This window comes from Lytechinus pictus, chromosome 10 (assembly GCF_037042905.1).
Source record: "Lytechinus pictus isolate F3 Inbred chromosome 10, Lp3.0, whole genome shotgun sequence".
NCBI lineage: Eukaryota > Metazoa > Echinodermata > Echinoidea > Temnopleuroida > Toxopneustidae > Lytechinus > Lytechinus pictus.
In genome coordinates this window covers 12,918,384-13,062,562 of record NC_087254.1, presented here as the reverse complement: position 1 = coordinate 13,062,562, position 144,179 = coordinate 12,918,384, and the positions used below count along the sequence as shown (strand labels likewise).

The window sequence follows — 144,179 nt, the reverse complement described above, 5'->3', positions numbered from 1 at the left end:
TGTCAAGTGTTTGGTACAGTTGGTCCAGACTCCCATCCTTTCTTTCCAAAAGGTCAGTAAGCCACGCACTCTAGAGCCCCATCCCAAACAGTCTAAAATACCTTATTAAAGTTCTGACAGCCCATATTGTTTGAGTTTATCGAGCTACATGTGCTGGCTGTATTTAGATGAATGATTATGCCATGTCCAAGTTATATCACAATGAGTCTTCTGAGACTGTATATTTTCTATAATGGGTTTACTTGTGAAATATGCTAAAATAAAGTCAAATTCAATTATTTTTCAGAACATGGATCTATTCCGCTTAACAACAGAAGTGAGGGCTAAGGCATTGATTATCAGAGGCCAGTGTTATAAGCTTGAGAATTCTATGAAGTTTGATATCGAGTCAATAAAAAAGATGAGTGAGAAAGCTAAGAAGCTCATAGAGCTGACTGAGTAGACATTCGCCTGCATCAACTTGAAAATTTGAATGAGGAAAAAGCTATGGAAATTGAAAGACTGAAGAAAAAAGTAGAGGACTTGGAAAAGAATGAATAAAATAGTGGCCTGGTTTAGATGCTTCATTGATGCTCTGTGCAGTCATGTTCTCTGTTACACACATTGATACACTGCCCTGTCTATGAATCTAACATACTCATTAATGCACTCATTAAAGCACTGTGTATTATGTAATGTGGATACAGGGTACATGCATACACCCAGATGATGGGACATCGATTACTCATAACGTACAGCAAAATATGCAGAATGGGGTCCTGCAATATTCTTTGTGCCTCATCTGGGATGGCCACCAACACTGCCGACAGCTAGTGCAAGCCAACGACAGGTTCGGCAACGTGGTGTTTACTGACAAGTGTTTGGTACAGTTGGTCCAGACTCCCGTCATTTCTTTCCGGAAGTTCAGTGAGCCACGCACTCTAAAGCCCCGTCCCAAACATCCAGCCAAAGTACACGTGTGGGCCGGCATTTCTCGTCGTGGTCCAACACCATTAGTAATGTTCACGGGCATCATGAAGCCAGATTTCAAAGTGAGAAAATAACTTATCAGGAGTTTGAAAGCCTTTCCTGGATAGGTGGTTTCCCAACGGTCATCATCGTTTCATGCAAGGTAATGACCCGAAACACACATAGAAAAAAGCACAGGAGTTTGCTTTAGTCAGGAGTGATGCCATCAGATATAATGATAGCGAGCAAAAAATGGCCTTCTGGCGGATTGACATGGGACAATTCTGGTCAGCAGGTCATAAGAACTACCTATTAATGGGACATCGATTTCTCATAACGTACAGCAAAATATGCAGAATGGGGTCCTGCAATATTCTTTGTGCCTCACCTGGGATGGCCTCCAACACTGCCGACAGCTAGTGCAAGCCAACGACAGGTTCTGCATCGTGGTGTTTACTGACAAGTGTTTGGTACAGTTGGTCCAGACTCCCGTCATTTCTTTCCGGAAGTTCAGTGAGCCACGCACTCTAAAGCCCCGTCCCAAACATCCAGCCAAAGTACACGTGTGGGCCAGCATTTCTCGTCGTGGTCCAACACCATTAGTAATGTTCACGGGCATCATGAAGCCAGATTTCAAAGTGAGAAAATAACGTATCAGGAGTTTGAAAGCCTTTCCTGGATAGGTGGTTTCCCGACGGTCATCATCGTTTCATGCAAGGTAACAACCTGAAACACACATAGAAAAAGGCACAGGAGTGCTTTAGTCAGGAGTGATGCCATCAGATATAATGATGGCGAGCAAAAAATGGCCTTTTGGCGGATTGACATGGGGCAATTCTGGTCAGCAGGTCATAAGAACTACCTATTAATGGGACATCGATTACTTATAACGTACAGCAAAATATGCAGAATGGGGTCCTGCAATATTCTTTGTGCCTCATCTGGGATGGTCTCCAACACTGCTGACAGCTAGTGCGAGCCAACGACAGGTTCGGCAATGTGGTGTTTACTGTCAAGTGTTTGGTACAGTTGGTCCAGACTCCCATCCTTTCTTTCCAAAAGGTCAGTAAGCCACGCACTCTAGAGCCCCATCCCAAACAGTCTAAAATACCTTATTAAAGTTCTGACAGCCCATATTGTTTGAGTTTATCGAGCTACATGTGCTGGCTGTATTTAGATGAATGATTATGCCATGTCCAAGTTATATCACAATGAGTCTTCTGAGACTGTATATTTTCTATAATGGGTTTACTTGTGAAATATGCTAAAATAAAGTCAAATTCAATTATTTTTCAGAACATGGATCTATTCCGCTTAACAACAGAAGTGAGGGCTAAGGCATTGATTATCAGAGGCCAGTGTTATAAGCTTGAGAATTCTATGAAGTTTGATATCGAGTCAATAAAAAAGATGAGTGAGAAAGCTAAGAAGCTCATAGAGCTGACTGAGTAGACATTCGCCTGCATCAACTTGAAAATTTGAATGAGGAAAAAGCTATGGAAATTGAAAGACTGAAGAAAAAAGTAGAGGACTTGGAAAAGAATGAATAAAATAGTGGCCTGGTTTAGATGCTTCATTGATGCTCTGTGCAGTCATGTTCTCTGTTACACACATTGATACACTGCCCTGTCTATGAATCTAACATACTCATTAATGCACTCATTAAAGCACTGTGTATTATGTAATGTGGATACAGGGTACATGCATACACCCAGATGATGGGACATCGATTACTCATAACGTACAGCAAAATATGCAGAATGGGGTCCTGCAATATTCTTTGTGCCTCATCTGGGATGGCCACCAACACTGCCGACAGCTAGTGCAAGCCAACGACAGGTTCGGCAACGTGGTGTTTACTGACAAGTGTTTGGTACAGTTGGTCCAGACTCCCGTCATTTCTTTCCGGAAGTTCAGTGAGCCAAGCACTCTAAAGCCCCGTCCCAAACATCCAGCCAAAGTACACGTGTGGGCCGGCATTTCTCGTCGTGGTCCAACACCATTAGTAATGTTCACGGGCATCATGAAGCCAGATTTCAAAGTGAGAAAATAACTTATCAGGAGTTTGAAAGCCTTTCCTGGATAGGTGGTTTCCCAACGGTCATCATCGTTTCATGCAAGGTAATGACCCGAAACACACATAGAAAAAAGCACAGGAGTTTGCTTTAGTCAGGAGTGATGCCATCAGATATAATGATAGCGAGCAAAAAATGGCCTTCTGGCGGATTGACATGGGACAATTCTGGTCAGCAGGTCATAAGAACTACCTATTAATGGGACATCGATTTCTCATAACGTACAGCAAAATATGCAGAATGGGGTCCTGCAATATTCTTTGTGCCTCACCTGGGATGGCCTCCAACACTGCCGACAGCTAGTGCAAGCCAACGACAGGTTCTGCATCGTGGTGTTTACTGACAAGTGTTTGGTACAGTTGGTCCAGACTCCCGTCATTTCTTTCCGGAAGTTCAGTGAGCCACGCACTCTAAAGCCCCGTCCCAAACATCCAGCCAAAGTACACGTGTGGGCCGGCATTTCTCGTCGTGGTCCAACACCATTAGTAATGTTCACGGGCATCATGAAGCCAGATTTCAAAGTGAGAAAATAACGTATCAGGAGTTTGAAAGCCTTTCCTGGATAGGTGGTTTCCCGACGGTCATCATCGTTTCATGCAAGGTAACAACCCGAAACACACATAGAAAAAGGCACAGGAGTGCTTTAGTCAGGAGTGATGCCATCAGATATAATGATGGCGAGCAAAAAATGGCCTTTTGGCGGATTGACATGGGGCAATTCTGGTCATCAGGTCATAAGAACTACCTATTAATGGGACATCGATTACTTATAACGTACAGCAAAATATGCAGAATGGGGTCCTGCAATATTCTTTGTGCCTCACCTGGGATGGCCTCCAACACTGGCGACAGCTAGTGCAAGCCAACGACAGGTTCGGCAACGTGGTGTTTACTGACAAGTGTTTGGTACAGTTGGTCCAGACTCCCGTCCTTTCTTTCCGAAAGGTCAGTAAGCCACGCACTCCAAAGCCCCGTCCCAAACATCTAAAGCCCCATCCCAAGCAGTCTAAAATACCTTATTAAAGTTCTGACAGCCCATATTGTTTGAGTTTATCGAGCTACATGTACTGGCTGTATTTAGATGAATGATTATGCCATGTCCAAGTTATATCACAATGAGTCTTCTGAGACTGTATATTTTCTATAATGGGTTTACTTGTGAAATATGCTAAAATAAAGTCAAATTCAATTATTTTTCAGAACATGGATCTATTCCGCTTAACAACAGAAGTGAGGGCTAAGGCATTGATTATCAGAGGCCAGTGTTATAAGCTTGAGAATTCTATGAAGTTTGATATCGAGTCAATAAAAAAGATGAGTGAGAAAGCTGAGAAGCTCATAGAGCTGACTGAGTAGACATTCGCCTGCATCAACTTGAAAATTTGAATGAGGAAAAAGCTATGGAAATTGAAAGACTGAAGAAAAAAGTAGAGGACTTGGAAAAGAATGAATAAAATAGTGGCCTGGTTTAGATGCTTCATTGATGCTCTGTGCAGTCATGTTCTCTGTTACACACATTGATACACTGCCCTGTCTATGAATCTAACATACTCATTAAAGCACTGTGTATTATGTAATGTGGATACAGGGTACATGCATACACCCAGATGATGGGACATCGATTACTCATAACGTACAGCAAAATATGCAGAATGGGGTCCTGCAATATTCTTTGTGCCTCATCTGGGATGGCCACCAACACTGCCGACAGCTAGTGCAAGCCAACGATAGGTTCGGCAACGTGGTGTTTACTGACAAGTGTTTGGTACAGTTGGTCCAGACTCCCGTCATTTCTTTCCGGAAGTTCAGTGAGCCACGCACTCTAAAGCCCCGTCCCAAACATCCAGCCAAAGTACACGTGTGGGCCGGCATTTCTCGTCGTGGTCCAACACCATTAGTAATGTTCACGGGCATCATGAAGCCAGATTTCAAAGTGAGAAAATAACTTATCAGGAGTTTGAAAGCCTTTCCTGGATAGGTGGTTTCCCAACGGTCATCATCGTTTCATGCAAGGTAATGACCCGAAACACACATAGAAAAAAGCACAGGAGTTTGCTTTAGTCAGGAGTGATGCCATCAGATATAATGATAGCGAGCAAAAAATGGCCTTCTGGCGGATTGACATGGGACAATTCTGGTCAGCAGGTCATAAGAACTACCTATTAATGGGACATCGATTTCTCATAATGTACAGCAAAATATGCAGAATGGGGTCCTGCAATATTCTTTGTGCCTCACCTGGGATGGCCTCCAACACTGCCGACAGCTAGTGCAAGCCAACGACAGGCTCGGCAACGTGGTGTTTACTGACAAGTGTTTGGTACAGTTGGTCCAGACTCCCGTCATTTCTTTCCGGAAGTTCAGTGAGCCACGCACTCTAAAGCCCAGTCCCAAACATCCAGCCAAAGTACACGTGTGGGTCGGCATTTCTCGTCGTGGTCCAACACCATTAGTAATGTTCACGGGCATCATGAAGGCAGATTTCAAAGTGAGAAAATAACTTATCAGGAGTTTGAAAGCCTTTCCTGGATAGGTGGTTTCCCAACGGTCATCATCGTTTCATGCAAGGTAATGACCCGAAACACACATAGAAAAAAGCACAGGAGTTTGCTTTAGTCAGGAGTGATGCCATCAGATATAATGATAGCGAGCAAAAAATGGCCTTCTGGCGGATTGACATGGGACAATTCTGGTCAGCAGGTCATAAGAACTACCTATTAATGGGACATCGATTTCTCATAACGTACAGCAAAATATGCAGAATGGGGTCCTGCAATATTCTTTGTGCCTCACCTGGGATGGCCTCCAACACTGCCGACAGCTAGTGCAAGCCAACGACAGGCTCGGGAACGTGGTGTTTACTGACAAGTGTTTGGTACAGTTGGTCCAGACTCCCGTCATTTCTTTCCGGAAGTTCAGTGAGCCACGCACTCTAAAGCCCCGTCCCAAACATCCAGCCAAAGTACTCGTGTGGGCCGGCATTTCTCGTCGTGGTCCAACACCATTAGTAATGTTCACGGGCATCATGAAGGCAGATTTCAAAGTGAGAAAATAACTTATCAGGAGTTTGAAAGCCTTTCCTGGATAGGTGGTTTCCCAACGGTCATCATCGTTTCATGCAAGGTAATGACCCGAAACACACATAGAAAAAAGCACAGGAGTTTGCTTTAGTCAGGAGTGATGCCATCAGATATAATGATAGCGAGCAAAAAATGGCCTTCTGGCGGATTGACATGGGACAATTCTGGTCAGCAGGTCATAAGAACTACCTATTAATGGGACATCGATTTCTCATAACGTACAGCAAAATATGCAGAATGGGGTCCTGCAATATTCTTTGTGCCTCACCTGGGATGGCCTCCAACACTGCCGACAGCTAGTGCAAGCCAACGACAGGTTCGGCAACGTGGTGTTTACTGTCAAGTGTTTGGTACAGTTGGTCCAGACTCCCGTCCTTTCTTTCCGAAATGTCAGTTAGCCACGCACTCCAAAGCCCCGTCCCAAACATCTAAAGCCCCATCCCAAGCAGTCTAAAATACCTTATTAAAGTTCTGACAGCCCATATTGTTTGAGTTTATCGAGCTACATGTACTGGCTGTATTTAGATGAATGATTATGCCATGTCCAAGTTATATCACAATGAGTCTTCTGAGACTGTATATTTTCTATAATGGGTTTACTTGTGAAATATGCTAAAATAAAGTCAAATTCAATTATTTTTCAGAACATGGATCTATTCCGCTTAACAACAGAAGTGAGGGCTAAGGCATTGATTATCAGAGGCCAGTGTTATAAGCTTGAGAATTCTATGAAGTTTGATATCGAGTCAATAAAAAAGATGAGTGAGAAAGCTGAGAAGCTCATAGAGCTGACTGAGTAGACATTCGCCTGCATCAACTTGAAAATTTGAATGAGGAAAAAGCTATGGAAATTGAAAGACTGAAGAAAAAAGTAGAGGACTTGGAAAGAATGAATAAAATAGTGGCCTGGTTTAGATGCTTCATTGATGCTCTGTGCAGTCATGTTCTCTGTTACACACATTGATACACTGCCCTGTCTATGAATCTAACATACTCATTAATGCACTCATTAATGCACTGTGTATTATGTAATGTGGATACAGGGTACATGCATACACCCAGATGATACACTATATTATTGAAACTGCCTGTGCTTTAGTCAGGAGTGATGCCATCAGATATAATGATGGCGGGCAAACAACGGCCTTCTGGCGGATTGACAGGGGACAATTCTGGTCAGCAGGTCATAAGAACTACCTCTTAATGGGACATCGATTACTCATAACGCACAGCAAAATATACAGAATGGGGTCCTGCAATATTCTTTGTGCCTCATCTGGGATGGCCTCCAACACTGTTGAAAACTAGTGCAAGCCAACGACAGGTTCGGAAACGTGGTCTTTACTGACAAGTGTTTGGTACAGTTGGTCCAGACTCCCGTCCTTTCTTTCCGAAAGGTTAGTAAGCCACGCACTCTAAAGCCCCGTTCCAAACATCCAGCCAAGGTACATGTGTGGGCCGGCATTTCTCGTCGTGGTCCAACACCATTAGTGACGTTCACGGGCATCATGAAGCCAGATTTCAAAGTGAGGAATAACGTATCAGGAGTTTGAAAGCCTTTCCTGGATAGGTGGTTTCCCAACGGTCATCATCGTTTCATGCAAGGTAACAACCCGAAACACACATAGTAAAAGGCACAGGAGTGGTTTAGTCAGGAGTGATGCCGTCATATATAATGATGGCGAGCAAACAACGGCCTTCTGGCGGATTGACATGGGACAATTCTGGTCAGCAGGTCATTAGAACTACCTCTTAATGGGACATCAATTTTTCATAACGTACAGCAAAATATGCAGAATGGGGTCCTGCAATATTCTTTGTGCCTCACCTGGGATGGCCTCCAACACTGCCGACAGCTAGTGCAAGCCAACGACAGGCTCGGCAACGTGGTGTTTACTGACAAGTGTTTGGTACAGTTGGTCCAGACTCCCGTCATTTCTTTCCGGAAGTTCAGTGAGCCACGCACTCTAAAGCCCCATCCCAAACATCCAGCCAAAGTACACGTGTGGGCCGGCATTTCTCGTCGTGGTCCAACACCATTAGTAATGTTCACGGGCATCATGAAGCCAGATTTCAAAGTGAGAAAATAACTTATCAGGAGTTTGAAAGCCTTTCCTGGATAGGTGGTTTCCCAACGGTCATCGTTTCATGCAAGGTAATGACCCGAAACACACATAGAAAAAAGCACAGGAGTTTGCTTTAGTCAGGAGTGATGCCATCAGATATAATGATAGCGAGCAAAAAATGGCCTTCTGGCGGATTGACATGGGACAATTCTGGTCAGCAGGTCATAAGAACTACCTATTAATGGGACATCGATTTCTCATAACGTACAGCAAAATATGCAGAATGGGGTCCTGCAATATTCTTTGTGCCTCACCTGGGATGGCCTCCAACACTGCCGACAGCTAGTGCAAGCCAACGACAGGTTCGGCAACGTGGTGTTTACTGACAAGTGTTTGGTACAGTTGGTCCAGACTCCCGTCCTTTCTTTCCGAAAGGTCAGTAAGCCACGCACTCCAAAGCCCCGTCCCAAACATCTAAAGCCCCATCCCAAGCAGTCTAAAATACCTTATTAAAGTTCTGACAGCCCATATTGTTTGAGTTTATCGAGCTACATGTACTGGCTGTATTTAGATGAATGATTATGCCATGTCCAAGTTATATCACAATGAGTCTTCTGAGACTGTATATTTTCTATAATGGGTTTACTTGTGAAATATGCTAAAATAAAGTCAAATTCAATTATTTTTCAGAACATGGATCTATTCCGCTTAACAACAGAAGTGAGGGCTAAGGCATTGATTATCAGAGGCCAGTGTTATAAGCTTGAGAATTCTATGAAGTTTGATATCGAGTCAATAAAAAAGATGAGTGAGAAAGCTGAGAAGCTCATAGAGCTGACTGAGTAGACATTCGCCTGCATCAACTTGAAAATTTGAATGAGGAAAAAGCTATGGAAATTGAAAGACTGAAGAAAAAAGTAGAGGACTTGGAAAGAATGAATAAAATAGTGGCCTGGTTTAGATGCTTCATTGATGCTCTGTGCAGTCATGTTCTCTGTTACACACATTGATACACTGCCCTGTCTATGAATCTAACATACTCATTAATGCACTCATTAATGCACTGTGTATTATGTAATGTGGATACAGGGTACATGCATACACCCAGATGATACACTATATTATTGAAACTGCCTGTGCTTTAGTCAGGAGTGATGCCATCAGATATAATGATGGCGGGCAAACAACGGCCTTCTGGCGGATTGACAGGGGACAATTCTGGTCAGCAGGTCATAAGAACTACCTCTTAATGGGACATCGATTACTCATAACGCACAGCAAAATATACAGAATGGGGTCCTGCAATATTCTTTGTGCCTCATCTGGGATGGCCTCCAACACTGTTGAAAACTAGTGCAAGCCAACGACAGGTTCCGAAATGTGGTCTTTACTGATAAGTGTTTGGTACAGTTGGTCCAGACTCCCGTCCTTTCTTTCCGAAAGGTTAGTAAGCCACGCACTCTAAAGCCCCGTTCCAAACATCCAGCCAAGGTACATGTGTGGGCCGGCATTTCTCGTCGTGGTCCAACACCATTAGTGACGTTCACGGGCATCATGAAGCCAGATTTCAAAGTGAGGAATAACGTATCAGGAGTTTGAAAGCCTTTCCTGGATAGGTGGTTTCCCAACGGTCATCATCGTTTCATGCAAGGTAACAACCCGAAACACACATAGAAAAAGGCACAGGAGTGGTTTAGTCAGGAGTGATGCCGTCATATATAATGATGGCGAGCAAACAACGGCCTTCTGGCGGATTGACATGGGACAATTCTGGTCAGCAGGTCATTAGAACTACCTCTTAATGGGACATCGATTACTCATAACGCACAGCAAAATATGCAGAATGGGGTCCTGCAATATTCTTTGTGCGTCATCCGGGAAGGCCTACAGGACATTGTAAGAAGGGATGCCATCAGATATGAGGAGCAAATGGTGGCCGTCTGGTGGATTGACATGGGACAATTCTGGTCAGCAGGTCACAAAAACTACCTCTCAACGGGACATTGGTTACTCACAAGTAAGTTACAGCAAATTATTTTGTAGTGCAAAGAAATACACTTGCTTATTTAGAGAAACAATTTGCTACATAGAAACCATTTCAGTATGTTAAAAGCCCAAGGGATAACCAATTTTCTAGGAAACATGGACGTTGCTCTGATGTAAACAAACTTGCCCCCATGCAACACCATTAGAAAGAAAATACAGACTCTTTGGAAGCCTCGCTGAGTATATATGTTGGACTTTTAAAAAAAATCTTGGTAAACCCCTATCAGAACTACTTTAGAGTCTTCTGAGACTGTATATTTTCTATAATGGGTTTACTTGTGAAATATGCTAAAATAAAATCAAATTCAATTATTTTTCAGAACATGGATCTATTCCGCTTAACAACAGAAGTGAGGGCTAAGGCATTGATTATCAGAGGCCAGTGTTATAAGCTTGAGAATTCTATGAAGTTTGATATAGAGTCAATAAAAAAGATGAGTGAGAAAGCTGAGAAGCTCATAGAGCTGACTGAGGATGTAGACATTCGCCTGCATCAACTTCAACATTTGAATGAGGAAAAAGCTATGGAAATTGAAAGACTGAAGAAAAAAGTAGAGGACTTGGAAAAGAATGAATAAAATAGTGGCCTGGTTTAGATGCTTCATTGATTCTCCGTGCAGTCATGTGCTCTGTTACACACATTGATACACTGCCCTGTCTATGAATCTAACGTACTCATTAATGCACTCATTAATGCACTGTGTATTATGTAATGTGGATACAGGGTACATGCATACACCCAGATGATACACTATATTATTGAAACTGCCTGTGCTTTAGTCAGGAGTGACGCCATCAGATATAATGATGGCGGGCAAACAACGGCCTTCTGGCGGATTGACAGGGGACAATTCTGGTCAGCAGGTCACAAAAACTACCTCTTAACGGGACATTGGTTACTCATAAGTAAGTTACAGCTAATTGTTTTGTAGTGCAAAGAAATACACTTGCTTATTTAGAGAAACAATTTGCTACATAGAAACCATTTCAGTATGTTTAAAGCCCAAGGGATAACCAATTTTCTGGGAAACATGGACGTTGCTCTGATGTAAACAAACTTGCCCCCATGCAAAACCATTAGAAAGAAAATACAGACTCTTTGGAAGCCTCGCTGAGTATATATGTTGGACTTAAAAAAAAAACCTTGGTAAACCCCTATCAGAACTACTTTAGAGTCTTCTGAGACTGTATATTTTCTATAATGGGTTTACTTGTGAAATATGCTATAATAAAGTCAATTTAATTTAATTATTTTTCAGAACATGGATCTATTCCGCTTAACAACAGAAGTGAGGGCTAAGGCATTGATTATCAGAGGCCAGTGTTATAAGCTTGAGAATTCTATGAAGTTTGATATCGAGTCAATAAAAAAGATGAGTGAGAAAGCTGAGAAGCTCATCTATTGCTGGTACGCGTCATATCTAAAGTAGATAGTAAATTGTTTTAATATCTAGAATTTTATGCATGTATCATGATGGCCGAACCATGAGGTATCCTAAAGTACTTCAAATCATCATCATCACAATCAGGAGCATCAGCAGCGTCTACATCATGTAAACAAAGTCAATCTTCTCAAGATGACAAGCCTGCAAAGAAATCCAAAGATGGAGTTAAAGCTTCAACAGTTCAATCGTGTAAACTTGAGAAGCGTTCGGATTTGGATCGAAAGAGATCTAGCACAGTTCATTGTGCTGCTCTTCAATATACATGTATATTGTACATGTAGAAATAACCAATCACCAATATCTCTGCAAACCATGCCAACATAGTTATGATTTGTAATTTTACTTTCATACAGCTCCACTTTTGTCAACAAGCGGGAAGTCTGGTAATAGCTCTATGCCTGGACCTGGACCACAAGAAACCGCCAAGCAAGCTAGACCAATTCTGACCAGCAAGTATCATTCAATGTCTCATGAGCATGCTGTTATGCATGCATTTGTTGTAAAGTCATGTCCTTTAATCCGGGGGGGGGGGGGATTTGCTACTTCCCCAACCATGTTCATTATCTCCATGTCTGTATATCCAATTTTATTTCAACAGTCAAAGCAGTTGCCATGGCCGACCTCAAGGTCTGATAAGATCCGACAGTGACAGTGAGAACTAGATATACACCATGCATGGGAACTTACAATACACATTTTCAAGCTTTCTCATATTATTAATGTGAACATTTTGGTTAGTTAAATTTGAGGTGGTTATAATATTTTCAAATTAAATTAATATTAATCAATGATACTCATCATCTATTCAAATCAATATGATGTGAATTTCAAGAATATTTTGGCAAATGTTAATAGGGGATTTAAACAGAAGTGTCTCTTCCCAAGATAATCTTTTTAAAAGTTAACATATGAAAGTATCAAAATATTGACTTAACAACAATGTTTTGTCAGTCATTTGTGATCTTCTATTAACAAACTGTGTATCTATTTCCTTTAGGATTTGGTGCTTTAATGAAGCCTCGGGAGGAAATCCTCGCCAATGCCCACTATTTTGCTCGGGACACACTGGCAGATCTCCGGCAGGATGAACTTTACCAGAGCACTGTTGAAGGACAAAATATTGTGGAACTTGCCAGCCACATTGACTACGAGTCGGAAGACTTCATTGAAGCATCAGAGGCGATCACAAAGGATCTTTTGGAAGTAGTGATGTCTGCAGAAGGCAAGCTACCCGGATCGTCTTCAAACTGTGCGATCATCAAGAATTATCAAGTTTATAAGATGAGTAGCAGGGCTTACAGAATATTTGTGAAGCTGCTTGGAAGTGACAACCAATCAACAAAGTTTTTTCAGCAGTATGTGCTACGGGTCATGTTCGAGAAAATCATGAAAGACAGTATTAAGGAGGACTTTGATGCTGGAGCTCCAGTAGATAAACTATCATGTGAAGAGGAACAAGCCCTCCGTTACCTGGCTGGGTACATCCCTTTTGCTCTCCACAGGCGCTATAGCACACTTCAGTCAAACCCTGCAAAGAAATTGGCAGATTTTCTGAATGGGTGGAGAAAAGATGATGATGAAGATACAAATGCAGATACTTTTCTCCACTACACTTCAGTGTGGTTGACCTACCAAAACAGGGGTGGACTTTTTGTAGTGTCAGACAATGTATACCTGTTTTCTAGGTCTATTAAATTTGTTTCCCGTAGACTTTTTGTTGGCAATTGTCTACAGGGGGAGAGACAATCAAAGAAAAAATGATCAAGCACTTGTGTGGGAGCACACATGTTCAGAGAATGTGGGGTGTGCTCTCAAGTGAATTGTGCAAAAACTTGGCAGAGAGCTTGTTTCAAACGATTATCCAATATTGGATCAAGATTAGAGTTTCAGCCTATGTTAGCAGTGGCGTAACAGGCGGGGGGGCAGGGGGGGCAAGCTGCCCCCCCTGGCGGATTTCACCGGGAAAATTTAAAAAAAAGCGGGAAAAAAAGAGAAAAGGGAGAAAGAGACAAAGGGGAAGGGGAAGGGAAAGAAAGAAAGAAAAAGAGGAAAGGGAAAGGGAAAAAATTAAAAGAAAGGGAAAGAAAGGAAGAACATAAATAGGGAAAATGGAAGGAAAGCGGGAAAAAGAAGGAGAGAAGAACACGTGAGGAAGTATAAATATCCTGAAATACTAATACATTAGCATGATTAGCAAGAGAGGCATATAAAATCAAAAGAGATGACTCAGCAATGGCATGCACGGGCAAGAATGGCGGGAAAATGGGAGAAAGAGGCAGAAAGAAACGGGAAATGAAGGAAGAACCAAATGCTTAATTGGAAAATCAGAATATATAGAGAAAAGGGACGAGAATAATAAGCGAACTTAATAACACGACCGGGTTGCCAAGGATTGAAAAATATAAAGAACGGTAAGAAAGGTGGATGGGCTATATTATAAGCTTGCTAAATTTTATGCAATATATAATGGTCGCAATCAGGACAAAGTGTCCCGGGAAAAATCCTTAGCCAAAGTAGGGTTAGCCAAGGGCTAGTCATATCCCCCGATATTATGTCCTAACCTAAGTAAAGCTATGCGCTGGCAAGATTTACCGTAAAAAGCCAATTTACTTTGGCTAAATTTGCAAAGCTACTATCACATAAGTAGAATTTAATTTCAAAATCATTTTTAAAGGCCATTTTTTTCTGGCTCGCTTCGCTCGCTGGCGACTTTTATAAATTTTTCCACATTTGCAATGTTGTGCTGCCTCGAAATATTTCGTTTATTATCCGCAACTGCGTTGAAGTTATATGGGTTGTGTATGTACCCGCGGTTTGATAAAACAGTGGCCATCTGCAATGTTTAAAAATATCCCAGACCAGTAGCGGCAGGAAGGGGGAGGCACGGGGGGCATTTGCCCCCAGTGAGTTGGCCCCACTCCCAAAATTTTGAAAAATAAAAGAAATGTATAGTAAATGTTGTCATAGGCAGTCTACTAAAGCTGCTAAGTGCTCCGAAACAGCTTTTTCGTTCCTTAAATTTTGAAAATGTTCTCATCCATTCACTTTAGCTCCCAATAATTTTTGTCACTCACATAAATCTTTCAGTCAGGAGCTGTTGACTGAGATAAGTAAATTATCTGTTCAAATGGGGCTTAATAATCCATGTTCAAGTCAATATGCTTCTCGTGATTAGAGTTGTTATTATTCGTTTTGGCGAGATACGCATCCTGCCTATTCATAATTTTCATAAATAAAAAATTTCAGCTCGCGCTACGCGCGCTCGCATCAAATGTTTAATTAGATAGCCATCCAGTTCATGATTACAAAAAGTGCTTACAAACCGTCCAGTTATCATCTCAGGATGTTAAAAATTTTCAGCTCGCGCTTCGCGCTCGCATTATTTATTTGGTGAGGTATCATCTTCATGACCCAATGCAAACATCTAGTCCTTAACAGGTCTCTTTTCAAGTCAATAGGGTCTACATTAAAAACAAATAGCTCGCGCTTCTTGCTCGATTTTGAGAAATAGGCAAAATATTTGTGTGTTGACCCGCCCCCAAATGTTCTTTTGCCTCCCCCGAGGTTAAAAATCCTGGGCCGCCATTGCCCCAGACCCGATCCGCATAGCACTGGCCCCCAAAAGTTCTACAACCGAGAACATAAAAGAAAAGATGAAAGAAAAGGAAAGGAAGATGTAAGATATGATGTTATTTTCTGAATACCATGTCACAATCAATCTCAAAGTTAGATTCTCATGAAAAGCTTTTTTTTTTCTCGCTCGCTTCGCTCGCTCGGGACTTATATTAAGCAACTTTTTGCTGCACGCGCCATGCTGTGCCCCCTCTTTCTTTTTTTGGGGGGGATACTTATCACGCATTGAGCTTTGCCCTAATGCTCGGGGCACAATCATAAAAAATCCTGTTCATACCATGATATGACCGGGAAATTTTTTGCTCTTGCCCCCCCTGGCCACCGACCCCTGTTACGCCACTGTATGTTAGGTCCTATGTTAGCATAGTAAAAAATCAGGAAAGAAATGACAGGAAATCGAAAAAGAGTCTTCGAAAAGGACTCAAAGGAAAACAGAAAGATGCCAGCTTGTAAACTCTGTTTGTTTTTGCCAGCCAAGCACAGGTGATTTACAATATTGGATTCATTTAGTTAACACTTGTCTTATTCAGTCTTTGGACTATTAGTACATTCTCTTTTGATAAACCACATTGAAAGAAGTCCACCCAACAAGAAGTTGATTAATTACTGTAAAAGATAAACATCCAACAATCCTAAACTAAATTTCATTGCAAGTGACTGACCCATCCATGAGCTGATTTCTCCTTTTCAAAGTTTGACTGAAGTTTCATCTTACTGTATGTTCATTTTTAATTAACTTTTTAACATTGATAATTGCAGATTAAATAAAGCACAGATTAGAAGAAAGCCTTGCTTCGAATGTGTTGTAACTCATGAAATTTAGATATTGTTACTGTAAATTGTATTTACATGTATTCTTATATACATGTACAGGACTGCAGGTGAATCTTCCCAGCTCGTATCACAAATAGAATGTATACATGTACTCATTTTTTTTTACATACATGTACCCGGTACTGTAGTCTGGTCTCAAAAGATTGTTTCCACTTGCGGCAAATATTTCACTTATGGAAGGTCAATTTAAAAAATGTTTCAGCAATACCGGTATATCAAAAATTTTGAAGTACAATCACATTGATAAAACTATTTGCATATCTTTGTATTACTCTTATCTGATAGAATTTGTCTCGACTTGATGTTAGGCATTATAAACACTCATAACAAGGTGAAAATCTACAAGTACATGTATGCACTACACTGTATGATAGACTTCTTGTATCATTTAAACTGAATGAATTGGACACATTTCATTGAGATGAAAAAAATATTTATTAGCTCTTCAAAATACGATGTCCTTATACATGTACATTGTAAACAGTAATTTTATACACTATATAGAAGTGAGAAGATTCATACTCTTGGATCAAATAAATCTGTTAGACAAGAGGCAGAATTCAAATTGGAAGATGTGAATAAAAGTATAAGACAGAATTTTGTTGTTTACAAACAATATGTCATTTACATGTATCAATGGCAGTCATACATTTTAGACCTTGTTTATTCTTGCATCAGATGATTATGAAGCATGTATTTATTGTCTTGGTTTCTAGCACAGAGTTCATAAAGATCAAGTCATTCCTAAAAATACAAACTTGCTTTATTGGCAAATGAATCTAGTATTCAAAGCATTATGCTCTCCGTTATACTTAATTTTCACAAAGTCTCAGCATGCACATGTATATGTAGTACATGTACTGGATAGTGGATTTCATGTATTTATTGTCTGGTTTCTAGCAGAGTTCATTGTAAGGTCAAGTCATTTTTGAAAATATATTTACTTGCTTATATAGGTCAATGACTCCCAATGTTTATTAAAAGCTTTAATGCTCTATATCATAAAAGTCTTAGCATGTAGTACACGTTCTTATTTTGATGTATTGCATACATTCATCCCATTGAGAATCGTGTGACATTGACATAAACTTTCAACTTCTATACTTGAACATCATATATTGCAGACTTGTTTCTCATATTTATTTCAATTAAAGTCTTGATGATACACATTGTCTAAGAAATTTTTTGAATTTACAGTCATTTTTGTAGGAGATATTTCAATTAGTTTATGGTGACTTGCGTGACGCGACACTATTGAAGATTCCTGACCTTACTGTATTTGTCTGTAATTTCCTATAAAGATACCAGACTTTGATAATATTTTCTGGAGTATTTTGAGACAACATCTCAAATCGTGCTTACAGCAAGGCAAAGTTATACCATTCCCAACTGAAAGATTTGACACTCAGTTCACACTTTGTTTCTCAAGCAAACTTTCAAGAGCTATCAAGGTCATATAGACAAAATGTTGCTAACAATACACACTTGTCTCAAAGTCTAAGAAAGACCTATATGATGGAATACAAGCATAAGCAAAGACAGAATTCTTCCTATACAAAATTAGAAAGGACACTCAGAAAGGAGAAAAGAAAACAATATAAGGAAAATGAACAAAGTGCAAACAGAAAGAGGAGTAGAGATTTGACCTTCCAAGAATTTGAGAAAAACCTCAAAAAGAGTAGAAGACAAAATCCAGAATGTAAAGAAAATGAACGAAATAAACACAAACAAAGAAGAAAGGATCTATTGTTCAAAGAGTTTGAAAGTAACCTCAAGGTTATAATATTTTCAAATTAAATTAATATTAATCAATGATACTTATTCTCTATTCAAATCAATATGAGGTGAATTTCAAGAATATTTTGGCAAATGTTAATAGGGGATTTAAACAGAAGTGTCTCTTCCCAAGATAATCTTTTTAAAAGTTAATATATGAAAGTATCAAAATATTGAGTTAACAACAATGTTTTGTCAGTCATTTGTGATCTTCTATTAACAAATTGTGTATCTATTTCCTTTAGGATTTGGTGCTTTAATGAAGCCTCGGGAGGAAATCCTCGCCAATGCCCACTATTTTGCTCGGGACACACTGGCAGATCTCCGGCAGGATGAACTTTACCTGAGCACTGTTGAAGGACAAAAGATTGTGGAACTTGCCAGCCGCATTGACTACGAGTCGGAAGACTTCATTGAAGCATCAGAGGCGATCACAAAGGATCTTTTGGAAGTAGTGATGTCTGCAGAAGGCAAGCTACCCGGATCGTCTGCAAACTGTGCGATCATCAAGAATTATCAAGTTTATAAGATGAGTAGCAGGGCTTACAGCATATTTGTGAAGCTGCTTGGAAGTGACAACCAATCAACAAAGTTTTTTCAGCAGTATGTGCTACGGGTCATGTTAGAGAAAATCATGAAAGACAGTATTAAGGAGGACTTTGATGCTGGAGCTCCAGTAGATAAACTATCATGTGAGGAGGAACAAGCCCTCCGTTACCTGGCTGGGTACATCCCTTTTGCTCTCCGCTATAGCAAACTTCAGTCAAACCCTGCAAAGAAATTGGCAGATTTTCTTAATGGGTGGAGAAAAGATGATGATGAAGATACAAATGCAGATACTTTTCTCCACTACACTTCAGTGTGGTTGACCTACCAAAACAGGGGTGGACTTTTTGAAGTGTCAGACAATGTATACCTGTTTTTTAGGTCTATTGAATTTTGTTTTCCGTAGGGGGGAGAAACAATCAAAGAAAAAATGATCAAGCACTTGTGTGGGAGCAAACATGTTCAGAGAATGTGGGGTGTGCTCTCAAGTGAATTGTGCAAAAACTTGGCAGAGAGCTTGTTTCAAACCATTATCCAATATTGGATCAAGATTAGAGTCTCAGCCTATGTTAGGTCCTATGTTAGCATAGTAAAAAATCAGGAAAGAAATGACAGGAAATCGAAAAAGAGTCTTCGAAAGGGACTCAAAGGAAAACAGAAAGATGCCAGCTTGTAAACTCTGTTTATTTTTGCCAGCCAAGCACAGGTGATTTACAATATTGGATTCATTTAGCTAACACTTGTCTTATTCAGTCTTTGGACTATTAGTACATTCTCTTTTGATAAACCAGATTGAAAGAAGTCCACCCAACAAGAAGTTGATTAATTACTGTAAAATAAAAACATCCAACAATCCTTAACTAAATTTCATTGCAATTGACTGACCCATCCATGAGCTGATTTCTCCTTTTCAAAGTTTGACTGAAGTTTCATCTTACTGTATGTTCATTTTTAATTAACTTTTTAACATTGATAATTGCAGATTAAATAAAGCACAGATTAGAAGAAAGCCTTGCTTCGAATGTGTTGTAACTCATGAAATTTACATATTGTTACTGTAAATTGTATTTACATGTATTCTTATATACATGTACAGGACTGCAGGTGAATCTTCCCAGCTCGTATCACAAAAAGAATGTATATACATGTACTCATTTTTTTTTACATACATGTACCCGGTACTGTAGTCTGGTCTCAAAAGATTGTTTCCACTTGCGGCAAATATTTCACTTATGGAAGGTCAATTTAAAAAATGTTTCAGCAATACCGGTATACAAAATTTTGAAGTACAATCACATTGATAAAACTATTTGCATATTTTTGTATTACTCTTATCTGATAGAATTTGTCTTGACTTGAGGTTAGGCATTATAAACACTCATAACAAGGTGGAAATCTACAAGTACATGTGTGCACTACACTGTATGATAGACTTCTTGTATCATTTAAATTGAATGAATTGGACACATTTCATTGAGATGAAAAAAAATTTATTAGCTCTTCAAAATACGATGTCCTTACACATGTACATTGTAAACAGTAATTTCATACACTATATAAAAGTGAGAAGATTCATACTCTTGGATCAAATAAATCTGTTTGACAAGAGGCAGAATTCAAATTGGAAGATGTGAATAAAAGTATAAGACAGAATTTGTTGTTTACAAACAATATGTCATTTACATGTATGAATGGCAGTCACACATTTTAGACCTTGTTTATTCTTGCATCAGATGACTATGAAGTATGTATTTATTGTCTTCGTTTCTAGCACAGAGTTCATAAAGGCAAATACAATTACTTGCTTTATTGGCAAATGAATCTAGTATTCAAAGCATTATGCTCTCCGTTATACTTAATTTTCACAAAGTCTCAGCATGTACATGTATATGTAGTACATGTATTGGATAGTGATTTCATGTATTTATTGTCTGGTTTCTAGCAGAGTTCATTGTAAGGTCAAGTCATTTTTGAAAATATATTTACTTGCTTATATAGGTCAATGACTCCCAATGTTTATTAAAAGCTTTAATGCTCTATATCATAAAAGTCTTAGCATGTAGTACACGTTCTTATTTTGATGTATTGCATACATTCATCCCATTGAGAATCGTGTGACATTGACATAAACTTTCAACTTCTATACTTGTTTATTTCAATTAAAGTCTTGATGATACACATTGTCTAAGAAATTTTTTGAATTTACAGTCATTTTTGTAGGAGATATTTCAATTAGTTTATGGTGACTTGCGTGACGCGACACTATTGAAGATTCCTGACCTTACTGTATTTGTCTGTAATTTCCTATAAAGATACCAGACTTTGATAATATTTTCTGGAGTATTTTGAGACAACATCTCAAATTGTGCTTACAGCAAGGCAAAGTTATAATACCATTCCCAACTGAAAGATTTGACACTCAGTTCACACTTTGTTTCTCAAGCAAACTTTCAAGAGCTATCAAGGTCAATTGGACAAAATGTTGCTTACAATACACACATGTCTCAAAGTCTAAGAAAGACCTATATGATGGAATACAAACGTAAGCAAAGACAGAATTCTTTCTATACAAAATTAGAAAGGACACTCAGAAAGGAGAAAAGAAAACAATATAAGGAAAATGAACAAAGTGCAAACAGAAAGAGGAGTAGAGATTTGACCTTCCAAGAATTTGAGAAAAACCTCAAAAAGAGTAGAAGACAAAATCCAGAATGTAAAGAAAATGAACGAAATAAACACAAACAAAGAAGAAAGGATCTATTGTTCAAATAGTTTGAAAGTAACCTCAAGGTTATAATATCTTCAAATTAAATTAATATTAATCAATGATACTCATTCTCTATTCAAATCAATATGAGGTGAATTTCAAGAATATTTTGGCAAATGTTAATAGGGGATTTAAACAGAAGTGTCTCTTCCCAAGATAATCTTTTTAAAAGTTAACATATGAAAGTATCAAAATATTGAGTTAACAACAATGTTTTGTCAGTCATTTGTGATCTTCTATTAACAAATTGTGTATCTATTTCCTTTAGGATTTGGTGCTTTAATGAAGCTTTGGGAGGAAATCCTCGCCAATGCCCACTATTTTGCTCAGGACACACTGGCAGATCTCCGGCAGGATGAACTTTACCTGAGCACTGTTGAAGGACAAAAGATTGTGGAACTTGCCAGCCACATTGACTACGAGTCGGAAGACTTCATTGAAGCATCAGAGGCGATCACAAAGGATCTTTTGGAAGTAGTGATGTCTGCAGAAGGCAAGCTACCCGGATCGTCTGCAAACTGTGCGATCATCAAGGATTATCAAGTTTATAAGATAAGTGGCAGGGCTTACAGCATATTTGTGAAGCTGCTTGGAAGTGACAACCAATGAACTTTACCTGAGCACTGTTGAAGGACAAAAGATTGTGGAACTTGCCAGCCACATTGACTACGAGTCGGAAGACTTCATTGAAGCATCAGAGGCGATCACAAAGGATCTTTTGGAAGTAGTGATGTCTGCAGAAGGCAAGCTACCCGGATCGTCTGCAAACTGTGCGATCATCAAGGATTATCAAGTTTATAAGATAAGTGGCAGGGCTTACAGCATATTTGTGAAGCTGCTTGGAAGTGACAACCAATGAACTTTACCTGAGCACTGTTAAAGGACAAAAGATTGTGGAACTTGCCAGCCACATTGACTACGAGTCGGAAGACTTCATTGAAGCATCAGAGGCGATCACAAAGGATCTTTTGGAAGTAGTGATGTCTGCAGAAGGCAAGCTACCCGGATCGTCTGCAAACTGTGCGATCATCAAGAATTATCAAGTTTATAAGATGAGTAGTAGGGCTTACAGCATATTTGTGAAGCTGCTTGGAAGTGACAACCAATCAACAAAGTTTTTTCAGCAGTATGTGCTACGGGTCATGTTAGAGAAAATCATGAAAGACAGTATTAAGGAGGACTTTGATGCTGGAGCTCCAGTAGATAAACTATCATGTGAGGAGGAACAAGCCCTCCGTTACCTGGCTGGGTACATCCCTTTTGCTCTCCACAGGCGCTATAGCAAACTTCAGTCAAACCCTGCAAAGAAATTGGCAGATTTTCTTAATGGGTGGAGAAAAGATGATGATGAAGATATTTATGCAGATAATTTTCTCCACTACACTTCAGTGTGGTTGACCTACCAAAACAGGGGTGGACTTTTTGTAGTGTCAGACAATGTATACCTGTTTTTTAGGTCTATTGAATTTGTTTCCCGTAGACGTTTTGTTGGCAATTGTCTACAGGGGGAGAGACAATCAAAGAAAAAATTATCAAGCACTTGTGTTGGAGCACACATGTTCAGAGAATGTGGGGTGTGCTCTCAAGTGAATTGTGCAAAAACTTGGCAGAGAGCTTGTTCCAAACCATTATCCCATATTGGATCAAGATTAGAGTTTCAGCTTATGTTAGGTCCTATGTTAGCATAGTAAAAAATCAGGAAAGAAATGACAGGAAATCAAAAAAGAGCCTTCGAAAAGGACTCAAAGGAAAACAGAAAGATGCCAGCTTGTAAACTCTGTTTGTTTTTGCCAGCCAAGCGCAGGTGATTTACAATATTGGATTAATTTAGCTAACCCTTGTCTTATTCAGTCTTTGGACTATTAGTACATTCTCTTTTGATAAACCAGATTGAAAGAAGTCCACCCAACAAGAAGTTGATTAATTACTGTAAAAGATAAACATCCAACAATCCTAAATTAAATTTCATTGCAATTGACTGACCCATCCATGAGCTAATTTCTCCTTTTCAAAGTTTGACTGAAGTTTCATCTTACTGTATGTTCATTTTTAATTAACTTTTTAACATTGATAATTGCAGATTAAATAAAGCACAGATTAGAAGAAAGCCTTGCTTCGAATGTGTTGTAACTCTTGAAATTTAGATATTGTTACTGTAAATTGTATTTACATGTATTCTTATATACATGTGCAGGACTGCAGGTGAATCTTCCCAGCTCGTATCACAAAAAGAATGTATATACATGTACTCATTTTTTTTTACATACATGTACCCGGTACTGTAGTCTGGTCTCAAAAGATTGTTTCCACTTGCGGCAAATATTTCACTTATGGAAGGTCAATTTAAAAAATGTTTCAGCAATACCGGTATACAAAATTTTGAAGTACAATCACATTGATAAAACTATTTGCATATTTTTGTATTACCCTTATCTGATAGAATTTGTCTTGACTTGAGGTTAGGCATTATAAACACTCATAACAAGGTGGAAATCTACAAGTACATGTGTGCACTACACTGTATGATAGACTTCTTGTATCATTTAAACTGAATGAATTGGACACATTTCATTGAGATGAAAAAAATATTTATTAGCTCTTCAAAATACGATGTCCTTATACATGTACATTGTAAACAGTAATTTTATACACTATATAGAAGTGAGAAGATTCATACTCTTGGATCAAATAAATCTGTTTGACAAGAGGCAGAATTCAAATTGGAAGATGTGAATAAAAGTATAAGACAGAATTTGTTGTTTACAAACAATATGTCATTTACATGTATGAATGGCAGTCACATATTTTAGACCTTGTTTATGCAATTTAGACCTTGTTTATTCTTGCATCAGATGATTATGAAGTATGTATTTATTGTCTTGGTTTCTAGCACAGAGTTCATAAAGGTCAAGTCATTCCTAAAAATACAATTACTTGCTTTATTGGCAAATGAATCTAGTATTCAAAGCATTAATGCTCTCCGTTATACTTAATTTTCACAAAGTCTCAGCATGCACATGTATATGTAGTACATGTACTGGATAGTGGATTTCATGTATTTATTGTCTGGTTTCTAGCAGAGTTCATTGTAAGGTCAAGTCATTTTTGAAAATATATTTACTTGCTTATATAGGTCAATGACTCCCAATGTTTATTAAAAGCTTTAATGCTCTATATCATAAAAGTCTTAGCATGTAGTACACGTTCTTATTTTGATGTATTGCATACATTCATCCCATTGAGAATCGTGTGACATTGACATAAACTTTCAACTTCTATACTTGAAAATCATATATTGCAGACTTGTTTCTCTTGTTTATTTCAATTAAAGTCTTGATGATACACATTGTCTAAGAAAATTTTTGAATTTACAGTCATTTTTGTAGGAGATATTTCAATTAGTTTATGGTGACTTGCGTGACGCGACACTATTGAAGATTCCTGACCTTACTGTATTTGTCTGAAATTTCCTATAAAGATACCAGACTTTGATAATATTTTCTGGAGTATTTTGAGACAACATCTCAAATTGTGCTTACAGCAAGGCAAAGTTATACCATTCCCAACTGAAAGATTTGACACTCAGTTCACACTTTGTTTCTCAAGCAAACTTTCAAGAGCTATCAAGGTCATATAGACAAAATGTTGCTAACAATACACACTTGTCTCAAAGTCTAAGAAAGACCTATATGATGGAATACAAGCGTAAGCAAAGACAGAATTCTTCCTATACAAAATTAGAAAGGACACTCAGAAAGGAGAAAAGAAAACAATATAAGGAAAATGAACAAAGTGCAAACAGAAAGAGGAGTAGAGATTTGACCTTCCAAGAATTTGAGAAAAACCTCAAAAAGAGTAGAAGACAAAATCCAGAATATAAAGAAAATGAACGAAATAAACACAAAGAAGAAAGGATCTATTGTTCAAAGAGTTTGAAAGTAACCTCAAGAAGTGTAGAAGGCAAGATCCAGAATACAAAGAAAATGAGAGAAGAAAAAAAAAAGAAGAGAAGATGCCTCTTTTAAAGAATTTGAGAGTGACCTCAAGAAGAGAAGAAGAGATCCTGAGTATAAACAAATTGAACAAAAAACAATAGAAAGAGAAGAGATCCGTCCTTCCAGGAATTTGAGAGTGACCTCAAGAAGAGAAGAGATCCTGAGAATAAACAAATTGAAACAAAAAACAATAGAAAGAGAAGAAGAGATCTGTCCTTACAGAATTTACTCCCTGAACCGCCCGCAATTTTCAATGCGCTGTTATATCCGTTCTAATAGGGCTATCATGATAAATGTTATACATGCGCAATCCTTAGTCTCAAGAAAAAGATCCTGCATTGAAAAATACATGGTGCTGTAGAAAAAAAATGCGTAAGAGCCGCTTGAACATACAGTGACACTACGACATGCATGCCGCGCCGCCAGCTGCAGCTCTTGGCGCGTATATCGCTAGCCGCTGGTACTATACTGCGCATGCTGCTGATAAACTGGGTATTATCTGCTCTTAAGGTAAGTAAAATAAAAATTTTAATCAAATGGAGGGAAATGTAAGTGTAGTATAGTAGTGTAGATAATTGTAACAGTTAGACCTAGTAACATTTCATGATAGATCTCTGTAATTCTAAGTTTCTAATCTATCTCAGGGCCAAGGGGCCCCTTTAGGCTTTATCCGCCACTGATCTGGACAATGTCTTGACCTCTAGACCTAGATCTATTTCTTGAAAGAAAAAAAGACTAAATGTTAGGGATTCTAACATTAGATCTACTGTAGCACAAACAGAACTCAAGAGATACAAGCAAGTTTCTTTAGAGCTCTAGTCTCACAGACTTTAGAGCATTCTAGATCTAGGCCTAATGGTTATAGACTTAGACTTATAGTTGGAGTTGACTTTCTACACAGAAGTGCAATATTGTGGACAACTAGCATTCCAGTGACTAGACTAGAACCTATTCAATTCATAGTTTGTGGGGTTTTAAAGACACATGAGAAGACTTAAATAGTTAAAATGTCCGGACACCCAACGGTTCAACCCCTAGTGCATGGGTCTAAGGTTAGAGCCTTAAGTTATTATAGATCTAGACTAGATCTAACGTTAATAACTTAGAGGTCTAGATAGATCTAGATCTAGTATAGACCTAGACTATCTGTTTGATGTTGGATAGTCATTGATTCCATCTTGATACTGCTTTAAACTTTACTAAATCTAAATTAATTTAAGCATAACCATTAAGTTAAGGAGATCATATCCAAGTAAATCAAGTCAGTACGTACTTTAAAAACAGATACACCCTGAAATGTTGGCACATAGATGAATTCATCAAGTTAAAAAAAAAACTATGATCAAATCAGTTTTGGAGAATAGGCTATTTAGCATTTCCGATACGTTTTTAGAACATTTACTTGGTCATTTACTTACGTAAATATATAAAATAATACATTGTTGAAAAAATAACTGGAGTGATTATAATTTTTGATATGTTTTTTAAGTAAGGATTAAATCATTTTTAAATTGTGCATACTCGACCATAATAATGAAAAAAAAATGTAAATGAATCAGTTCTCTGAACCAGGAGATGTAATTACAGGTGTGCCCCAAGGTATTGTCATTGGCCCCATTTTATTTTTATTATTTATTAATGATATTAGATTGTTTGAAATATTGTTCATGTAATATTTTTGCTGACGATGTTGTTATATACTTCTCGCACAATAGTGTTGACAAAGCCATAAATACACTACAAAATGATTTCAACTCACTTACCTCTTGGTAATCATGTATAAATATTGATAAGACCAAAGTAATGTCGTTAAGTCCAAGATCTTCTTTTCATTTGAATATATTTATAGGTAATAAGAAAATAGAACAGGTGAATAATATTCGATATCTTAAAGTAATGATCGATAGCAAGTTGAATTGGAATTCTCATGTTCAAAATCTTGCCAAGTTACTTGCCAAAAAACTTTTTGCTCTGCGAAAAATGAGCTTTTATCTGGATCTAAATGGTTTGAATCTAATATACAAAACAATTATTCAACCTAATTTTGACAATTCATGCTTTGTATGGGGTAATTGCTCAGCAAAAAACAAACAGATACTTACACGTTTACAAAAAAGGGTTGCAAGGATCGTATAAAAAAAATTTGATTATGAAAATACAAATGGCCTAGATTTAAAGTCATTGAAATGGCAATCTTTTTAACAAAGAAGGAATTATTTCTTAACATTACTGATGTATAAATCTATTCATGGATTTTCTCCCACCAGAGTGGATTATTTTTATTCATGTGTTGTTGCAGGGTGATCTGTCTACAGTGATTGTTTATTGATAGTTTATGAATGAATCTGGGTGGTGTTGATTGGTTGTGGGTGAATGTGTGTTGGGTGATAGGGTGGATGGATGGATGCGTAGTGTGTACTCTTCTTATGGGTCACGAGGTTTGCAAATGGTTCCTTGTTCCTCTTCTCTTTCTCATTTTAACTTGTAAATACTAATTTTCAATAAATTGCGTAGATACGAACTGCCATTGTCATTCTTATTTTTTAGCTTATTATATGCAGCTGGTCATATTCTTATATCAGTTTTGATATTTAAATTTTTGATTTAACTTTTTAACCTTTTCAGGACCTTGATGTAAAACAGTGTTTTTATACTGATCTTGTGTTTTTCCTGAATAAATATATTTCAATAAAATATAATAAAAATCGGACTTATTATTCAGGCAAAGATATGTATACCAATACCACTGAGTGAAAACAACATCTCCAATGACCACTGTACTGAAAAGTGACCTTTGTTTTTCATTTTGCTTCCTTGTCCATGACTGGATGGATAGCTAACCCATTGGTGACAGAGGTCCACATTTTGTGATTTGGCCTAATATCTTTTGATGCAAGGCCCTAAATTCATACCAAATACATGACCAGAAAGAGCAAAAAATTCTACACAAATGGTGCCCATTTTGATTGCATCAATATTCATTGTTTGATGCTGAAATTTTTTTAAAGGAAAATAAGCATTAAAATCCTTAAATTGGCAATGTGATTGAAAGTTTAAAATCACTCTTTTATCCTGCAAATTGGCAACTTTTGACCTCTCATCATACTTTTCGTCAATTTATATTCATTTCAGATACATGACGTTTTATAAGTAAAATGTGGCAATAAAATAAAAATGTTGGTGTTGGCAATTTGAAGAATAAAAGCTGATCAAATTAGGCATTAAATAATTCCTGTCACGAATGGATTGAAGAGAATGACACCCCTGCCATATAATTTTTTTTCTAAACTTCGACACGAGAGTAATGCTGCCATTAAAAAGTAAGAGGGGGTAGGCTATAGTTGCTCTTGTGTGTGTTTTAGAAATGACTGGCAAGTCTGATAGCCTGATGCGGAACATGTATTTTATAAAATATGTGTTGAAAACAAGTACAAGAAAATGTATAACTGTCATGAACTGAAATTGTATTGTACTTTAAAAATCCCAATCAAACAAAATTTGCCATAATTGGGTAATGATCAATCTTTTCAAAACATTCCCCTCTTCATATTCCACAGCACCATTATGGATTATCATCCTCCTCCACCTTCTTGTGCTTCGTCAATGTCTGTTTCGTCCTCATCTCATGTTCCACCCTCACCTTCTCACTATGTTGAACTTGCTGTATTTAATCACCCCTTTTCTGCTCACTCTCATCTTCATCCTTATCATACACCACCTTCCAATTTTTGTCAAACTCCATCTGGATTTTCTTGTGAGTGTTTTGCCTTCTTTTTTATCCTTTTCTTGATCATGTTGTTTTTCCTGTACATTATCATGGTCATATCATATTTGTTTCTTTGAAGTGTTGTCTTTTCTTTGTCCATTGTTTGTGTATAATTTTGTATGCATGTTGTGAATGTAATGTCTGAATCCTTTGCTAGGAGTAGAGCTACCCACATGTATCTATTTTCTTCTCTAATGAGGGAAATTCTTAAGGTGAGCTTTTAAAGTTAGTGAAGATTTCCTCATTTGGACAGTCAACAGGGGGAGACGAAATAAGATATGACTACGGGGTGAAGGATTTACCATGGAGGCAGGTATGATGATCTTTTTTTTCATATCATTAAATACCTTTCCTGGTGGCATTTATACATTGTTTTCCCCAAAAGCCAAATGTACTGCCTCCATTATCATTGTTGTGTCCATTTGCTTTAATATATGGCCTTATTGTTTACTGCCATGTTCATCTTTTAGATGATTATATGCAATAAGTAAGGAGAGTGCTTCATAAACCTTTTAACTTTACATAGTAGTATTCATTATTGTATGTCAGAAATATGATGAAGTTCTAGTTGTAGTACACCCATTCTCACAGCTTCCTTGTGTTTAACTTAATCATTGATCAAACCTTGAATTGACAACTATCTTTTCAAACTTTTCTGGTTTGAAAATGATATGAAATGAAAGATTAATCCTAAAATTTTGAAAGCGACTAATTTGCTCAGCTCAGCATTGCTCAGCTTATTATTAATATCACATACTGCAGGAACATCACATTAATGTGACTTTGTGTAATTGTACACTTCAAGCAGCCACATTCTTCAGTAGTTCAACTTTCCTAGTGCTATATTGAAAATTTGGAAAAAGTTGTATGATGTATGCAGAATAAAATTAAATGACAGTGACAATGTAGAAAATTGTGGTGCACAGATCTTATTCTATTTCTAAATTATTACAATGAATTTTCTTCTGGTTACTTTCAACTTTTTTTGTGTCAATTCATATTTACTACCCATATACTCTGTTTCTAGAACTTGTTTTTTATATTGTAGTGACAGGGATTTTCATAGATAAAATCATGGGCATTGATATTTGCTTATGGGCTATTCCATAAAATAATCAACCTTTTTGTACGTCCGACCACCATTTTTCTCAAGTTTTACTTCACTTCATAAATTGACCAAGTCATGGTCAATTGAGAGCATTACAGACTGTCAAAAGAACAAGAAATCAGAGACAGAAAATTTCATGAAGGTCCCACATAAAGGGGGTCGGATGTACATATTTTATGGAATTGCCCTTAGACTTTTTATAGACACAGCTACAATTTTTGACAATAAAGCTATTTGCTTTTTGATCAATTTTTTGAACGCAACTCTATTTTTTTTTTGATTTAATCCATATACCTTGAACTTATTTTCCCTTTCCAATATTTGGGAATAAGAATTAGTGTTCTGTTCTGTCGTCAATTATTTTTCCCACGATGGAAAGAATGAAAGTGAACGTATGTACAGAGGAGGAGTTACGTACTGTCCCTGGGGTGGGTGAGAGAACCGCGGCAGTTATTTTACGCAATCGTGAGGATGTGGGGGGCGTTTGTCTGTAGGGCATCTTATGGATATTCCAGCATTGAAGAATCTGGACCTACATCAGGTATTTGATTTTACATCTGCGGAACGTTTGGCTAGGCTCCAAATTCAGTCACCTATTCCATTTACCGCAGATTATTTTCCTCCTGTTACACGTTCGGTACCTGAGTGTATGAGCCCTGAAATGCCTTTGGGTGGGGGATTCTTAGGTAGACAATCTACGGGAAGTACTAGGCAGTATCCCACATCCCAGGTTCGAAGTGATGCAAACCGATCTAGGGTGTATAGTGCAGGACCCAATGCTAGGAATGCCCAAACTGGGAATGCCCAAGCTGGGACTCAGGGAGGGAATAGCCAGATAGGAAATATTGGTAGGACAAGTGGGAGTAACTCTCATAGACCCAGTTATGCCACACCTTGGAACACGGGGGGGGGGGGGGGGGGGAAGACATCATCTTCTAATGTCCCCAAGATTATCAGTTATGATGGGAAGGGGAGTTGGATGGCATTCATTCAAAAATTCAACAAATTTGCGGATAATTCACAGTGGACCACTGCTCAACGTCAAAATAACCTTTGTTGGTGTCTACAAGGCCGTGCTAGTGAGGCTTTTGCCGCAATAACGCAGCGCGATCCTGGGATAGATTATTTTGATCTCTTGGGTAAGTTAGATCGGAGGTTTGGTGCGCGGGAGCTCCCTGAAACGTCACAAATTGAATTTCAGTATGCACAACAAAAGTCAGATGAAGATATTGTTGAATGGGCGGACTGTGTATCCCATCTGGCCATAAGGGGTTTTCGGGAATTGCCCGATAATTTTATCGAGCAACAAAGTATAATGCGCTTTTGCCAAGGGTCTAAAGATAAGGATGCCGGGCAGTGGGCGCTTAACATGAAGCCAAGCTCTCTAGAAGAGGCGGTAGGAATCGTCCAGTGGACTACCCATACATCCTGGTTAGTACATGGGAAAACCAGTGAAAAGAAACCAGCTGTTAGGCAGACCTTCGAAGAAGAGGTTTGGGGGCAGGTGTCCATTTCGAAAGTGGGTAGGGAGGAATCCAAATCCTATACTCCGACTCGTAAGTGGCCTTCCTCATCTGCGCAGGTGTCTCGAACACAATCAACTCAAGTGTCGAGAACACAATCAACCCCCAAATATCAGTCCCAGGGGAGCAAAACCAAAGAAGAACTCCAAGAAAACCGTCTGGGTTCACTTGAACATAAAATAGACAGGATGGAGGGACACATGTCAGAAATGCGGACATCAATAAACAAATTGACCCAGGTCGTAAGCGCCTTGTCCGCACTTGTAGTAAAAGGGGATGTTTCCTAAATCACCAGCCCGTACCCCCCTTAGATCTGATAAATGCTTCAGGTGTAACCAAAGTGGGCATTTTCAATCTGACTGTCCATTAAAGTCCCCTAAGAGTGTTTCCTTTGCGTCCTGTGACCCAAACTTAGAGGGGTTGGAAGCTTTGGCCGAACTCCAGCCCGACCAGAGGGAGGCCGGGAGTCCACAGTAGATTCAAAATCTAGCGTAGGAGTACCAAAATCACCCCATGTACCAAATTCTCCCGAACCTGATTGTTCATCACTTGGCATCGAGGGCATCGAGGGCCATCGAATAAAACCGAGGACCCCAGACCCAATTCTGCCCGAGGACTAGCCTCAACTGTAGGGGGTAATTTGGAATGTAAAGTAGAGGAATTGGAGTATGGAGGTGATAATCCAGAACCTATTGATAACACTGCTAATAATTCTAATGAAAATTTGGAACCTGATATTTTGGAACCTGAACCCATGACAGAAGACTTGGGTAAAGATGAAATAGTGATTTGTCAACTCAGTTCATCCTCCAGTTTTTCTATTCCCATTCAAGTCCATGGGAAATCTATCTATGCTATTGTTGACACTGCGGCAGAAGTTACTATTGTTTCTGATAGGGTAGTGGCAAAATTTCAAAATCCTCCGCCTGCTATCAAATCTATAACATTTAATACCGTGGGTAGGGATATGAAAATGGCCGGGAAGGTGGTAGGTCCAGTGGAAATCCGTATAGGGCCCCACACTTTCATTATGATTTTTGTTGCCCCTATTATTGATATGTTATTGGTATGGACCTTATGCGTAAGTATGGGTTTCTGATCGATATCCCTGGCGCAGAGTTAGTTGTTAAAGAACGGATCCCGATGACCTTTGGACGTGAGCGCGACCACAGGCGCTATCCTGTACGACTGTATGGGACAACTTTGGTGCCGCCGTGGTCTGCAGCTCGAGTCAAATGTTCCTGGGATACCAAGTTTGAGGGTGCAGTGTTATTTGAGCCTGATTCTAGTTTACCTATTTTATTTCCCCGTACTTTACATTCAGGGGATTCTAATTTCTTTATATATGCAGTCAACCCTACAGCATAGCCTGTTGAATTGTCAAAAAATAAGACTGTAGGAGAGGTTTGTTTAGTTTCAGAATTGGGAGAGCAAAAGAAAAGTAATGAGAAAATAGAGGAAGGACCTGGTATACCTCCCATTTAGAAGCCCTATAATTCTGGGACCCATTTAGATAGTCAACAGAAAGAGAAACTGTTGGGCTTATTGTGTAAATTATGAAAATACTTACGTTTATTTTCTTATTTACGAGATAACTGGATATACTCATTTGATTTGCTTGTTCATTACGATGAACCAGCACGCCGAATATACAGTACACAATTTTCCTGCGCGCGCGCTGCATCTCCCTATGAACGCACTATCCCAAGATCATCGCGCAATTTGGCGTCCATTTCCTCTTTTACTTTCGCCTGCAGTCGAGTACAGACGTAAAGCTAAGTACACTCTCAAAAACGCAATCTTGTTTTACATTTTGGTTTCTATACGAGTGCATTTATCCCTTATTTCAATCTTATTTTTCCTTTTAAGGTTGTTTTAAGCATATCCCATCGCGCGGAGCTCTCCGTGATATTATTTTCACGTATTTTGTTCTGCTTTCTTGTGAGTCTAAAACATAAGATACGTTTTCTCGCAGGCGGGTTGCTTCGCATCCCCTCCCCGCAGCTCTGCGCCTTCCTGCGTGTCGCGGGCGTTGAGTTCGTGCTCCTTTATTCTTTATGAATTCATTTTAATTCTCTGACTTCTCGCTTCTTCGCATCCGTCTTGAATTTCCTTGAATTTATTTCTCTTCCACAGATAGGTTCTGTCGGACAGTCAGGAGCGTCGTATTTACACTACTATTGTTCTTGTCTCGAGTTAGTTGATTGTCTCCTTTGTTCTCAATCAACTATTGTATCCTTTGTTCTTGTGATTCTATTAATTATTTGAATTAATTAATTAATTTTTTTTAATTAATTAATAAAAAAATAAAAAAATAAATAAAAAATTTTCTTTCCTTAGACTTTGTCTTGAAAGGTTTTTTTCCTTCACAAGAATTTTACTCTTTTAGGAAGCCGTTCTTGTTAGCGTTTCCACCTCGCTAATTTTCTTCTGGTCTTCCTTTTTTCAGGAAAGCAAGCTTCAGTTTCTTCTTTCCTTTTTTCAGATCAGCTACCGGTTCCGGATACTTAAACAATTTTTTTTCGACCTCTTGTAAAAAAAAAGGAAAAAAAAGAAACAAACTTCGTTTTTTTTTCTCAGCTGATACCATCCTTCACCTCAAAAAAAAAAAAAAAAACTTCGTGTTTTTTCTTTTAGGTGCTTCTTCCCTTTTTTCCCTAGGAACTTAGCAGAAGCAGTCTTCTTGTTGTGTTTTCTCATACGAACAATTATAAATATATATTTATAGGGAGGAGTTTCTCATAATAATTCTTTAATTATTACTGTTCCCTTTGACTGGGATAGTACTGCGTGTACTTATCCGTTAGAGATATTATATTATTGTAATTCTCACTGTTCGTTTTTTGAAGTACTTTGACTTCTGGGGTTGGGGTTTTTTCACCCCCCTACCCCCATTCTCTCTGGTTTTTTTTTTCTCTTTCTACTCACTATTAGATTTACATCTACATGAGCATGAGCTTCTCGGATTCCTCCCTAGAAGAGCTCGAAATGGCCGCTGAACAGGTGTCCAACACTGGGGTTTTGTTCCCCATCAGTGGTAACGTAGAAAGTGAAAATGGAGAAAGTTCCCTCGTGGGTTCTAAGAAGGGTGTAAATATAGTGACGTATTAGCGGAACATGAATTTGATTTGGGTAGTTTTAATTCAATTGAACATCGTATAGATACAGGGAATTCTGCTCCAGTAAAACTCAAAATGAGACGTACCCCTATTAATTTTGTGGATGAGAAGAATCATTTGCAAAAAATGATTGATGCTGGTGTTATAGAACCTGTTTCAGAGTGGGCTGCACCACCCGTACTTGTTAGAAAACGAGATGGTGGGGTTAGATGGTGCATCGATTACAGGAAACTTAACGATATCACAAAGAAGGATGTTTATCCTTAACAAAGTATAGAAGAGTGCATTGACACTCTGGGGGGAAATGAATGGTTTTCTAAGTTAGATGCTAATGCCGCATATTGGCAGGTGCACATAGACAAAAGAGATAGAGAAAAAAATGCTTTCATTACAAAATATGGTTTATTTCATTTTGTCAGAATGGGTTTTGGGTTATGCAATGCCCCCGCCACATTTTCTAGGGTTATGGATCTAATCTTGAGTGGTTTAAACTGGAATATTTCTTTAGCTTTTCTTGATAATGTTATTGTTTTAGGACGTTCTTTTGATCATCATTTGCAAAATCTTGAACTGGTTTCGGAACGTTTCCAGACATACGGCCTGAAGTTAAAGGCCAAGAAATGTAGGTTATTTCAACGTCGCGTTGAATTTTTAGGGCGTGAAGTTGATGCAGGATTGCATTTGAGGTCGCAACACATCAATGCGGTTTTGGATTGGCCAACACCAAAGAGTACCCAGGAGGTACAACAATTTTTGGGTTTAGTGAACTATCATAGGCTTTTTCTCAAGAACTGCGCAGAAATTGCAGACCCTTTATACGGGAAGAGCAGCACCATAAAGCGTTTGAACAACTTAAAGGAGCATTGACTTCTGCTCAATTTTTAGCACTGCCAAATTGCCATGATTCTTTTATTTTGGATACCGATGCATCACACTGTGCAATTGGAGCTGAATTAATACAAGTTCAAAATGGTGTTGAACGAGTAATTTCCTATGGTAGCTTAAGTTTATCCCCTGAACAGTGCAGGTATTGCGTAATACGCAAAGAGTTGTTAGCTGTAGTGAAATTCATACAGCAATACCGTCATTTTATTTTGGGAAAGCGTTTTAAAGTTAGGACCGACCACGATAGTTTGAGGTGGCTATTAAACTTTCGCGAACCCCATGGCCAACTCGCGAGATGGTTGGAAGTTCTTAGTCAATATGATTTAGTCATTGAGCACAGAACCGGTAGGAGACATGCCAATGCAGATGCACTTTCGCGTAGGCCAGATCATTCGCAATCCGCTTGTGAGAATTATTCACAAGGTTTAACTCCAACAGATCTTCCCTGTGGGGGCTGTAACTACTGTGAACGGGCTCATAGGAACTGGTCAGTTTTTGCTTGTTTAATTGATAACGTAGTCCCGTTAAGCAGGCAAAAATCTATGAATGGTGAGCATTCAGCGAATATGTGTGTGTCACATATGGACATTTTATTTAGGGAAAGTGACCCAGAGATTTTAGTTGATAGTGATAGTAGTTCATTTTAAGACAAGGGCAAATCACCCAAAATAGAAAAGGAGGGAGTGGAGTATTGTGAAATTCCTTTTGTCAGTAGCATCTCTCCTGATTCAGATTTTAAGTTTTTAGAGCATCAAATTAAAGATCCCTCGTTAGTTCATTTGATACAATGGTTAAAAGATGGGACCGAACCAGAAGAAGGTATTGTTATGTTATGGGGCGAGAGGCAGAAAGCTCTGTAGATTAATAGGGACAACTTTTATCTAAAAGTTGTTGTTTTGTTTAAGAAGGGTGCCCCAAAAGATAGAATAGTAGTACCCCACAGTTTACGATCAATTCTTTTAGGTCTAAACAATGATGTACCTTTAGCTGGGCATGCTGGAATAGACCGTACTACAGCTAAATTAAAGGAAACGTATTATTGGTATGGCATGACCGTGGACGTCAGGGACTTTATCGCTCAATGTGACATTTGTAATGTTAATGCGGGCGATTCCTTTGAGGCACTTCCAAGCAAACCGGAAGTGTTTTCAAAGAAAACCCTTGCAAAGGGTTCGGGTAATGCAGTTTCCAAGGCGCAAATTGCTGGCAATCCCCTATCTCCTTCATGGAAAGTGGGTGGAGTAAAGCGGGGAATTATGTGCCCCTTCAGGGGTGTAAAGTTGTCCTCAGAAGGGACAAGTTAGCTAATCCATTTATTTAGGTTTCATTTACCCATATGTTTCAAAGTAGAATCTTCTGAGTTTTGGCAGAGGATGCGTGGCCTACGCATCGACGCTCTGTTAACACTTTCACGCGAGCTCGGAGTGAAAGGGTTAATGGGTTTGTTTGATTACTTATTCAAACGGTGGAAGTGTTCGGTTAGGACTCAATTTCAAATAGAGCTCATTGATGACATGATACAGCTTTCGAAAGAACATGGCTGGCATATACCTCCTCGTTTTGACTTGTCACCAACAAATTCACCTGCAGTTCTCATACATTTGCGTCCTTTGCTATTTTTGGTAGGCCAATTGCCTCGCACCAGACAGATTTGGTTTAAGAACAAATTTTCAGTTCTTTCAGTTCCTTCCGTAAAAAAAGAGCAGGTACCAGCTCCTCAGGAATGTCAGCACCCACCAGCGACACAATCAGCGCCACCATCAGCGCCAATTGCTGTTCCCTCTGTGGGACCTAGTTCTGAGAGAAGTCAGATTCCAATCGCGCAATCACAATCAGCGCCAATTGCTGTTCCATCTGTGGTACATAGTTCTGAGAGAAGTCAGATCCCAATTGCCCAATCACAATCAGCGCCAATTGCGGTTTCCTCTGACGTTCATGGACATCGAACCACAATCAAATCCTGCGCCAATTGCAATGACCATTCCTGCCAGTGCGGGCGTGGAGAACTCTATCCCACCAGCAATGCCGTCAAGGCCTGCGCCACTTGCTACAACTTGTCCTGATGAGCCAGGTTTATCTGATCTTGCAGCTTTTGACGCACATTATCACCCTGACCGTTTGAGTGCGCATCTCGGGCATGTTACGCAAAAACAGCTAGTACCGCCCCGTGTTCCCGTCAGAGTTATAGGAGGCGTCATTAATTTTTGTGACCCAGGGACTTACAGTCCAATGTATTTCTTAATTATGGTTTATTCTTGAGGTAACTAAAGAAAGTGTCATTACATTTTCAGTGTAGTTATCATAAATATTTTACATTTAATTGCAGCCTGTTGAACTAGCAGATTCAACATCCAAGTCCCCAGGTGTTGTGCATGTCGATGAATGTGAAGTTGAGGAGCCAGACCTTAGTGATGAGGTGTGTACTACAAAATTTATTGTTCAGAGGAATGTCTATTTTAATTTTCTTCAAATCTCTCGTGCATGTATGAGCAGTATTAATAGGTCTACAGATAATTATATGTATTTGGAGTGCATCAAAGGATAAATATATTTTTCTGGGGTATTTTCATTAAACATTTAGTTGAAAATCAATATACATACACGGATATATGTAATTAGGTATAATTTTACATTGTCGAAAAGAAAACATATGTGTAAAAACGAGATATTAATTTGAGCAAGTTTTGTATTGACTATTTATGATATTAGCTAAGCTAGCAGGCATATATTCACCATACATGTAGGTACAATACCATCAAGAGCATATTTCTCTTCATGGTAGGACTTAAGTTATTAATATAATAAATGCACACCCAAAGTCTTGGAATATGTAATGCACATGAAGATAAAACCATTGATATATCAATGCAGAGACCCAGCGCACGTGACTAGAAGACTACAGCATATCAAGGGACCTTAAACACGATTTGATTTGTATGCTTACATGTAACTATTCATATGGATTTTTTACAAGATATGCATTTCAGTAAGATGATTGCATTCTATATTTCTATGGAATCTACTTTCAGATGCCAGAGCTGTCTGCTCCAACAGATAATTCTGACTCAGATTACTTACCGGATTCTTAAAGCACACTAGAATCTGGTGATGAAAAGGAGAGGAGTCCTAGTCCTGTCACCCCCCCCCCTGGATTTTCTGAGATCCATCATGGTCGTCTTCCTACTCATGAAAATGGAGCATCAGTAAGTGAAAACCAGATAGATAGCACCTCAACATCCTGCAATAAGTCTTCAGGTATCCAGGTGAATCCCACAGCAAATGGGAGAAACAAAAGTTGGAATAAAGGACAGTATTGTCCATTTTGCATGGTACCTCAGAAGAAATTACCTCGTCATTTACAAACTCCCAAACATAGAGATAAACCACAGGTACAAAAGCGGCTGGCAAGGAGAGACAGTTGACACTCATGCGGAATTATGGGAACCATTTGCACAATATCTCAGTCCTAAAAAGGGAGTTGGAGAACTCATAGTTGTGTATAGGCCTGCATTAAAGTCAAACCCTGAAGTTTATGTTCCCTGCCCAACCTGTTATGGCTTTATCACAAAATCAGAATTGCGGAAGCACAAGTGTAGTAAAATAGTTGATGATTTACTGGCGAAAAAAAAAAATCGAAGAAAAGTGGGTGCTGCCAAAATGCTGCTACCAAGTACTCCTGGGGTGAATGCCAGAACCAGGGAAATCCTGTTGTTCATGATTAATGACAACGTAGCCTCGGTGGTTAGGTCGGATGACCTAATAACTAAATTTGCTGAAAGATTAACAATGAAACATGGACATAGCAGAGACCAAGAGAACTATGTCAGGCAGCGGGTACGGGAGCTTGGAAGAATGGTTATTGAGTACAGGAGAATGACTGGGGAAACCCATGCTGATCTTTCTAGTCTCCTGTGTCCAGAGAAGTTTGAGGCTGTGATAGATGCAACAAAACAGGCTGCAGGATTTGATGCAAAAAGAAATGTGTACAAAACACCAAGTCTTGCCTTAAAGATCGGACATGGCCTTAAGACTTCTTGTGAGATTTTACAAGGAAAAGCCATCATGATGCAAAACTCTCCCATGACGAAGAGTTGCAAGGCATTCTTATCCCTATATGATCTCCAATGGGAGGCACATGTAACACATCATGCACTGAGGACTCTTGAACAAGGACGAAGAAACAACCCAAAGATATTGCCATTCACAGAAGATGTGGTGAAATTCGCGAAACATCTGAAGGGATAAGTGGAGGCAAAAATGAATGAACTTGAGGAGAGTAGTGGCAACAACATTTCACATGAGTGGCATGCTCTGTCTGAAGTACTGCTGGCCAATATTGTCATTTTCAACCGGAAAAGACCTGGGGAAGTATCCAGAATGACAATGTCTGACTATCAAAATTGTTTGCAAGGTGAAGGAGGCTTAATAGATGATGCTCTGAGCAAAGTTGAGAAAAAAACTTTGTCACATCCTGTGGAGGGTTGAGATTGTTGGAAAATGTGGACGGACAGTGCCTGTGCTTTTGACATCAACAATGAAGAGGGCACTCTACCAAGTGTGGTGCTTACCATCCAGAACACCTCAGAGCTACGAGACTGAGAAAGCAAATTGCTACCGTCGCCCAGATCATGAACCTGAAGGAAAATGGGCTTGATGTTGCGAATTTCCTTGGGCATGACGTAAGAACCCACCGAGAATATTATAGACTCCCAGACTCAGCGGTACAACTGGCAAAGGTTTCCAAAGTTCTTCTTAAAACGGAGAAGGGAGATCTTGCAAGCCTTGCCAACAGGGGACTAGATGAAGTGCAGTTTGATTCCGATGAAGGTAAAGCGCATATCAACCATATCAACCAATATGTTTGTACGAATCCCTGATTATTATTTCTTTATTTCTGTATGAATATTATATTATGGATACCTTAAAATCAAAATCAATGATCAACGATATTGCCCTTTCAGAAGAGGAAGTGCCCTCTTTCCCTTGTGCTCCCCCCCACTTTCAACTTCGCTACGCTGCTGCCGCTGAAATAGTAATGTGTAGTAAAATTGATTGTTTGTAATTATTCCTTGATTTGTTTAAGTAGATTTAACTTTGTCATTGAATTTACTTCAGGTTTTTATCTTCAAGCCTAAATTATGGCTGATGATTCGGATGAGTTGGATATAGTCGAAGCGAAGATGTACCTAGGACTCAACTGGCCGAGAAGGGCAAGGGACTTGACTGGGTCAGAACTTGAGCATATGCGGCAAGGCCCGTGTGAGGACTGGGGTAAGTATCTATCTATTTTTCATCACTGATAATCTTTGCTTAATCTTATACTTTCATTGTTGTGTTTTTAAAAGTTTATCTTCATGTTTGATGTCTATGAAATGCTCTTTTTAAATGTTTTTCCTACATCTCTTACCACTCTGATATGGCAGTTTAAATACATATAAAGTTCACAGTAATCATGGTAATATACAAGTAAGAATCCAAGATTTCAAGAGGAGTTGTCTTCTCTTTTTGATCTTATGAAGAATTAATCTCGATTACTCTCCTCTCTCTCCTTCTCTCTCTCTAGAGCCGTTTAGTTTTTTACAGTTGCCTGAACCCTAGGCTAGAGTATTGGTAATTATATCGTTGAATGTATTAATAAATTACTAATTTCATGCATGTGGACGTAGGCAGAGAATGCAATACAAATCAAATGTAAAGCTGGAGATTCTCCCTCCTTGACCCATTGATAAACGGGAGAGTCTGCCTTCATCCACGAGGAGGGGAAATATCCCGGGCCCCCTTCCGAACCTACACAGAGACAGACAGAGTGAATGTGAAAAATTCCGCACTATTTTACGACAATAAGCACAATTAATGATAGCAATATCACCAAATAATTCATTTCATTGTAGTGTGGATTCCTATTTCAAATGAATTGAAAATGCGTACTTGAACCATTTTAGTATTATAAAAACAGTCCATCCATTCCAGTTTCCCAATTTGCTTAAACATATCTTGACCCCTACAAATGGCCTTGTACAAATTGTTTTATCCAGAAAACCATGAGAGAGTGTAATTAAAGTTATTTGATACAATTATGTATTTATGCCTACTTTTCCAATGCATTACTTGAAGCTTCAGTAACAATCGTCAAAGCTTGGTTCAGGTACAATGTCGTCAGTTAGGGAAGGGGTGGGATCTGTCCTATTCTATCACCGTTAGGATGGAGACGATGATCTTAACCAAAATATTTATTTATTTTATTAATTAAAATCATGGCCCTGGGAGGTTGCGTATGTTACTTACCATAGGCAGCACGCCCTTGAAATTAGGTTGACAGGGGGAAAAAAGGGGGGGCTATAGGAAGATTTTGGAGCAATAAGAATCTAATCCTTTTTTCAGGGGGGTGTCAAATTTTTCATTACCAAAATTCCAATGATCGTATTTCCTAATGAACAACACCCCTATTAAAAAACTCTCCTCAGGGCCCTGCTTGAAATATTTAGATAAGCTTGCATTGCATTCGTACTGTTTCGTGTTTACTTGCTTTGCTAATTGATGCATTTATGATTCTTATTAAAATAATTTGTATTATTGTATATTTTGTTTCAGACATCGGAAACAAACTTGGAGACCACCAATGACGACAGTGACTCGACACCAGACGACCTAGACATTGTTATACCTGAGACTGACCTAGACCCGACCAGCAACGACGACATGGACGTGACCTACGTTGACGACATTGACGCTGACATGACGACCGACCACCAAGACATGACCATTGTCGAGGACAGACCATACACCGTACCTGACTCAGACTATGACAACTATGACGACCTCGACTCGGACTTCTACCACGGACAAAGACTTCCTGACCCGGATTTTTCGGACTTCGACCACGGACAGGGACCGCAGGAGGTGCAGGACGGACAGGTAAGTGTAAATGAACAATTTGAAACAGAAACATAATTCTTTGTATTAATTTTGTTATTCATTTCTACGGATGTGTTCATTAAACTTTACAAATTAAATGGTACAGAACTTTTAAAACAACGAGTTAGGGGAACAATTTATGTGATGATATCCTCCTCCAAACACAGAAGAGTCACGCATGAGATATCCGATGTTTGATTTATTGATCTTGAATATTCTTTATTCGGGATAACTTAAAATGAAAACAAACTTTCGACATTGGCCTCGGGCTATTCCAGCTTTCTCTGATTTAACAAACAGTTATTCTAATATAATTATTTGTATGAATTTTGTTATTAACGTCCACATTCATATTCTTTTCCATTTCAGAGGACGACCACGGAAGCAGGGACCCAGACTGTACTATGATCGACATGGACGATACTGAGACTCAGACAGACATGACCATGACGGACGTCGACATGGACGATACTGAGACTCAGACAGACATGACCATGACGGACGTCGACATGGACGATACTGAGACTCAGACAGACATGACCATGATGGACGTCGACATGGACGATACTGAGACTCAGACAGACATGACCATGACGGACGTCGACATGGACGAAACTGAGACTCAGACAGACATGACCATGACGGACGTCGACATGGACGATACTGAGACTCAGACAGACATGACCATGACGGACGTCGACATGGACGATACTGAGACTCAGACAGACATGACCATGACGGACGTCGACATGGACGATACTGAGACTCAGACAGACATGACCATGACGGACGTCGACATGGACGATACTGAGACTCAGACAGACGTCGACATAGACGATACTGAGACTCAGACAGACATGACCATGACGGACGTCGACATGGACGATACTGAGACTCAGACAGACATGACCATGACGGACGTCGACATGGACGATACTGAGACTCAGACAGACATGACCATGACGGACGTCGACATGGACGATACTGAGACTCAGACAGACATGACCATGACGGACGTCGACATGGATGATACTGAGACTCAGACAGACATGACCATGACGGACGTCGACATGGACGATACCGAGACTCAGACAGACATGACCATGACGGACGTCGACATGGACGATACTGAGACTCAGGCAGACATGACCATGACGGATGTCGACATGGACGATACTGAGACTCAGACAGACATGACCATGACGGATGTCGACATGGACGATACTGAGACTCAGACAGACATGACCATGACGGACGTCGACATGGACGATACTGAGACTCAGACAGACATGACCATGACGGATGTCGACATGGACGATACTGAGACTCAGACAGACATGACCATGACGGACGTCGACATGGACGATACTGAGACTCAGACAGACGTCGACATAGACGATACTGAGACTCAGACAGACATGACCATGACGGACGTCGACATGGACGATACTTAGACTCAGACAGACATGACCATGACGGACGTCGACATGGACGATACTGAGACTCAGACAGACATGACCATGACGGACGTCGACATGGACGATACTGAGACTCAGACAGACATGACCATGACGGACGTCGACATGGACGATACTGAGACTCAGACAGACATGACCATGACGGACGTCGACATGGACGATACTGAGACTCAGACAGACATGACCATGACGGACGTCGACATGGAGGATACCGAGACTCAGACAGACATAACCATGACGGACGTCGACATGGACGATACTGAGACTCAGACAGACATGACCATGGCGGACGTTGACATGGACGATACTGAGACTCAGACAGACCTGACGATGGAGGAACTGGCAAGGATTTTCCAATGTACATCATTCCTTTACTCAATGACCAATCAGTATCAATAGTAATTATCATGCTTTGATTGTATTATGATTTGTATTATTTTTCATTAACATAATCCTCAATAATTTTTAATTAATTGATTTTGATGATTGTCTTTAAGAAGTGAATTTTTAATTTCTTCATTATTGTTTTCTTTTATTATTGTTTTCACTTCTATTTATAGTTTGCTTATAACATATACATGTTCCTGCATTAGGATCATGATGTGAATAAACCATGACTGATTCATGTCCCTTTTTTCCTCCTGAATAAATATGTTTTCATGTAAATATACAAATACAAACAAATAGCAAGCATGCTTATTGTACTCAACTCTCTGTTTTACCTAAAGAAATGCAGTTGTAACAATCCAAGTTGAATTCCACAGTAAAAAAAATAATAACACATTGTTTATTTCTGTCACTCTAACAACAAGTTGTTCAAACTTTTTTTGTAATTGTTTAAACTTTTTAAACAACTTGTTCAAAATGTTTAAAGTTGTTTAAAAATCAAAACAGTAGTTGTTAGAGTGACAGGCTTAAACAACACGCTTAGAATTTTAAACAGCATTTTTACAGTGTATAAATGACTACCCAAGAGTCTTTATGTATGAAAGAAAAATGACATGATTCTTGAAGAAATTGTGCAATTGCTGATAAATTGGCAAAATAATAGTTAGATTTGACTCAAATGTATTTTTACTGGCAACAATGATGAATTGTCCAACATGTACTCATCTGTGTGATATTGATAACTCAGGCTTTCACAACGCTAGGCTTATGCAATTGTAACAGAACTACACCCATGATAAAATGGTCAGAGCTGACTTGTGAGCTAAAATGTCTCACAAGTCTTTTCATGAAATACTTTCCAGTACTACAAATACTGTTGTCTTACTTTGTATTTTGTCTTTGTTTACATGATTGGGGATATTTACTTGTAAGATAATTGTGTGATGCTGTCATCTGAATTGAAATGGAATATATTTATATATATATACAGACCTGCCAACCTCTGGGAATGAAAAACTGTATTCTGTGATACAAAAAACTGTATTCCCCCCCAAAAAAGTGTATTTCATAATAAAATGCTTGGCGCACTCGCCCATCACGGCGCTCAAGCTGCATGCAAGCTAAAATGCGCACTGCTCTTGCAGATAAAAAAAAAAACATTGAAACTTGTGTATATCTCACCCTGGTTTTTACAAAATGATTGGAAAAAAAAACAAGTTACCTGAAATTACATTGATCTAATAACCATATTTGTGTACGTTTTATGAAATAGAGACATATAGAGATGATTTTTCTCAATAAATTACGATTTTGAAAAAAAAAAAAAAAAAAAAAAAATCATTTTTTTTTTTTTTTTTTTTTTTTTTTTTTTACAAAAAACGTATTTTTTAAAGAAAAAACGTACTGCCGTATTTTGGTTGCAAAAACGTACTTAATACGGCTAAAACGTACTGGTTGGCAGGTCTGTATATATCATTCATACTCTTCATATCTTGTCTCAGTATTTTCTTTATAATGTAAACAGGTGTTATGTGGAAACAAATGAATCAAGTTGGAAAGAGTTAAAGTGACAGCTATACATAGGAATGGGAACGGGGAAAATACGCAAATGGAATTGCATGACAGGGACAAGAGAGGGGGTAGATGGGGTGGTTTGGGAAGACAGGAAAGGAGAATGTAAAGAGAATCAGAGACTGATACAGGCAGGAAATTAAATATCAATAGAAAGATGGAATGAAAATTAGAGGGAGAGAAGTATATTTTAGCAGAAAGGAGTGTAGGTAGAGACAGATATGGAACTGATATTGAGAGATGTTGATTATTTGGAAAAAAAGCGAGAGATTTGAAAAGAAAGATCAATGTAGAATGATAGATGGATGAAATAAAACAAAGAGAGAAGTTGGGACATACAGAAATGAGGGAGAAGAGAATAAGAAATCAGACATTAACTGAGGATGCTTATATTTAGATCAAGTCAAAGTCATGGGCCGCGGAACGGTTTTCAAAGTGGGGGGGGGGGGCTGACCATGCAAAAAATCACAATCATAGTATCATTTTTACGTTTTTGTACATGGTTTTTGAAAAAAGGGGGATGGGTGGGGCTAAAGCCCCCCAGCCCCCCCCCCCTCCCCGCTTCCGCGGCCCCTGAAAGTGATAGTTTGGACCAATCAGCATTCATCCATTCCGACCAATCAGGACTCTGAATCCTACCAAGCAAAAACATGAACAGTTATACGCACCTAGCGTGCTTTGCCATACTTCATAAAGAAATAAAAATGTCGAAAGGCACGGGCCAGAGGGCAAAGGCAGAGAAGTTCATGAAGGGCAGCAGTGGAAAGACCCATGCAGTTTGGTCCAATGGTGTGGACAAAAATAGGAAGGTGCGATATAGTTTAACAAAAATTTATAAATTTCTGATTTGGTTAGAAAATACTCCCACGGGCTCCCATGCAAAAAAATAATGACAATACAAGTAATTAATATGTTGAGACGATGTCGAGCATTGAGGGGAAGGGGTGTAATCACATATATTTTTTTCATGTAACATAATCACTACAATAACATATATTTTATAGACAATCTATTTTAGGGATGCTATAATCATGTATTATTGTTATTTTTTCAGCTGGTTGTAATATATGGAGATTTCCAAATGAGGGCAATTGTCCAGGGTAATTACCGACACAAGTGGCCATTTTTCAATGTAATCGTGAACTGCACCCCAGGGGCAACCTATGCTCACTTGGAGGAGATACGTCAGTATGTCTATCCGAAGCGCCCAGACTTCATCGTCCTTCAGGTGGGCACCAACAACGTAAGGGCCGAAAACTGGCAGGGAGCCCTTGGAGAGGCGAAGATCCAGTTCCGCCAGCTGCTTCAACGGAGCAAGTATGTCTGCCATGTGAGTACATTATCTACATGTATTAGTACATTTGCGGAAATTCTATTCATTGTGATAAAATGTGAAGGTTCACATAAAGGTCAAGTGTTTCGTCAGTCTATAATGTGCATTTATTTTTATTCGGCAAGTGCAGCACCCGCAGTGGACACCCTATTTGAAGGGCAAGTCGTAGTTTTTATATGAAAGAGCAACTCTTAAACAATCTACTGCAATTTGTTAGAAGTCTGTAGCATGCAGGATAAGGTAGTTAGGACGGGATTAGGAATGGTATGCAAATGGACTTGAAATTTACAAAATGGCGCCTGGATGGTCATGCATGAGTGATTTTGGAAAATGGAAGACAAGGTGCACAACTAGGGATGCTGGACAACATGTCTAGCAAATTTGGATGAATTTGGATGAGGGACGGAGACAGGGCAGAGCTAACAAAAACTACGTGTTAAACGAATGGGATTTTGTGGAAGTAGAGGACGGAATACGAATACGGAACAACAGAGCATTGTCGCCTGTAGGCGTCAATGCAGAGAGTACACTGAAGTGTTTCAGAGAATGAGATGATAGATCAATGGCGCTGTCTTTTTTTCTCTACACGGTAACATGGATATAGATGCAGATAGAGATTTTAGATTTTTTGTGGCTCTTGTAAAGGAAGTCTTGCTACATACAAGTACATTGAAAACTATCAATATAAAAGACATGTTAACAGACAAGTGTATGAATGACAACTTAGACCCCTGTTACATCTGAGAGATTCCCTACCTCGGGCCGGCCCGGGGCCTACCTCGGGTCGGAAAGAAATCAGATGTAAACATCCCAAACCTACCTCGGGCCACCTTTTAGCGAACCTACCCGAGACCACATCAAGAGGTAGTCTCGGGTAGGTATCGGGCCGGCCCCGGTCCACCGATTCGTAGATGTAAACGCACACAAGCTTTCAAACCTATCTCGGTCCGTTCGCCAGCTGTCAAATTACGTCATAGCGCGCGCTATCCCCTCCCCAGCCCCGTCGTTCTTCGAATGTTTTGCGGCTTTTGACATGTGAATTGTGATTGATAAAGTCTTTGATTTTAGTGGAAAGAAGGAAGCACTTTAAACGTATTCTTTTCAAATCGATCATATCTTCAACGACTGCTGGGATCATCAGCATGCTTCCAGAATAACGAAATGTAAACAACTTCAATTAGCGCGCGCAAATTATTCAGAGCCTAGATCGAGAGTGCCCTTTGGTGTCAGCAATCGGATACCGCTCGAAACCGTACCGATAGGGGAGGGAATGAACGCTGTGATGTAAACAGACCACATTTCGGACTCGGTCCGTTCGCGAAGCTAATCCACCAATAATCCAGTCAAGGTTGCAAGTGGACTCGGTCGGGTCTCGGGTAGGAAACTTTCAGATGTAACAGGGGCCATAGTAACATCTAACATGTCAGTTGATCTAACCTCAATATAGACTAGATTCTAGTACATGTCTGAAGATGCATACCTGTGCTTTTGACAAAAGTCGTTAATGACATCCCCAATGGCTGGGATCAATAAAGATGGAAAACAGGTGGTATGTATCATGTATTAAACAGAAATGTATTTAGACTTTTGGGGCTCTTGAAAGGGCTTCAGACGACTTGCTTCATATAGCTTATTTAAAATACATTGAAAATCATCAATATAAAAGACATGTTAAAGGCCAAGTCCACCTCAGAAAAAAAAAATTTAATAAATAGAGAAGAATCAATTTAGCAGAACACTGAAAATTTCATCAAAATCGGATGTAAAATAAGAAAGTAATGGCATCTTAAAGTTTTGCTTATTTTTTTCACAAAACAGTGATATGCACAGCTCAGTGACATACAAATGAGAGTCGATGATGTCACTCACTCACTATTTTGTTTTTTATTGTTTGAATTATACAATATTTCATTTTTTACAGATTTGACAATAAGGACCAACTTGACTGAACCATAGAGTATTAAATAATGCTAATTCCACATGTTCAGGAGGAATTAATCGTTGTTTCACTTGACAATAAGGAGAAAATTATAATATTTCATATTTCATATGATGAAATACAAAAGTAATAGTGAGTGGATGACGTCATCAGTCTCCTCATTTGCATACTGACCAGGATGTGCATATAACTGTTTTGTGAAATTAAGCGGAACTTTAAAATGTCATAACTTTCTTATTTTACATCAAATTTTGATGAAATTTTCAGTGTTATGCTTGTTGGATTTTTCTTTTTATTCAAATCAACTTTTTGTTGGGGTGGACTTGTCCTTTAACAGATAAGTGTAGGAATGACAACTTAGTAACACCTAACATGTCATTAGATCTAACCTAGATATAGACTAGATTCTAGTTCCTCTCTGAACTTGCACACAGGCGCTTTTGATGAGTGTTGTTTATGACAACCCCCACAAAATGTATGTTCATATCTACTACTGATAAGTTTATATCTACTACTGATAGGTTTTGCGAGGGGGGCTTGCCACCCCTAAGGAAGCATTAAATTTAATAAAACTAGAACTGTTTCATATTGAAAAAGCTTCAGAAAACTTGATGTAAAGAGGTCATTAACTATGTTGAAAATTAAATTGATTTCCAATTCTCTGGTAAACACGGATATGGCTCAGATGGGAACAAATTCAGCCAAAATATCCCTTCAAAAGAAAATATAGACCAGAGGGGTTCCACTTCCTTTTTAATAACCGGGACTGTTTCAATATTTGTTTATATGTTTTTGATTGGTATTCCCAACTTTGAAAATATGTATTTTTTATATGCATAGTTCCAATACAGCGGCAGAAGAACTACATAAATAATGTTTTATTTACCCAGGGTAGCCACTTCAATCATAAGACTGCTCTTCCAACGGGCCCTGCATAATATATGTTATTATTACCCTTCTCCAATCTAAATGCTGAGCGCAAAGCAAGAAGGTCCCAGTTTTACAAGTCTTTTGTATGATTCGGCCGGGGATCGAACCCACGACCTCCTGTTCATGAAGCGGACGCTCGACCATTGAGCCAACATAGAAGGCAAAAAAAGTAGTGGGCAGAAAAGACTGCCCATTGTGTGAGGGAAAAAATCTTTACAAGATTAGCCAACCACCTGGTGAAAGTTCATAAACTAAAAGAAGGAAGAAATACAAAGGTTAGAAACTAACATTTTGAGCAAACACTTTGCCCAAAGGAGATATGCCACCAATGCTACATACATGTACATATATATATAGGCGAAAAAATGACAAGACGATTTGACGTTGCTGATAGACCACAATTTAATCCGAGCTTTTGGCCTTAGGCCTTTTTCATGGGTTCTATGTTAACACAAACGAACGTCTTCTCATTTTTTTGCCTAAGTATTTGGTACAAGACACAGAGTCATGTTAAGGAGTAGATGCCTGTTTACATTCATACATATAATATATATATATAATAAAATATTGACAAAGAGTCTATTCACAATAAGCCTCCAAACAAAAAAGTTGTCTTTCATGTTATAAGATCCCGAAATCTGTGTAAAATAAGTTCACCGATTTTGGGGCTTTTGTTTGTATAGTGCCAAAAGTAACACGGTTGTCTTTTCTTCTGAAATTGATGCTGGTTCCTTTCAAATTAAAACAGAATAGGCCTAGAGATCTAGATCTCTACCTGACAAACTTTCATAGGTCCTTACACTGTCGATTGGCAGGAATAAGATAAGCATTAGATTAATCAGAGAGATGTCTTAAATTCCAAGTCAAATTTTTAGGTAAAAATTTTACAACTTGTTTTGTGACTGCCGGCCACCTGCACTGCGTACGGTGGACAGGAAGAAGTGACGATCCATTCATACTAGACCCAGTGGCCCGTATTCTGAAGTCAGGTTTAACTTAGACCATGGTCTAACTTTGCTAAAATTATGGAAAGCCAAAACTGTCAAAATCTTGTTTACATTTCATGTTTCTTATGTAATTAACTGTGCTCTTCCCAATTCTTGAATGGAAGACATCTATTTTATTCATCCTTCACAGAGAGTTAAAAATGAATTGAGGGTCAAATGAGGTGATACATTTAACCTCAACTGTAAGGAATTTATGTCACAGTTGGCTATCCATAGTTAAACCACAACTTGAGACCAGAGTTTAAATTAAACCTGACTTCAGAATACTGGATAGTATATTTGGAGGGTCCACTCTGGAAGCCTATATAGGCTGAAAAGGGAATGCTGGCTTTCTGTACACAGGCGGACTGTGAATCTTGTGGGTGCATCTGAGGTGATAAAAATCACTAGAATAAAAACTTCTAAACTATACAAGAATCAAAGAATCATTTAACATAACATAACATGAGTTTTGTTGGCAGCATCCATTATTAATTGACAGTATTGACAGTAACAAATCTTGACTGGTAGATCTAGATCTGGCTATCATGTTCACTACATTTTTATGATACGGCTGAATTGGACGAATTTGAGTTTTCACACCGAGTACATGTATATAGCACTTAGCCAGTAATAAGTTACTTTGTTAGGAAATTCCATCAGATTTTGATTAGTAGAATTGACATTTGAAATTCTTTCCCCATATACAGAAGGAAGCTATACATATATCTTGATCTGTTTGGCAAAACCAAGCAAAATTTCCCTGAATTTGGGAATTTCATATTTAGGGTATTTATATCTATTTCCATTAAAAAAAAAATTGGTCCTCTTAATTTGTTTGATTTTCTTTCCTTCACCGAGAAATGGAGACCTCGTAAAAAGCCTGTTGGACGAGAAACAGATGCAAGAAGAGTAGTGGCGGGTATCGGAACCGCGACTGAAAAAAAAGTTTATTTGTGCACATATATCAACTACTAAACACTGGCCAAAATATTGATACACTAGCTTGCTCTCACTCACAGCTGTGTATAGCCACATTCAGGTCCTATATTGTCAGATAACAGAATCATTGATTTTTGGTAAATGAACTTTCTTGTTTCTGCATTTTGTTCTCAATCATTCATATGAGGCCATAATTTCGGTATTAAAAAAAATCATTCTTGACATGTTAATTAAATGTACCTGATGAAAGATCTCAAATCATCCACCATAAAGTCAATGAAAACTCACTTCTTTATTTTGTGTAATGTGTAAACTAGATTACAAGTGTAAATAGGACAACATGCCCAGCAATATCCTGCAATTTCTAGCTCAAACATACTTGCTGATGGCAAAATTATGCAACTAATAAATAGATCGATAACAAGATCAGTACGATATTCAAGTCCATTAGAGTTCATATTGTGTAGATCCCAGTCTTCCCACAAGCTCTACTACAGCTATATATGGAAGTTCATGATTTTCTTGCCACAACAGAGTTCTGACTTCCAGTAGGAGAAAAAAAAACACAATCATGAAAAAGATGGGCATGCCTAAACCATCTTTTGACCCATAGGGCCTATCAGATTTCTATGTAATTGTATCAAGACAGTTTTGCTCATGGGCCAGTGATGCTCTGACTTTTAATACAAAGCTATTTTAATAGAATGTGAAATATTTGTCTATTTAGAGTGATGGTTGAAAATTGTGGCAAAATCATCTGACACTGATAAACAACTGTGGGTCGCTAGATGGAATCTTCTTTGACATACATGTAGCCCATGCTGGATTATTCAGAAAAGCACAAACTGACAAGGAAAAATGTTTTGGAAGTTAACAGGTTTAATGTCTTTTAACTGTACAATGTACGTAGTCATTTAGAAGCTAAGAGTATAGAAAAATGCCGTTTTTATGGAGAGTGCCCCTACATATATCAAGAAATGCTGTACAAAACTAAAACACTGCATTTTTTTGTGTGTGATGGAATAATTATCATGGATAAGTGAATGATGCAAGTTATTGGGACGCCATCATATAGCAGTAAAAATATGCCCCAAATTTTGAAAGCCTTATTATATTCCAATCTCTAGTTGGTTAAACTTACAATTTCAGTTGTGTGAACTTTGAAAGTAGTCATTTTGCCATTCACTGTGCTGAGGCATGACATGACATATTTGAGTAATTTGGCTTCAACTAGTTAAAAACAAACAAACACATGTCTGTATAGCATTTGTCATAGGGCTGAGGGACTTCCTTTTTTTCACAATCAGAATTTTTTGTTTATCTAAGCCCCTCAAAATAAGTTCTGCAACTCACTTTTGAGGGATGATATACTGGTATCATTGGAAAGCTTAATTATTCCTCTTTACAATGATGTGCCATCTGCTGTGATTATGTAATCGTGAAATATGCAGTTATCCTGAATATAGAGAAAAAGTCAGAAGTGAAATGTTGCAAAATGCATTGTTTTTTAAACTAGAGTCTCCATTTGTTACCTTGCAGGTGACAGTGAATGCACTCGGTCCATCCTCGAAACAATTTGAAATTTGCTATTGGAAACAACAAATTTTGCAACATTTTATTTTTTACATTGCAGGATATTTATCATGTCTGTGCATTTCATAACATTAGCATTACAAATGACACATGATTGTAAAGAGTGTGACGAAATAGGCCTAAAGACCATACCAGAAGGTATGGTCGTTGGAATGATCATGACAGCACAGGTGGAAGATACATCAAGTGAGAATGCTGATGATGAACAGCAACTTCCTCCACATATGCATGACCTCTACCAGAGAAGCATAACTAACTTAGATTCTCACTATCATGAAGGAGTTAGGCAATGCTTGATAGATTTCGCAGACGTCTTTTCTAAATCCAGCAGTGACATTGGATGTACCGATGCAGTGAAGCACTCCATCAAGACTGGGGAAGCCAAGCCAGTGAAACAGAGACTGCGACGTCATCCCTTATGTAACCAAGAGGAAATAGACAGACAGGTGAAAGATTTGGAAGAAAGAGGAGTCATTGAACCAAGTGAAAGTACATGGGCAGCAAATGTGGTATTGGTGAAGAAGAAAGATGGGACAAAAAGGCTGTGTATAGATTACAAAAGTCTTAACGAAATTACTGTTAAGGATGCATACCCTGTTCCCCGTATTGACGAAACATTACATGCATTGGGCTATGCAAAATGGTTCTCGACATTGGATTTATCATCAGTCTACTGGCAGGTAGCCCTTGATGAGGATGCCAAAGACAAGTCCTCATTTGTAGTAAGGAATGGTCTTTATAGATGGAAAGTCACTGAAAAACACAGTTTCTCTCGATAAACAGTGTTTATCGAGAGAAACTGTGTTTATCAGTCGAAAAACATAGTTTCTCTCGATAAACAGTGTTTATCGCTTGATAAACACTGTTTATCGCCGATAAACACTGTTTATCGAGAGTAACTGTGTTTATCGAGAGAAACTGTGTTTTTCAGTCGATAAACATAGTTTCTCTCGATAAACAGTGTTTATCGGCGATAAACACTGTTTTTCGGCGATAAACACTGTTTATCAAGAGAAACTGTGTTTTTCAGTTGATAAACAGTGTTTTTCGACGATAAACAGTGTTTATCGCCGATAAACAATGTTTATCTGATTTATTGGGCAAATGGCGCGCACTCGTACTCCAGATCAGTGCAGTGCCGTATCACCGTATGCACTACTACTCCGCATGTGCGTGCCGGCACCGTATCGGCACTTTACACCGTATATTTACCATGCATTGCATGCCAGCGCGCATGCAGCATCTACACCTTACTGCTCATGAGACATGACCACGATCGACATTTCCGCCGCTTATTATTATCAATATCATATCAGGAAAAGTTTCAGCTTGGAACCAAGCTTTTCTTCACCGTGTACTGCAGGTAAATACAATAATTGGCTTTTACCAGAATTCCCCACCAAAACGTAGATCTAGTACTAGTAGTAGAGTCTAGTAACTGCCATTGCCAGTCATGCCTGGTGTAATCCGTTGGTCGCCAACGTGCCATTTAATGGAGTCCCGTCCGTTAGTATTCGTGACCAGTTTCTAAATTTGCCAACGCATCAACTCGTGAACGTTAAAGGGGTTATTCTTATTCTATTACTATACTTGCTCTTGTCTCTCATACACCCCCTATCTTATTTTAAGTGTTTTAATACGTACGCACGTCATTTCTAATGAATTACCCTTGAAATCGCTAGTAGACTACTAATTATTAGTACTATTAATACTAGATTCTACTATTAGTACTAGTAGGGACGGGTTGTCTGATCGCGTATGCCTACTGACTACAGAGTACAGACTAGTACTAGAGTCTACCAGTAGTAGTAGTACTAGGCCTACTAGTACTACTAGACCTAGTACTGACTTAGACCGAAAGCTTCAGTCTCTGATATCGACAGTTGTTCCGCTGAGATTGCATCTGGCTCCTCTGACCGCCTCTATACATAGACTGAAGTACGGCTATGGAGTAGTGTGGGGAACGAATGGTTCGGTTGAGCCGGACCGCGATGAATGAGATATGCAACGAGTTTTTCACTCTTTACGTCTTCATATATCCACTTTGGCTGCAATATTACACTGCATATTGATAAAAATTAAAAATAACACGGAAACATCCACTTTGACTTACGATAGCTTGCTCATTTAGATCCTAAATTAATGATTAATCCGAGAAAGTCTTGTACTCGTTGAACTTGTAGTCAACATGATTTGTTGTCAGCCATCTTGGTTTGAGTAGATGAATATTCATTTTTTCTTTTCGAACGTCCAATAGCTACGTATGAGTCAGCCTGGCATGAGCCGGTGATGTTTGAATATTCATAAGCCCAATATCAACACGTGCTCTGATTGGCCATTGGGCTTGTTTTGGTCAGTTGACCCGGAAATATATCGGCCGGGTCATGTCATAGATTACCAGTTCGAATGCATGAACGTACCGTTTCCTTGGTTCTGAGATAAAAAATGGATAACTCCTATACATAAGTCCGTAAATTTCGCATTTGGAAATAGATCTAGGTAATAAAACTTTGAGAACTGTACATAGGAAAACAAAAATACATAGTTTTTTTTATATCTGATTTATAAATCAGAAAATTAGATCTAATTAAGAAAAGTTTCGGGGTAAATCACATATAGGTACCATTCCACAGACCTGTACAGGACCCTCGGCCGAATTATCGTCCATGCCTACGTTCTTTCTGGATATTGGCCTGTTCAAGTGAACAGGGCCACGCTAACTGCTGCTCTGACTGCCAGTGTATCGGAGGAAGCTATGCTGGCGTCCTTCTTCGATATCATGACAGAAAGAGAGAGGGAGTTGCTGAAGAGACTGTTAAGAAGAGAGTCAAATCCCGATGAACACCTGAGAATTCTTGGTGTACTCACACGTTTTGACTGCAGGTAAAAAATAATGATGCAGTATAGTAGTATTATAGTCGTGATTTTAGTTACAAGGCAGTAAAACATAAATGTGAATGATAGGGAGCATATGGGTGTATTGCCAACCGGTCTGTTCCCCATCTTGTCTATCATCATTTTGGTTGAAGTCCTTTGGTTTAGTCTTAATTTTGCCTAATTGCATTTTAGGCTAATGACCAATTGCCAAATTAAATGGCACGTTGGCGACCAACGGATTACACCAGGCATGACTGGCAATGGCAGTTACTAGACTCTACTACTAGTACTAGATCTACGTTTTGGTGGGGAATTCTGGTAAAAGCCAATTATTGTATTTACCTGCAGTACACGGTGAAGAAAAGCTTGGTTCCAAGCTGAAACTTTTCCTGATATGATATTGATAATAATAAGCAGCGGAAATGTCGATCGTGGTCATGTCTCATGAGCAGTAAGGTGTAGATGCTGCATGCGCGCTGGCATGCAATGCATGGTATATATACGGTGTAAAGTGCCGATACGGTGCCGGCACGCACATGCGGAGTAGTAGTGCATACGGTGATACGGCACTGCACTGATCTGGAGTACGAGTGCGCGCCGTTTGACCAATAATTCAGATAAACACTGTTTATCGAGCGATAAACACTGTTTATCAACTGAAAAACACAGTTTCTCTTGATAAACAGTGTTTATCGCCGAAAAACAGTGTTTATTGCCGATAAACACTGTTTATCGAGAGAAACTATGTTTATCGACTGAAAAACACAGTTTCTCTCGATAAACAGTGTTTATCGCCGAAAAACACTGTTTATCGCCGAAAAACACTGTTTATCGGCGATAAACACTGTTTATCGAGAGAAACTATGTTTTTCGACTGATAAACACACTTTCTCTCGATAAACAGTGTTTATCGGCGATAAACAGTGTTTTTCGGCGATAAACACTGTTTATCGAGAGAAACTGTGTTTTTCAGTTGATAAACAGTGTTTATCGCTCGATAAACAGTGTTTATCGCTCGATAAACAGTGCTTATCTGAATTATTGGTCAAACGGCGCGCCATAAGCGTGCCTTTCAGGAGCTGAAGGAGAAATTGCAGTGTGCACCAATCCTCACATACCCCATTCCCCAGGATGATTTCATATTGGACACAGATGCAAGTGCAAATGCCATTGGAGCAGTCCTGTCTCAGGTTCAGGAAGGGCAAGAAAGAGTTATTGCCTATTACAGCAGAAAACTCAGCCGTGCTGAAAGAGCTTACTGTGTTACCAGGCAAGAACTTCTCGCTCTAGAGTGCAAACCGTTGTGGGGGAAGATGAATCAAATATCATTACCAGTCATTACCAATGAACTCCCAATAAACTTACCCCCAGATTCAGATGAAAGAACTTCAAATGACCATAAAGATTCTGTACATGTTGCTAACAGTGAGAGACGTTACCCTTTAAGAAAACGACGAAAACCCCAATATCTGATGGAGTATGATGATACTTAATTTTCTCATTGTGTCTTCTTTCTTTTACTCCAGATGGCCCCATGCAGGAAGGCAATCTTTTGCAGGGATTGCGGGAAGAAGTTCTATGATGGCCAAGAGCTGAGATGGCACGTCAGAGAGAGACATCAATGTGAGGAGAGGGGACGAGAGGAGCAAGACAAAAGAAAACACAGATGTGACCGATGTAAAATATAAGACCACGAGATCCGCCAACCTCCGACGCCACATGATGTTGGTCCATGAGAAGGACATCTGTTCAAGAGACCCACTTGGTTTGGACGTACCAAGTACGTCACAGGGACTACATCCAATTAGTCCAGTAGCAATATCTATTACAACTTCAAATGGATTTCAAACCCCACCAGCCCCCCAGCGTCCTTCTGGCAAGCCCCTTGCCATGCTGCTACAGAGTATGGAGGACATGGAGGAGGAGAAACCAACGTCTCCAGCACAAACAACCAACTATCCAGAAACCCCTTTGACTCCTCAGCCTCGACCTGAACCTGTCCCGTCACCCTCATCTGTTCCATCCCCACGGCCTGCACCTGCTTCATCTCCATCATCTGTTCCATCTTCACGACCTGCACCATCTTCCATTGCTCCAGAATCTGCTTCTGTGTCAATCCTTGTCACTGTTGTCGAGAAGAGGGTTCAACGCTTCTATTCTCGAGGGAAACTCATCCGCCAAAGGGACTCTACCGAAACATTTCTTCAGGTTGTGCCTGCTTCGTGGGACCAACAGCAGGACTGCCACCACCAACTTCAGAAGTGATTTTAGAAGACTGTATTCCTGAAGACTTGATGTTTTGATATTTTATGATGTATTTTGTTTTTCAGTGAACTTGGAATTCTTTCTTTCTTTTGCACGTTTCCATTCTCTTCTCTGATGCTCCTTCGACCTTCTCTATCTCGTATCTTCCTTCTATTTTTCTTCCTACTTCTTTGAGTTTCATGTTATCATTCATGATCACTATTTTTTGTTGTAAATATGTACAGTACCTTCTGGTTTAAACAAACTGCTAAAAAAAAGTACTATTTTTGTATTACTGCCAATAACTGGTGTGCATAAGGAAGCTAGAGATATCTTTTTATATTGCGATGATGATACACCTTGATCTTGATACCTTTGGTTAGTTTAATTGTGTAAACTAAACATATTGGTGTAGTTTTATTTTGATATGATAAGGTTTTATGTTTTATTGCTGGGCAAGCACTTACATACTCTTGCCGATTCTTTTTGATAGTTCCATATATTTTGATCAGTATATTGTGTCATTCCAGTATTTTGTGCCAAAATCGAGTATCATTGCCTTTTTTATGCAATAAAGGTTTGTACTATGTTTTAAACCAAAAAGTATATTTTATATACAGCTGATGTTTGCTATGAAACGTTTTTATGCATATTGTATATGTTAGGTATCTATTTGCCTTGATGACTAGTTATGATATTGAGAAGTCGTTACATTTTGAAATGTTTACGATATGTTTTTTTATGTATCATATTTTGATATTGATATTTTGTATCTTGCTATTTCGTCATTCTGTTTTATAGTCATTCTGAAACAGGGATGTTTCAAAGTTAGTGGGGGGTCATGTGACGAAATAGGCCTAAAGAGGCCACTTGCTAGAAATAGTGGCAAAGCCAGAGGTGTTATTTATATACAGGGGCTGTGTGTATGTACTCAGTCAGTACAGGTGGTTGTGTTTTAAGTGGACAGTGCATGCATGCAGTAGTGCATTCGAGTCAGTTTCAGTTCAGACTTTATCACTGACCTCTAGTTCAGGGTGCAACCCTTTCAGTTCAGCTTTATATTTGTTGAAGACCTCGATTGTTCAGAGGATATGTGCTCTTAACTTCTGACTAATAAAGACAAGTTGAAAGGTATGAATTATTGATTCAGATTCGATATCTTTGTGTTTATCTTTTGATCTGATGTTGATTGCAATGATGACTCGATGTGCTTGTGATTGATGATTCCGTAGGGTAAAATTAGGTAAACTATTTGAGGAGGAAATTGAAGTGGTCCAATGGGAGGCGACCAAGGATAAAGATGAAAAGAATAGGCAACTAACAATTATCAGAAACTATGGGAACTACTTACACAACAATGAAGTTTTGCAACAAGGGAAAGGAATCCTTATAGTAGCATATAGACCATCAGGCAAAGTCAATCCTGTGGATTATATACCTTGTCCCAATTGTTATGGATTTCACGCCAAAGGAGAGTTCTGGAAGCACAGGTGTGTAGTGAATCCTCATCAAGAGTCCGATGCAGAGAATGAGAAAGAACCAGCAAAAAAAGAAAAAACGGAGGACAATTAAAGCAAGTAGGCTACTTTTGCCATCAATCCCAGTAATACTTGCTTAACCTTATGTCCAAGTTTCAAGAACTAGGTCAATATACTTTCTAAGTTATGTCATTTCAAAAACTTAACCTTTGGTTAAGATTTGGTGTTGATGCAGCCATCGCCGCCGCCGTTGGAAAAGCGGCGCCTATAGTCTCACTCTGCTATGCAGGTGAGACAAAATGCGACATTAAACTTTTGACTGGTACGTTTTGAAAATATAAAGATGCTCAATTATTTCACCACTAGGGTATCTTAGTTTGCTTCAGAAGTGATGTTGTTTACTGATAAATTAATATTAAAGATTCTTCACTAAAAACCAATAAAATATTATGAAATGCAGAGAGTCAACCCTAAAACACAAAATGACAAAAATCCTCATTTGACTTACATTGACAGTTTGAGAGAGAGAGAAGGGTCTTTGGAAACGCCTGAGTGCTTTCTGAAACAACTTTTCATCTTCAAAATGAAATCAGTTTGAAGACTAATAATTACCCTTTATTTTGATACTAAATTGTCACTGTGTTTGAGGAGCATAAGTGAATAGATTGTAAAGGATTGTAAAAAATCAGTTCTGATAATAGGTGTACCGGACTTTTGACTGGTACTGTATATATCAATCACTTTTCCTGTTAGTTAGTTGGTTGGTCCGTAACAAATCAAAGTATTGAGGAGTGATTCCAGTTATTAAAGTGATGATAATGATGATGATTTATGATAATACTACTAGTAATATAGTTTTCTTCTTTGAAGAAATTGGGAAAAACCCAACGTGTTAAGTGTTTCCGTAAAATGGCAGGGATGTCGCCCCTCGTGACATCCCTGTCACACCAAATTACAAAGAGACAAATATAGTTACCCTCTAGCAAAGCATTAATCCGCAATCCAAAGTCCCTCGGATACTACTGTAAAAGCCACAGGCCCCTTCTTCATTATGAGCATTTTAATTATTTCTTTGGCAGTCTGGTAAAATCAGCCAACCAACAATCAATTGATACAAGTTCACCAAACTTTGTCTCATTTTCTATGGTCTTTCTATAACATGACCCCATCTTATTTATTTGAAAGTGATAAGAACTTGCTCAAAAAACAAAAACGACCATCTTGAGTATTGCCCCCACCACCACTTTAATAGAGGGGGGGGGGGGCTAGTTTTTTTGGGTTGCTTGAGTGACCAGAGCAATATTCCCATACCCTCTAACGCTGTGGTAATATTGACAGCTGCTGGCTAAAATTTTGTTTATGCCTCCCCCTGTCCCCCCCCCCCCATGATATCCTGGACTCGCACAAATTTATTATCTGAAGTTTGATACTAGGCTCTGTGTTTATAGACTACCAGGCTCTACAGATTCAACGGGGGGTGTGTGGGGGGGGGTCAGAAGGTGTTGGGCTAACAGCCCTACCATGGTCGTTAATCCCTGCTTTCAACAACGCATTGGAAGCAGGTGCCTCCTGGGTTGACATCACAGACAGGTTTCCAGTGCTTGATCTCAGGTTGTAGGCGCATGATGGCCTTCACCTGAGTGATTGCACTGGGTTACCTCGTCTGACAGCTTCGGTCGCCAAATATGCTCAAAGTATTTATGTTTTTAATTTAAATAAAGTTACTTAAACTTAATTTTGAAGCCTATCAGACACCTTTGCTTTTACAAGGGGGCTTTCAGAAGATCATGGTGTGGAGAAAAGACTGATTTCTTGTGGGCTCATGATGGCCTAAACTTGAGTGATTGCACTTGGTTACCTCATATGACAGCTACCGTCGCCGAAGTTTGTTCCAAATATTATAATTGGATTGAAAACAAGTTATTTCAAAATTAATTTTGAAGTCTGTTAGCCTCCTCAACTGACTTGAACTGGGATACCTCATCTGACAGCTACAGTCGCCGAAGTTTGTTCCAAATATTGTAATTGAATTCGAATGACTTATTTCAAATCAATTTTGAAAACATCTATTACACGCATTTGCTTTTACAAGTGGGCTAGATAAAATGATGGTGGAGTAAAATTGTAGATATGATTTAAAAATTGGAACATTGGGAAAAGCAAGAAAGTGCAAGGTTGAAGTGTATAGGTGAAAGTATCAAAGAGAAGATTCTAATATACTCTTAAATATTTCCATGACAGGTGGTGGCAATTCTTCATCCTTCCTGAACTGGATGGTCTCGGATCTTTAGTCCCTGCTTTCAACAATGCATTTGAGAGGTCGGCAAGGGAAGCAGGTGTCTCCTGGGTTGATGTCACAGACAGGATCCCTGTGCTTGATCTCAGGTTGTGGGCGCATGATGGCCTACACCTAAGTGATTGCACTGGGTTACCTCGTCTGACAGCTGCGGTTGCCGAAATATGCTCAAAGTTTTCAAATTTAAATAAAGTTACTTAAACTTAATTTTGAAGCCTATCGGACACCTTTGCTTTTACAAGGGGGCTTTCAGAAGATCATGGTGTGGAGAAAAGACTGATTTCTTGTGGGCTCGTGATGGCCTACACTTGAGTGATTGCACTTGGTTACCTCATATGACAGCTACCGTCGCCGAAGTTTGTTCCAAATATTGTAATCGAATTAAAAACAAATTATTTCAAATTAATTTTGAAATCTATCAGCCTCCTAAACTGACTTGCACTGGGATACCTCATCTGACAGCTACAGTTGCCGAAATTTGTTCCAAAATTTTAATTGAATTCGAATAAAGTTATTTCAAATTAATTTTGAAATCTATTACACGCCTTTGCTTTTAAAAGTGGGCTAGATAAAATGATGGTGGAGTAAACTTGTAGATATAATGATTAATTGGAACATTGGGAAAAGTAAGAAAGTGCAAGGTTGAAGTGTGAAGGTGAAATTATCAAAGAGAAGATTCTAATATACTCTTAAATATTTCCACGACAGGTGGTGGCAATTCTTCATCCTTCCTGAACTGGATGGTCTCGGATCTTTAGTCCCTGCATTCAACAATGCATTTGAGAGGTCGGCAAGGGAAGCAGGTGCCTCCTGGGTTGACATCACAGACAGGTTCCCAGTGCTTGATCTTAGCAGAGCTACCAAGTCTCACGCATTCAGGGTCCGTCTCATGATCTCACGCATCGGGACCCGACAGAAAAAAAAAAGTAGCATTATTCGCTAGATTATACGCATTGGCCGACCGCCTTCGTCTACCCCGGTACGTAATCGATCAAGACGAATCGAGAGTTCAGTACAATCAGCACACAGCTAGTCACTAGTAGTGACGTGTGCAGCATACATGCATATTAAAATTACAGTCATGCTAGCACATCGCATGCATCGCCATGGATATCATGATGAAGCCGGTTTCGCGTGCGCGCGCGATTTTGAAACGTCGACAATCGATCGCAAACTTCATATCTTGAGTAGACAGTCGACAAGATGGCTACGCATCGGCATAGAACAAGAGTCAGACCCGGACCTGTCAGATGCTGACGGCGATATAGTTCTTCAGCCGTGCAAAAAACAGAAAAGGAAATTTAAGGGTGCTGCCATGTATAAGTGCAAGTTTTATTCTGAGTGGACGAAGACAGTTGGATCTTTTATTGTAAAAGGAGACAACGTTCATTTGACTTAGGTTGTGGGCTCATGGCCCTACACTTGACTGCACTGGGTTACGTCTAACAGCTGCAGTTGCCGAAGTTTGTTCTAAATCTTGATTTATCGAACTTAAAGTTACTTGAAATTAATTTTGAAATCTACAAGACACCTTTGCTTTTACCAGGGGGCTTTCAGAAGATCATGGTGTGGAAAAAAGACTGATTTCTTGTGGGCTCGTGATGGCCTACACTTAAGTGATTGCACTTGGTTACCTCATCTGACAGCTACGGTTGCCGAAGTTTGTTCCAAATATTGCAATCGAATTCTAATAACTTATTTCATATTAATTTTGAAAATATCTATTACACGCATTTGCTTTTACAATTGGGCTAGATAAAATGATGGTGGAGTAAAAATGTAGATATAATGATTAATTGGAACATTGGGAAAAGTAAGAAAGTGCAAGGTTGAAGTGTGAAGGTGAAATTATCAAAGAGAAGATTCTAAAATACTTTTAAATATTTCCACGACAGGTGGTGGTAATCTTCATCCTTCCTGAACTGGATGGTCTCTGATCTGTAGTCCCTGCTTTCAACAATGCATTTGAGAGGTCAGCAAGGGAAGCAGGTGTCTCCTGGGTTGATGTCACAGACAGGATCCCTGTGCTTGATCTCAGGTTGTGGGCACATGATGGCCTACACCTGAGTGATTGCACTGGGTTACCTCGTCTGACAGCTGCGGTTGCCGAAATATGCTCAAAGTTTTCAAATTTAAATAAAGTTACTTAAACTTAATTTTGAAGCCTATCGGACACCTTTGCTTTTACAAGGGGGATTTTAGAAGATCATGGTGTGGAGAAAAGACTGATTTCTTGTGGGCTCGTGATGGCCTACACTTGAGTGATTGCACTTGGTTACCTCATATGACAGCTACCGTCGCCGAAGTTTGTTCCAAATATTGTAATCGAATTCTAATAACTTATTTCAAATTAATTTTGAAAATATCAATTACACGCATTTGCTTTTACAATTGGGCTTGATAAAATGATGGTGGAGTAAAAATGTAGATATAATGATTAATTGGAACATTGGGAAAAGTAAGAAAGTGCAAGGTTGAAGTGTGAAGGTGAAAGTATCAAAGAGAAGATTCTAATATACTCTTAAATATTTCCACGATAGGTGGTGGCAATTCTTCATCCTTCCTGAACTGGATGGTCTCGGATCTTTAGCCCCTGCTTTCAACAATGCATTTGAGAGGTCGGCAAGGGAAGCAGGTGTCTCCTGGGTTGATGTCACAGACAGGTTCCCTGTGCTTGATCTCAGGTTGTGGGCGCATGATGGCCTACACCTGAGTGATTGCACTGGGTTACCTCGTCTGACAGCTGCGGTCGCCGAAATATGCTCAAAGTTTTCAAATTTAAATAAAGTTACTGAAACTTAATTTTGAAATCTATTAGACACCTTTGCTTTTACCAGGGGGCTTTCAGAAGATCATGGTGTGGAGAAAAGACTGATTTCTTGTGGGCTCATGATGGCCTACACTTGAGTGATTGCACTTGGTTACCTCATCTGACAGCTACGGTTGCCGAAGTTTGTTCCAATTATTGTATTGAATGGGACTACCTGTATAATGTTCTTCATCCTTTCACACAGCTAAGACGGGACAGAATTTCACAAGATGAGGCAAAAAACATATGAGTAATTCTACGCATTTAAATAAAAAGTTACTATTTTATTGAATAATGCCTTATTATTGAAAACATTTTCGTTTTAGAGAGAAATTACCGATATTATCAGAGACCTCGCGAACATTCGTTTTGATCTTGAACGTTACCATCAGAGAGGGAGTGATATGCAGTGTGTGCCTTCTTTGTCTACACACGGGCAACTGTCGATGTGAAGCATTCGATTGAATCGATCGTTTGCTCCAAAAAAAGTTCGAAAGATAACAAGGAAGTGTGTGCAGATTTAGTTCGTTGCTTTAAGTCGTTCGTAGATAGTTTCATACATTACCATTTGATGAAATCAAAATGAATAATTCAGTAAACTGTATTCCAGTTGGATCTAGAAATTAGAAAAGTGGGGTGGACTTTAAATGGGGGTGGACTTTAATGAGTGAATAGGAAATTAAAAGAAAAGGAGAATGAAGAAGGAAAAAGAAAAACTATACTATATTCCAGTCTTACTACTTCCTACCAAAATAGAATATATTTGCTTTTCAGATGTTTTGCACATTTCTTCAATTTCATTAATGAATTCCCAAAGAAATGTCCCAGTTAACAAGGTCGACGCAAAATACTCTGATATCAATATGGAGACTGCACTCAATCTTGTGGAAGGAGGGGCTTCTCTTCATTCAGCCTCAAAAAGATACGGCATTCCTAAGACAACACCATATGATAGAGTCCACAAGAAATACAAGTGTTCTAAGTCAGGACTTCGTCCAGTGCTTTCTTTCACAGAAGAGCTGGTCGCATCGCATCTTAATTTTATGGCTGATCGAGGTTATGGACTTTCACATGGAGATGTGCGTTTGATTCTACCACTACTCTTTCATTATTTTGAAAAAGTTATTATTATGATTATAATTTCGTTTGCTATTTTTTTTGTATGAAATGATTTACAAAGCTTATACTAGTTTACACTAGTGATTTAGCAAACAATCTGAAGAGGCTGAAACATCGCCCTGAACACAAACGCCGGCTGACTATCAATTGGTTCAAAGGGTTTCTTGAACGATGGCCAACCATCCGACTTGTGAAACCACAGGGTCTCTCTGTGTCTCCGGCGAATTCATCAAAGCCACAGATTGTAGGGACTACTATAAGTAACTGGAGAGAATCCTTAAGAAGTACAACCTTCAAGAAAAACCAAGCCGGATTTTCAACGTTGACGAAGTTGGATTCAATAACAAACACAGGCCGGTCAAGATCATGATGTGGAAATCATGCCATCGGCCACAGTCGCCGAGGTCAGCATTGATGACACTAATCGCATGCAAAAATGCTGCAGGTGATTGTCTTTCACCATTCCTTGTTTTCAAAGGGAAAAAGGCCGAGACCCTGTGAGAAAACAGACTACCAGGAACATTGGTAGAAGTCAGCGAATCAGGTTGGAGTAACTCAGAGTTATTCCTCAAGTTCATGAAGGAACATTTCCTACTATACATCAATGGGAGGAGGACAGATGATGAGCCTGTAATGCTGATTTACGATGGCCACAAGTCGCATGTGTCAGTCCCTGTCCTTCAGATGGTGAGAACTAACATCATGCTGTTCGTCCTCCCAGCTCACACTAGTCACTTCTTACAGCCGTTGGATGAAAGCACATTACAATACTTCATGCAGGTTTCTCAGGCTACATCCTGGCTGAGTTGTTACTCGATACGACTTGTGTCACTTGATTGGAGATGCATACAGATGCTCTATGAACAAAGAAAATCTTTCAGCAGGGTTCAGGGCCACAGGTATCGTTCCTTTCAACCAAGAACGGTCTCTGGTCTTTCATCCCCATCTTTAACGTCACATTCAAGAGGTTGGCAAGCGAAGCAGGTGCCTCTTGGGTTGACGTCACAGACAGATTCCCAACTGGTGCATGATCTCAGGTTATGGGCTCATAATGGCCTACATGTGAGTGACTGCACTGGGTTACCTCGTTCGACAGCTGCAGTCGCCAAAATTTGTTCTAAATATTGATTACTTATTGAATTTAAATAAATCCAAAATCAATGTTCACCTCAGTTCCTGTTTACCTTTTCTTATATTTCATTTTGTTGTATTTGTTGAACTGAAAAATGAGTAAATCTATATCTAATCTAAATGTAATCTAAATCTCTCACATAAGGCAGTGGCGATCTCCATCCCTCCTCGACTGGATAGTCTTGGATCTTTAATCCCCATCTTCAACAACACAAATGAGAGAAGAGCAAGGGAAGCAAAGCGCCTCCTGGGTTGATGTCAGAGATTCCTAGTGCATGACCTCAGTTTTTGGACTTATGATGGCTTACACTTAAGATGGGAACCCACTTCAACCAATCGTTTCCATCAGAGAGAAACGTAGCCCGTCACCTAGCAACCATCTTACAACCACCAGTAGGGAAGACGGTGCATCATGTCGTGAATTCACACTTCATCTACAAACTCGAAAAGACCTCTACCACTCCTGAGAACAGTCTGGTCAGCTTCGATGTGAAGTCACTTTTCACCAGCGTCCCATTCTCGAGGTCAGACATCCGGGGATTTTCACTCACGAAAGTAACTTCCACATAGCAACTGATCGCAAAGGTGCAAACAAAGCCGAACGACTCGCCATACAAGCCGGGTATACAGGTATACTGTAAACACCTGATTTTCATTACCCTTTCTACGCGTTTTTTATTACTTTTCGATAATTATTTAAAGGAGAATGAAACCCTTGAAACCAGCTGAATCCATATCAAAGAAAAAAATCAAAGAAACATATTGTTGAAAGTTTGAGGAAGATTCAATGAATAATAAGAAAGTTATGAGCATTTGAATATTGAGATCACTAGTGCCATGTAGATCCTCCCATCGGCAATGCGACCAAGATCTGTGATATCACACACGTACAACTCCCTCATTACTTTAGTACTTATTTCACGTATATTCTCACTTTTATAGAGTCTATCACAAGGTGAGGTGTTCTCTTTATGAGATGACAAGTACAGAGGTTTCACAACATTATATCATTGATGAATCGTTTGTCATATGATTAGAATGAGCAAAAAGATATGTTTTGGGGTATATTTTCAGTGTCCAAATGGGAAAGTTGTACGTGTGTGACATCACAGATCTTGGTCGCATTGCCGATGGGAGGATCTCCATAGCATTAGTGATCTCGACATTCAAATGCTCATAACTCTTTTGTTGCTAGTCCTATTTTACTCAAAGTTTTGTTGATCTTATTCTTTGATTTTTCTGCTTTCACAAAAGCTAACTTGCTCCAAGAGTTTCATTCTCCTTTAAAAGAAATATAGTTTTTATTAATCAAATATGGCATATGATTATTCTGATGGCCTACCTGGTGATTCATTGCGGAGATATAACCAGAAATTAGCAGTGATTGGACTGAATTCATCAAATTGCCCTTACAAGCACCCAGCTGACTCTTGGCAGAACGACCCATCCGACTGGCCAGACGTGTTCAATTATCTTGTACACTCACCAGGTAAATAAATTAACAATAAAAAATATAATGATGATAATGATACGCCCGACTAATCACGGTCAACCAGGCTTGGCATCTCGCTGGCTCTGTGACTCGGCTGGGCAGCATGTAAAAGGATAAAGCTGGCAATCTTGCCTTGTTCTTGGAACACCCGTAAACACAACATATTTTCACCATTGTCCAGCAATTAAAATCAAAATGAAGTACAAAATGCGATGAAAATATAATGGAGAAACAGTTCAAATCAACAAGTTCCAAAAACGTCAAGGAAACTGCACAGCCAACGCGTACGCTCGCACCCTTTGTTTGCACCTTTGCCAAAATGGCCGATCGCGTTGTTAGGGAAATCATGTGACTGTGACGTCATGCCAACCTCGCGAATGTCTGAGAAGCATTTGACATCATCAAGAGGAAACTCCAAGAGGACTCTTGCCTACCAGACCGTACTTTTATGTTACCAGACCATAGTCACGACCTGCTACTTACCGAGAGCACCGCCTTTGCAAGGTGGACACACCATGCTCGTCACCAGTTCGTAAAAAGGATTGTTTTACGTCAGGCGATACAGAAAATACGCAAGGTCTATAACCCTATACATACTAAACACTGCAATGTCAAATCCCAAATGTTATACCCATCCTTGGATAACTCTTATAATTATGAAAATTCATTATTCATCACTTAATTTTCCCTTTTTCAAAAACAAAGCATAAATTACTAGCAATCGTCAAAGCTGAAAATCTATGTTCAAAGATGTGATAATGGATAACATGATATTCAATATCATTAATATCCATCGCTTCCACAAGGGCACTTTCAATTTCGTTTATGAGGATATTGTGACTTACTTGCACAACCTAAAAGGATACAAAAGGAGGTAAGTCAAAATCTTAGTAGCCCCTACATACACGAATTCACTATAGATGAAGTAACACAGCACATTATGTGTAGGGAACTGTAAAGGGTACTCAAGGCTAATATAAGAGTAATGGGATTTGAAGAGATAAAATGAGTTCAGACAAACAAAACACTGACAAATTCATCAAAGCCTGACAAGGAACTGCAAACGGCCAGTGACCGCTCGACAGCCTTTGATTCAACAAGTTGGCCACCCATAGTTATGGACCAGGTTGAACATAGAAAGTTGATGGTATAAAAAGGACTTTGTTAGCCAATATTTTGGAGATAAAATCTCGAGGCCAGATATTACAAGGAGTTAGTGGCAGGAAATAGGCCGGGGTGGAGAGACCTTGGAATTGCTATTGCAGTGGTGCAATGGGTTGGAACAGGAAAGTTGAGGATGATTTTCTAGACAGGAGAAAAATATTTGATATCTATGCATGCACTAGATATGTTAAGCAAAATGATGGTGCAGAAACAGAGACACCTTTATACCAACTTGGAATGTTGTTTGGAAGAACGTAGAGAATATAAAAAAGGCCTACTCGCAGCAAGGTTATGGAAATGATGAAGTTAGATGGAAATATTTCTGAAGTTCACACTTTTAATGAACATAAAATCAAACACTCTATTTTGTAGAATTTAAGATCAGTTTATTCAAAGAGCGACAAACTGAGCAGAAATTTCTTGTCACTTGTAGGATTATTGATGTTCGGCGAACATTTGAGTAACTGTATAAAGACATCAGCCATGTAACCTAGGACTTGGTTTTAAAGCATGTAAATATGTCAATACTGTATAACATTGATGGAAATGCCACTTCTACTATTCAGGAATTTACCAGTTATTCATTGTTAATAAATGCTTTAAATCGGGTATAACTCTACTTTTTAGTTTCCAAAAATGAGAAATTACTTAGACCCGGTTTAGTTAACTCAAATAAAACGAATGTCTAATTGGATCGAGTAGTGACCAGTGATCGTTGATGTGAATCATGGAGTTGTAGTAAATAGTCTTACATGTAAGGTTTGTCTTAGTAATATATAGTGTTTGCATATTTCGATCAAACCGTCCGTCATCAACCCTCGACTTAATTACCATGCTACATGTAGAATGTCAGTTACAGGGGTGTGAGTGGTCACAAATAAAAAGATCTGAAAAAGCTGAAGAGTGTTGGAAAAAGCTGAAACAGAAAGAGCTCAGACTACAGGTTTTGTACAGAGGAAAACTACAATAAGCTAAAATACGCTAAAATAAGCTGAAAATCAAAACCCAAAAATATCTGAAATCAGCTTAAAAGCTGAGCTCTCACACCCCTGCAGTTAGAGAGAAGTCTGAATGAACAGGATGTATGCTGTGCAACTGTGGTTCGCTACTGGAAATGTTCTTAGATACCGTTTGATGTGCTTGTTGTGTGCTTGAGATAAGTTACTGTTATGAGTGATTGAAGTGCTGCTGTTGTATAACCAAAGTTACAACGAGCGACCACTGTGCATGTGCAAAGGCTTATCAATGTGCACGTCCGTCGCAATATGTGTCAACTCTTCGTAATTCGGTTGTGTGCGCATTGTCGTGTGCATAAGAATGTTTGGTTGATTGATTGTTGAGCTTGACCAGTGGTGAATAGAGATCATCTAGACTAGAGTAGAGACTGTACATGTAGAGGAGAATCTACTTTCTTTTCTAGGTCCACCGGCACTACTAGCCAACGTTTATTCATTATGAAGTTCGAAGAAGAGGTGGCTCTAATTGAGAGCTACCTTTCGGATTCTACTAGGTCTAATACTAGGCCTACCAAAGCCTTGAAGAGGAAAGCATCAAAATTCTGCCTTTTTCCTGATGATGAGGGACAGAGTCAGACTCAGACTAATCAGAGAAGTTTGCATTACGTTGGAACTAGAAGTTCTAGTGGAGACGCCAGCTAATCACAACGTCGGCCCCGTAAGGTGGTCTTCAAGTCAGAAGAGCAGCAGCGGCTGCTCAAAAGATGGCATGATGAAAAACCCGATAATTGGAGCTATTCTTAAGCAAAATATTCAGCTTTAAGCGATGACTGCATAAAACTTGTATTTCTGTTTTTAGTTTAGATTAATAGCTTTCGTTTTGTCTGATTTGTCAATTAAATTTTGGGGTCTGGGTCTTTTAGTCCACATTCAGTCTTCATTCAACTTTCAATGTCTGCTGCACTACTAGTATACAAAGAATTTACCCCAAGATATGATAATAATGCTTGTAATCAAATAACATGCATTTGTTAATTTATTTTATACCTATTAATCTATTGCAGTACTTATGAAAAATCCTTCTTATCACAAATTTAGGGATAAATTTGGTACAATATGCATCAATTATGATTGATACAGAGTATTAAATAAAGGCAAGCTATGGCAGTTTCGATAATTAAAATCAGGATTTTGTAATAAGCTTTCTAAAGGGAAGTATAGATAATGATCACTGCTAATGAAATTCTTGATTTGCGAAATTCCAATGTATTACTATTATTTCTTCCACATTTTCTCGTATATTTTTTCTATTTTCTCTCCCTCCCCTTCCTCTTGCTATTTCTCCTTTTTGGTGCTATATCACCCATGCGTACTGTATACGCCCCAGATATATTCATAATGTGCCAGAAAGGTTAGGAAACTGGAGAAGAGGCAAAAGGGGCGAAATGAGCAGGGACAGAAAGAAAGGCAAAAAATAAAGAGATGAAAACCAGGAGGGGGTACAGTAAGAGAAACAAAAGATATAAAGGAGAAATTATATTTCACTAAAGATCCCATATTGATCTTAAATTAGATGACTGAGAGGTAAATTAGGGAGCACCAAACAGTACATGTAAGTGGCATATCTAACTTTTGTCAGGGTGAACTTCTGGTCCCCTTTAATTAATTCAGATTCCATAACAAAAATATTGAAAAAAAAATTAAAAAAATACATGAGAACTTAAAAATAGGCCTACAATAAACTACATAAGAAATTAAATATGTTTTGACATTCTTTTTTTTGGATGTTTGTTAGAAATGTCAAATTTATGTTTTCAGCAAAAATTAGCATTCTACAAGCAATAATATGAGTTTAACAGCAAAACATATTTTCTACACTAATTTGCATCATTTATTTTGAAATATGAAGTTTAACTTGTTGAAATTTTTCTGAACATTTGTAGTTTCAAAAACCTACAGGCCTATATGGGGGTGCAAATTTTCGCCTAACAGTCTGGCAAACTGACACTAAACATGGTGTTAGAAAGGACAGTTAAAGAGATCGATGCATACTGCGGAATGAAAATAGTTTAAAAATTCACAAAACAAAATGATGAAAATTTCATCAAAATCTGATAATAATAAATAGCAAAGTTTTGGCGTATGTGCCAGGTCTATGTAATACATGAAATATCGAGACATTATTTCTCCTATTAATCCTCACACCCATTGAGCCCTTTGTCAATAGCTGTATGGATCCGCCCCTGAATAAAAATTCACTAAAGGCGGACGAAAATCTCCCCCCCCCCCCCATTGCGATCGACATTGCCAGAGCCGCGCATGCGCACGCTGCCGAGGTTGTCTGTCCAAATCAATATTACACATATAGTCAATAGAACCAAATCCGCCGAGGAACCAAATCTGCAAACATCATGCCGCGTCAAACCCGGCGGATATGGTTCCGATTAAAAACGATATCAGCCATTTAGAACGATATCTGCCGGCAGATACAGTATTCGCCGCTACACCGGCCTGATTCTTTTTTTTCCATACCATGTGTGTGGAAAAACGTGTTACACAAAAAAAGACGCAGCTAAGCAATTTGAAACTGTCACTATTTTCAAGGCTTGTTATGATTTTGAAAACATGTTTTAGACTTTTAGATAGATTAAAGCGTGGATTAGTGTGCTAGCAAGAAATTGCATTTTTGGTGGCTGGTACTAGAAAATTGTAGAGAGCCCGCCAGGCTTTTTCAATTACTTTCTAAGGAGCCCGCAGAGGTTTTAGGGAGCCATTCGCCACCGGGCTCCCGCTAAATCCAGCCCTGTTATTGTTTCGGCTTTTATATCTCATGCTTCAACAATTCTTTTGGTTTTTGTTGCAAACTACATGTAGGTCTAAAAGCTGTAGCCCTAGAAAGAGGAAAGAGCTTTGGAAAATGAACAAGTAGCCTTAGATTAGTCTCTCAACAAAGAACCCTGGAAAGAAAAAAGAGGTATTTTTTGGATGCACTATTCATTTCATGACTTTGACACACATTGTGTAACAGACTTTTGTCACATGCCGTAGCACTGTACAAACTGTACACAACTTTCTTAAAATCTTTTCCTCAACGATCAAAACTGCTACATCAACTTTGAGAATAAAAAGTATTCCCCATTAGTCAATATCACCTTTTAGAAAAAAAAAGAATCAATCCCACTTACTACAGCATTCACACTTTCAAACAATCAAATTCTTCAGTGGCGCATCCAGCCGGATACTTTGGACCCAAACAGTATGAGACGTTAAATGGTATTGTGTTAAACCCAATTATATGACACCTGGATAGATCCTTGTGATTTGATTGGTTGTTTGATAACGTTCATTTAGCCCATTTTGCAATGACGTCATCAACCGTGCAATTTTGGATCCATTCATCATGCAATTTTGGATCCATACGATTTTGTCCATTGCGCATGTTGTAATGACGTAACAATCAACAGACCGAACTCGCACTGCATGAGCATGTTTTGTATCAAAATTCATAAATTTCATATGAAAAAAACAATTTTTAGGTGTCATATAAACCAAATAATGAATGTTTTTTCATTCGTGCAATGGACAGAATACTTGAAATATTTGACTAGGTGAAAGATGAAATGATCCATTCAACGAGGCGTAGCCGAATTGAATGGATCATTATTTCATCTTTTACCGCACTCATAAACATTCATTATTTGTATATTGGATACGCCACTGAACCTCAACATATTGTACAGCACTTGGAAAATTTACACAGATTTAACAACAAAAATTTCACAATCACATCCAAACCTCCTGGGGTCCTGGTCCTCTTTTGAACATGATATCAGGTCTGACGATGGATGCCATTTTCAGCTGCCAGGGAATTCATGAGATGTCCTCGTCATCCGTGAAAAAGAGTGTCGGTGGGTGCTTTGCAATGCTGCTCTTGCTTCTGTTCTCATTGCTCTTGAATACTCTCCAGATATGCCTTCTGAGCCTCCCTGGTGCTTGCATCCCTCTGTGAGCTGAATATCAAGTTCAACTGTCCAAAGTATCTCCTCTTATATGTGAAAATGATATTAGGTCTGACAATGGAAGCTCTTTTCAGCTGCTAGGGAATTCATGTCATGTCCTCGGCATCTGTTAAATACTCTTTTCCCAACCATTAGTACAAGGAGTGACTGTAAATGCTTTGCAATGTTGCTCTTGCCAATGTCCTCTTGTTGTTCTTGAATGCACTCTAACCTTGTTTGGAGACCCTCCTGGGTGCTTGGATCCCTCTGAGAGCCGACTCTCAAGTTCAAACTATCTCCTCTTATTTACTGGAGCATTGTTATCATGACAGGTATGGTTCTTAAACCATCAAATATGATAGGTGACACCGATTGAAAGAATGCCACTTGCTGTCATTATCAAGTCACTGCCACCAAAACAAGAATAACATTTTTTTTAAATTTCAGGTCTCTTCTTAATTATCAATACCTACATGTAGCTGTCATTTGCTTCATTCAGGAGAAAGTTCCTTGTAAAGTTTTGTAAACCTTAAACATTCTGACAATTGTGAAAATGCTCATAGACTGATCATAAAACATTACTTTTCCATTCCGAAGTTTCCAAAGTTGCATTTTGGCCACATTTTTAGGTGAGGGTTCATAAAAACTATGATCTACGGAATGCATATCGGGTAAATTCTATTCTCACGACTTTGAAAATAGTCAGTCAGTGGTAGATGTTTTGGTCGGTTGGATGTTAAATGTATCCCAGCATCCATCGCTCAGGTAACTTGCGCATCAATTTCCAAAGTTAATCATCTCTTCTGCTAATGCACTATACTCCATTTGCATGTTCACACACCTGTAGGAAAGGGTGAAAAGAAGAGGAGGTATTGAAAATGATTTCAAAACAATAATTTAACTTTCTGGCAACATCAAAAGATGACACCCTTGGAACAAGTTAGGTACATGATTTACAATATACAAGATGTGAAAAACAAAGCGTATCATACCTGTCAGTCTGCAATACAACATGCTTTCCACTCAGTGTCAGAACTTCAATTGTACTGGTCATGCCTTTTTGAACCAGAGAATTTTCCCTCTATGTCATCCATTATAAGCAGAGAGGATCCTATGGTTAGAGGGGTTAAAGCTGGCTATGACATGTGGGTGCATCCTTGCTTGAGCTGTGAGGGAAATGGAGGTTACATGTTTACTTATACAGTGCGTCCCAGAAAAAATGAAACCGAGATTAAGCGATGATTTATTATTACTTAATCACAAATACAATAGACAAATGACCTACCAATGTAAAGCTTACAATCTCCTCTTTCATCTGGTATTACTTAGATTATTCCTCATTCACGCATGAGTGAGCAAAAACAATTTGAAGAAAGGATACCAAAAAATCATTTGGCGGGGGATATCCGAATTTCAAATAGAAAATCACATGACTAGTTCAATATCCGCTCTTTTATTTGATACCTTAAATTCACAAAAAATGGTCAAGAAGTAAAAAAGTTGTGTTCCTCGAAATAATGCTTGTATTTCAGTAATTTCATTAAATACCGGTAAACATGTTTTCACCAGTTTCCCACAGAAGCTATTGCATGGTGAACAAAAGACTTAATGCATGGCTGATCGTCAACAAAACGGAGTGTCAAGTGAGTTTGAACGCTAGCCTGTAGAAACTCTTCATTTCATGAAATTATTGAAATTCAAGCCTTATTTCAAATAAACAGAACTTTTTTATTTCTTGACCATTTTCTGTAATTGAGGTATCAAATTAAAGAGCAGATATTGAGCTTTTAAAATTGTGGTTTTGTTTTTGAAAGCCAGATACAGCCCGCCAAATGACTTTTTGGTATCCCTTCTTCAAATTGTTTTGCTCACTCATGCGTGAATGAGAAATAATCTAAGTAATTTCAGATGAAAGAGGAGGTTCTAAGCTTTACAATGGTAGGTCATTTGTCTATTGTATTTGTGATTATGATAAATCATCGATAAATCTCGGTTTCATTTTTTGTGGGACGCACTGTATAGTAGAGTGATTTTTTTTTAAAGACAAAGGGGTACTCCGACCTGAAACCAATATATACATGTAAATAAGTAGCACGAATAGTGAGAGGAAAATTAAACAAGAAAACACTCAAATGTAATTGAAATTAAATAAAAAAAACAAGTTATGAATCTAAAAAATGCAATGTATTTCTTAATTGCATGATGCCAAGAATATAATGGTTGCACCAATGACTGTAGCCCCCGACTCCAAATCCAATGCAACAAAGACGATCGAATATTCATACATTAATGAGGAATCATTTCTGTTTCATATTTCTGAATTAAAAATTATTTAATAATTATACAATTATTGTAAAATAATAATTAATAATTTAAACTAAAATTCATAATAACAAATCAATAATTGTATCATTTTGTAGGTCTTTTTGATGTCCCAAGGGTCTAATAAATTGTAGAAATGAAAAGTGAAAAGTTTCAAAAGTGACAAAGATGACATCACTGCCTCATTCAGCAAAAGCAGAGATCCACATGGAGGGGATAACAACTATCGCCCCCATAGTTCTAGATTTGTCAAGGAATCTCCAGAAACCAGCCCATATGATTTGCAGCATATGTACCAATGAAAAAAAAAATGGTGGCGACGGGCGATTCGTCCACTAAACCTCAGAAATCGCCACGGTAAAATCAAAGACGAGGGCAAAAAACAATTCCCACATATACTTAACAAGTGGAGCGCCTCTGGCAGTCTCACCTGCATCACGCGATTCCATATAGCAGCAGTGCTGACTATCAAAACTACTATAACACAATTATTCACAAAACACACAATTCATATAATGATGCAATACTATGTTCATTGACAATAAATGACATTTGACCTTGATCATGCGACTTGTCAGTGATACTTGATTACCCCTATATCCACATTTTATAAACAATATCTAGAAACTTTGAAAGTTATGACAGCAATCTAATAATTACCTCCAAAATGGCCAAAGTTCACTGACCTTAAATGACCTTTGACTTTGGTCATGTGACCTGAAACTCAGGCAGGATGTTCAGTAATACTTGATTGACCTAGTGTCCAAGGTTCATGAACTAGGTCCTTATACTTTCTAAGTTATGCTGTCCTTTCAAAAACTTAACCTTCGGTTAAGAAATGTTGCCGCCGCCGCCGTCGCCATCGGAAAAGCGGCGCCTGCAGTCTCACTCTGCTATGCAGGTGAGACAAATTTCGCCCCCCTCATAAATTGATGTTCCCTAAGTTTTAAGTGAAATATCTAATCTAGCAACAAACTCCGAAACTAGAAACTTCCATCAAGATTGAAAAAGAAAAGAAAAAATTTATGTGACTCAAATTCCAAGCGAGTTCGTTTGCGCTAATTTCTTTGATTGACACACAGACACACACAAAGTCAGTTCAAGCTAGGCTAGCCGCCGTGCACAGCTAGCTAGCAGACGCCATTCATACCTCTAAACTTAGCGCACTTCTCAAAAGTTTTGCTCTGTGAAAGGACAAGTCCACCCCAACAAAAAGTTGATTTGAATAAAAAGAGAAAAATCCATCAAGCATAACACTGAAATTTTAATCAAAATTGGATGTAAAATAAGAAAATTATGACATTTAAAATTTCGCTTTATTTCACAAAACAGTTATATGCACATCCTGTACTGACCGCAGAGAAATGTTGTTAGCGCTAACAGTGCACTAACAGAGGCCCTGTTACAACCAGTAATGTGGCGGCGATGCGCAATGTTACAATGCACTGCTTACACATTGATATTAATGTTTTGACTTAACAATCCGAAAGATGTGACTTTACAACATTTCTGTGCGGTCGGCACTGGTCTGTATGCAAATGAGGGGACGGATGACGTCACCCACCCACTATTTCTTTTGTATTTTATTAAATGAAATATGAAATATTCTAATTTCTCCTCATGGTATTGTGAAAGAAGTTTTATTTTTCCTTGAATATGTGAAATTAGTTTGTTTTAACATTTTATGGTTCAGTCAAGTTGGCCTTATTGTTGAATTTGTAAAATTTGAAATATTGTATACCCGGTAATTCAAACAATAAAAATTTTAAAAAATAGTGAGGGCATGGACCTAATTACAAAATGGATATTCAACGGTCCGGGCATTTTCACCGCAGATGGACACAGAGGCGAAAAAAATAAAGTTGATATTCATGTCAAATGCTTTATGTTTTTTAATAAAACAAGACCTGAAGTTTCTGAGACAAATTTTTTTTCCGACTCTGGCAGTCATTTTTTATTTCAAAATGGCTGCCAAAGTATGGATACAAATTAGTGTTGAAAATAGTATATTGATACATATTTTGTTTTGACAGATTTTTAAAGAACAGGTTTGATCATGATGTTTTCGCCTGTGATTTAGCTTGCTATTATAACACTTTTTAAAATCCCACAGAAAGAAACACCAGTAATTCATTCATCTGATAAAAAAACATTGATGAAGTATGTGATATGGTATGTAATGTCAGTTACCGAAAACATGAACTTTTTTTCTCATTTTCTGGAAAAGAGGATATATTATATGAAACTTGGTGGATTTCCTCTCTAGGCAACACCCCTCCCTTCTACACCAAAATTAAAGATTACCAATTAACAATGAAGCCATAGGGTACCATTAAATATATGTAATGTCAGTTACCAAGTGGAAAATGTAATGTCAGTTACCGAGATGTAATGTCAGTTACCATGATAAAACGTTGGTTACCAATATTGAAATGCAAATATGTGGTCAATTTTATGGTGAAGAAATATTGTATACTTGTTATTTAAGTCTTTGACTTTAAAAGTCACACCAGAAGGAGCTTGCTATTGACTTTTAAAAGGTATAGTTCATAAGGAATACTATATGAAATTATGAAGGCAGTTGCATTCCCATCGTGCAAAAAAAAATTACTATGAAATTGTTTTGTACATGCACTTACCAAGTACCTAATTGTTTGTATCAGACAATTTTTTGTTTGGTTTTCGGGGGGGGGGGGGGGGGTAGGGGGTACTTTTCCCAACCTATTGCCTAAATCTGCAACATTTTTTAAGCTTAGCATTGTGATGAAGGGGATTTCCAGGGTCCCTTTTTTAGTTTCTAGGATTCTTTTGAGCATTGCCTCGCTAAAAGTAAATTCCTGTTTTTTATACCTGTTAGTAGTGTGGATGTGTGATACAATTTTGTTTTTGGTTTACAAGTAGCAAAGAAAATGATTAAAAAAATTATGAAGAGAATTGAAATCCAACAGATATGAACAAGCATTGCTTGCACTGACCAGAATAGAAATCAATAAAACTACATGGCTGCATGAAATTCGGGGGAGGGGTACGTGTAGCCTAGGGGAGGAGACCCTTATTAATTTTGCCTTTTTTGAGGGGAGAGGGAGGTTGGAGAAGGAAAAGGTTTAAAAAGTCAATATAAAACTGATGAATATATTATGGGTGTATAGTCAGAATAATCCATGTGTACACTCAATGCAATATTAAATTACTATAGGGCAATTCCATAAAATATGTACGTCCGACCCCCTATATGTGGGATCTTCATGAAATTTTCTGTCTCTGATTTCTGGTTCTTATGAAAGTCTGTAATGCTCTCAAATGACCATGACTTGGTCAGTTTATGAAGTGAAGTAAAACTTGAGAAAAATGGGGGTCGGACGTACAAAAAGGTTGATTATTTTATGGAATTGCCCTATAGGAAAACATGTAGCTGCTATGACCCCCCCCCCCCCCCCCCGGGTAAGTAAAACATACATTTCTTATCTTTTGATAATTAAAAATGTTAAGTATTATGAAACTTTTATGATTTTAAAAAAGCCTTACATATAAGTACCAAGAAAATTATGCTTTTGAAAATCATATAGCACTAGTAAATGTTAATGTGTATTGTCAGTTACCGACAAGTAATGATAAAAATGTTCAAATCAAAGAAAGGAATTAAGAAAAAGAAAAAGTTTTTTCATTGAAATGTTCCTAGAAACTCGGGTATACTTCCACATCAAGCTCACTTTCATGTGAAGCCCTGCACAGAAGATACAATGCAATGATTCCACACATTTGACTTCCATGTGTTATCTCTATGGCAAATTATAAAGTGTAATGTCAGTTACCGTAATGTCAGTTACCAGCATGGTTGTGGAAAAATTATCATAGCCCCCAAAAGACAAAAACGAATTGTTTAATATTTTGACACATCTTAACATAGTAACGGAGGTATATTTACATATTGAAATTATTACTCTATCTACTCAGGGACATGAGTTATTTCAATTTTAATGAACATCCTGAAATTGCATGTCCTTTTGCGTAATGTCAGTTACCGACACATTTTTGCTTGCTGATGCGTAAAAAAATGTGGTTACATAGGAAAACTTAGTATCAGAGTATACAGCAAGGTTCACTTTATTAACTCTATCAAAAGCAAACTCCCATCTTTTGTTGTTTTAGAGATACACACAATAAAAGGTGTGAAAACATTGTGCCATGTAATGTCAGTTACCGTGAAAATGCCCGGGAGCATTTTATGGCCACCACCCGTTTCCAACTGTCAAAATTGCTGTCACACAGTTAACTTTCTCTTTGAGCTTTTTTTAGGACGAGTGCCTGGGGCGATTGTTTACTCAATCCCTTCTCGGACCATGACAGTCATCGCTCGATCTCTGGCCCTCTTTTGACCAGATGCGGTCATGTATTAAGCTCGATCACTGCGATCAGGTAAAGTCCCTGCATTACCTATAATGCAATGCGCAATTTATTTCCGGTTTTCAATACATTATTTCACGCTGTCAATATTGTGCAATTGTCGTCTAATCATCAGAAAAAAATCCTATTAAATTTCGCCAATCCTCTGGAATTTTACGCCCAAATGAAAATCAACTTCTGACCGAAGGTAAGCGCGACTATCGACATCAATACTGTCCGAAAAAGATGCATTTATTAATGTCTTTCCCCACATTTCTCCGTCGAATTTTAACTTCTTTTTTGCTGCAGATATACTGATTTGCAGGGTGATGTGAATGCATTTTGTGAGCGGTTGTTAGCGATGTACGTAAAAAATATGTTTTTTCTATTTATTCAAATCAACATTTTTCTTGGGTGGACTTGACCTTGAAGGGGACTTTTTTTTTAACTTCCCCCTGCGGGACAAAGACAGCAATTATGGAAATTGAGAGTGCTAAAAATAGATTCAGTGACCTCAATGTTTACATTGACTAGCGCACTTGATTGGTGTCAGCACTTGACAGGTGAATGAACTTTCCTAGATTTCTTGTGTGGAGAAATCTTTGAAAACTAGACATGCAGTGCCTGTAAACTGGGACGATCCCTATTTTCTGACAAGTGCATCTACTGTACTGATCACTGTGAAAAATAAGCAAAACTTTAAAATGTCAAGTATTATAACTTTCTTGTTTTTACATCCGATTTTGATGAAATTTTCAGTGTTATGCTAGTTTGATTTTTCTCTTTTTATTCAAATCAACATTTTTCTAGAGTGGACTTGACCTTTAAGTTACAACACAAGACAATTAAGGCAAATTCCAATACACAGCAGCACGTGCTTGCCGGGGTGCTTGCACTTGTTGCACTTGTTGCACTTGCAGAGTACCCGAGCATACACGTTTTACGATTACTCCCGCCTTTACTTACCCCGGCCCGGCCCGCTAGCTAGCTAGCTGGCCACCAGATGCAGAGAAGTTATCCTGGGCGCGGCATGGCCTTGGAAGTTGGACTCCGCGAGCCGGAGACGGAGGCTTGGTCCTTGGACTCTGTAGATGAGCGGGCGAAGATCCACTGAGAATAAGAGAGAGCCAAAATAAGAGAACTGATATTCATAATACCGCCAATGTCATAACTAACTTCTAAGAGTTCGAATACAATAATACACATAAGCAAGACTTACGAAATCAAAGCAAGATTCTACGTGGGTATGATTCCTCAACCATCATCTCACGCGCGCATGCTTCTCGATGGGCGGGGTCATAGAAAATGGGCGGGGCGCCTGTTGTTAAAATCCTCGATCGCTCGCGCGCAAGGGGCGCAAACAAACCCAAACAATTTTCCGACAGATTATGAGAAAGAATTGTGATTTTGATGATCAGTTTTTAATGCACAATATTCGTGGTACCCCCAACAAAATGTTGATAAAAAGAGCAAAATCACACGAACATTATATCCTGAAAATTCAATCAATGAATCAATGAATGAATGTATGAATGAATAAGCAGTTTATCTTATTTTTATAATTCATTTTTGTGTGTGCAGATGATCGACTCGAGTTTATTTTCTCCAACTAGTATCCCCAAACTAGCCAATCTGGAATAAAATTATTGGAAATGGTTTTTCAACTGATTTGAGTAGGTATGGGTGTCAACATTTTCCCAAAAAAAAGTTAGGAGGAATATGGGTTGGGGAAAGTGGTTTTTTCAAGGTCAAATGTCAATGACCTTTTCATGTATACTATATAATGGTATCTCTGAGATGGACAGGCGCAGGTTGGTGATAATGGTGTCAAAATGCAAAAATTGTTACTAGAATATCAAATAAAATGAAATTAAGTACCTAAATGCACATTCACCAATAAAATTCAAGGTCAAAGCCTTTCAAAGGTAAATGACCTTTTTACATTATATACCATACTGTATAATGGTATCTCTGAGATGATAGGTAAAGGTTGGTGATCATGGTGTCAAAATGCACAGATTCTTACAGGAAGATTAAATAAAATAAAATTAAGCATCAAGAATGCACATTCACCCATAAAATTTAAGGCCAAATGTCAATGACCTTTTATACACTATATACCATATTATAAAAATTAATGGTATCTCTAAGATAAAACGGCGCAGGTTGGTGTTCTTGGTGTCAAAATACACAGATTCTTAGAGGAAGATTAAATAATATAAAATTAAGCATCAAGAATGCACATTCACCCATAAAATTCAGGGACAAAGGTCAATTTCCTTTTTAACATAAGATAATGATAATGGTTTCTCTGAGATAAAATCCCGCAGGTTGGTGATCTTGGTGCCAAAATGCAAAGAATTGTACGAGAAGATTAAACAACACCAAAATAAGTATATAGAATAAACTTTCACCCTTCAAATCCAAGATCAGAGGAAATATATATATAATTTATATATAATCTGTATGGCATAAAAATAACCATTTGTGAATAATGTAAATAAAGATGGCTAATTTGTAATGAAAACACGGAGGTTTCATAATTTCAGTCTGAAATAATAAAGGTCATGGAGAATGTATTTAGGGGTCAGAGGTCAATAAACCCTTTCCAAAATATCAGTGGAAATTAAGTAAAAAAATGTTGATAACCAAATAACACTTCTTCATATATTGCGATGCGTTGCCAATAGCAATGAAAAAAATTAATGAAATCAAGTATGTAATTTGAAACAATTTTTTTCTTAAGTAGCAGCATTTAATGCATCAAAATATATAAATCAAGGTTGTCGTGTCTTTTTCTCTCCAGCGATATAGTCCAGGATAGAAGAGGCATAACCTTGTTTTTTCATATATACAACATTTTTTCATGGTTTCTTGTCAATTCGAGGGTGCTGATTACGAATCTGAATGATGCCACTTGTGTAACCTTGAGCATTTTCCGCAAATTGGCAGAATCCAATATGGCCGCCAAAATATGCAAATTACCCATGAAAATCATAAAATTGCCAGCAGACTGGCTACAAAATGTATTTAATTGTGTTGCAGGAGTGAAATAATCTCTGAAAAAACGATTTATTTTTTTTTTTTTAATATTTATTTTCTTCATAATCAAAATGGCCGCCATATACCCTATTATGTACAATGTGAATAGGGAAAAATATTTTTCACAAAAATATTCCCTAAACTGCAAGTAATTGTGATATATGGACGAAGTAATGTATGTAAATCATCAATGTTAACAAGATATATCATTTATCATGTCATGTATGGGAAAATTGTTGTATTTTATATTCAAAATAGCCGCCACTGGCCCAAAAAGTATTATGTACTACAGCAAAGGGGGCAAAAACAAATCACAAGAGTTAGCACTAAAATGCATATTATTAAAGTAAACGAGTGGAATGCTGACTAAAAACATAATTGTTCACAAAATATATTATTTAATATGCCATGTATGTGATAAATGTTGTATTTTGATATTCAAAATGGCCGCCAAAGGCCCTTAAAGTATTATGTACAATGGGAAAGAGGACCAATGAAATCACACGAGTGAGCACTGAAATGCATTTATTTGTGATAAATAATTGGGATACTGTCTAAAAAAACATAATTTTTAACGAAATATATCATTCAGGTTTTAAGTTTGTGTTATGATACTTTATTTTGACTTTCAAAATGGCCGCCATAAACATATATTGTATTATGTACAATGCGAACTAGGAAATCAATTTTCACAGGAGTGAGCACCATAAATGCACGTAATTCTGATCTATGAGTAAATTGTCTGAAAGTACAATTTCTAACAAAATATATCAGTTCTCCTGCCAGGTAGGTGAAAATACTGGATTTTGAAAGTCAAAATGGCCGCTACAGGCCCTAACATTATTATGTACAATGTGAATGGGGACAAATGATTTTAACAGGTGGTGTATGAGTGAAATATTGTCTAAAAACATGATTACTCACGAAATATATCATATTATATAAAATTTATGTGATTAATGTTATATTTCAAAATTGAAAATGGCCGCCATATGCCCTTTTGTGAAAATTCTCTGTCCTCATTCAAATTGTACATTATACAGTAAGGGCCTATGGCGGCCATTTACGATTTCAGAATGCAGCATTTGCCACCTTAATTACACCAGATATGATATATCTCGTTAGTAACCATGGTTTTAGACAATATTTCACTCTAACATCACAATTATATGCAATTCTTATAGTCAAGCAAAGCCAAATTCTGTCGAAATTATATGTACCAAATTACAATGTACATAACACTTTTAGGGCCTATGACAGCCATTTTGAATTTCAAAGTACAGCATTTATTACCTCCATGAGCAACATGGGATGTATTTATTTAGAAATCATATTTAAGACAATATTTTTACTCGTACATCACAGCAACATGCATATTTTATGATTACCACTGAAAATAAGTTTCCCTAAACGCATGTAGCATAATTTAGTTAAGGCTTGTAGCGGCTATTTTGAATGTCAAAATACAGTATATATCACTTACATGGCAGAAGAAATGCTATATTTCATAAAAATCATGCTTTCAAATAATATTTTACTCATACAAAAGGATTATATGGATTTCATAGTCAAGCAAATCCAAATTCTTACAAAATTACATGTCCCCATTTACATTGTAGATAATACTGTTAGGGCCTATAGGGGCCATTTTGAATTTAACAATACAGCATTTATCTCATGCATGACTAGAGAAATGATATGTTTAGCTAGAAAACGTGTTTTCAGACAATATTTTACTCGTATATCACAATTACATGCATTTTATGTACTTATTCTCGTGAAAATGAGTTTCTCCATTCGCATTGTACATAATGTATAATGGGCATATGGCGGCCATTTTGAATTTCAAAATACAGCATTTATCACATAAATTGCATCTCAAATATTATATTCCGTTAAAATTGAATTTTTAGCCAATATGCCACTCGCTTATCTTAATAATATGCATTTTAGTACTCACTCTTGTGATTTTCTTTTGTCCCCATTAACATTATACATAATACTGTCAGGGCGTTTGGTGGCTTTTTGAATACTAAAATGTTTCATTTATTACACACATGACATAACAAATGATATATTTCGTTAGCAATCATGTTTTCATCCATTACTTCACAAAAAATCACAATTACTTGCATTTAGTGCTCACTTTTGTGAAAATTATTTTCCCCATTCATATTGTACATAAAGTTGAATACAGCGGTCTATGGCGGCCATTTTAAATATCAAGAAAATACATATTTTTTCAAAAATCGTTTTTTCAGAGAGTATTTCACTCCTGCAACACAATTACATATATTTTATAGCCAATCTACTGGCAATTTTATGATTTTCATGGGTAATTTGCATATTTTGGCGGCCATATTAGATTTTGCCAATTTGCGGAAAATGCTCAAGGTTACACGAGTGGCATCATTCAGATTCGTAATCAGCACCCTCGAATTGACAAGAAACCATGAAAAAATATTATATATATGAAAAAACAAGGTTTGGACAATTTTCTATGGGGCCTATCCTGGACTAATAGGCCACTCACCTCAATGCTATTATAAACTATTAGCTTAATCTTCTGAAAATGGATAGGATAGGTCTAACTCTCATGTCACAGCTATAGCATGATGATGATGAAGATGAAATGAAGGCCATCATTAGAGCTGCAGCTTCTGTCATAGTAAATGGCATTAAGTATCTTACATTACGTATCTCAACTTCAACAAAGATGAATTCCTGTATTATTATTAATTACCTCTCATTGCAAGCTGCCAGAATCTCTTGAGATGCTAATGCTGCAGGACAAAACTTCATATCTGCTCTCTGCCTTACGTCACCCATGATGCTATTTCTACTAGGTATCAGCTTGTACAAGGATCATGTATTTGGTCCAGAACAACTGATTGTTATCATGCACAAATTAGGCATAATAATGAAATTCAAAAGGAAATAATACATGTAGCTTACAAGTACACATCCATCGACCTAACTAACAAAACTCCTACAGCACCACTTCCAGTTCTTGAGAATAAAGCTGTGCAACATATCAGTAATAATATAAATCCTGGTCTGATATCCCTTGACAGAATGTTAGGCTTTCATTGAATGGGCCAGTTCAAAGTCCTGAAAATGTCAGAAGGTTTTCAAAAGTTTAATTACTCTTTGCTGAAGTTGAGACACTTAACTTCATTTACTATGACAAAATCTGCAGGCTCCAGCTCTAATGATTGCCTTATTTTAATTCTTCATCATTGTCCCTGGCTATGTGAAAATGTTCTCGGATGATGCTTGCCATGAGAGTTAGGCCTATCCTTTCCATTTACAGATTAAGTTATAGTTTATATATAGTATTGATTGTAGCATTTTAGGTAAGTGACGTATTGCTACAGAGAAATTAGTACCTTGATTTAGATTTATAAAATGCATATCTAAATGCTGCTACTTTAGACAACTTCACCATTTCAAATTATATCATACATGATTTTTGTTACACTATTGGCAATGCATTACAATATATATTAAAAAGTGCTATTTGTTCTCAATTTCACCTCGAACTTGTATTTTGACATCATCATTGGTCAAGGATTCAACTATTAAATTTGTGTTCATTTTCCACGCAGGCCAGTCTTTATCCCATCAGAATCACTATACCGACATGCCACAATCAAGTTATCGACCTATCTTTAATTTTACTTAAAGTCCCTGACGTTATTGACATAGTTGATTGACCTCTAACCCGTAAATACTTTTCATGGCCATTATTTATCCTTATTTCAGAGTAAATTTATTAAACATCCAAGTTTTCATTACAAATAGCTATCTTTCTTTCTACAATTCACAAATAAAATGTGAATATAATGGATTAATATCTTTTTTGGGGGAATCATGCATGGATATATAAATATTTATTAACTTTTGACCTTTGACTTTGGATATCAGAGGTGAAGAATTATTCTTTATGATTATTTTGTGCCTTTTTATCTGCTTGCAAAAATTGCTGTTTGACACCAAAATCACCAACATGCAGCGTTTCATCTCAGAGATACCATTATACGATATATAGCCTATGTAAAAAGGTCATTGAACTTTATGGATTAATATGCATTCTAGGTGATTAACTTTATCTTATTTGACCTTCCTGTAAGAATCTGTGCATTTTGACACAACGATCACCAACCTGTGCCGTTTAATCTCAAGAGATACTATTATACAGTATGATACATAATGTTAAAAAAAAAGGGTCATTGACCTTTGAAAGGCTTGACCTTGAACGTTATTGTTTAATGTGCATTCTGGGTACTTAATATTTATTTTATTTGATCTTCCTGTAAGAACCTCTGCATTTTGACGCCAAGATCACCAAACTGCGCCTTTTCATCTCAGAGATACCATTATACCGTATATGGTATATAATGTAAAAAAGGTCATTGACCTTTGAAAGGCTTTGACCTTGAATGTTATTGTTTAATGTGCATTCTTGGTACTTAATTTTATGTGATCTTCATGTAAGAACCTCTGCATTTTGACACCAAGATCACCAACCTGCGCCTTTTCATCTCAGAGATACCATTATACCATATATGGTATATAATGTAAAAAAAGATCATTGACCATTGAAAGGCTTTGACCTTGAATTTCATGGGTGAATGAGCATTGTAAGTACTTGATTTGATTTTATCTGATCTTCTTGTAAGAATCTGTGCATTTTTACACCATGATCACCAACCTGTAATATTTTATCTGGGAGATACCATAACAGTATATTTAAAAAGGTCATTGACCTTTGACCTTCAAAAATACACTACCCCAACCCGTATTCCTCCTAACTTTTTTTTTTGGTAAATGTTGACACCCATACCTACTCAAATCAGTCAAAAAACCATTTCCAATGATTTTATTCCAGATGGTTACTAATTACGGGATACTAAACTGATTGATTGATTGTTTGATATTATTCGACAGGTCACCAAAATTCATAGTGGGGTTCAGATGGGGGAGGGGGTACTTGGGGGTGCTTGCTCCCGGAAAAAAATATATATACATATAGTTGCCTGAAGTGAAGATCGCACATCACGTAGGTTGCGTGAAACTATGAGTTGCAATTAAATTTGATGAACCTCCAGTTAACCTTGTATACATATAAATGTGCCCCCCCCCCCGGGTAGAAAAACGGGAAGAAAAAGGAAACACACCACAATATAGGATGAACAACTATTAATAATATTTAGACACAAATAGCGATTTATTAACGTTATTTTGATAACCGACTCTGCGACGCATTCAGCTTATGCCAAGTTTCTCAAATTTAATCAATTTGGGTGTTGCAAATAATTAATTGTTTTTTGTTTTTGTATTTGAAATAAATGGCAAGCGAGAAATAATTCTATGAAAACAATAAATTTTCACTGTTGAGATCTGAAGAGAAAATTAATAGTTTGATAGATATTATATCTGAAATTGAAAAGGTCATTATATTTGTCACAAAAGGGGTGAATCTGTGTGTGGGGGAGGGGTGAAAGGCAAGACCTGGGGGCGTTCACACCTGTTGTTACCACACGATTGCGTAGACTTATACACATTAGACCAAATGTCAGTTAGATCAAGTGCATGCGTATTGGACAAACTGTCAACTGGAACAAGTGGGTGTTGAACCAGGACATTAGACCGAATAGCTATTGGACGAACTAGCCTTTGGCCCAATTGGCTATTCACGAACAAAATGTTTACTGAACGAAGTGGCATTCAGATGAAGTGGCTATATGGACAAAGATTCTCTTAGACAAAGTGGTTATAGGATGATTTTAGACGAAGTGGCTTTTGGAAGAAGTGAATCTTAGACGAAGTAGCTATTGGACGAAGCGACTCTTAGACGAAGTGGTTATTGGACAAAATGGCTCTTATAGACGAAGTATCTTTTGGACGAAGTGACTATAAGGCAAAGTTGCTATTGGACGAAATGGATCTTAGACGAAGTGGCTTTTTGGACGAAGTGTCTCTTAGACTAACTGGTTATCGGACAAAATGGCTATTGAACGAAATATTGGACTAAATAGCATTTTTACTCTGTCGATATCGTATCAAACTTTCAGGATATGTAAATAAATGAATACAAAAGTAGAAAAATATCTTTTAATTGGCAAAACTATATCTATTTGGAGTCAGCAGCGCCCTCATTTTGGTGCATAAACTTCCAAAAAACAAATCTTCAAAAGACGTGAATCTACGCGAAAATTAAAAAGGTATAGTTTAAGCTGCACTTTTTTCAAAATCCATGTAATTTTCATCGAATTCGGCAAAATTGTAGAGGAATGCATTGCAAAAGTATAGGGAAGTTAAAAATATGGGGCCCATGTGCTCGTTTTTAGACTATCAGTGTCCAAATTGTTGCGAGTTGGCATGAAAATCGCATAAAATGCACCGAAAACATGCAAAAGTCTAATAATACCCTCTAAAATGCGAATGGTTCCGTAGATCTGACCCCAAACACTCAAAATCCATGTAATTTTCAGCCTACTCTCTAGATTTGTAGAGGAATTTATTCTACAGACATTAAAATATCAAAAATATGGGGTCAATGCGCTCGTTTTTAAACTATCAGTGTCCAAAGTGTTGCGAGTTGGCTTGAAACAGCCCAAAATCCGCCGAAAACGTGCAAATTTAAATGTCTGATAATACCGTCCAATATGTCTAAAATACGAATGGTTCCGTAGTTCTGCTCCCAAACATTCAAAATCCATGTCATTTTCATCATACTCTCTAGATTTGTTGAGGGTCATATTCTGAAGACGTTAAAACGCTAAAAATATTGGGTCCATGTGCTCGTTTTTAAGCTATCAGAGTCCAAAATGTTGCGAGTTGGCTTGAAAATCGCCTAAAATGCGCCGAAAACATGCCAAAGTCTGATAATACCGTCTAAAATGCAAATGGCTCCGTAGTTCTGCTCACAAACACTCAAAATCCATGCCATTTTCATCATACTCTCTAGATTTGTAGAGGAATATATTCTGAAGGCGTTAAAGTATTAAAAATATGGGGTCCATGTGCTCGTTTTTAAGCTATCAGTGTCTAAAATGTTGCGAGTTGGCTTGAAACAGCCCAAAATGCGCCGAAAACTTAAGCACCTGAATATTCCAAATATGCAAAAATTAACATGGGTCCATGTGCTTGATTTTTTGCTGTATGAGCTTCAAATTTCACCCAAATGGATGTTCTACAGAATTGCGCATTCATAAGAATTTGGCATTTTTAAACCTCATGAGATCAGAACAATGAGCTTTAAGCTTTATTACTCAGTCAAAATCCATGAAAATATCATAAAATTTTGCATATGATTAATAATTATATCCTTAATATGGATAATATATTTATATTGCTATTTGTTTGCTCTTTTAAGTCTAATAATACTCTGTTCTTAGAAATTGCGCGAAAGATAACAAAAACTCGATGTCAATGTGAAATTTCAATAGCAAACTTGAGAAGTACAAGAAATACTGCACTTTATTTAAAACCCATGTCATTTCCACCAAACTTTGCAAAGTACGTTGTAGCTCTAGGAATTATACCCAAGAGGTGCAAACATTGAACAGTATAGGTTCATTTTCCTTGTTTTCAAGCTATCAGCACTTTTATTAGAGCAAAATATGTGCTTTTTAAAACGCCCAAAACATGCCAAAAGCTTTGTATCTATGTGAGGAAAAGTTCCAAACCACTATACCATTTATTCAAAGTCGGCTCATATTCGTCATACTTCGCAGCACTACAGAGTAAAGTATTTTGAAATTGTAGAGGAATTTAAAAAAATGGTCCATGGAATAATTCCAGTTTATTAGGTCATAAAATAACCGTCGGATCTGCAGATAATGAGAAAAATCAGCTCAGGTCTACAGCTGATTAATCTGTTCATCCATTGTGACGTCAGCGCGCAGAGTGTAAAATATGTGCAGATCACGATAGCACAAACATAACTGTGGAACGTCCTTAAAAATGTATTAATAAAATCTTGAGTTCATTGACCCAAATGACCTTTGACCTAGAAGAATTTTATATTACTGTCGGAAAGTGGAATTTTCATTTAGGTTACTCGAGAAGAATGTGCCTAATTTGCATATTATTTTCGTACAGGTGTTTGGAATTCTCTTGATCGGCCGGATCACTGGATAGGGTTAGGATGATCGATGTATGTACGCTCGAAAAATATAATTCTAGTTATTTTCTAATCCTTGTTATGTATTTTAAAGGATTTTAAGGATTTGTTTTCTCGTAATATTGAGTGAAAACAATATATATACTTGTATCTTTTTCATATTGGCTGTTTCAAAGTTTAACAAATCCTTAGCGGAATGATATTTTTTTGGGTGGTTCCGCGACTCCACTGCTTGTTGGCATTTTACGTTAGGTAGATTATTGCACGTCCTGGTTCTGGTGCAGGTCGGACTGCAATCGAAGCAGGCCTGGGAAAGGGCTGATCTGGTCCGACTCATTTGATCCTCATCGAGATTTTGATAATGTAGAAGCTGCTACTCCTTTGTGGTATCCTGGGTGATGTAGGTGGTGTGCAACCACCAGTAGCATCTGACTTTGGGGTTGTTGTTTTGTTACTCCTTTCATTTTGTTGGTTTTGGCAAACCTCAATAAAGTCGAAGAAGCTCAGATCTGATGTCCCGTAGCATCTGTAAAGTTTGCTCCGTTACGGTCTTAATTGGCTAACTCAACCCACCCCCCGACAAAATGGCGACGAGGATGGGATCATCAGATTATGGCTGTGTTCCGATGTCAGCGATCAACCCCAAAGTCAGCGATTGAGGTCTATCGTCCAGAGGTCAGCGACCAACTAGGATGATGGCAGTGAAGTTCTACACATCCAAGAGACTTTAACGTTCTTACTTCGGAGAGGGAATGGTCAACACATGAACATTTGGTAATGAGTTAAAGGTGGTTTAGGTAATCTTAGATAACTATGAGTAGAGTTAATTTTTGATTGTTCATTGATTTACACCACTTTATACATGTGCATAGACCTTCTCTCCCCTTTGTAGAATTATATAGCCCTTGTAACGATGTCACAGTCTGTAGAGGAAATGGTGTCAGTCCTTACCCGGGCACTGCAAGGCTTGAATATTCAACGTGCTCCCCCACCAGTGAAATTGTCTAAATTTAAGGGTCCACCTAAAGTCGCTGGAGACTTATCTCTGGAAGAGTGGCTTGAAGAGTTTTCCAGTTATACTACTCACTATCAGTTGTCTGGAGAGGCAAAAGCACAGTCGCTTGTAGATCATTTGGCTGGAGTTGCCAAGGAAGAGGTTCTATGCCGAGATGAGGATGTGCGAAAGGATAGTGATCAAATTATCAACGTTTTACAGTCACTCTTTGCAGCGTCAGAGTCGGTACCTTCACTAAGTCAATCCTTCTACAATAGACGACAACAAGAGGGCGAGAGTTTGGCCGACTACAGCCGGGCCTTGATGAGGTTGTACGATCGCATGGAGAAAGCTGCTTCCAGTACAGAAGATAAGAATGCTTTGAAGAGGCTCAAAGATAGCTCGCTGAAAGAACGTTTCGTTTGTGGAGCTAAAGAGAAGTGGGTACAACGAGAGTTAAGACGAATTGAAATGTCTTCAAAGAGTAAGAACTTTCTTGAGATGAGATCTGAAGTGCTTGAATTTTTCTCTGGTCAAGAACCAAGAAGTTCACCACGAGTTCATGAAGTGTATGCTGAGCGTGCTGACATGTGTTCTAGTTTTCCCAAGCAAGAGAAAGAACAGGAACAGTCGGATGTCAAAGCTGAATTGGCAGATCTAAGAAGAGAAGTAGCTCAGATTGCCAAGAGTGTTCAGGCTCTTACTCAGTATACTCAAACTCCTAAGAAGATCAAGAAGAAACTCAAGTGTTACAACTGTCTTAGAGAAGGACACACAAAGAAAGACTGTACAGAAGAAGTGGTCTGTTTTAACTGTCATCAGACTGGTCACATGGGTAGAGAGTGTCCGAAGAAGAGTACAGTTAGCAATCATCCTACGTCTGAAACTAGTGCCAGTCCTACATCGCATTATGTACCAACTGCCAATTTAGGGACTGTGGGACCAGCAGAGTCCAAAGAGAAAGCTAACTCAAACCTTGTTGAGAGATTTGTTGCTAAAAGTCCATGCTGTAACATTCTCATTGGAGGAGTAGAGATTGGCTGTGTAGTTGATACAGGAGCCGAAGCATCTATCATACCTTTGTCCTTGTATGAGAGCAAGCTGAAGTGTCGTATTGGAGAGCTTCAGAAGAGCGAAGGAATCTTTCTGCACGTGATTGGAGTTGGAGGGGTAGAGTTGCCTATTGTTGGTTATGTTGGGTTACCAATCAAGGTAAAAGGAGAAGAATTGATGGGTAATTTTCTGGTAGTGTCAGATCGAGCACCTACTGTGGAACATATGAGGTACCCAATCCTTCTTGGCTCCAACATATTGCAACACATAGCAGAATACAAGCCACTGTATGATAAGTTGAAGAAAGAATCCCGTAACCAAGAGCAAGAAACTGATGTTCACATTGGTTCTGTTCGAATTTATACCGTAATTGAAGACACCCTACCTCAAGGCGTAGAGATAAAAGACCTAGACCCAGTTGAAGAGACAGCTGTAGCTAGCTTACTGCATAAGCACAAGAATGTATTCTCTAAGGGATCATATGATGTAGGTGTATGTGACCTCATTCCACATGAGATCCGATTGACTGAAGGTCCAGATATTAGGTTACCATACAGGAGAATTCACACTTTGCAAGTAAAAGAAGTGAAAGAGATGCTACAAGGGATGGTAGACCAGAAGATTATACGTCCTTCAAAGAGTAGCTTTGCCAGCCCTATCGTATTGGTTAGAAAGAAGGATGGTAGTTTGAGGCTATGCATAGATTATCGCAAGTTAAATGATCGTACAGTGAAAGATTCATTCCCTCTACCAAGAATTGAAGAGACTTTGGAAGCATTGTCTGGGTCGAAGTATTTCTCAACTTTGGATTTAGCACATGGTTACTTCCAAGTCGTGATGGATAAGGACTCAATTGATAAGACCGCCTTTCGAGTCCCATGGGGTCTGTATGAGTTTATGAAGATGCCCCAATGTCTTACCAATAGCCCATCTACATTCCAACGAGTGATGGAGTGCATATTAGGAGATTTGAATTTGTCTCAGATACTACTCTATTTGGATGACATCTTGATATTCTCAGAGACATTTGAAGAGCACCTACGTCGTCTAGATACAGTTCTTTCAAGGTTGCATGAACATGGACTCAAGGTCAAGGGAAAGAAATGTGATCTGTTTCAGAGAGAAGTTCGATACCTGGGTCACATTGTATCTAATGATGGTATAGCTGTAGACCAAGATAAAGTAGAGAGAGTGGCGACATGGCCTGTTCCCAAGAATGCTAAGGAGTTGAGGTCATTCTTAGGATTGGCATCTTACTATAGACGCTTCATCCCTAACTTCTCAAAGATAGCAGCCCCCTTACATGCACTCACAGGTTCAAGCCAGAAAGGGAAGAAGAGGGAACAAGCTACGTTCAAGTGGGACGATGAGGAGGAAACGGCCTTCCAAGAACTGAAGAGAACACTAACCACAGCGCCAGTTCTAGCTCACCCTAGATTTGACAGGAATTTCATCATTGAGGTTGATGCGAGTACTAGAGGTCTTGGAGCTTGCCTTCTTCAAGAGAATGACGGGAAAGTTCATCCAGTAGCCTATGCAAGCAGAGGACTTAGAGGATCGGAAAAGAAGTATCCTGATCTGTCCAGTTTCAAGTTAGAGTTGCTTGCGCTCAAGTGGGCAGTAACGGATAAGTTTGGTCCCTACATTCAAGGCTCGCTCGCACACAGTGATCTGGACTGATCACAACCCACTTGCCCATTTGAAAACTGCAAAGTTAAATGCGACTGAAATGCGATGGGTTGCCCAGCTGGCAATGTATGATATAGAGGTGAAATACAAGCCAGGGAGAACCAATCAATGCGCAGATGCACTAAGTAGATGCCCAGCGAATGTTTCGACTGAAGAGCTGAAGGCTGGACTTCAAGAGGTTGCTTCTTGCTTAGTGGTGAGAGCAGATGTCGAAATAAATGCCCCAAAGACTCCAGCTCTTAGTGACTTGCTAATCACAACCAACCCAGTGTCGACTGTCCTACCATCTTATTCTCATGAAGATCTAAGTACCATGCAGAAGAGTGATGAGGTACTGAAGGAGGTGTGGAACATGCGGAGTTCCAATTGGAAGCCAGGTCAAGAATATGATAAGAATCTTCCAGGTTTGAGTGGCTTTGTCAAGGAATGGTCGAAGTTGACTGAACATAACGGAGCTCTGTATCGAGTAGTAGATGACTCTATTGTAGGCAAGTTTAGACAACTGCTAGTGCCTAAATGTCTGCAAAATATGTTGTTAGAAGCAACACATGACAAGTGGGCACATCAAGGTATCCATAAAACTGTAGAGCTTCTCCGCAAGAGATGTTTTTGGCCAGGCTTACACAATGATGTGAAGAAGTATGTCAAGAAGTGCTGGAGATGTGCAACTTCAAAAGCCCCTACACCAAGTGTTCGCCCGCCTCTGAGACATCTTCTTGCTTTCCGTCCCCAAGAAATCCTATCGATTGACTTCCTGAAGTTAGACAAAGGCAGAGATGGATTCGAAGACGTACTAGTTATGACCGATGTCTTTAGTAAATTTGCCCAAGCTGTCCCATGTAAGAATCAGACAGCGGAGACTGTCGCAAGCACACTACGAAATCACTGGTTCACGCATTGTGGAATTCCTACCCGAATCCATTCAGACCAAGGACGTTCGTTCGAGAGTTTGTTGATACAGGAATTATGCAAATTGTATGGCATAAAGAAATCACATACTACACCATACCATCCTTCCGGAAACGGACAGTGTGAGCGCTTCAATAAGACGTTGTGTGCCTTGTTGCGTTCGGTCGACCCGAAGAAAAGGAGGCGATGGCCTGAGTTAATCCAACATATACTACATGTGTATAATTCCACCCCACATCGTGTGACTAGAGTAACGCCATACTTGTTAATGTTTGGCCGAGAACCTCTAATCCCAGTTGATCATCTGCTAAGCAATGTAGAACAAGATTGGAATGAGGAGTACACAGAGAAGCAAGCAAAGTTGATGAAGCGAGCATGTAATGTAGTCACATCCAGACTCCAAGCAGCTGCCAGAAAGGAAGAAGAGCGACACAAAGACTATGTCCCAGAGGATATGCTTAGTATTGGCAATAGAGTGTTACTAAGAAGACAAGCTTTCACCAAAAGACACAAGTTAGCTGATAAATTCTATCATACAGCCTATGTGATAGAAAGTAAGAATGCTGAAGATGATGTCTATGAGATACGACCTGCAACGGGTGGTGAAAGCAAGTGGGTAAATAGGAGACACCTCATTCTAGATCCACGAGATGAAGCTGATGATCTAGATGATGTCCTTCCCGAAGATCAACAAGGAATTGAATATTCAAGTATCGATGAGAATGAAGGAGTGGATGTTATTCGATATACCTCAGATTCAGAAGATGATGAATATCCATATGTTATTACGTATGATGAGGACTTTAATGCACCAAGAGTTGATGTCGAACCAACACCACTTCGTAGATCAACGCGGAGTACTAGAGGAGTTCATAGAAATCCAGGTAGACTTCCTACGTCGGCTTTAACTGGATTGCCCAGTTGAGTGATGAAGTAGTTCCTCGATTTTGATTGTATACTCCCTCCGTCGATTTCAATTGGATTTTCCAGTTGATACAGTGGTAATTTTTGTTATATATATTTATCCTTGAGACAAGATGAAATTGTTTTTTTTTCCCAGAAGTTGATATTTGCTGTGTTACTCAAGCAAAAAGAAAGAGTTGTTGGTGACAGAGTTGAGACTTGTAGGATTAAATTTGCATTTATTCTCAACATCATTTTTTTCTTGTGGAAAGAGTAACTATTCTGAATTCACAAAATTTCTTTTGGAGATAATACAACGACTCAAGCGGGGAAGAAATTTGAAGAAAAGGATATTGAATTAGATTTTTTTTTAAGAAAAAAAAAAAAGTCTGAACGTTTCGATTGCTTTCAGAACATTCCTTTTTTTGAGTGAGTAATATAGTTCATTCAGTTTTACTGTATCCAAGCTGTCTACACAAAATGTATTGTTTATACTGACAAGAATTGTAACAGAGAGTGTGTATAGAAGAAACAAATTGGACCATGTACAGAAAATAGTGTAATTTATTGTATATATTGTTATATCATTGGTTTGAAGCAAATCATTCGGGTCGATTGATTTTCAAGCGGGGAAACTGTCGGAAAGTGGAATTTTCATTTAGGTTACTCGAGAAGAATGTGCCTAATTTGCATATTATTTTCGTACAGGTGTTTGGAATTCTCTTGATCAGCCGGATCACTGGATAGGGTTAGGATGATCGATGTATGTACGCTCGAAAAATATAATTCTAGTTATTTTCTAATCCTTGTTATGTATTTTAAAGGATTTTAAGGATTTGTTTTCTCGTAATATTGAGTGAAAACAATATATATACTTGTATCTTTTTCATATTGGCTGTTTCAAAGTTTAACAAATCCTTAGCGGAATGATATTTTTTTGGGTGGTTCCGCGACTCCACTGCTTGTTGGCATTTTACGTTAGGTAGATTATTGCACGTCCTGGTTCTGGTGCAGGTCGGACTGCAATCGAAGCAGGCCTGGGAAAGGGCTGATCTGGTCCGACTCATTTGATCCTCATCGAGATTTTGATAATGTAGAAGCTGCTACTCCTTTGTGGTATCCTGGGTGATGTAGGTGGTGTGCAACCACCAGTAGCATCTGACTTTGGGGTTGTTGTTTTGTTACTCCTTTCATTTTGTTGGTTTTGGCAAACCTCAATAAAGTCGAAGAAGCTCAGATCTGGTGTCCCGTAGCATCTGTAAAGTTTGCTCCGTTACGGTCTTAATTGGCTAACTCAACCCACCCCCCGACATTACTGTGATATCCTGTACCCATCTCATACAAATTCATTTAATTTAATCGAATATTTTGAAATAATCTACAAAGTTAATTGATCTGAAAAGACATTTGACCATTAAAGGAAACTTTAATCATTTAAAATTATACTCATGTAATTAAGGATATCTTTTAACCATCATATCCAAGTTCAACATCATACAGATTCACATGTTTTTTCAGATAATTTTGAAATCATTAATCAAATTACTTTAAACATGAATGTAAACATTAACAAATATCACAAACTACAAGGATATAATTTCAGATTATTGGGTTAAAGGTCAAAGGTCATTTTCAGATCAATCACCTGCATAACGCAGGTGACACTGCCAAAGGTATTTCACTTGTTTACCTGTTCAAGCATAGTGGGAATAAAAGTTTATCACATTAAGACAAATATTAAACTAGGCCTTTATATGGGTGATTCCATGCGTGTTGTACGGGAAATTTTGACAATTTCTAGTCTCTTGGCAATAAAAAATTTTCATTTTTGTCAATGATAAAGTTATTGTGGGTAGTTGTGTGAAAACTTATAACCAACAAAAAATATTGATTACGGGTGAATTAAAGGTGAAAATGTTGTGTGTCATACGGGACGCAGAGATGCAACATTTTCACCTCTAAATCACCCATGGACAACATTTATTTGTTGGTTGTCCTTTTTCACATGACTACCAAGTAGAACTTTATTATTACCACAAAATAAATTGAAGTTCCTCATTTGTTTGGATTTTTCTAGCATGGAATTGCCCATAAGCTTGTTTTGTTAAAAGCAAGAATTGTAATCTCCACTTTTTTTTTACATTTGTTTTAATTAGCTTGTGCAACATGAACACTTACATACTCACAAGTGCATTATGTCTCACATTAATTTAAATAAAAAAATCAAGAAAGTGAAAAATAAGACATGGCTAAGCCTAAAATCATTGAAAAGTACAAAAATATAATTTATTGAGCAATTCAACCTACCGCTAGGATAGGCCTTGATTTTTTTTTAAAGAATATATCACTGTTTGATTATTCACACACACATATATCAGGGGCCTGTTTCATAAAGGACTTGCAACTGTTGTAACTTTGCCACAATGGCAACTACCATGGTAACAGGGCTCAACAGCCAATCATAATAACAGTTTCCATGGTAGTTGCCATAATGGCAAAGTTACAACAGTTGCAAGTCCTTTATGAAACAGGGGCATATTTCATAAAAATACATTTACTTTACATAATGTAGTTTTCACCCTTGTCTTTCAAAAAAGGTTTCAAATATGTCATTGTGACACTCGGTGATTTATAACCTAATAAAGTTTGAAAATAAGGAAATAAAGGAGTAGTGTTGTCATCCTATACAAATATAATGATTAATATATCGATTTTTCAATCATAATTACCATGAAATTTAGTCATCATTTGAAGTAAAAACTAATAACATGAAATCATGTTTTTAAGATTTGTTTTTTTTGACATGCACTAATTAAATCTTACATAACTCTGCAGCTGGATGCACATGTATTGCATCTTTCCTCTTGATCTCGCCCTTTTATCTTTTCTGGATGATACTGTCTTATTAATAAATGGCATGCTGAGCCACGGGCCCAAAGTCAGAAAGATGGTTTCAATTGTGCCATAGTATAAAACAAGTGGAACGCCTCTGGCAGTCTCGCCTGCAGTACACAATTCGATATAGCAGCAGTGATTCCTTTGAAAAACAGCTAATGAATAATTATTCACAGAAGAAAACACTAATATGATAATAAAATATTATGTCTTTGACCCTAAATGACCTTTGACCATGATCATGTGACCTAAGAAATGTGCAAAACAATCATTCATACTTGATTACCCTTATGTCAATGTTTCATGAGCAATTACCATAAACTTCCTAAGATATGATGCCAATGCAACACAAACTCCCAACATGGCCAGAGTTCATTGACCTTAAAATGACTTTTGATATTGGCCATGTTCCTGAAGGGTATTCAGGGATACATTGCTGCTCTTATGTCCAGGTTTCATGAACTAGATCCAAAAATTTTCAAATTTATGATGACAATTCCTCAAATACCCCCAATGATGACAATTCCTCAAATACCCCCAATGATGACAATTCCTCAAATAGCCCCAACATGGCCAAAGTTTGTTGACCCTAAGTGACCTTTGACCTTCATTATGTGACGTGACACTCATGCAGGATATTCAGTGATACACTATTACCCTTATGTCTAAGTTTTATGAACTAGGTCCATATACTTTTGAAGTTATGACAACATTTCAAAAACTTAACCTTGGTTAAGATTTCGACATTGATTCCCCCAACATGGTCTTAGTTCATTGACCCTAAATGACCTTTGACCTTGGTCATGTGACCTGAAACTAAGGCAGGATGTCCAGTAATACTTGATTACCCTTAAGTCCAAGTTTCATGAACTAGGTCCATATACTAAGTTATGATGACATTTCAAAAACTTAACCTTGGTTAAGATTTCAATGTTGACGTCGCCGCCATCGGAAAAGCGGCGCCTATAGTCACGCTCTGCTATGCAGGCGAGACAAAAATGCAAATTTCTTGTATTATCATACTTTATTCAAGCATGAATTCAGCACCCTTTGCATGTACTCATAATTTGATTTTTCTACTTACATAAGCAATAATTATGGAAATAGAATGTGGATGTCCAGGGTTTTGTAACATGGTACAACTGAAATCATCTTTGAAGTCAGACCTCTCAGTCTATGTTCTCAAAGAAGCAGGAAATGGCCTAATCCGCATCAAGGAATCAGTTCCAAAAAATTTGGGATGATTGTCCTGGCTTGATGATGAAAACATACCTTACAATTAGAATAAATTGTATGATATCCACAAATTCAGCTGCATATTAATTGCAAAATCATTACACAGATCAAGTTAGCTAGTACCGCAAGAGCTGAAGACAGGTGCAGAAACTCACATGAGTAGGACACCCCGAGACTTCCAGAGTTGATCGTTCCCCGACTGGAGGGCATCCATGGCAAGCCGACAAGCTTCTTCCGGCCTGAATCCGATCAAGGCCGTTCCAACCATTCCAATCCCTTTCTCTCCTGCCAAAGCCTTCACTCGCTGCTCGATGGTTTCTGGCGATGAGTAGTCCAAGGTGATGGGGCAATTTTGATCTGTGTCGTCACCATCGTTTTCCCTGGTACTCTGTTTTTCTCTTGGAAGACTGTCAACGTTGCATGCAATTTCAATGGTTCCCTCATGGGGAAAGGCCATAGCCTGAATACCTGGCAACCCCCTGGGAGTAGTGGCTCGGATGGCATGCGCTATTTCCCTCCCAAGCTCAAGGTCTTGGGTATCTATTGTGACATTGCAGTTGGTAACGTAGTGTGATGCTCCACAACCTGAATTTGAGACGAATGGAGAAAAAACAAATCAGCAAACAAAACATTCAACCCACATCTGTGACCAGTCACCCCAAAACCAACAATAAATCACCCAAAATGAATTTTTAGATTTTTATTGAGTTTGAAGAAGCACATCCAAAGCTTCAAAATGATGATTAACAATGACCCGCACAAGTTCTTGATTGAATGTAGAGGAATTTCAGTGAGAATTTTTTTAAAGAAAATGTTTGGAGTTCAGGCTTCACTCAAGTGCAATCAGTCCGCACAAACTTGTGTCAAAGAAACTCTTGCATCTAGTTTCCTATTCAACTTTTAAATTTGATATTTTGACAGTATGAAGAAGAATTACTCTTGCAGATAGGCTAGTAAAGCAATGTGAAATTGTTCAAAATAGTGAGATTCAGAAACATAATTATCAATAGGCTCTAGTAGCCAAAATTTGTCTTTAAAATAGAATGAAATGTATTAAGTGATTTTGAGAGGAGTAAAGCAATGAATTTACATTCTAGAAAGTAGAAGACTTTACATGTATGTATGAATGACCACTTGGTCTATAAAGTTTGGTCACTCCTTGTCTGGAATTATAATTGCCATGGTAGCTGGAAAGTGATTTTCATTATTTTTAAATGTCCTTTTGATTTTAATCCTAGACATTTTAACTATCCACCTTTGGGTGCAGTACTGTTCCGAGAGCATGTACATGTACATCAATGAATATTATTTTCTTTGGCATATTCTCAAGATTTTCTTGCCTGAATATAATCAAGACTTGTGGGAGCTTGGTCATCAGCAACATATTGAGGTGAAGCTCTGGCAAAGATGGAGGTGGATTGACCAATGCCTAATATAACTAGACAGGCATTAACTTGGAAACCTCAAGGGAAAGTGAAGATTAAGGAAGGCCTTGAAGCACATGGCGCAGAGACATGTAGGCAGATGCTAATAGGGTGGACTGCACATGAGAAGATCTGGGGGGCGTTTCATCAACATTTTCGTCTGACAAGTTGTCAGGTCTGAAAACTTTGATTATGATTGGCTGAGAAGCACTATTACCATAGTAACTGTCGGATAGAACGTCTGACAAGTCCTTTCATGAAACGCTTCCTTTGAGACAATTGCTCAGGGCCGCTCTGCCTGGAGGAACTTTGTTGACGGCCTATGTCCCAGGAGGGACAATAGCGATAAGTACATGTAAGTTTAATAGTCAACTAACTAGGACATAGGACAAATTTGACAAAGATCATAAGTAAGCATGCCCTTTTATCCTCTTTTGTTATGTTTTACAGTAGAAAGGACCAGCATTGGGATAAGGTACAATCTCATTTCAGTCTCCTTACATCACACAAACAAAAGCAAACAAAATTGTTTGTTATATTTGTAATCAATTTGTTTAATAATTGTTTTACTCTTGGGAGAGTGCGGTCACCGACACCTTAAAAACAAATAACACTTTCGTCCTCAAATTAACAACACCTCGAAAACATAATGCAACAACTGGCATCTAACTCAGCTTGCATGCTGATTTGAATTACTAAGACTATACTAGTAATCGTCATGATTACACATTCTAAAGAACATTGCTCTTGTATATAACATGTATAATGGTTGCATATTCATGATACATCAATATTATTTTGACATCTTAGTGGTCGTATGTCAGTTACACTGAACTGAACGATGCATTTCCTTAATAATTAGAATTATGAAACGATAATCAAAATATTGAATTATCGAATCTTAGAAATTGAGTTATCATTCAACTTGATAACTGTAAGATTTTGCTTGCGTACTGCAAGCAAAACCATGGACCTTGAGATAGGCGAAAACAGAGCTAAACCAAATAAGGAAAATTCTCTGAAATTCCTATCCGACGCCATTAAGGCGATCGAGCAAACAAAGAAAATAGCTCCAAGGTCATCCTACGTTTTTACTAATCCTTTCCAATTTTTGTACAGAAATAAATTGTTTGACCCCCTAAAATATGGTTTTATAAATCTCTGCGATAAAAGAATTCTTTGGGGGGAAAAAATATGCTACTGCCCTGTATGGTGTGATGACCGCGAATGAAAGCTAACCCAAAATCTCCCTTCCACCTAACATAGCAACAATAGCATGTTGCGTAATCACATGCAATTCAACATTCCCCCTCAAATGAGATAACAATTCTCTTTCTATACAATGCTAAGAGAATTTTACAAAATCTCAAGTTATAATTGTTTTTTTCCAACATTCAACCCATCGGTTTTTTTTTTTTGGTGTGATAGCCCACTTATAACTTGAATCATTGAACCTGTTTTCTTTATTTATTTATTTTATTTTATTTTTTATTTTTTTTAAATTTATTTATTTATTTATTTTTTTTTTTTTTTTTGGGGGGGTTCTCTTCTGCCTTCCTTAATGTAAAATACTGTTATTATGTATAACGACTATTGCTACCATAACGGATGTATTGAATGCTCCATTGTTGATGCCATTTTTGATGTGCCTTTGCTGATGTAAGCAAATCTCTATTTATAGCCAATTCTTTTTTTTAATGTTAATGTAAATTCACCTACCGGTATTCAGTTTTATTGTATGATTGCTTTTTGTTTGCAATCAATATCTTATGTCTTTGTAATTTTACTTGTTTTATGTACATTTCAACCTGCCTTGAACCAGTATAGGTTCATGGACCTGGTTTTGCTTGTTACCCTTTCATTGTTTCACTTTGTTAATTTGTATACTGCTTTTCTTCGAAATAAAGAAATGATTACAATCATTTATATGCACCAGTGAACATGCATCATCAGGAGTTAATTGACATGACCAAAGTTTTCATGAAAAGACATGGTAGAACCATGTAGCTCCATGGTAGAACCTGGGGGCCGTTTCATAAAGCTGTTCCTAAGTTAAGAGCGACTTTAAGAATGACTGGTGATCCTTTCTTACGCGCAAAACCATCGCTAATGAATATACCATTCGCCATAAGAAAGGATCACCAGTCGTTCTTAAAGTCGCTCTTAACTTAAGAACAGCTTTATGAAACACCCACCAGAAGTCATAGCATGAAATTAATTAACCCAGATGCAAATTGCAAATAAGGCAAAATTCCTTTTCAGTCAGAAGTATTTATAATTGGAATGCTTTACCAGAGGAAGCAGTTTCTGCATCTAGTGTCAATATGCTCAAATAAGCTATTGAGAAGCACTGGAAAACAACCATCCACTAAAGTTTTTACCCTACCAGAGACTATCCAATGTGACAAGGGGCAAATAAGCTACACGCTTTATGTCGCTACATCCAAATAAGTAAGACTACTTTAAGTACCTGTAAGTCCATATCTGCTAGAAGGTGGAGCTCCAAGATCATGGTTGAACTTTGACCAATCAATGCCATGTTTTCCTTTGAACCAACCAACATCTTTCCTTCGTGGCACCAGACCTCTCTGCTCTGGCCAATCAGCTGAGCCAAAAAGGAAGAAGGAGGAGCCCGGTATTTCAGTACTTAGGTCCTCTGCAATAGCTGAAGAGAGGGGTTTTAAAATAATAAGAAGTTTTAGGGAATTACAGTTACTTACTGTCATGAATAAAATATTATAAAAAAAGCTCTTAGCTCCACGAAAATTCCAATTTCATTTTCATCCTGCAAATCCAGATATGTGCAGATAAATATCATTTCAGATAAAATCCAGAAGTCTCTATAAGGAAATTATTAGTGGATTGCATAAGTGACATAACGAAGTGTGTTGAACAAGGCACTGATGTAAAACGTAAATGATCGCATGTTTGTGAGAAAATACAGGCACTGCTATTAATCACAATGCAGAAAATTCATACACGTACATGGTTGGCATGACGTCATTATAATTTGATTTACCTAACACGATCCATGATTTCGCCACAGGTGCAAACGAAGAGCAGTGTGTCAATGCAAAAATAGTATACTTCATATTTTCAACATCAAGCAATCTTTGAACAGTATTTTATAGAGATTTTTCCATTTTAGTTGTAAATTGGAGAATTATAGTTAAAGCCTGTTTTGTGTATAGGTGTTCAAAAAAATAGGCAAAAAGTGACCAAATGTATGCTATGTTTTTTGGAAAATTTAATGAATCCAGTCAACTACAGCTGATTCCTCACTCTATCTTCTGAAGGTATCACAAAGGGAGGCCATCGAAAGATATTGTTGATTTATATTTTTTAATCCTTTTTTCCCCCAAACATGCAGAAAGGATAATGCAGACTCAGATTTAAATTTTACGGTATGAGTCTACGCGAATATGCAAACTTGTTCCTAACAATGTGTTTGCATCTTTGGGACTGGTTGCTTTAGTAGATGTCTGATCATAAAAATGTCACAAAGTAAAGCAGTAATTTCTTATAAACATTTCAAATTCAAAATACTTAAACAGACAGCTGCACTTAAAGACAACTTGATTTTTACCCAATCAAACCCACACATTTTGAACCTCGTGAATAGGGTGAGAAACTTAATTGAAAGTTTTATTGAGGTGGGGCATTTAATGAAAGCCTTGGAACAAGTTGTGTGAAAACAAAAAAAATCAAAGAAACAAATCAACAAAGGTTTGAGAAAAAATGAGTAAACAATACAAACAAGTGGAATGCCTCTGGCCGTCTCACCTGCATCACGCGATTCAATATAGCAGCGGTGCTGATTTTGAAAACTACTATAACTCGCACAAGATGTTCAGTGATACTTGGTTACTCGTATTTCCACGTTTTATGAACTAGACCAATACACTTATAGAGATATGATGGCAATTCAACAAATACCCCCAACAAGGCCAAAGTTCTTTGACCTTACATGACCTTTGACCTTGATCATGTGACCTGAAACTCGCACAGGATGTTCAGTGATACTTGATTACTCTTATGTCCAAGTTTTATGAACTAGACCAACACACTTTCATATTTATGGCTGTAATTCAACAAATACCCCAATTTGGCCAAAGTTCATTGACCCTAAATGACCTTTGACCTTGATCATGTGACCTGAAACTTGCACAGGATGTTCAGTAATACTTGATTACTATTATGTCCAAGTTTCATGAATCAGATCCATAAACTTTTAAAGTTATGATGGTAATTCAACAGATACCCCCAATTCGGCCAAAGTTCATTGACCCTATGACCTTTGACCTTGGTCATGTGACGTGAAACTCATGCAGGATGTTCAGTGATACTTGATTAACCTTATGTATAAGTTTCATGAACTAGGTCCATATATTTTCTAAGTTATGATGACATTTCAAAAACTTAACCTTAGGTTAAGATTTTGATGTTGATTCCCCCAACATGGTCTAAGTTCATTGACCCTAAATGACCTTTGACCTTGGTCATGTGACATGAAACTCAGGCAGGATGTTTAGTAATACTTGATTAACCTTATGGCCAAGTTTCATGAACTAGGTCCATATACTTTCTAAGTTATGCTGTCATTTCAAAAACTTAACCTCAGGTTAAGATTTGGTGTTGACGCCGCCGCCGCCGCCGCCGTCGCCGCCGCCGTCGCCGTCGGAAAAGCGGCGCCTATAGTCTCACTCTGCTATGCAGGTGAGACAAAAATAAGAGCATATGAATGTCGAGATCACTAATGATATTAACATCCTCCCGTTGGCAATGCATCTAGGATTTGTGTTGTCACACTTGTATAACTCCTTATTTATTTTAGTTAAATTGTCACTTTTTTCATGTTTATCCACAGATCAATAGGTCTTTTCATGACAGGACATGCAATAGAGGTTTCATAAAATATATAGACAATATGTATTATAATTAGAACGAGAACAAATAGGTTTTGGGTATATTTTCAGTGTGCAAAGTGGAGAGTTGTACTTGTTTGACATCACAGATCTTGTTCGCATTGCCAATGGGAGGATCTCCATAGCATTAGTGTTCTTGACATCAAAGGATCATAACTTTCTTATTGTTTGTCCTTCATTGATTTAATTCTTTGATTTTTGTGTTTTTATACAAGCTAAATTGTTCCAAGGGTTTCATTCTCCTTTTAACACAATACTCTCTGCGACCGACCCCCTATCTATGCTTACAATATGCAACCTCTCCACATTCTTTGAGTGAGACAGATGACATCAACGGATAAATAGGAATAAGATCCACAGCACCAAGTCTTGGGTGAACTCCTTCTTGTTTTGACAAGTCTATCTGCCTACAGCATGGTAATTGAAGAGAAACATCATCAAACAGGTCATACAGAAATGAAGGCATTTACCAATGTCACATACAGTTTCACAATAAAATTGGTCCATAATAACATAATAAGTACTCACCTTTGTTTGATTAAGATTATATTCCTTTTTTGTGTGTTAATTGGTTGTTTACTGAATCAGTAACTTATTCCGTTTCTATAAAATAAGGCATATTGCTCTTAAAGGGATGGTCCAGGCTGAAAATATTTATATCTAAATAAACAGAGTAAAATTCACCAAGCAAAATGCTGAAAATTTCATCAAAATTGGATGACAAATAACAAAGTTATTGAGTTTTATTTTATCAATATTTTGTGAAAACAGTTACTGGCATATGCACATCGTCATGAATATTCATTAGGTGGGCTGATGATGTCATATCCCCACTTTTATTTCTTATGTTATTACATGAAATCATAATTGTTTCATTTTTTTATACATGTGTAAATGATGTGTCTCCATTATGATGAAATAAGTTGCAGCAATGAATAACTAATGCACTTAATAAATTGTCAATCCAATTAATTTTGTTTTTTTGTATAAAATTTTTGAATAAACCTAAGTTCATATAATAAAATAAAAAAGAACAAGTGGGGATATGACATCAGCCCACCTAATGAATACTCATAAAGACATGCTTAGAACTGTTTCACCGGAATAATGCAAATCTTTAGAATTCAATAACTTCGTTGTTATCCGATAGTGATCAAATTTTCAGCATTTTGCTTTGTGAATTTTACTCTACTTAAATTGAGATTTGAATATCTTCAGCCTGGACCATCCCTTTAAGTAAACTTATGTACACTGTATCTATTGAATAATTGCATGACTATTTTTCAAAGGGATTTCAATTTTGTTATCAGATGGGTATATGCACTAAGATCAGGGTAGGGTTTCACAAAAACATGACTCAATATGCACCAATGAGCATGTTATTAGAGGTAATATCATTGATGGCCGGGCTGGCTGTAGGGCACATCCCCAGTGCACTATCTGACCATTGTGGTGATCAAGGCCTCGTAGTACAAAAATTCAACTGCGAATTTTCAGTCCAACTTATATCTTTGTGAAATAGTTTTTAGTCAAACTTAAATCTTTGTGAAGCAACCCCCCCCCCCCCTCCCCACCCACCACACATACACCTACCTGTAAGCTTCTGCACATGCCCCACACACAGCGGCCTTCAGGTTGTTGATTGGGGCTGCTATGGTCAACACTGATCGATTGTAATCAATGTCTTGGAAGATATTCAGAACTGATGACAGGATTCCAGATGAACCTGATATAAATTTTTTAAAAACATGTAAAATTTAAAGGACAATTAAAGTAACCCAGGAATAAGTTGATTTGCTACTTGCATACTTGCATACTGATATACTTGCATACTGCTATATATACAATATAGCAGGGGTTCTCAAACCTTTTCTTTGAAGGGCCAGATGAGACTCCAAGTAAACCTGAAAGGGCCAGGGTGAAGTGGAATCTAGATTATACCTATACATACCTGGTACTGGGGAGACAGATAATGTCTTGAAGTATCAATATTTTTTGTATTCAAAGTAGATTGAATAATAGAGCATGTCTGTTGTAGACTCTAATAAGGGGGTCATCTCCTAGTCACTCTCAATGGGAAAAATAACACTGTCTGTCAGCAACAAGTTGCTTGAACCTTGGCACAAAAGGTGTAATTGCCAGACGAAGGCACTGGTGCAAATGTTCACTGGTCAAGCAGGGGCTGCGGAAGCGAGGGGGGGGCTGAAGCCCCCCCCCCCCCACTTTTTTCCATAACCATGTACAAAAACGTAAAAATGACCATATGATTGTGATTTTTTGCATGGCCAGCCCCCCTCCCCCCCCCCCCCACTTTCAAAACCGTTCCGGGGCCCCTGTCAAGGTACTTCGGTATGAGTTAGTTCTTTAAAATGTTCATTGTGGAATATGCACTTTTGCACCTGTATGTAGATCCAAACATGGTGAGAACAGCGCTGGTCATCTAATAAGAAAGTAAATCAAACAGACAGAAAAGACTCCACTGAACTTTGTTTAAAAGTCAAATTAATTTGACTGCCATTACTTTTATTACGGTTAGGTCTACATTGATACACAATGTAATCATATTGAGCTATGTTTCATATTGTGACTTAAAAGTGATTAAAAAAAAACCAGCATCGTCTCGCGGGCCGGATCCGGCCCGTGGGCCGTAGTTTGAGAACCCCTGCAATATAGTCAAGTAGAACCCCAACATAACCGTCAAGTTGGGTATGACTGCAATTTTTTGGCTGGAAGTTAAGGTATAGGGTGTCTACTCCAAGAATCCGATGGGTGCCACCTGGGCGCCCTTTTGCATTTTTTTTTATTGACGTCATAGGCCACACCCACTTTTTCACATACGCCTCTTAAATATGATTTTCATACTTTACGGAATTAACATGTCATGTTTGGTATCAAATTAAAGCTCATGAAAAATCAAATGCAAATATATGAATAACTGGGCATTTAAATCATGCATAGGTCAGTTAAGGTCATAGAAGGGCAAATTGCCTTACAAATGTAAGTAAGACATATAATGCGGAACATACCATTCTTTAAATACAAACAAGTTAGGTATTATATGCATTGTTTGCAAAGGTTAAGTTTGAGAGTGTGCATATTAAGAATCCAATGGATGCTACCTTGGCATCTTGAGGAATTTTATTATTCTGACGTCATAAACCACTCCAACTTTCAGTTATATTCCTCTTAAATATGACTTTTCTATTTAGCGGAATAAACATCAATTTTGAAATCACATTAAATAAAATGCAAAATAAAATCCACATAATATGAATTGCTATGCATTTAAAACGTGTCCAGGGCTATTAAAGGTCATTAAGGTTATAAAAGGTCAAATTGGGTCACAAATGTAAGTAATGCAACATATAATGTGGTACATATCATGTTTGGAATTTAAAAAAGGTGGGCATTATTTATGTAGGTCTATTTTTGGTTGAGAGTTATGTTGAGGATGTGCAGATTAAGAATCTGACAAAGGCTACTTTGGCAACCTTGGGCAACGTCATTTTCTGACGTTATAAACCACACCATCCTTTTCACATAAGTCAACCTCTTAATTATGACTTATCTAGTGTGCAAAATAAACATCATGTTTGGTATCAAATTAAAGCTTATTGAAAATGGAATGTATATTTAAAGGTTACAAAAAATGCAGCACATGTACTATGTAGAGGTAACCTTTAGGTCATTTACACACATGAAAGGTTGACAATCGCGCGAGTTTAACAGGACTTTAAACAAAACGTTTAATAAATCATTTTGTATCAAATCATTTCATGTGATTCCACATAATCTACACCAATTTAACATTTTACATCATGTCCTGTTATATTCCTCTAACAACCACCTTCTGTACCATACCTCTTCCACCAGATGCTTAAACAGGGTGCTACATAACTTTTTAGAAGCACTTGCCTGGTCGGGCAAGTAAATTTTTAAATAGTTTGAATATACTTGCCCACAAATCTATTTCACTTGCCCGAAAAAATCCTTGAAAAAAAATCATTTTTTCCTCTTCAAAAGAAAGTTTTGTGGTTTTATAAGCCATTGGCCTTTTTCTCTCTTTTGACATGAACTAATCTACCTTGTTATTGCATTTCTTTTTCCAAAGTGATTTTATCTTGCCTGCCATGACCAAAATTAGGGTCAATATCATATCATATCGACCCAAATATTGGTCATTCTACTGTGAGAATTTTGCTTGCCCGATTTGGGCAAGTAGTTTTGGTCTTTACTTCAAAACACTTGCCCGACTCTAACTTTTACTTGCCCCGGGCAATCGGGCAAGTGCTTATGTAGCACCCTGTTAAAGGATTCCCCTTTACCAACAATCTCAACTACATGCCTCTGCCAGAGCTGTGTTACTTCGATTCACACTTGCAGTATGAACTGTGAATATATGATTCGATGGCCGACCAGCTATTGCATTAATCCTTAAAACTCATAGAACAGGGTGACGCTGACCTGTATCGACAAGGAAGTTCTTTCAATTCCTTGGGAACAACCACTGTGTCATGAACAAGTACGGGTAGGCCCAATATCCTGTTCCATGTTTTATCAGCTATCTTCTGAAGATGTAATGGCAGTAGAAGCATATAATATTTCTCTGACGAAACTGATATTTCTTTTCTACCAGTGTTCTCATTTTGGGTTTACAAGTCTTTTGCATACTGATGGAAAAGTGATTGACATTAAAGGTATGGCATTGAAGTTTGGAGAAAAATGCTAGCTTTGCACAGATAATTCCCGGCTATCAGGTTGTGATACCATGTTGTGTCAATTTGGCAATTGGGAAAGTTTTCCACTCAAAACTTGCTGCTCGAAAAAGATCTTAATCTAGAGTCCGATGCAGAAATAGTGGACTGGATCAATTAAAGGTGTAATATTTATACTTTTCATCTTTCTTAACTAAAATAACAAATGTAACGGTCTCTCTTAAATCACTTGGCACTACTTCACATTATTTAGCAAGAAGACAGATGCTTCAAAGATCATGAGCCTACCACCAACTGACAAGTCAGCAATAGAGCATGATTATCAAAGGTGCTTTCCCTCAGGAGCTTTATCTAGAGAGCAACTGATCAGAATAACTCCCCTGCAACTTGCCTCCCATGTATGGATGGGAAGTATAAGTTAGGAGGGCACTCCTGTACCTGTTCATAGCACATTAGTTACTCCCAAGTAATTATCAGAACTTGGTCCATGTGGATTTAAATCGGGGCCACCATGCTGTAGGGTAAGCATTTGCCACTTATCGTGTATCATATGTGAATAGGCCTAACATTGTGTCATTCTAAATACAAAGAATTTAACTGAAAATGCAGTTGAGATTAAAAAGGGGGAAATCAGTCTGGAAGATGAATGAGAGAACAAAATGTAGTGGAGTTATTAAAGATGACGTAAACATGGTAACGTGTCAAATTTGTAGAAGTTATTTTCTTAGGTGGCTCCAACATGATTTATCTTAAACGGGAAATTGTGTGTAGAACATTATTTACCATGTATGACTCTGTCCTTGATAATAGTTAATATGTTTTTACAACTAAAAACATAATAAAAAACACAGTGCAGTTATATTTCATGTAGGAAAATTAGTGATATGATACCAAGCTTATATAAATGTTATGATTAAAGTTACATTGTCAGACATCATTTGACCTGCCATAAACATAACTGTACTTTAGATGATCTTGTTGTGTATATAATCTCTTCTTACTTTTATATTTGCATTTTAATTGCCACAAGCTTAATTAGTTACCAAACATGATAGGTTTATTCTTTAAAGTGTCACATTCTGCCATAGTTACTTTTAGGTCTATGTGAAAAGTGGGCGTGGTTCGTGACGTCAGAAAATTGAAATTGCCAAAGGGTGAGGAGATAGAACCCGTCACATCCTTAATACACACACCCTCAACCAAGCATGAGATATTCCACTTTATATGTTGCATTAATTATATTTGTGGCCCTGTTTAGCCTTTTATAACTTTAAATTACAATTAATTGACCTGGAAAAGGTTTAAATGCCTAGTGATTCATATATGTGGAGTTTATTTTTAATTTGATTTAATTCGATATCAAACATGATATGTTTATTCAGCTAAGAGGAATGTAAGAAAGCTGGTGTGGTTTATGACGTCACAAAAATAAAATTCCTCAAGATACCAAAGTAGCAGCGGTCGGATTCTTAATATGCACACCCTCAGCTTAACCTTTGCCAATAAATTCACATAATATCCAACTTGTTTGTATTTAAAACATGATATGTTCCACATTATATGTATTACTTACATTTGTAAGGCAATTTGACCTTTTATGACCTTAAACCAACCTATGCCTGATTTAAATGTCCAGTTATCCATTAATTTACATGTGATTTTTCCTTAGCTTTAATTTGATACCAAACATGACATGTTTATTCCTTGAAATAAGAAATTCATATTTAAGAGGTGCAGTACCAGTCACCATTCTTTGAATCACTTTTACCTGTTTCAACCAGAGAACAATAGATTTGGTCCGCTGATTCCATTGTTCTCCGGCTGAAACAGGAAAAGTGGGCATGGCCTATGACGTCAATAAAAAAATGCCCAAGGGTGCCCAGGTGGCACCAGTCAGATTCTTGAAGTAGACACCCCATACTACAGCTTCCAGCAAAAAAATCAGTCATACCCAACTTGACGGTCATGCAATATTTTTGATCATATCTACCTGACTAATAGCAGATAGTATACAAATAGCGAATAGGCATGAGTGCGATGGTGCGAGATTTTGCATGAGGTGAAAGAAAGATGCTCTATTCAACGAGGCGTTAGCCGAGTTGAATAGAGCGTTTCTTTCTTTCATCGAATGCGAAATCTCGCACCATTGCACGAATAAGAATATTTGCTATTTGTGTTGTACAACGCCTCGGAAATATGAAAAAACAAAGAGTTTATCCCTATAGTATTAATCTATGATAAGGGAGCAAAAATACCGAAAGCCGAAAGCAAAATCCCACAAGCGCACATAACCTTGGGCAGCCTTGCGCATTTAGCAAGCAGGCTTATACGCGTATTGGTCATTTTTACTGAGCGCAATGAATTAAATCGTATTGTGACGTCACCTCCTCAAGCCGTGCAAAGGTACATTTTGGATGGTACGTATTTTGTGCAACGGTACGAATGTTTGACATTCAGCCTCCCATTTGCTCGCGTACAACAAGCTAAGTAGGCGTTGTACAACACAAAATGCTGTAAGGATATTTGTACATTGGAGGTCAGATCTTGATGCATTTCAGGGGCCACGGAAGCAGGGGGGGGGGGGCTGGGGGGGCTTCAGCCCCCCACTTTTTTCCAAAACCGTGTGCAAAAACGTAAAAATTACCAAATGATTGTGATTTTTTGCATGGTCAGCCCCCCCACTTTGAAAACCGTTCCGCGGCCCCTGCATTTACACGCGTTTGGAGTGACAACTTGGATGTGACCTCCACTGTAACATCAGGTGGTTGATCGATTAAATATCACAGACATCTAGGTACATTATACTCACCAGTAGATCTTGTAGCTGCTAAAGCAATATTCTCAATGATGAGGCGGTTTCTTGCTTCTGAAACGTTCAAAAGACATATTCCTAGCCCTCTCGAAGACATCATTGGATCTATATCGAATCAAAGTAAAAAAGGTTACAAAAGATATAATACTAAATATCATCATACACTATCCAACACTATCCAGGGATACCTTGCACATTTAAAGGACAAGTCCACCCTAACCAAAAGTTGATTTGAATAAAAAGAGACAAATCAAAGAAGCAAAACACTGAAAATATCATCTAATTCTGAGATCACATTTTCAAAGTTTCGCTTGATTTCACAAACAGTTATATACACGTCCTGGGTGGTATGCCAATGAGGGGAATGATGACATTACCCACTCACTATTTCTTTTGTCATGAGAAACAAAGTATCATTCCTCCCTGAACATGTGGAATTACCTTTGTTTTAACATTTTGTGGTTCAATCAAGTTGGTCCTTATTGTCAAATCTTTAAAAATTGAAATATTGTACGATTTAAACAATTTAAATAAAACAAAGAGATAGTGAGGAATATCAACGACTCTCAGTTGAATATCAGAGTTGTGCATACGACCATTTTGTGAAAAATAAGAAAAACTTTAAAATGTCATTACTTTCTTATTAATTACATCCGATTTTGATAAATTTTCAGCATTATGCTTATTTGATTTTTCTCTATTGATTCAATTTCAAATCAACAGTTTTCTTGGGTGGACTTGACCTTTAAGTTGAATGATGAGAGACAACTGATACTAGCAAAGGCAAGATATAGCAGTATACATAATTATCAGAAAATTTTCCCCAGATGTTCCCTAAAAATTAGGTTTCAAGAATTTTGCATATAGAAAAGCCAGATTTTGCTGTTCATTTTTTCAAAACATTCAAAATATTTGGTCAATTTGAATGTTTTTTACTGTTTATCAACTGGTGGGAAAGTGATTTTCTCTGTATTGTTTGGCATATTAAATTATCATAGGCCCTGCTCTACTCCTCTAGTTCACAATATGATTATTTATTTTTAGTTTAGTTTAGTTTACTCCAACGATGTTGTAGGATTAAAAGCCTGTTCATCAAAGTATAATGTCTATTGCTGCTCTCCTTCAGACAAAATTAGATGCATTTCTTGTGTTGGCAGGGGTATGTAGACAGCAAAAAATTCCATGAAAAACAGTTAACACACACAAAAATCACTCAAAATCATAGGCAATCTTCTCCCAATGTTTATCCAGTATATTCTTAAATGCAATCACTGAACAAGCAGTAACTACATCTTCTGGGAGACTGTTCCACACATCTTTCACTTGATTAGCAAAGAAAAACTTACGCACATCAAGACATGAATATCTTTTCTCTAGCTTTAAGGAATGACCAATAGTTTTGTAATTTTGCCCGGGGGGGGGCATTTTCATTGACAAGTGGATACCATACGTGGCCCCCCCAAAAAAAGGAAAAAGGATATCTTTTTCTAGATAGATCGCGTTACGTACGTAACGTAATAAGGGTGTCAATAACACTAAAATAATGAAAAAAGGGTATATATTTCACTAGGAAAACTAGGAAAACAAATACTAAAATTTAATACGTGATTATAAATAATTATTATTATAATAATAATTATAATCAACCACGTATTAAATCAAATTTAATACGTGATTATAAATAATTTTGCCCGGGGGCATTTTCATTGACAAGTAGATACCATACGTGGCCAAAAAAAACACGTAAAAAGGATCTCTTTTTCTAGATAGGGCGCGTTACGTACATAACGTAATAAGGGTGTCAATAACACTAAAATAATGAAAAAAGGGTATATATTTCGCTAGGAAAACAAATACTAAAATTTAATACAAGATTATAAATAATTATTATTATAATAATAATAATTTATAATCAAATATTAAATAAAATTTAATATGTGATTATAATTATTATTATAATAATAATTATTTATAATCACGTATTAAATTTTAGTATTTGTTGAATAATAATTTTCATCTATAAATTGTTCTTCAAAACGGCATTTTGTAACATCGCTAATCGAATGTACGTCATAACGAAGCAGTTCAAGGGTCAGACCTATTGCATTTGCTTTGTTGACAAACAGATCAAGGGATCTACACGAGATCGGTCTGGTAAGAAACCTTAAAATTCACCTTTTTATTAACCAATTTTTGGAACCTTCATGTACGCATTAGGCGTTTGAAGTTTCAAATATGAATAAAATTTACACTTACAACTGATTTCACCCTGTAAATATGGATTTCCTAGGGAAATCCATCCAGGTGTGGAGGTCTCGCTTATTCAAGGCTCCACGATGAAGAAGTATATGTCAAAATATTAAAAATATCATCATGGAGTCCTCAAGGCTAGAAATAGAACTAAGCCTAGATCTACACGAGATCGGTCTGGTAAGAAACCTTCAATTTTTCACCTTTTTATTAACCAATTTTTTTAACCTTCATACGCATTAGGCGAAGGTGTAAAAATAAATAGAATCACAAACATTTACGTGATTTCTATCTACAAAGATGGATTTCCTACGCGTACGTGCAACCCGGAAATGTTTTGGGCGCCGCCATTAATTTTCCATTTCGTCAAACTCACGCGCTGATTGCTGGATATTTTTTGGCCTCATGAAATCTGAGCCAATCACAGCCATCGTTTTCTCATAGCATATGAATATGCATGATTATAAAAGAGTTTTTCAACCTCTTTCACATCATATATACTTTGCTACGGTTCCTAGTTAAGAAACAAATTTAAATATCGCTTTAAATTACCCTTGTTTTTCAAATAAAAAATAAATTAAAAAATGACATTTTTAAAGTAAATATACAAACAAGTGGAATGCCTCTGGCGGTCTCACCTGCATCACGCGATTCAATATAGCAGCAGTGCTGACTTTGAAAACTACTGTAACTTGCACCAGATGTTCAGTGATACTTGGTTACTCTTATGTACACGTTTTATGAACTAGACCAATACACTTACAGAGATATGATGGTAATTCAACAAATATCCCCAACATGGCCTAAGTTCATTGACCCTAAAGGACCTTTGACCTTAATCATGTGACCTGAAACTTGCACAGGATGTTAAGTGATACTTGATTACTAGTATTATGTCCAAGTTTCATGAATCAGATCCATAAACTTTCAAAGTTATGATGGTAATTCAACAGATACCCCCAATTCAGCCAAAGTTCATTGACCCTAAATGACCTTTGACCTTGGTCATGTGACGTGAAACTCGTGCAGGATGTTCAGTGATACTTGATTAACCTAATTATGTCCAAGTTTCATGAACTAGGTCCATACATTTTCTAAGTTATGATGACATTTCAAAAACTTAACCTTAGGTTAAGATTTTGATGTTGATTCCCCCAACATGGTCTAAGTTCATTGACCCTAAATGACCTTTGACCTTGGTCATTTGACATGAAACTCAGGCAGGATGTTCAGTAATACTTGATTAATCTTATGGCCAAGTTTCATGAACTAGGTCCATATACTTTCTAAGTTATGTTGTCATTTCAAAAACTTAACCTTCGGTTAAGATTTGGTGTTGACGCCGCTGCTGCCGCCATCAGAAAAGCGGCGCCTATAGTCTCACTCTGCTATGCAGGTGAGACAAAAAACTGCAACTTTTTTTAAACTTCATTAAAAAAAAAAATTATTCTTAATAACCATCCCGATCTTTTTCTCATTTACAATAACAAGTGTTAAATTCATCTTGAGGCTGCAGCGTCCTGTGAAGTTCAGCTAATTTTGACAGAAATATTGTGAGATTTGACGTCTGTATCTCTGAATGACGATTTTTAAGAAAGGGATTTGTAGAATTATTGTTCGAAAGGTTCAAAAGAATACATTTCATTTGTTAATAGGTTACTTTTGAAAGAATCTTTTCAATTAATATGTTTTTAAATCAAAAATTTTGATAGATAGAGCCGCTAAAATGTGAATTTCACCGTGCGCTGTCTTCGTGGCCGGCCGTATGTAGCGGCCCGATTTTCCATGGAACACTGTAGCGAGTGTAGTCCCATATTGAGCTTTTCGCGTTATATCAAAATTGAACAGATTCATAATTACTTATTATCCTTTTTAAATAAATCTAATCGTTGTAGGATTTATATCTGTTTGTATATATACACTTCATATGTCCATGAATATCAGTTGTAAACTTTAGCCAGTTTTAGATATGAGAATGTTTTTAAAAATGCAATGGTGCATGGCGTGATTGACTGATGTCTGATGATGACTAAATTCTGCATTTGTCGTGACCAGCCATACGGTCTGATTACGCAATCTATAGATTTTCTAATTCTATTTAGTAATGCTATTCAATAGTCTTTCTTCTGTATTTTTGTGTTAAAAGATATGTCATGAACTAGAGCCAGGCCCCCGGCCCCCTCACATGCACAGTAACACCCGGGGGGGGGGGGGGACTCAGTATATAATGCATAGCTATAGTGGGTATGTGTCGCGGAGGGGACCCCCAATTTTACACTCAAATTTCTGTTCCAAGGCATAACATTTTTGTCTTATTGAGAAAAAGAACAAAGAAAGCCGCTCCAAAGCATAGCATTTCTTCTTATAAAAAAAAAAAGAAATCCGCTCCAAAGCTTCGCATATTTTCCGTTACGTTGTTCCGGTCGCATTGATCTGCTATAGAAGGCTAGAAGTAGAACTAAGCCTAGATCTACACGAGATCGGTCTGGTAAGAAACCTTCAATTTTTCACCTTTTTATTAACCAATTTTTTTAACCTTCATACGCATTAGGCGAAGGTGTAAAAATAAATAGAATCACAAACATTTACGTGATTTCTATCTACAAAGATGGATTTCCTACGCGTACGTGCAACCCGGAAATCTTTTGGGCGCCGCCATTAATTTTCCATTTCGTCAAACTCACGCGCTGATTGCTGGATATTTTTTGGTCTCATGAAATCTGAGCCAATCACAGCCATCGTTTTCTCATAGCATATGAATATGCATGATTATAAAAGAGTTTTTCAACCTCTTTCACATCATATATACTTTGCTACGGTTCCTAGTTAAGAAACAAATTTAAATATCGCTTTAAATTACCCTTGTTTTTCAAATAAAAAATAAATTAAAAAATGACATTTTTAAAGTAAATATAAAAACAAGTGGAATGCCTCTGGCGGTCTCACCTGCATCACGCGATTCAATATAGCAGCAGTGCTGACTTTGAAAACTACTATAACTTGCACCAGATGTTCAGTGATACTTGGTTACTCTTATGTACACGTTTCATGAACTAGACCAATACACTTACAGAGATATGATGGTAATTCAACAAATACCCCCAACATGGCCTAAGTTCATTGACCCTAAAGGACCTTTGACCTTAATCATGTGACCTGAAACTTGCACAGTAAGCCCGCTCCAAGGCCCCCATTTTTTGTCTCGCCCGCGGCACATACATACTACTTTTTTGGTCAAGTACCCTCTCCCCCCCCCCCCCTGAGTAATACACAGTGATCACTTTGCAAGGTGGGGGGCAGGGCAATTTTCAATAAATTCTTGTTAAAAAAAACCCACCTCCACTCGTTATAGTGTACATCGCTCATTTACTCTCCTCCCCTCCTTTTCTCTCTCTTTCTTCCTCGCTTTCCCAAATCACTGCACGGGGCCTAAGGGGGGGGGGGGTAAGGGCCCTTTTTCAAGGTTATCCATTTGGGAAAGGAAGCTTAATTTTAACCCCACACGCCACCAAACTCACACAGTTTTTCTCACTGATATCATGCACTTCAACTCTAAATCAAAATTACTTCACAATGACATTAAACAAATGCAAATTCTGATATTGATTTGGATACAATATTTGACCATGTTGACCACAGATCAGGAATTTTATTTACTTTTTTTTTCTCACATACATGATTGTATCACCTGTCATCTGCCAAGTTTGACAAACTTTGAAAAGCATGCTTATAGTAAACAAAGCATAATGAGTGCTGAGAATTTCTATGTATTTTGCTATTTTTTCAATGAATACAAACTGTCTGTATATTCATAATTTTGCTTGCCACCATTTTTGTTTATTTTCCAGAGATTTTGTATGGCCAAAGTTTAGTATGCAACAGGCCAGAACCTGCACTGAATTTGCCTAGAACAGAAATTCATGGAAGACGGCTAAATCTAACTGGAACTCATCCTGGTGAGGTAAGTGTTATACACTCAGCATCATAAGAAAATGCTAAAACAAGAACCTAGGAGTGTTATTTATTTTTATGATAGGCAAGTGGGTTAGAATATGCCCACTGTGACTTCACTGATTGCATGTGCATTGTGAGCTCATCAGTGAAGCCACGTAAGTTGTTCAGGTGGACATGCATTCCCTCTCCGCCCTGCTCGCCAAGAAGTCCAAGTCCAACTCGCCAACGCTGGGACCAGGGCATCACATGATCCTCCAGGATGTGCATCTTTGGGGTGATTGTGTCCTGGAAATTGGCCCTGAAGAAGCTCATGTAATCCTTGATTGATGTGTCTGTAATTAAAAAAAAAAGGCAAGCAAAAAATGTAAGAAAAATTTGGATATCTGCAAAAGAATGCAAATACTGTAATCTGTCCTTGAAATGTTTGATGAATTTTACAGATAAAATTGAAAAATAGTTTTTCCACTCACTAAGTTTGCTGATTTCTTCCATGGTGAGAACCCTGACACTGTTGAAAATTGTGGCATGAGCCATACAATTTGAGCAATGTGTTATACTTCTTGGCAGTTATTTTGGCCTTCTCGCACAGGACAGGACACACTTCATTGGTTTTGTCGATAATGATGTTGGTTATCTTGTCAATATTCTCCTCCTGAGAAGATAATAAAGAGCACTTGGTTGATGTATACTCTCTTTTCTTATTCATACATCTACAGCAGTCATGCAGAATCAGGAGTGATCAGAAACCATATTCTGTCAACCACGAACGTGCAGTGGTAAGAAAACAATCTGTCTAGCCAGGAGCAAGCAAACATTATTATTGAAATGTACAATTTAATAATTCATGGTTTGCTTGTTTTTAGAAACAGATTTTCATTCAGGTAAGAGTGTTTATGCCCTGGCTACTGATGAAGAGCATGCATTTTTACTTTATTTTGAACAACATAAAACATCAGACATTAAGTAGAATAGAGCAGTGTGCATATTTTCCCTTACAAGAAAGCAATTAAAGCAATCATTAGTACCTTTAGGCATTTGTGAACATGATTGCCTACTTCTGCTGTGGTACGCCTGCCTTTCACATGTATGGTTTTAGAGTACGCCATCCAAAGCCTTCACAATGGGTCCCTGTCCTTCGGTCATCTCTGGTATTTTGCTTACCTCAGTCTCCTGAAAATATATAAGAATCACAAGTTTGAACTTTCAAAAAAATGTGTAAAAAATATGTTGGTGATTATTTGAGTGCTTTACCTTCTGATTACTTGTAAACTTGATTAATTATTGAATTGAAATAAAGCTCACCAGTTTCTTTATCTCTGTTCTATTTTCTTGTGCAATTTCTTGAAGAAGGGCAACCGGTTGTGAATCGGGATATAAGAGTGACATATACAGATGTTGGTCGAGTAGGTCTTTCTGCTCTTCTTCCAACTCACTGATCTTCTTCGTAAGCTGCTTCTTTGTTATGAACCTGCTAAAGGCATCATCACCGTTCCTTACTGGCTAGGATGGAGGCTGCCTCTAGGTCAAGTGCATGGCATTGATGTTCCAGAGCATTAAAATGCTTGAGAAAAATGCCCAGAGAGAGGTGAAGTCCAGGTGGGCAGATCTAAAAAGAAAGGCAAGTAATAATTAAAAACAACTGTTTCTTATAAGTACTGATATCATCTAATTAATTTAATTCAAATTTCATTTTGGGTATCTCCTTTTGCAGGGCTTTTTTGTTATAGCTTATTCCTATGCAATATTACAGACTTTTTTGTTCAACTAACCTGATTCAATGGAATTCTGAAGGGTGGCTGCCTGACTAGGTTGTTACACTCCTTCGGGACATTTTTTATCTTGAACTTTTCAAGGTCTTCTGCCATGGTCTCAAGATCCCTCTGTTGAGTGTCTCTCTCTGACAGTGGTTTTGCGATGTCTGCCTTTGTTGCTGTGCAAAACAAGCAGCAATGTCGCCCTAATGAGGATGAAGTGTGAAACAAACTGTTGAAATTACTTAAAACTAATCAATAAATCATACTTGTATGATATAATATAACAAGAAATTATTGAACAAAGAGCAGTAAAAGAAGATAATACATACCACTTGCACCTGATATGCCATATGCTTTGCACAAGAACTCATAGTCCCCAAAGAAAAACAGGCGTATTTTCTTCTCTCTGTGTTTGGAAAGAAACAAAAAGGATGATGGAGTTAATACAGTGAAATGTGATATATAATTTATAACATAAGCCAATCATCAAACATTGTTTGCTTGTGTACTATTTATGGGTTTTTATTTTTCACATTAGTCTGTAAATATCAATTCCAGATATACCTCCATGTGGTGGTTTAAAGAATGTCAACATCTGCAGCCATCTCTTGCATTGTCACTTCCAGATTGTAGGCAGAGTCCTGTCCAGGATAGAGTGCAACCACTTGAGTGTTGCGAAGGCAGTTAGGAGACCTGACACTCGCAATCTGAATCATCATTTTGAAGGTGTCCCCTCCCTTGTCTCCACCTAGCTTGACCCAGACTTCATCTCTTGGTACGTTGTCCAGTTGAATTAGCTCATCACTAAGTCTACAAACAAACAAAAATAAATAGGATAATTACTTTCATCATTTTACACTGAAATGTAAAATGGCCTTTAAAAGAAATTTGCTGAAGACATTGTAAATGTATACTTCATTATAGGCCATGATCTGAAAATGTTTTCTTGAATCAATCTCTTTTAGATTTTTCTTTCATTTATATTCATCTTTTCTCGGTCTTCATGACTTACTCATAGTATTGCTCCAACAGCTGTATTACAGTCGATGTTACACTGTGCACTGTTACCACCGGTCTCTCTACAAATTTGTAGGCCTTCTCTATTTCATTGAAGCTCTGCAATGGCAGCATGTTCCCTTGCAACATCCCATCTATGATGCCGTCCAAAATCTTTCTTGTTGCTTTGTCTCCCCCAGTTGTTATTCCTCTGTTCAGCAGCCACCTGCAAAATATATATAATTTTGTCATTTAGGTATGTTAGGAAAAAATTGATAAAACATTAATTTTCACGTCTGTTTCTATATTTCCTATTGAGGTAAAGTCTGATGAGTTACTGTTTAATAATTGCAAAAATATTTGTCAATAAATCACTTACTGTTTCAGCTTTCTCATTTTGGTCCAAGACATTGCCATCATCGCCTTTGGGTCAAGCATGTCCTCTGCTGTTAGGTACAGTTGTGGAGTTTCGTATGTTTGGGGGGCTAACTGGAGAGCCTCTTCGATATTTGAGACAGCTTTTTGTCTCTTTCTACGTGTCTTGGAGCAGACATCTTGTTTAGCTGCATTGGGAACTTGCTTGACACAAATTTTCTAAGATGAATTTATTAAAGAAAAGTAACAGACAGAAAGAATAACAGTTCAATTTACTTTCTGAAAGTTTATTTTTCTTGATTTGAATATCAATATAGGTCTACATATATGCCAATGTTTCAAAGCTGCCAACTAATGTGTTTTAACGATATTTAGTATGATTTTAACAATCAAAGGTGACAAAATGTGATTTTTTTTTTAATTGCAAAATACATTTTTTGTTAAATTTGATGGGCATGCTTCATATGTGTAATTTATCATTTTTTGTACCAAAATAAGTTCTTATTTTCCCTTCAAAATATTATCTGACATACTATTCTTTTTACCCTCAATCAATCTGCAATCAGAAGAGGGGGTTAAAATACTAAAACCTATATCTAATTATCTATTCAACAAATGTTTCCACTAAGTGTTCAATATCCAGGAGAGAATGAGACCCCCCCCCCCCCCCCATATCAGGAGCCGCGGAACGGTTTACAAAGTAGGGGGGCTGACCATGCAAAAAAATCACAATCATATGGTCATTTTTACTTTTTGTAGCTCCCCCCCACTTTCGCAGCCCCTGCATATAAGATAGAATGAGAGATATGTCCCCTCCCCTGGTAGCACACAAAACACCCCCCCCCCCCCCGTTGGCATATGATACTGCTTGAAAAAGGGCACCTCAATGAGCCTCGAGTCTATCCATTATATTTTTAATTTTTTTAGATGAATATTTCTTAATGCAGTATAATAAATTTAAATGCATTTATGTACTTTAAAAAAAAGATATGAAATATGCCAATAATAATGTATTCAAAGTAAAAATGCTGATAAGTAAATGCAATTTCAAAACTTGCTTTTAGAATATTTATCAATTAATTTCTACCATAAATATTAATAATTGTGCTACAGTATGTGTATTTATCACGTTACACTTACATAATAAAATAATGTGGAGTCTACTATAAGTCATTTTTTCTTTAATAGCTTCATAAGCGATTTTTTTTCTCGCTCTTGTTTTGTTAAGTTTGCACTGATGTTTTGATTGGTACACGTATAATTATGGTCGTGCATCGCTATGTTTGATGGGATATTTTGAGGTGGTGGTTGGATGTCATTTGTTTCTCTCACATTACCCATCCTTTTTAGTTTTGGAGGTTTTCCAAAGCATCCTGCTCTTATTTCAGAAATTTTGTGGCAGAGTTTGCATTCTGTCCTGCTGTGCTTAATCCACTCCACAGATTTTATTTCTTTTTGATTGATGATTATGGCACACCTGCATTTTTGACACATGCAGGGGGGTGTACATCTTCTTCATCATTTTCAATGTTTGTTTTGATTATCTGGTTAATTTTTTCAGAATTCATTACAGGATACTTCTTTGCTTTACGCTGAATCTTTACACCGCAAAACCGGCATAATTCTGTGAGAATTTGGGTGTGTTGGTCCATGCCCACTCACAGTGACACGCACACACACACTAAGGGGACCTACAAACAAGGCTGTATTCAAAGCTCAATAACAGAAAAATTTGAAATTAACACTTGTAAATGTAAATGAATATATTGTGACTAATGACCTAAATAATATGAAAAACCAAAAGATTAGGATGGGATAAGTTGCAGAATTTTTTTATGATATCATGTTTTGAAGTGATAAAATGATACCTAAAATATACAAGAGCACCTCCGTGTCTCAGATGGATGTGCGATGCCCGGGGCCGGGGAAGAGGGCTTTGTTTTACTAATTACACATCAAGTATTGATTAATTTCATATCTATCGATTCGTTATGACTTCGACAATTCAAAAATCGACACGCCCTAGCTTAGGGAGCGTCCCTGATTTACATATCGTGGTTCAAAGTCACCTTCTAAATCCGGGCCTGCAGCTCTCGTGATAATCAGGTGATTATTGAAGAGCGCCATCTCGCGACGTGATTTTCTAAACTTTGCTAAAAGTAAGATGGCGCACCGCTTACTTAACAGTTCCCCAACGTTACGCAACGCTCGCGTCCGTAACGTTGGGGAAGTACAATAAGAAACAAGATGGCGGAGTAAACATCGGGCAAGTCTCTTCCGTCTTTTCTTAAAAAACTTAAAACTTATGGATGCTTCTGAATGCAGTCTAAGACTCTATATTCAGTTCCAAATTCTGTCTCCTCTTTAGGTTGGCCGGATCATGTCCTGGTGGGTCAGCGTCAAACTTGTACTTCACAGGTTCACATTTCCAATACTTATCCAGTCCATTCTAGAAGCTGTGGACACTGGGTGCATTTACTAATTCATTACTTAGGCTATTCCAAGGTTTCCTCATTCTTATGTAAAAAGAATTCTTATGTTTCTCAGTTACTGACCTCGGAATATACAATTTCTTATCATGACCTCTGGTAGGCCCATGCACCTGGCCCAAATCTGGCACTACCTCTTGGTCATACCTGTGAAATAACTTGTATGTTTCGATCATATCTCCTTGCGCACGGCGATATGCTAATGTAGGAAGTTTTAGTTGAATCAATCTTTGTTCATATGGAAGGTTCTTTACTTCAGGTACCAACTTAGTGGCCCTTCTTTGTACATTTTCACAATATTTTTTCTTTTTTTTTGATGAATTCTTGTTTAAAAATAACAACGAGAGCGTAGAAATGTCGGAAATGAAGTTTTATCCCATGTACATGATTTAGAGCTAGATCTTTTAGAAGGAAAGTAGAAATCTCGAGGGTGAAAGTTTCAGGTTAATTCTGTTTTTGGCTTCCTTTGTGTGGGTCTATGAGATAGAAGCCCTGGCTTCGTATGAGAGTAACCTTATGTTAGTAAATGATTTTTACTCTCTAGAAGCCGCCTGGCTATTCAAGGCTCCATGATGAATAGACCAAAAGCTTCGGTCTCTGTTATGTTGGTTGTTCCGCTGAACTACGTTGGCTCCACTCACCAAATACATAGACCGAAGTTAAACCGTCGTCTGTACAGGGGCTCAATGGCCACCGCTAATTTCTTGTTTTTCTCCTCGATACCGCGATATTTTCCACCAAAAGTTCATACATATGCACCTATAGCTGAAAATGTATAAGTAACGACAGTTTCTTACCCTAAATTCCCGCTTTGAAACTGGCAATCAGGGGATTAACTCTGAAAGTTGACACTTGCGACTCGGACTAGTGGGCAGCCATCTTGGTAATGAATAATTCATGAAAAAGTGGCCGACGAAAGTCAGACTCCGCCCCATGACCTTTACGTCACACATTATAATTACAGAAGGGGAAAAGAAAGGAGCAGTTAAAGAAACAAAAGAAAAAAGGGGAAATAAAAAATAAAAAGAACAGTAAAAAAAAAAGAGAGAAAACGAAAGAGAAAGAGAAAGAGATAAAGGAAAAGGGAAAAAAAACATCTAGAATTTTAGTATTCTGCATAAACCCGACGTAAAAGAGATGATCTGATTGGCCAATGGTTTTGATACGCAGTTGACCCGGAAGTTCTTCCAACGGCATATGTTTGTGTGTTATATCGACTTTGGATGAACGAGTGAACTAGGAGCTACACGACAGCCGAGGTAAGTCGCTGTTTTTTTTCCTTTTAACTTTATTTTTTCCCTCGTTTTTGGCAATTAATGCCAAGAGGGAATATTAATTCGCATATTTGTCCATTCATTTTCATATATATTTATGAAATAAAGACAAAAATCAATGAGCCCTGTCGGGGGGAATTTGCATTGTACCTCCCCTAATGGTGGCGACACGCTAGCGAGCCGTCTGTGTATGAGGAGAAATTAAAAAAATAAAAAAATGTTGAAAAACTCCTCGAAACAGACGGCTGCCAGCTGTCTACACATGATGAAGAAGTAACAAGTTAGATCTAGATCTATATCACTTATCAATCAGTCAAAATATCAAAAAATATCATCATCCTATATGGTAGTGGATCGTATTACCGAACACTTTTCATGAATTCAATCATATCAAACACATTATTCTCATAAAATTCACCAAACTTTCACCATAATTCATAAATACACAATTACCTACAAAATATAAATATGTAAAAATTTTGTAGAAATCGTTTTTCCTTTTTACAATATTAGCTTCCAATCGGACCCCTCTTCGCATGTGAAATATTTTGGCCACTTGAAAAAGGTATCGTATTACCGAACGTGTGTTTTCTAATTTTCTATGGGAAAAGCACTCACACGTATTGCGAGGTTAGTATTAGTTAGACCAAAAGCTTCGGTCTCTGTCATGTTGGTTGTTCAGCTGAACTCCGTTGGCTTCACTCACCAAATACAGAGACCGAAGTTCTAGCGCGATCTGTACAGGGGACTCAATGGCCATATGTTTATGTGTATTAAGTTCGGATAAAACAGGGCAGTGAAGTTGTGCGACAGCCGAGGTAAGTCACTGTTTTTGTTCCTTTTAACTTGATTTTCCCCGTTTTTTTGGCAATTAATGCCAAGAGGGAATATTAATTTGCATTTCGGTCGCATTAATTTTCAAAAGTTTGATTCATTAAAGACAAAAATTGAAGAGCCCCGATGGGGGGATTTTGCATTGTAAGTCCCCTAATGGTGGCTGCACGATAGCGAGCCGTCTGTGTATGAGGAGAAATTTAAAAAATAAAAAAATGTTAAAAAACTCCTCGAAACAGACGGCTGCCAGCTGTCTAAGTATTAGTATACTAACCTCGCACCACGAACCGCGTTTGGCAGTGGATTTCTAACTAGTAGGTCGCGGCGTGCTGGGATCTCACTTCTTGGGTCCACAACACACGACTTCTATGGCTTGATTTTTCTGTGCGCGGCGGCATGTAATAATGAACCCTTGGGTGGGGAAAAGTTGAGAAAACAACAAAATTACTGATGTCTGATGAGCCATTTTTACCGTATTTTATTATTTTTAGAAATAGAATATTGATACTTTGAAAATGTGTTTTTACCATTTTTCATCATCTTTCTATTCAAGTTCCCCTTGGAAGAATGCTGCAAAGTTTTGAGCATATGAAATTATTTTCTGACGCTACGATGCGCACGTTCGGTAATACAAGGCCGGTCGGCCGTCGGCGTCGGTAATACTAATACAATTAATCACTCACTATACCGGGTAGGATGGGGGATCGGGTGTCCGGACACTTTATATTTTTGAAGCCTTCTTTTTTGTCTTAAGATTACACTAAAAATATGAATTCAATAGTTGTAATCATCTTCTATTTTGTTCTCTATAATATTTTCTAAAATTTTGTACTAAAATTTGATGAAACTTCGCTTGTAATTTTTTCCAAATGACTTTCTAAAATTGATCGTCCGGACACACAACCTGTCCGGACACACAACAACTGGGTATACTGAATGTAGAAAAAAGTACACAGACTTACATATGTGGGACACATGCCGGAATTACTCTCAGAAAGCTGGCGAAATCCAGGTCAAATCACAGTTTTCAGATGCATAATAGAGTCCAGAGAGAGAATAGTAACTGCTCTACGGAAATATGTAACTTTTCACCGCTGCCATCATGTTTCAAGTTATATTATGAGTCATACATAAAACAAAATTACACAGTTTCTGTAGAGTACCATTTTGTACTAAACGTTTCTAGCGCCCTCTTTTGGCAGGATCATTACATGCTATGCTCCTCAAATCTCATAAACATGCAGATATTGTAACAATAGAAAAAGATTATATTGACATCTCTATGGCTTGTGAACATCATGATTTTTCGTTAAAAGTGAAAATATGCTAATGAGATAATTCACGTAATCAGTTTTGACCAGTTGGAAATTTTATTTCAAACAAGAATTGGAATTGGACCATTTGAATATATCAGTGAAATATATCTTGTTTTATCTCTTAACCATAATAGTAATAATTCCAATGAAAACAATTATCAGAATACTACTCATGCATAATATTAATAATACTATATACTACTACTACTAATACTACTACTAATAATAATAATAATGATAATGATGATGATGCTAATGATAGTAATAATTTAAATAAAAATAATGGTAATAATAATAATAATGATGATAATTTGATTTGATTTTTTTTTATTTGATTTTATTTCACATATTTCACAAGTACAAACAAAATTATGAAACAATATCAGAAAACTTATGAGAATACAAATCAGACAAGGCATAACAATTAATTCAAATTAGACAAAATAGCGATTTTGAATTAAAGACAATTTAAAAGAGTGAAATATGAGGGAACCTGCATAAAAAAGCAAAGCTTGTTAAGTCTGCAGGATCCAGAAAAAAAATCGGTCTTAATGAGGAGAGGACAGGTAAGTAAATTGATTATAACAAAGTAATGCCAAAAATGTGACGATTGTGTAAAGAATACAAAAAAAATAAAATAAATAAATAAAAAAGAGTCCGCCGCTCTATGACAATTATTTATTACTCATTACTCGGCCAGAGCGTATTAACAAAGTGCATGAATATAAAAGTTTACAAAGGGAAATTATAAGAATTTATAAGCATCGCTTTCAATTTACGTTTGAATATATTAAGTGAGGCACTATGTACCATATCATCGGGAAGATCGTTCCAAAACCTGGGCCCTTCAAATGCGATAGTTCTTTGAGCAAGGAGAGTGCGAGTACGCGGAAGGTGATAGGAGTCACTTAGCCGGGTGGGATATGTGTGGATTAGATTGTTCCTTTGAAACATAGAAACAAATGTATCAGGCAATTCACCTCTTGAAAGCTGAAACATAAATATACCAACTTTAAATGCATATATATCAGAAATTTTGAGTACTTTATTTTGGAAAAATAATGGGTTTGTATGGGAATAAAAACCAACTTGATTGACCACCCTAATTGCTCGTTTTTGTATCGTGAATATTTTATTAATTAAGGTTGTATTGCAATTACCCCAGGCCAATATTCCATAATTCATATGGGATAAAACAAGTGTAGAATATAATGTTTTTAAAATGTGATCAGGAAAAAAATATTTAAGTTTATTCAAAATGCCAGTGTTACGAGAAGATAACTTACATATATAATCAATTTGACATTTCCATGATAATTCATGATCAATGTAAAGACCAAGAAATTTGGTGGAATTAACTTGTTGCAAATTAACATTGTTTATAATTACATGGTCCGGCAAAGAATTCACAGAGTTACTGAAAAGCATAAAATTTGTTTTGTTTACATTGAGTGACAACTTATTTGCTTGAATCCATGTCTGAACAGACCGCAATTCCCTATTCAAAATGGTAAGTAGTAAATTAGGGTTACGGTGTGACAAAAAAAGGTTCGAGTCATCCGCGAAAAGAATAAATGATAGGTCATTTGATGAATTATTAAAATCATTAATATACAACAAGAAAAGCAGTGGGCCTAGGAGTGATCCTTGCGGTACACCGCAAGAAATAGTTTTCATTTGAGATTCATGGTCTTCTATTGAAACAAATTGTTTTCTGTTAGTTAGGTAACTCGTGAACCATTCCATGGCCTTTCCACGCACACCATAATGTGATAACTTGTAAAGCAAAATATCATGATTAATCGTGTCAAAGACCTTGGAAAGGTCCAGGAATACACCAACTGTGTGCAGAGAATTATCAATAGCATTTGCCACTTTGTGAATAAAAGAAAGTAAGGCGTGTACAGTGGAATGTTTTTTTCTAAAACCGAATTGGGAGTCGCATAAAATATGATTATCAGATAAGAAATTTGTCAAACGAGAATAGATTAATCTTTCAAGAATTTTAGACAGGGAAGTAAGGAGTGAAATTGGACGATAGTTGCTGACAATCCGTCTATCGCCTTTTTTAAACACTGGAACAACCTTGGCTACTTTCATATTTTGAGGAACCAGACCAGTTACCAAAGATTGGTTGAATATAAAAGTCAAGGGAGTTAAAATTTCATTAATGGCACGTTTTATGACACAATTCGTAAGTTCGTCGCATCCAGGACTTTTCTTAGGTTTTAAATTATTTACAATATTTTTAATTTCAAATTCAGTGATCGGAGTAAGGAAAATGGTTTTAGGGTTGGGATTTTTTAGAAAGTATTGGAATCTTTTGTCAGGTTCAGGAATATTATGGCAAAGAGTCGCACCAATATCAACAAAATAGTTGTTAAACACGTCAGCCATATCTGCAGGATTAACAACCGTTACATTATTATTTATAATTTCTTTAGTGAACTCCTTCGATTTCTTTGTTTGTAAAACATTATTTATCACCTTCCATGTACTCGATGCATCATTTTTATACTTATTAAATTGATTAGCAAAATACTGTTTTTTAGCTAAACGTAACAGGGATGTAAGAACGTTCCGATAACGAACATATTTACGTTTTAAACGACTATTTTCAGGATTCTTTTTGTATTTACAATATAAATTGTTTTTACGATTTATTGACTTCAGGAGCGATTTAGAAACCCACGGAAGTCTGGGTATTTTTGTATAATTAGATCGGGAAAATTTTCTTAGTGGTATAGTTTCTTGATAAATCGACATAAATATGTCCATAAACTTGTCAAAACAAACATTAACGTCGTGAATATTGTATATTTCACTCCAGTCAACCAATTCCAGTCTCTCTCGAAGTCTAATAATATTGTCATCCGATAAGTCACGAAATGTATGTTTAATATTGTTATCTTTAGAGACTCTATCAAATACAATTTCAACAAATATTGGGAAATGGTCGGATATATCCGATACCAAGATGCCAGATGATATATGGGAAAAATCGTTAACAAAAATATTATCAATTAAGGTTGATGACGTATCTGTAATCAGTGTGGGTTTTGTTACTAATGGAATGAAAAAGTTGGATAACATCATATCTATAAATTCTTGATTACAGGGGGTATTACGATCGAACAAGTTCAAATTAAAATCTCCCATTATAAAAACCTTTTTATTATTCAAAACATGCATTGACAAAAGACTTTGAGCACAGTGTAAAAAATCATGAACACTACCTTTAGGGGGTCTGTATATTTCTCCAACAACTATTTGTTTTTTATCAGGTAATTCTATTTGGATAAATATGCATTCAATAACCTCAGACATCACATAAAGCTCGGTAAGTTCATTGACTTTCAAGTTATTTGATACATAAAACCCAACCCCGCCTCCTCTTTTGTGTTCCCGATTGTTTGTATAAAAAGTAAAGCCGTCAATGGTTACGAAGGATCGCTGCTGGTCATTCAACCACGTTTCAGAAAATCCGATAACGTAATATCCATAACAAAGTTGCTCAATGAATGTCTGAAATTGGTCGATCTTTTTATTAATGCTTCTTATATTATGATGGAGGAGAAAGAGTTTATTTTTTGAATTGCGGGAATTTACAACAGTATCGTACTCAGAGAAGTATTTGGTACATATGGAGCAGGCGCGTAGCCAGGGGGGCGGTGGGGGCGGTCGCCCCCCCCCCCAAAAAAAAGTCCCCAAAAAGAAAAAAAGAAGGGAAAAAAGAGAGGAGAAAAGGAAAAGGAAAGGGAAGAAAGGTAGCTTTTTTTTTTTCTTTTCTTTTTATTCTTTTTTTTTTCTCAAAAGAGAATTAAACTCCTTCACTCTTGCTCTAAATATGAATTTTGCTTCCGCGCTGCGCGCGGTTAAATGACAATATTGAAGTTCTCCTTTGTTTCCCCCACCCTTTCTCTAGCCCTGTTTTTCCACCTCAGCTATATGTGTTTCTTGCCAGTTAAAGTTCAAATGTATACATTAGGGCATGGAATTAGAGTAAAGTTATACCGAAATATATGAAGTTAATATCTTTTTTTGATTGATCGCGCAACTTCTGGCCGGGTCGGTTCCGGGCGGGTAAAATCTTTATATCAATTTCTGCCGTCACCTCCATAAAGTCAACTTCTCCCGCTTTTCAGCTCATTACTAAACAACCATAATTTTGGCGCAAACAGTTTCCTGATTTAAAAAGAGGAAGGTATTAAAATTCGTGTCGTATATACTAAATAAAAAAGTACAATATTTTTTTATCAAATTCTATTAAACTTCATGTAATTTCCCTGCACATTCATCTCCTGTCATGTTTTGCGCCCTCAGTTTGAAATTTTGAATGACACCTAAGTTTCTTTATAATTCAAAATGAAGCGCTTCAGGATTAGTCAAAGAAATTAGGCATCCTTTTTTTATATAATTTCAATAAATCACAGACGTTTCAACTTTTTGAGCATTATTTTCTTTGTAATGAAGTTCAATAATCTTAGAAAATCAATTGAATTAGAGCCGATGGGGTATTAGCGATAGGCATATCTGCAATTGATGAAACGTCCGCCCTTTGAAATTTCAGAGTTTCATTGCTCTGCGCGGGGAGGAATATCTTCCACCTGGTATATACACTTCTTCTCCTCTGTTTTGCGAGTTAAAGATATGCACTGTCGCTAAATTGTTTGTAATCAAATCTGATCTTTCCAAGGGAAGTATTCAATATATTTTTGAGAATACCCGTTTCTCGGGACCCTTTTCATGGCAAAAAAAATGATAAAACGCTTTAGCTTCCGCGCTTTGCGCGGGGTTATTATTATTTTAATTTCCTCCATTACCTTTTTTGTGCGTTCACAATCACTTTTGAAAGCAAGGTTCATGAAAACAAGGTTCAAAATCACAATATAGTCAACTGAATTGGAGCTGATATAGGTACTAGAGACAAGAGAGACGGCTCCTTTTCATTTTAATTTATGAAACACCAAAAGCTCCGCGCTTCGCGCGGGAGGGGGAAACTCCCCCTCCCTGGACCCACCCCCTAGGGAGCGCGCTCTATAAGTGTTGGCACGCTTCGCGTGCATTTACCGCCCCCTCCAAAATGAAATCCTGGCTACGCGGTTGATATGGAGTGCATAGAACGATCTTCAGGATGGAAATCAAATTGGAGTTCTGGCATTTCCAGGTTTAAGTAACGCTGGAAGTGGCCATTATCATTTAAATCAATATTATGTTCATCCATAAGGAATTACGAGATAACTGTAGAAAATAGAGTGAGGATTCCTGTTATGTATAAAAGTAGAAAAGGATGCATTGCTTACTATTGATAAAACGCACTGGCTGAGCAAATTATGTACAAGAATGTAAAACAAGTCAATTACAGAATTAATTAAAGTAAGGTGATATTCGAATATCACAAAAAGTAACCAAGCAAACATAAACGATTTGCTTCTATAATCATTGGCTATTTGCAACCACCAAAGTATAAAGAGATAACAAGTCATTACAATGAGGTAATTAAAAGAATTGCATAACAATCATTGAAAATATTCAGAAGGTCAACAAAATGAGATAACTACTTTTGCACACTATGGCGACAGTATCTTCAATTTAACCTAAGAATGCATGTGAGCAAAATAGTAAAGGAGTATGAAATGCAGTAAAATATTGTGAAGACCATAGAGCAATAATTCAAAGCAAATTACATACAATTTCCAAGAAAACCCAGTCATTTTAAATCGAAACCATCACTTATGGTATAAATAATGATACTTCTATCTTGGTTTAGTTTTGGATTAAACAATGAAAATTGGCCGAGCAAGGCTGACAAAAATGAAATAAAATATCAAGCTGTCGTGCTCTTTGAATGTCATATAGCAGAAAATTGAAGACTAAAAGGAAAACCGAGTTTCTCCTCGAGGTTGATTTTTAGTGATATAAATGAATTGATTGATTAAATGCAGTTTCATGGACTAAAATGAAATAGTCAAATCAGATCCTAAAATGCTTTTAAGGAAAAAACCCATGAGGGCAAAAAACATCAGTGTGAAAAGTAGCACTCATTTGGTATATATTTGAAATGCAAATAAAAACCACAAACTCAGCATGAAATATTTTTCTTCTCCATTTCAAATATATGGGAATGACCAAGAATTAAAAAACTCAAGTAAGGATATTCATATAAGTCAATATGCTAAAGTTATGAGTGAGTTCTTTTTAGGTGAAAAAGGGAAAGGACCCATTCGCAAAAACAACTGGAACTAAAGAAAATTTCCTTTGAGTGGAAGAATCTGTATACCATGAAATATTGTGAAACAGTATAACAACGTTGTACAATATCCTCAGATTGATATGTCCTTTAATGATATTTAGCAGAAAATAATCTGTTTAGAAAAACCAAAGTGATAATTCACTGAATGTATTTGATATGAAATTAATTGCATTCAAATGCAATGTTAAAGGCTAAAATAAGAAAGCAAGTCACAATCTGACTTATATTTAAGCAAAAGCTCATGGGAGCAGACCGTCAGAATATAAGCCTAAGGTAGACAATATCTCATGGTAGATATCTGAAATACAAAGTAACACTATATGCAGCTACATGACTGTGTAGGCAGGATCAATATCTAATTCTTCTCTTTATTATTATGGGTGGGGTCTTCCTTCCAATTACATAGAAATGTAAAGAAATACAGCAAATCTCACAATCATGATCATAGATCATAAAGATATTTTAGCCATTTTGGTAGAGATTTGTGAACGTTTCTTTTCTTCGTGAAAACGAAGACTCTCAATTAAAACAACTGACAACCGGTAATACAGAAAATTTCCTGTATACACAGAAACCATCCATCATAAACACTATTAACCAGTATGTAATATCCTCGTAGTAACACGAATTTGAATGATATCTAAAGTAAATTTCAATATATTTACAGAAAACAGAGTAAACACCCTAGCTGCATTGGGTTATATTCTGCTATAAAGAGAGTTGTATAAATGCAAATCAATAGACTAAAGAAAAAGGGCAAGTCAGCTCTTTACTTGCAAGTTTTGCGTGAAGTCTCAGGGATACAGAGCATCGCAAAGCAGGGAAAAACATTTTTGATGTAATCATGTTTGTGACAGATTTTTGAAAATTAAAAAAATTAAAATAACATTGTAGAGTAGGCATCAAATATATAATTCTTTTCAATATGGGTATATAGGGGCCTGCGTACCTATTACATGTAAGTGTACAGAAGTCCAGTAACTCATATAATTATCATGGATATTCACATGGAGGTGAAAGAGAGTTTTTGTGAAAAAACCATTTGAGAAGTAACCGAAAAATTTACCTATACGTGGAAGAATGTACTATGCAGTATTATTTATCAGAATATTAAAAAGACTATATCTTCAAGGTAATACTTCTTGCATGACATTTAGTGAAAAAATGGCATATCTTTCCAGAAAGACTGAGAAATATAATTCAAAGACAGAGCCACTTCCTGAATTTATTCTGATATGAAATGGAATGTTTGTAAAGAAATGTGATTTATTTATTTTAAAGGCAAAAGTCAAATAAGCAAGTTTGATCCTAACTAGCATGGGACCAGACCATCAGATCATTAGACCATTATAAGTAAAAACAATATGACAGATATTTGAAATGCAAAATTACAATATTGGCAGCATCAAATATTCTTATTCTTTATGGGTGGGGTCTTCATTCAAGTTCCAATAAAAATGTACAGAACTACATAGCTCAATATTCATAAGTCAATAGACTGATGATGAAAGCGAGAGTAAATTTTGTGAAATAAAATTGCATTTAAAAAAACAACTGCAGTTAAATTTCCTACATGTATAGGCCCTACCCCGCAGAATCTGTCACAAAACGAATATAAAATGGATTGTTTAAAGCAATTAGATAGGTATGAAGGGTATAATAATAAGACCATCGTTTACTTGCATTTAAGCAAGGACACATGGATGCAATATCAGAATACAATATAAATACTGTACTTTTCCTGATATAAAATATTCAGTGAAATTTGAGCCAGACTGAACTTATCTTGCAATCAGACAAAAGCACACAGGGTACACAAAAGGAAAACAGATTTATATTTGAACATGTTGAAATAGTCAAAGTAGCACTAGAGAGCATCAATTTAAGGTTTCTTTCCTTTTTATAGATGGGGGTACATCTGATCTAAATAAAGTAATACATCAGTGTAGACAAGGTGAACATACCATCAAATATTTGGATGAACTTGAGCTTATTCTTGGGAGGTGTTCCATTCTCTTGTGTTCTTTTGCTTCCACTTCAGAATAACTTGAGTTCCTACAAGGATGATTTTAGTTGAAAGTCCTCTTTCATAATGATGATGATGCTAATGATAGTAATAATTTAAATAATAATAATGATAATAATGATAATGACAATGATCTCGAGCCATGTTTATTAAGTTAAAACGAATTACTAACGCATGCATAGGAATGCATTTCAAGCATATTTTGTTTACTGCTTAGTTCCTACTGTGTAGCATTATCAATTGAACACTAAAATCTGCCAATTTATTTTTGTTATGCATGGTGGAAAATAAAACAAACAAATAATGATTACATTAATAGCTTTCTCTAAATTGCAAAATTCGTTTTGCATAATCCATCAAATTATGGAAATATAGTCATATATATTGAATCAGTAACCAGTTTGAAAAAAAATACTTCTTTGCTTCAAATTGAATACATTTGATGGAACTGGTCTCCAGTCCTGGTCCAGCTAAAAATCAACTGGCCCAGTAAAAATATGTTTTCTTTCATAAGGACATGGGAGGACATGTATGACAATGTAAAACAATTTAATATCAGTGCATTTTATATTTCATATTTATACCATGAGCAAGCTGGAAGGGGGCTTAAAGCAAATTAAGCCCAAGAAAAGAAGCAATCTTATTGGAAAGAGTAAAATTAGAGGAACCATTAAAAAAAAATCATCAAAATTGATTATAAAATAAGCAAGTTATGGACGTTCAAAAAGTCTTGTTGTACTTTCTATGGTGATCCTCAAATTGGCAAACGTGCTTCAAAATGGCTGATTTTATTGACAACTCTCCATTTGTTTTGTACACAAATTTTCACATCTTCTTCATTATCTTTCAAATTGCATCTTGCCTCCTTCTGAGCACAACATTTGTCATGGGAAAATATAATTCACACCACATATGTCAAGATCAGGAGACAATGTGAAATATGTAAAATAAAGGGAAAAATCTGAAAATTTGTGTACAAAACAAAAGGAGAGTTGTCCACAAAATCAGCAATTTTGAAGCACGTTTGCCAATTTGAGGATCCCCATAGAAAGTATGACTAGAATTTTTAAACGTCCATAACTTGCTTATTTCATAACGGATATCGATGATTTTTTTTTAATGGTTCCTTTCATTTTACTCTTTCCAATAAGATTGCTTCTCTTCTTGGGTTTTGGTTTCCTTTAATTGGGAGGAAAAAAAACACATTCTCGATGATGATTATGATTATAATAGTAGTATTCGTAGTAGTATCACTAGTAGTATAGTAGCAGAAGTAGTATAGTAGTAGCAGTAGTAGCAGGTTTATTATTATCATTTATCATTCTCAGTAACTATAGGAATGATCATTACCAGTATTAATATTATCAGCCATTCTAAAAAAAAATCTTGTCTTCCTTTTTTCAATATTTTCTTTAGTGGATAATAAGCATCTAGTCTATGACCGCAGACCGGTATTTAAAAAAATGTATATTTGGCATTGCCTGAATTTGATCATCCGATCGTGTTTGGTTTGAGTAACTTTTCGAAGTTACTACCCAAATCATATGAAAAATAAGCATTCATAGAGTTGATTGATATTTCCATATCCAGTAATTCATATTAAATATATCACGAATAAATTAAGACACACTGCACTGCATGCATGAGACAACTAGATCTACACATTTCGGGGAATTCCCTAGATGCAAGCTATAGCTAGCGAGCGAGAGATCGGACTCGGAGACAGAGCCAGAGGGTTTTACTCAAAACTCTTTGACTTTGTGGCAGCACTTGCAAATGCAAGAAAGATATATATATGAACCAGACGAGGAATCTAGTCCAGCATCTCTGACCCAACTACGATTTTCTGGTAAGAAGCGGAAATATAATTTTCCATTAATTCTTCTGTTTTTAATTGCTCTTAACATGTCATGACATTGCTGCGACTTGCAGTTGCACATGACTCGTACCGGTACTATTCGTACGCAAGCTTGCGTGCAAAGCAAAGTTAACCCTGCCCGGTGCCGGCGAAATTAGCGGCGGGCGAAGCGGTGCAGCCGAATTACTCTCCGTGAGTAGCCTTTTATTTTTCTGACTAAATAAACCGATAATTACACACACTCGAGATTTTGACGGAATAAAGCCATATTTTGGTATGCATCCAACTTTTCCTTCCTAAATCTCTTGGATTATGTTAGATAATTCTTGAAACCTTCTCCATATTTTTTTTTCAATTTTAGTAATTAGTGGAAGGGACATACCGGTATGGAAGTCTTGCCGAGGAGACCTTCGAGAAGTGTGGTTCCCCCAGCCAAGTCTGCGCAGTCCCCCTAACGTTACTAGTCTGCGCATAAGCGTATCTGCGCGATTCTACTAAAGATACGCAATGAACACAAACTTTACACATGCAATACATTAAAAGATATTCATTAAAAAACCCGACTCAAAACGGTGGAAAATAATGAATTTCGGACATTTCATGTGTCGTCCTCAAAATTCAGCATTTCTTATTAAAATCCCAGAATCGCTTGTAAAGACTAGATCTTAAGTTAATGGGTGTGCAGACATGGGGCACCATTTTTGGGTTCATTCTGAAAATTACTGGCCGAGGTTTTTCCAAGAAAATCATATATTTCTTTAAAATTATTGTGAGATTTTGTTACACTTATAAGAGTATAAGGAACATTATCAACTGAAAGATTTTGTGAAGTAGCCTAAACAGAAATTCATGTTAAATCGGTAGTTGCGCAGACATGGGGCCCACCTTCATACAAATTCTCTCATCTACAAAATGCCATCCCCCCTAATGAATAGAAAGCGTGAGCCGATCTACGCCCATGCCGCCCCCTCCCCTCTGTTAATACCATTCTGCATCCCTTGTGATGTTAAACTTAAAGGACAAGTCCATCCCAACAAAAGTTCATTTGAATAAAAAGAGAAATATACAACTAGAAAAACACTGAAAATTTCATCAAAATCGGATGTAAAATAAGAAAGTTATGACATTTTGAAGTTTCACTCAATTTCACAAAACAGTTATATGCACATCCTGGTCTGTATGCAAATGAGGAGACTGATGACATCATACACTCACTATTTCTTTTGTATTTTATTATATGAAATGTGAAATATTCTAATTTTCTCCTCTTTGTCAAGTGAAACACCGATTAATTCCTCCATGAACTTGTGGAATTAGCATTGTTTAATACTATATGGTTCAGTCAAGTTGGTCCTTATTGTCAAATCGAAAAAAAAAGAAATATTGTATATTTCAAACAATAGAAAACGAAGGAAATAGTGAGGGACATCATCGACCGTCTCATTTGCATGTCACTGAGATGTGCATATCACTGTTTTGTAAAAAATAAGCGAAACTTTAAAATGTCATAACTTTCTTATTTTACATCCGATTTTGATGAAATTTTCAGCATTATGCTAGTTTGATTTTTCTCTATTTATTCAAATCAACATTTTTCTGGGATGGACTTTACCTTTAATGGTGTAAATCTATTTGTAAATAGAAGGGTGCACTGATGCAGATGAAAATTTGCTTAGATTAAGCTATATTTAGTGTGTAATGTATGTTCAATGCAGTGTTCAAGCTAGACCCATTTTAATGGTTGTTGCTATTTCATGGCATTACAAAGTTTTTTTCAGGACGAGTTAGTGGTCTTAAAGCCAAAAGTGAAGGAACATCAATGTAATAACAATCTGAAACTAGCAAAGTTTTAAAAATCAACTAATATTTATGAAATATAAGAATGTTTAATGTAAATTACGCAAATAAAACAAGATTCAAGATATAAATTAACGCAAGTGCAATTCCTCTTTGCAAGAAGTAAGTTTTGAAACACTGGTGGACCATGGACGGAAGCAGTCTTTCGTGATGAGTGGTGGTCAGAAAGCTTTTGTGCCGGTACGGTTGGGCAACTCCGTCCACTGTTGTGTATGTAGCTCGAACACTGGTTCAATGATATTAAGATATAGAGGGGAAA

General features: G+C 37.5%; 4 protein-coding genes and 2 long non-coding RNA genes across 8 annotated transcripts in view; 3 read left to right on the top strand and 3 right to left on the bottom strand.

Annotated features, from left to right (window-relative positions):
* Nucleotides 1-42,940: 42,940 nt before the first annotated feature.
* Nucleotides 42,941-43,981, top strand: LOC135155783 (serine-aspartate repeat-containing protein F-like). The gene has a single exon (XM_064106018.1). It carries the CDS (start codon nucleotides 42,941-42,943, stop codon nucleotides 43,979-43,981), a length of 1,041 nt encoding a protein of 346 aa, XP_063962088.1.
* Nucleotides 43,982-69,642: 25,661 nt separating this feature from the next.
* Nucleotides 69,643-83,264, bottom strand: LOC135155648 (uncharacterized). Its single transcript, XR_010294809.1, has 4 exons — nucleotides 83,176-83,264; nucleotides 82,923-83,066; nucleotides 76,244-76,417; nucleotides 69,643-76,092 (listed from the first exon to the last, which is right to left on the bottom strand). It is a non-coding gene; the product is annotated as an uncharacterized LOC135155648 (long non-coding RNA).
* Nucleotides 83,265-94,042: 10,778 nt separating this feature from the next.
* Nucleotides 94,043-96,856, top strand: LOC135155782 (uncharacterized). The gene has a single exon (XM_064106017.1). The coding sequence runs from the start codon at nucleotides 94,043-94,045 to the stop codon at nucleotides 96,854-96,856; it is 2,814 nt and encodes a 937-aa protein (XP_063962087.1).
* A 4,082-nt stretch (nucleotides 96,857-100,938) lies between these two features.
* Nucleotides 100,939-116,787, bottom strand: LOC129270187 (glutamate formimidoyltransferase-like). 3 transcript variants are annotated; one of them, XR_010294808.1, is made up of 6 exons: nucleotides 116,682-116,787; nucleotides 110,751-110,883; nucleotides 109,446-109,564; nucleotides 106,703-106,897; nucleotides 101,174-103,393; nucleotides 100,939-101,107 (listed from the first exon to the last, which is right to left on the bottom strand). XR_010294808.1 is itself a non-coding variant. In XM_064105357.1 (5 exons), the coding sequence occupies exons 1-5, from the start codon at nucleotides 116,782-116,784 to the stop codon at nucleotides 102,960-102,962; spliced, it is 984 nt and encodes a 327-aa protein (XP_063961427.1). In that variant the 5' UTR covers nucleotides 116,785-116,787; the 3' UTR covers nucleotides 100,939-102,959. The 3 variants fall into 3 exon arrangements, 1 of the variants encoding a protein (XP_063961427.1); XR_010294807.1 differs by having other exon boundaries at nucleotides 100,939-101,059; nucleotides 101,213-103,393; XM_064105357.1 differs by having other exon boundaries at nucleotides 100,939-103,393.
* Nucleotides 116,788-124,970: 8,183 nt separating this feature from the next.
* On the bottom strand, nucleotides 124,971-125,858 carry LOC135155847 (uncharacterized). The gene is made up of 3 exons (XR_010294973.1): nucleotides 125,655-125,858; nucleotides 125,207-125,452; nucleotides 124,971-125,048 (listed from the first exon to the last, which is right to left on the bottom strand). It is a non-coding gene; the product is annotated as an uncharacterized LOC135155847 (long non-coding RNA).
* A 16,038-nt stretch (nucleotides 125,859-141,896) lies between these two features.
* LOC129269861 (putative methyltransferase DDB_G0268948) overlaps nucleotides 141,897-144,179 on the top strand; it is an 8,832-nt gene continuing 6,549 nt past the window's right edge. Inside the window, exon 1 of the mRNA XM_064105356.1 lies at nucleotides 141,897-142,054. The gene's annotated coding sequence lies outside the window, so the exon portion shown is untranslated. The remainder of the gene's footprint in view (nucleotides 142,055-144,179) is intronic.

Bases quoted from the DNA above. Each gene is read 5' to 3' on its own strand.
- LOC135155783 (XM_064106018.1), top strand. From the start codon at position 42,941: ATGGACGATACTGAGACTCAGACAGACATGACCATGACGGACGTCGAC.
- LOC135155782 (XM_064106017.1), top strand. From the start codon at position 94,043: ATGTCACAGTCTGTAGAGGAAATGGTGTCAGTCCTTACCCGGGCACTG.
- LOC129270187 (XM_064105357.1), bottom strand. From the start codon at position 116,784: ATGATGTCTTCGAGAGGGCTAGGAATATGTCTTTTGAACGTTTCAGAA. The intron at 109,565-110,750 runs GTAGGTGTATGT...ACCATGCTGTAG, and splicing joins GCATGTGCAGAAGCTTACAG to GCAGATAGACTTGTCAAAAC. The intron at 103,394-106,702 runs GTACTTAAAGTA...TCTCAAATTCAG, and splicing joins TAGCAGATATGGACTTACAG to GTTGTGGAGCATCACACTAC.